The 144,179-nt window shown below is 47.9% G+C and overlaps 1 protein-coding gene across 2 annotated transcripts; it reads right to left on the bottom strand.

Annotated features, from left to right (window-relative positions):
• Positions 1-24,088: 24,088 nt before the first annotated feature.
• On the bottom strand, positions 24,089-129,516 carry HELZ2 (helicase with zinc finger 2). Of its 2 annotated transcripts, none has more exons than XM_075350503.1 (20): positions 129,339-129,516; positions 126,481-127,435; positions 124,730-124,913; positions 124,397-124,504; positions 116,397-116,926; positions 112,400-113,029; positions 110,317-111,094; positions 89,155-89,230; positions 82,042-85,441; positions 76,989-77,074; positions 76,110-76,241; positions 59,659-59,820; positions 59,382-59,523; positions 59,178-59,294; positions 43,939-44,131; positions 43,723-43,857; positions 37,028-37,243; positions 27,080-27,233; positions 26,837-27,004; positions 24,089-25,242 (listed from the first exon to the last, which is right to left on the bottom strand). In XM_075350503.1, the coding sequence occupies exons 2-20, from the start codon at positions 127,425-127,427 to the stop codon at positions 25,124-25,126; spliced, it is 8,277 nt and encodes a 2,758-aa protein (XP_075206618.1). In that variant the 5' UTR covers positions 127,428-127,435; positions 129,339-129,516; the 3' UTR covers positions 24,089-25,123. The 2 variants fall into 2 exon arrangements, with proteins under 2 accessions (XP_075206618.1, XP_075206619.1); XM_075350504.1 differs by lacking the exon at positions 129,339-129,516 and adding an exon at positions 128,370-128,396.
• Between the last annotated feature and the right edge of the window lie 14,663 nt (positions 129,517-144,179).

Below are 144,179 nucleotides of genomic sequence, written 5' to 3'. Positions count from 1 at the left end.
CACACACACACAATACATCTCCCCATCACCCCCTACACACACACAATGCACCCCCCATCACCCCCTACACACACACACACACAATGCACCCCCCCATCACCCCCCTACACACACACACACAATACACCCCCTACACACACACAAACACAATACAATGCACCCCCATCACCCCCTAAGCACACACACACACACACACACACAATACAATACACGCTCCATTACCACACACACACACAATACATCTCCCCATCACCCACTACATACACACACACACACAAATACCATGCTCCTCCCCATTACCATCTCCACATGCACACAATACAATGCACTCCCCCATCACCCCCTACACACACACACACACACAATACACCCCCCATCACCCCCTACACACACACACAATGCACCCCCCCATGACCCCCCTACACACACACACACACAATACACCCCCTACACACACACACACACAAACACAATACAATGCACCCCCATCACCCCCTAAACACGCACACACACAATACAATACACGCTCCATTACCCCCCCCACACACACACACAATACAATACATCTCCCCATCACCCACTACATACACACACACACACACAAATACCATGCTCCTCCCCATTACCATCTCCACATGCACACAATACAATGCACTCCCCCATCACCCCCTACACACACACACACACACACACACACACACACACACAATACACCCCCTACACACACACACAAACACACACACACACAATGCACCCCCCATCAGCCCCTAAACACACACACACAAATACAATACACGCTCCATTACCCCTCCCCCCCACACACACACAATACAATACATCTCCCCATCACCCACTACATACACACACACACACACACAAATACCATGCTCCTCCCCATTACCATCTCCACATGCACACAATGCAATGCACTCCCCCATCACCCCCTACACACACACACACACACACTACACCCCCCATCACCCCCTACACACACACACACACACAATGCACCCCCCATCACCCCCCTACACACACACACACACACACACACACAATACACCCCCATCACCCCCTACACACACACACACAAACACAATACAAAGCACCCCCATCACCCCCTAAACACACACACACCATACAATACAAGCTCCATTACCCCTCCCCCCCACACACACACAATACAATACATCTCCCCATCACCCACTACATACACACACACACACACAAATACCATGCTCCTCCCCATTACCATCTCCACATGCACACAATACAATGCACTCCCCCATCACCCCCTACACACACACACAATGCACCCCCCCATCACCCCCTACACACACACACACACACACACACACAATACACCCCCTACACACACACACACAATGCACCCCCCATCACCCCCTAAACACACACACACAAATACAATACACGCTCCATTACCCCTCCCCCCCACACAATACAATACATCTCCCTATCACCCACTACATACACACACACACACACACACACAAATACCATGCTCCTCCCCTTTACCATCTCCACATGCACACAATACAATACACACCCCCATCACCCCCTACACACACACACACACACACACACACAATGCACCCCCCCACACACTGCACCCACCCATCAACCCCCTATACACAAACACAATGCACCCCCAACACACACAGACACACACACAATGCACCCCCCATCACCCCCTACACACACACAACCACACACACAATGCACTCCCCATCACCCTACACACAGACACACAATGCACCCCCCCATCACCCCCTACACATACAATGCACCCCCCCATCACCCCCTACACACACACACACACACAATGCACCCCCCATCACCCCCCTACACACACACACACACACAATGCACCCCCCATCACCCCCTACACACACACACAAACACAAAACAATGCACCCCCATCACCCCCTAAACACACACACACACACATACAAATACAATACACGCTCCATTACCCCTCCCCCCCACACACACACAATACAATGCATCTCCCCATCACCCACTACATACACACACACACACACACACACACACACACAAATACCATGCTCCTCCCCATTACCATCTCCACATGCACACAATACAATGCACTCCCCCATCACCCCCTACACACACACACACACACACAATACACCCCCCATCACCCCCTAAACACACACACAAATACAATACACGCTCCATTACCCCTCCCCCCCCCACACACACACACAATACAATACATCTCCCCATCACCCACTACATACACACACAAATACCATGCTCCTCCCCATTACCATCTCCACATGCACACAATACAATGCACTCCCCCATCACCCCCCCAAACACAGACACAATACAATACACACCCCCATCACCCCCTACACACACACACACACACAAACATGCACCCACCCATCAACCCCCTATACACAAACACAATGCACCCCCAACACACACACACACAATGCACCCCCCATCACCCCCTACACACACACAACCACACACACAATGCACCCCCCATCACCCTACACACACACACACACAATGCACCCCCCCATCACCCCCTACACATACAATGCACCCCCCCATCACCCCCTACACACACACACACACACACACTACACCCCCATCACCCCCTACACACACAATGCACCCCCCCATCACCCACCTACACACACACTCAATACACCCCCCATCACCCTACACAGACACACAATGCACCCCCCCATCACCCCCTACACATACAATGCACCCCCCATCACCCCCTACACACACACACACACACACACACTACACGCCCCCATCACCCCCTACACACACACACACACAATGCACCCCCCATCACCCCCCTACACACACAAACACAATACAATGCACCCCCATCACCCCCTAAACACACACACACACAAATACAATACACGCTCCATTACCCCTCCCCCCACACACACACAATACAATACATCTCCCCATCACCCACTACATACACACACACACACACACACACACACAAATACCATGCTCCTCCCCATTACCATCTCCACATGCACACAAATACCATGCTCCTCCCCATTACCATCTCCACATGCACACAATACAATGCACTCCCCCATCACCCCCTACACACACACACACAATGCACCCCCATCACCCCCTACACACACACACAATGCACCCCCCATCACCCCCCTACACACACACACACACAATACACCCCCTACACACACACACACAAACACAATACAATGCACCCCCATCACCCCCTAAACACACAAACACAATACAATGCACCCCCATCACCCCTAAACACACACACACACAAATACAATACACGCTCCATTACCCCTCCCCCCACACACACACAATACAATACATCTCCCCATCACCCACTACATACACACACACACACACACACAAATATCATGCTCCTCCCCATTACCATCTCCACATGCACACAATAATATGCACTCCCCCATCACCCCCCCCAAACACAGACACACAATACAATACACACCCCCATCACCCCGTACACACACACACACACACACACACAACAATGCACCCCCCCCACACACACACTGCACCCACCCATCAACCCCCTATACACAAACACAATGCACCCCCAACACACACACACACACACACACACTACACCCCCCATCACCCCCTACACACACACACACACAATGCACCCCCCCATCACCCACCTACACACACACACACACACACTACACCCCCCATCACCCCCTACACACACACACACACACACACACACACAATGCACCCCCCCATCACCCACCTACACACACACAATACACCCCCATCACCCTACACAGACACACAATGCACCCCCCCATCACCCCCTACACATACAATGCACCCCCCCATCACCCCCTACACACACACACACTACACCCCCCATCACCCCCTACACACACACACACAATGCACCCCCCATCACCCCCTACACACACACACAAACACAAAACAATGCACCCCCATCACCCCCTACACACACACACACACACACAATGCACCCCCCCATCACCCACCTACACACACACACACACACACACAATACACCCCCCATCACCCTACACAGACACACAATGCACCCCCCCATCACCCCCTACACATACAATGCACCCCCCATCACCCCCTACACACACACACACACTACACCCCCCCATCACCCCCTACACACACACAATGCACCCCCCTACACACACACACACAAACACAATACAATGCACCCCCATCACCCCCTAAACACACACACACACACAAATACAATACACGCTCCATTACCCCTCCCCCCACACACACACAATACATCTCCCCATCACCCACTACATACACACACACACAAATACCATGCTCTTCCCCATTACCATCTCCACATGCACACAATACAATGCACTCCCCCATCACCCCCTACACACACACAAACACACACAATACACCCCCCATCACCCCCTACACACACACACACAATGCACCCATCACCCCCCTACACACACACACACAATCACCCCCCTACACACACACACACACACACAATGCACCCATCACCCCCCTACACACACACACACACACACAATACACCCCCATCACCCCTACACACACACACACACACACACACAATACAAAGCACCCCCATCACCCCCTAAACACACACACACAATGCACACCCCCATCACCCCCCTACACACGCACACAATACACCCCCTACACACACACACAAACACAATACAATGCACCCCCATCACCCCCTAAACACACACACACAAATACAATACACGCTCCATTACCCCTCCCCCCCACACACACACAATATGCATACAATCCACATGCATACAATACAATGCACTCCCCCATCACCCCCCCAAGCACAGACACACAATACAATACACACCCCCATCACCCCCTACACACACACAAACAACAATGCACCCCCTCCCCCCCACACACACACACCCACTGCACCCACCCATCAACCCCCTATACACAAACACAATGCACCCCCCATCACCCCCTACACACACACACAACCACACACACAATGCACCCCCCATCACCCCCTACACATACAATGCACCCCCCCCATCACCCCCTAAACACACACACAGAATGCACCCCCCATCACCCCCTACACACACACGCACAATGCACCCCCCCATCACCACTACACACACACACACTGCACCCCCCCATCACCCCGTACACACACACACACTACAATGTAACCCCCCACACACACACACAATACAGTGCACCCTCCATTACCCCCTCCCCAGACATAATACATTGCACCCCCCTTCACCCCCTGCAGACACAAATTACACTATACCATCACTACACACTCCTGCCTCCACCCCTCCCTCGGAATACAGTGCTCCTCCTCTGCCTGTCACAAAGCTGTGTCTCCTTCACAAATGTTCCCCGTTATGTGTCCTCAGCCCCTCCCCACACATCTCCATTATTAATTACACCTGTCTCTTCGGCTCCTCCATGGAGCGCTTACCGCTTCCTGATCCTGATGTCTCCTGTGTCCCGGCGCCCGCAGCACTGTGATGACGTCAGCAATGTGCTCATCTCATCACGTTGCTGCACGTCAGGGGCGGGGCCCAGTCCCGGCGCGCTGTTCAAATGTATTTACGTCTGAAACTGAAAGACGCAAATACATTTGAATAGGAAGAAGGAGGAAGCTGCAGTCACCGGCGCGCTGCTCAGCACTGTGTGCATGCCGGTTCACACAGCACACAGCAGGGCCGGCACAGCACAGCACGCTGCCTCCTGCTGCAGCTAGTGTGCCCGGCATGCACACAGTGCTGAGCAGCGCGACGGTGACTGCAGATACAGCAGCCCACTACAGGCACCGGCCCACTACACCGTGCCCCTGCTTCTAGGGGGGGGGGGCAGCTGCCCCTTGCTCGGTATGCCCATGGCAGATGGTTCTACTCCTTCATTGGAGTCCATCTGTGTTTAATTAAACTGATAAGACTTGATTTGGAAAGGCACACATCTATCATTGCTCAGCATTGAGAAGAAGCACCCTGCTTTTGAGCCAGTACAGCCATAAGTCTTCTTGGGAATGAGGCAACAAGTTTTCACACCTCCATTTTCGGATTCTTTGCCATTCTATCTTGCAGAACCTCTCCAGTTCTGAGCAAAGGATCTGAATACTTATGACCATGTGATATTTCAGTTCTTCTTGTTTAATAAATTTGCAAAAACTTCTACATTTCTGTTTTTTTCTGTCAAGATGGGGTGCAGAGTGTGCATTAATGAGAAAAAATTAACTTTTCGAATTAACCAAATGGCTGCACTGAAACAAAGAGTGAAAAATTTAAAGTGGTCTGAATTCTTTCCGTACCCACTGTACAGTATGAGCCCCCACATAGCCCATTATATACTACAGTGTGAAATCCACATAACCCCCCCCTATATGTAGTATGAGCCCTCACATAACCTCCCTAGATTCAGTATGAGCCCACACACAGTTCCTCTATATAAAGTATGAGCCCCCACATAGCCCTCTGTATATAGTATGACCCCCACAAAGTTCCATATATAGTATGATCCCCCACATAGCCTCCTATATACAGTGTGAGCCCCCACATAGCCTCTCTTTAGAGTTTGAGCAATCACATAACCTCCCTAAATACAGTATAAGCCCCCATATAATCCACCTATATACAGTATGAGCCCACAATCAGCCCCCTTTATACAGTGTGAGTTCACATTCAGACCCTTTTATGCACTATGAGCCCCCACACAGCCCCCCTATATAGTATGATCTCTCACATAGACTGTAAAGGTACAGTGTAAGCCCCCACATGGCCCCCTATATATAATTCGAGCCCCCACATAATCCACCTATATAAAGTATGAGCCCCAACATTGTCCCATATATAGGGTGAGCTTCTATGAATAGTATGAGCTTTTACATAGCCTCCCTAGATACAGAATGAGCCTACAGAGTACTCCTATATACAGTATGAGTCCCCTATATACAGCAAGAGCCCCCACATAATCCACCAATATACAGTATAACCCGACAAATAGCCCCCCTATATACAGTATAAGTCCACACACAAACCCTTATATAGAGTTCAGCCCCCACACACTCCTATATAATATGAGCCCTCACATAGCCTCCCTAGATACAGTGTGAGCACCCACACAGTACCCCTATATACAGTATGAGCCACAACATAGCACCCTATATACAGTGTGAGCCCCATATAGCCTCCCTAGATACAGTATGAGCACACACAGTACTCCTATATATAGCATAAGCCCCCACATAATCCACATATGGGTATGAGCACACAATCAGCCCCCAATATACAGTATGAGTCCATATTCAGCCCCTTATATACAGTATGCGCCCCCACACGGCCCCTTATATATATAGTAAGAGCCCTCACAGTCTCCCTAGATACAGTATGAACCCCACCCAGTACCCCTATATAAAAGATTAGCCCCTATAATCCACCTATATACAGTGTGAGCTCCGCATAGCCCTCTATATACAGTATGAGCCCTCCACATAGCCTACTATATATAGTATGAGCCAATAAACAGTCCCCTATATACAGTATATACAGTTTGTGTCCACACATGTCCGCTTATATACTGAATGAGTCCACACACAGCCCCTTATATACAGTATGAGCCCCCAAATAATCCACCTATATACAGTATGAGCCCCCCACATAGCCCCCTATATACAGGGGGATGCCCCCACATAGCCCCATATATATATATATATATTAGTATGAGCCCTCAACCTACCTCCCTATACTGTATACAGTATGAGCTCTCATATAGCCTTTCGAAATAGTATGAGCCCCCACATAGTCCCATATACACATTGGGAGCCTCCACATAGCTTCTCTATATAGCGTATGAGCGCTCATATAGCCCCCGCCTGTAAACATTGTGACCCCTCACATAATCCCCTATATACAGGCACACATCCCATATATATGACACAATACCTTGCTCCCGTTCCCCTGGCAATCTGCCTCCGGTCTCCATTACACTGACTCTGAATATCAAGCAGATCCGTCCTCCACCATAGTATTGACCACTATCTGCATTTGATAATATTACTAATAGAGTTTGTCCGCACACTGCGTTCTTGATTTGACAAAAAAATGCACTCTCTGGCAGACTTTGACAACTGTAAACATTGCGTTTGACAAAAAATAATGCATCCAAAACGCGTTTTGCATGCGTTTTGGATGCATTTTTGACAGTGCTGTCCCACAGCGATTCAGCTCTGTTACATCCCTGCTCTGTCACAGCAGCACCATAGAGCAGGACTGGCCGCTGACTGCAGACAGAGCTGCGCGATGAGAATGAACCTGGGTGAACCTCTGACGCAAGTGCCGCCACACCGGCAGTAGTGCGGGGCCTGAAACTGTGAGGTTAGAGGTTCATGCGAGTTCATTGTCATCGTACAGCTCTGTCTCTGTGTTGCGGCCTGATTTTCGGTCACAGGTGAAGGACTCGCCTGTGACTGAAATTCACCTGAGTGAGGGCACCACTGATCGCGTGGCTCACTTCAGTCACTCGGGTGATTTGCTGTAACAGGTGAAGGACTCCAGCTGTGGCCGCAGGTAACCTGAGTGACGTCATCACTGACAGCGCAACTCACTTCAGTTGCTGTGTGGATCTCACAGCGAGTTGTCGTGCTCTCTGCCTGCATGCTGTGAGTGTCAGAAGTAGCAGTGCTGGAAGCGTCGAGGGACCTCGTCTGGATTACGTCGGACCTGGAGGATTGTGTTGGAGTTAATAAAGTGGAGAAAGAGGGTGTTTTTTTGTCTTTTATTTCAAATAAAGGTTTTTCGGTGTTCGTGTTTATTTACTTTCACTTACAGTTTAGTGATGAGGGGTGTCTCATTGACGCCTGCCATGACTAAGATAGGACTTAGTGGCAGCTATGGGCTGCCATTAACTCCTTATTACCCTGATTGCCACCGCACCAGGGCATTTGGGATGAGCTGGGTAAAGTCCCGGGACTGCCGCATCTAATGAATGCGGCAATGCCAGGCAGCTGCTGGCTGATATTTTTAGGCTGGGGGGATCCCAATAACGTGGGTCTCCCCAGGCTGAAAATACCAGCCCTCAGCAGTGTGAATTTATCTTGGTGGGTATCAAAATTCGGGGGGACCCAATTGTTTTTTGTTTATTTATTTATTGTACTGCATGATATAGACCCACCCACAGGTGTCACTCAGTGTGGGGGCGCGTCTGACTGCAACCAATCATAGGTGCCAGTGGGCGGAGGAAGTATTGAATATGTAATGAGCGGCCGGCACCTTCAGAAGCAGGAGAGGCCGTGGGAGCACTGTGATAGCAGCGCCGCATCGGTGAGTATGAAGAATAGGGAGAGATGAAGGGGGGGGGGGAGACCGACAGAGAGATCTGCATTTTTGTAGACAAGAACGGAATCAAAATGCAGCGCAAATGCACAGCTAAACATTTTGGTTGCGTTTTAACACACCTCATTCATTTCAATGGGTGTAAAATGTTCACAGAACGCAATGAAGAAGGGACATACTGCTTTTTTTTAGGCAACGATTTTGACAAATATTTGTCAAACAAAATGCTGCCTAAAAAAATAAGCAACGTGCGGATGGAAATTCTGACTTTTCATAGACTTTGCTGGGGAAGCAAAACGCATGCATTTTGACAATGACATGGTGTAGTTCAAAACGCATGAAAAAACGCAACGTGCGCGCACAGCCTTACACCTGCTACATATTGGGGATAGGATCTTGGAGATGTGAATGCTCTTTTAAGCAAATGTGCTTGCAGCACTCAGCTATGGGGTGTTTTTTTTCCCATGTTAGTCTGATAGGCGCATAATCACATTAATGATATAATAAAATGCTGCCTGGATACAGTCACCACTAGGTGGGGCTCATGAATGTACCATATACTGTTTATACATTGATAATACCAGTTAGCTGCAAAGCTCCCTCTAGAGGTGATTGCAGATATCCATATACTTTTATGCAATGGTTTGGATCTCTATAAAAATGTTGCACTAATACTGTAACGATATATTAAGAAATGTAAAGAAATCTATATGGACTGATTCATCATTCCCTTTGTGTTTATTTTTATGTGCGCCATATTCATATTAGTATTTGCGCCTATTTTTGAAGACACTTTTTTACGTCTTTTTTCATCATTGAGGTGGGGTTTAGGCATGTCAAATGTTTTTGCCTGATTCTTCTGTTTACAACTTTTCAAATCATTGCAACCTTTTTTGCGGAATTATACTCTCCCCACTTCGCAGCAATTTTCTGCACCATTTTGCAAAATATGCGGCTTTTCAAAAAGTCGGAAAAAACCTAGAGACAAAAATTAAGACCATTTTTCAATTTGTGCAGAATGAATTATTTACGTCTGCAAATATGAAGAATTTTAGTGTAAAAATGGGCAACAAAAGCTACAAGACAAGAAGAATTCGAACCCCACGATCTTATACTGATGACTTATCCCGAGGGTGGTCACCAATATTCTGTGACCGTACAAACATCTTATTCTAAATGATTGTTTCTCCAGCTGGAGCCCATTACCCCGGGATCAGGTACACAGTGACGGCCATTTTTCTTTCAATACTAAAATTATTTGATTTTTACACTTGAGCAAATTCTGCAGAACAATAATTGATATAATTAAGTTCTCTTTTTTTCCTCATACGTGATTGTATTGGATCACACTTCTTGCCATTACACGGGGTCATCAGTAAAGCACTCCTCATCTTGCAAGTCAACCGATCTGTTACAGGAGCTATTATAGGAACCCGATTTGTGGAGTATAACAGGATATAACTCAGGATCCGTACAGGATAAGTAATGTAATGTATGTACACAGTGACTGCTACCAGCTGAATAGTGAGTGCAGCTCTGGAGTATAATACAGGATATAACTCAGGATCCGTACAGGATAAGTAATGTAATGTATGTACACAGTGACTGCTACCAGCTGAATAGTGAGTGCAGCTCTGGAGTATAATACAGGATATAACTCAGGATCCGTACAGGATAAGTAATGTAATGTATGTACACAGTGACTCCACCAGCAGAATAGTGAGTGCAGCTCTGGAGTATAATACAGGATATAACTCAGGATTAGTACAGGATAAGTAATGTAATGTATGTACACAGTGACTCCACCAGCAGAATAGTGAGTGCAGCTCCGGAGTATAATACAGGATATAACTCAGGATCCGTACAGGATAAGTAATGTAATGTATGTACACAGTGACTCCACCAGCAGAATAGTGAGTGCAGCTCTGGAGTAAAATACAGGATATAACTCAGGATTAGTACAGGATAAGTAATGTAATGTATGTACACAGTGACTCCACCAGCAGAATAGTGAGTGCAGCTCTGGAGTATAATACAGGATATAACTCAGGATCCGTACAGGATAAGTAATGTAATGTATGTACACAGTGACTCCACCAGCAGAATAGTGAGTGCAGCTCTGGAGTATAATACAGGATATAACTCAGGATCAGTACAGGATAAGTAATGTAATGTATGTACACAGTGACTGCTACCAGCAGAATAGTGAGTGCAGCTCTGGAGTATAATACAGGATGTAACTCAGGATCCGTACAGGATAAGTAATGTAATGTATGTACACAGTGACTCCACCAGCAGAATAGTGAGTGCAGCTCTGGAGTATAATACAGGATGTAACTCAGGATTAGTACAGGATAAGTAATGTAATATATGTACACAGTGTCTCCACCTACAGAATAGTGAGTGCAGCTCTGGAGTATAATACAGGATATAACTCAGGATCCGTACAGGATAAGTAATGTAATGTATGTACACAGTGACTCCACCAGCAGAATAGTGAGTGCAGCTCTGGAGTATAATACAGAATATAACACAGGATCAGTACAGGATAAGTAATGTAATGTATGTACACAGTGACTCCACCAGCAGAATAGTGAGTGCAGCTCTGGAGTATAATACAGGATATAACTCAGGATCAGTACAGGATAAGTAATGTAATGTATGTACACAGTGACTGCTACCAGCAGAATAGTGAGTGCAGCTCTGGAGTATAATACAGGATGTAACTCAGGATCCGTACAGGATAAGTAATGTAATGTATGTACACAGTGACTCCACCAGCAGAATAGTGAGTGCAGCTCTGGAGTATAATACAGGATGTAACTCAGGATTAGTACAGGATAAGTAATGTAATATATGTACACAGTGTCTCCACCTACAGAATAGTGAGTGCAGCTCTGGAGTATAATACAAGATATAACTCAGGATCCGTACAGGATAAGTAATGTAATGTATGTACACAGTGACTCCACCAGCAGAATAGTGAGTGCAGCTCTGGAGTATAATACAGAATATAACACAGGATCAGTACAGGATAAGTAATGTAATGTATGTACACAGTGACTCCACCAGCAGAATAGTGAGTGCAGCTCTGGAGTATAATACAGGATATAACTCAGGATCAGTACAGGATAAGTAATGTAATGTATGTACACAGTGTCTCCACCTACAGAATAGTGAGTGCAGCTCTGGCGTATAATACAGGATGTAACTCGGGATCATTACAGGATAAGTAATGTAATATATGTACACAGTGACTCCACCAGCAGAATAGTGAGTGCAGCTCTGGAGTATAATACAGGATGTAACTCAGGATTAGTACAGGATAAGTAATGTAATATATGTACACAGTGTCTCCACCTACAGAATAGTGAGTGCAGCTCTGGCGTATAATACAGGATGTAACTCGGGATCATTACAGGATAAGTAATGTAATATATGTACACAGTGACTCCACCAGCAGAATAGTGAGTACAGCTCTGGAGTATAATACAGGATACGTAATCTAATATATATACACAGTCACTCCACCAGCAGAATAGTGAGTGCAGCTCTGGAGTATAATACAGGATGTAACTCAGGATCGTTACAGGATAAGTAATGTAATATATGTACACAGTGACTCCACCAGCAGAATAGTGAGTACAGCTCTGGAGTATAATACAGAATACGTAATCTAATATATATACACAGTCACTCCACCAGCAGAATAGTGAGTGCAGCTCTGGAGTATAATACAGGATGTAACTCAGGATCTTTACAGGATAAGTAATGTAATATATGTACACAGTGACTCCACCTGCAGAATAGTGAGTACAGCTCTGGAGTATAATACAGGATAAGTAATATAATATATATACACAGTCACTCCACCAGCAGAATAGTGAGTGCCGCTCTGGAGTATAATACAGGATGTAACTCAGGATCAGTACAGGATAAGTAATGTAATGTATGTACACAATTACTCCACCAGCAGAATAGTGAGTGCAGCTCTGGATAATACAGGATGTAACTCAGGATCAGTACAGGATAAGTAATTTAATATATGTACACAGTGACTGCACCAGCAGAATAGTGAGTGCAGCTCTGGAGTATAATACAGGATGTAACTCAGGATTAGTACAGGATAAGTAATGTAATATATGTACACAGTGTCTCTCCACCTACAGAATAGTGAGTGCAGCTCTGGAGTATAATACAGGATGTAACTCAGGATCGTTACAGGATAAGTAATGTAATATATGTACACAGTGACTCCACCAGCAGAATAGTGAGTACAGCTCTGGAGTATAATACAGGATACGTAATCTAATATATATACACAGTCACTCCACCAGCAGAATAGTGAGTGCCGCTCTGGAGTATAATACAGGATGTAACTCAGGATCAGTACAGGATAAGTAATGTTATAGATGTACACAGTGACTGCACCAGCAGAATAGTGAGTGCAGCTCTGGCGTACAATACAGGATGTAACTCAGGATCAGTACAAGATAAGTAATGTAATGTATGTACACAGTGACTCCACCAGCAGAATAGTGAGTGCAGCTCTGGAGTATAATACAGGATGTAACTCAGGATCAGTACAGGATAAGTAATGTAATATATGTACACAATTACTCCACCTACAGAATAGTAAGTGCAGCTCTGGAGTATAATACAGGATGTAACTCAGGATCAGTACAGGATAAGTAATGTAATGTATGTACACAATTACTCCACCAGCAGAATAGTGAGTGCAGCTCTGGATAATACAGGATGTAACTCAGGATCAGTACAGGATAAGTAATTTAATATATGTACACAGTGACTGCACCAGCAGAATAGTGAGTGCAGCTCTGGAGTATAATACAGGATGTAACTCAGGATTAGTACAGGATAAGTAATGTAATATATGTACACAGTGTCTCTCCACCTACAGAATAGTGAGTGCAGCTCTGGAGTATAATACAGGATGTAACTCAGGATCGTTACAGGATAAGTAATGTAATATATGTACACAGTGACTCCACCAGCAGAATAGTGAGTACAGCTCTGGAGTATAATACAGGATACGTAATCTAATATATATACACAGTCACTCCACCAGCAGAATAGTGAGTGCCGCTCTGGAGTATAATACAGGATGTAACTCAGGATCAGTACAGGATAAGTAATGTTATAGATGTACACAGTGACTGCACCAGCAGAATAGTGAGTGCAGCTCTGGCGTACAATACAGGATGTAACTCAGGATCAGTACAAGATAAGTAATGTAATGTATGTACACAGTGACTCCACCAGCAGAATAGTGAGTGCCGCTCTGGAGTATAATACAGGATGTAACTCAGGATCAGTACAGGATAAGTAATGTAATATATGTACACAATTACTCCACCTACAGAATAGTAAGTGCAGCTCTGGAGTATAATACAGGATGTAACTCAGGATCAGTACAAGATAAGTAATGTAATGTATGTACGCAATGGCTTAATTTTTACCTAGTTATATGTTATTTATATGTGGAGATACGGTGATTATGGCATGGCCCACGATAGCACAGGGTTTTGTGTACACTGCTCTCACATAGCTATGGATTGTTTTGGTTGTTTTTGTGCTGGGGGTCACTCAAGGCTGACATGGACTTCAAATGAGGACACATTAAACTGATTGGGATTTAGTGTTTAGCAGCGGTGGAGCCAGTTGGTGGGGAGGATACTGTGATCTTTCTCTAATGGGTCCTAGATCATTCTTGGCTTTCAGTTACTGCATGTTCTGTGCAGTCTGTGGAAAACATAAAACCCAAATGTGCAGCCACCATGAAAGAGCTGTGTACACTACCAAACGTAGCCTCACATGGCACACTGACCCACATAGATTCCTAAATATAACCTCGCACTGCCCGGCTGTCACATACAGCAACTGCCTCTGAGCTAGTGCACTGACCCATTTACACAGCTATCACTGCTGGGACTTTGCTGACCTCTGCTGGCCACACTGTAGAATGCATCCAGGCCTGCTCTGCACTGCTCATTATCAACTATTGCAAAGATGTGCTATCTCTTAGGCTAGTTTCACACTTGCGTTGAACGGCATCCGTTGCATTGTGTTGTGTGACAGATGCAACGGATGCGTTGCATATAGTGGCACAACGGATGCAACGAATTGTACAAAACAACGGAAAGCTTTTTTTTATTATTTTTTTTTTCTTCTTTACAGTTTTACCGGCAGCAGACTATTGTGAACGATCAGCTGATCGCTCTCAATAGCTGGCTGCCGGGCGCTCAGCTGTGTGCTCTCACATGCCGGCGGCCGGGCACTCAGCTGAGCGCTCTCACATGCCGGCGGCCAGGCACTCAGCTGAGCACTCTCACATGCCGGCAACCGGGCACTCAGCTGAGCGCTCTCACATGCCGGCAGCCGGGCACTCAGCTGAGCGCTCTCACATGCCGCCAGCCGGGCGCTCAGCTGAGAGCTCTCACATGCCAGCGGCTGGGCGCTCAGCTGATCGTTCGGCCGCCGAGAATGTGTGCGGGGGGCGGAGTGGGTGGAGCCGAGCGGGCCATGGCGCTGAGGACAGGTGAGTGTGTGTGTGTGTGTGTGTGTGTGTGTGTATGTATATGTATGTGTGAGTGTGTGTGTGTGTGTGTGTGTACATACATGCGGAGTGGAGTGCGGGAGGGGGCGGAGCCAGGCGGGGAAGTGTCGGGCTCCCTTCACACGTAGCGAGGGTAAATATCGGCAAAGCACTTTGCTGCGGGAGGGGGCGGAGCCAGGCGGTGAAGTGTCGGGCTCCCTGCACACGTAGCGAGGGTAAATATCGGCAAAGCACTTTGCTTAGTTACCCGATATTTACCTTGGTTACGGGTGCAAGGAGCCAGAGAGAGCATGCGCAGTGAAATCCTACAGATTGCGCTGCTCAAAAAAACATTACATGCTGCGTTCCTCCCGCCCGGCGCAGCGTCAAAATAACGACTCTGCGTCGTCCAGCGGATGCAACGCTGACACTTGCGTTACAGTGCGTCGTCCATACAAGTCTATGGAGAATAGCGCAGTGCGTTAACGGACTGCGCTATTCTCCATAGTGACGGACTGCGCTGAACGCAAGTGTGAAACTAGCCTTACTGATCTACAGGAGTCTGATCACTACAATGGAGGCTACTGATGCACTGCAGCCCCTTCATTTTTTTCTGGTTTAAGTACAAATCACAATTTGTCTCTATGCAGGTATTCATGCTCCGTTAATTTAATGGATTTTGACATTTTCCCCGTTACTATACTCCACCATTTCTCATGACAGAAACTCCAGAAGAATAGTGGATCCCTCTTCTGGGCCTCTAGAGGCCACTGCTACTTACAGATATGGCAATTATTTCCACATTATCCTGAAGAAAACATGACACTAGCTTCTAAAGCGGTATCACACTCATCATTCCAAATCACAAAGATCCTGTCAATGCTTCTTACCTTGTTTTGGTAGCCCGAGTGGCCAAGTAGACTTTGCACTCTTTATTTCTAGATTATTATTAGTGATGGGCGGACTAGCGGGTCCAACCAGAATTGATCCCAGATATCTGGCTGGAAGCCGGTCCTCAAATAAGTCTATGGGGACCAGAATCCAGCACTTTAAAATGGTGGTAGAAGGGATAGGGGAATTGGAGCGGCGCATTATACTTACCGGTCTCCAGCATGGCTGTAACGCCACTTCCGGGGGCCGTTCATTATCCTTCATACATATTCCCTGCTGACCCCACCTGCCGGCAGTCCCTGCCCCGTGTCAGACTGCTTTCGATTAGAGGCGCTGTGTTTCCTTATATTGGAGTAAAAATAAATTAAAAAATTAGCGTAGTGTTCCCCCATATTATGATACCCAGCAGAGATAAAGCATATAGCTACAGGCTGCAGTCCCAAGCTGTGTGCTTATCTTGGCTGTGTATCAAAATAAGAGGGACCGCATGCGACTTTTTTAAAATTATTTAAATAAATAATGGTTATTGGGGCCCCCCCTAGCTTAAAAATAGCAGCTTGCAGCAGCCCAGGATTGTCGCATCCATTAGATGCGACAATCCCAGAACATTGCCTGGCTCATCCCGATTGCCCTGGTGCAGTGGCAATCGGGGTAATAAGGGGTGAATGAAACCTCACTGCTTCCACTAAGCCCTAGATTAGTAATGGAGTCGGTCTTTGTAAGTAAAAAGCAATAAACACAAACACTGAAAAAATCCTTTATCTGAAATAAAATGCAAAAAAACCCCCCACCCTTTTTCACCCCTTTATTAACCCCACAAACACTCAGGTCTGACATAATCCACACAATGTCCCTCAACGATTCCAGCTCTCCTACATTACTGAAGGCACAACGCGGGGCACAGAACATGACTCCCTGCTGTGGACTTCAGGCAGAGACTGAGCCGCAGCAATAAGCGGTGACATCACTCAGTTTATTTTCGGCCACAGTTGAAGGTTCCCATGGTCTTCTACATGTGACCGCAGGTAACCTGACCTCAGGTTACCTCATTAAACTCTGTGACTTCTGTGAGGTCATCGAGTTTACAGACCTGCGTCTCCTGGCAGAAAACTGTGTGGTTTTGATTTGCCAAGAGATGCAGACTTGGTGCTGAAACTTTTACATCATATTCCTGCACCCAATCTACACCTCCTGGTAAAAAAAAAATCGCATCACTATTGCATTAAAACCGCATGGTGTTTTGATGCGTTTTTTGTTCAGGAAGTGTAGATTGGGTGCAAGAATATGGTGTAGAAATCTTAGCACCAAATTTGCATCTTTCTGCCAGGAAATGCAGGTATGTAAACTTCGTAACCTCACCTGAGGTGAGGTCACTCAGTTCAATGAGGTCACCTGAGGTCAGGTGATCTGCGGTCACAGGTTGAGGACTGTGGAAACCTCCAGTTGTGACCGCAAATAACCTGCGTGACGTCACAGCTCATCACTGCAGCTCAGTCTAAGCCTGAAGCCCACAGCGGGCAGTCATGTTCTATGTCTGCGCGCTGTACCTTTGGTAATGTAGCAGAGCAGGGATCCTCATGGGACCTCGTGTGGATTATGTCAGACCTGGGTGTTTGGGGTTAATAAAGGGGTGAAAAAGGGTGTTTTTTTGCATTTTATTTCAAATAAAGGATTTTTTCTGTCTATGTTTATTTCTTTTTACTTAGTTTAGTAATAGGGAGGGGGCATCATAGACGCCTCCCATTACTAATCTAGGGCTTAGTGGCAGCTATGAGCTGTTATTAACCACTTATTACCTCTATTGCCACTGTAAAGTTCCAGGATTGTTTGGCTGGCTGCTATTTTTAGGCTGGTGGCCCAATAGAAATGGGCCTTCCCAGCTTGAGAATACCAGCCCCCAGCTGTCGGGGCTGGGCATTAAAATTGGGGGGACCACACACCAGTTTTTAAGAAATATTTATTTAAGTCATTTTTTAAAAAAAAAAGCCGCATGCGATTCCTCTAATTTTGATACACAGCCAAGATAATCACATGGCTGGGAGCTGCAGCCTGTAGTCATATGCTTTAATTGTGGTGGGTATCATAATATGGGGGGAACCTATGCCAATTTTTTTTATTGATTTATTTATTTTTTCACCAATATATACACACACACAGCGTCTCTGATTGAAAGCAAACACGCTGTGACACAGGATGAGGTGGCGTCTGACTGCAACCAATCAGAGACGCCAGGATTGACAGTGGGCGGAGGAAGCAGCGCATATGCATGAGGCTAATGAACAGCCCCGGAAGTAGTGTTTGTGGCTCGGAAGCAGTGTACAACCACGCAAGGGACTCTGTAAGTATAACGCACCTGATTTTTTCTTCATTTTTCCTTTATTTTTTTTTACCAGAGTTGCCGGACCTCGATTATTCCCTGGAGCTCCCTGAAAACTCAGGGCCTGGGGTTGGTGCTCGGGTACTTATGCGGATCCGGACTTTTATAGTTTGGGTCTCCCCATCACTAATTATTATGCTATATATTTTTTTCTCTTTCTATATATCTTTTTTTCACCAAACGATAACCCAATTATTTGTTTTTGGTGCTTCCGTATTTTCCCCCCATTGTTCCAAGAGCCATATGTTTTTTTTTTTATTCTTCCGTCACCATGTGAGGGCTCTTTTTTTTGCAGGGTGAGTTTTAGTATTGAAATACAACTTTTATTTTATCATATGGAGTTTTGGAAAATGATCTACTGGTTAATTCATTTTACGTACAGTGCCTACAAGTAGTATTCAACCCCCTGCAGATTTAGCAGGTTTGATAAGATGCAAATAATTTAGAGCCTGCAAACTTCAAACAAGAGCAGGATTTATTAACAGATGCATAAATATTACAAACCAACAAGTTATGTTGCTCAGTTAAATTTTAATAAATTTTCAACATAAAAGTGTGGGTCAATTATTATTCAACCCCTAGGTTTAATATTTTGTGGAATAACCCTTGTTTGCAATTACAGCTAATAATCGTCTTTTATAAGACCTGATCAGGCCGGCACAGGTCTCTGGAGTTATCTTGGCCCACTCCTCCATGCAGATCTTCTCCAAGTTGTTTAGGTTCTTTGGGTGTCTCATGTGGACTTTAATCTTGAGCTCCTTCCACAAGTTTTCAATTGGGTTAAGGTCAGGAGACTGACTAGGCCACTGCAACACCTTGATTTTTTCCCTATTGAACCAGGCCTTGGTTTTCTCGGCTGTGTGCTTTGGGTCGTTGTCTTGTTGGAAGATGAAATGACGACCCATCTTAAGATCCTTGATGGAGGAGCGCAGGTTCTTGGCCAAAATCTCCAGGTAGGCCGTGCTATCCATCTTCCCATGGATGCGGACCAGATGGCCAGGCCCCTTGGCTGAGAAACAGCCCCACAGCATGATGCTGCCACCACCATGCTTGACTGTAGGGATGGTATTCTTGGGGTCGTATGCAGTGCCATCCAGTCTCCAAACGTCACGTGTGTGGTTGGCACCAAAGATCTCAATCTTGGTCTCATCAGACCAGAGAACCTTGAACTAGTCTGTCTCAGAGTCCTCCAAGTGATCATGAGCAAACTGTAGACGAGCCTTGACATGACGTTTTGAAAGTAAAGGTACCTTACGGGCTCGTCTGGAACAGAGACCATTGCGGTGGAGTACGTTACTTATGGTATTGACTGAAACCAATGTCCCCACTGCCACGAGATCTTCCCGGAGCTCCTTCCTTGTTGTCCTTGGGTTAGCCTTGACTCTTCGGACAAGCCTGGCCTCGGCACGGGTGGAAACTTTCAAAGGCTGTCCAGGCCGTGGAAGGCTAACAGTAGTTCCATAAGCCTTCCACTTCCGGATGATGCTCCCAACAGTGGAGACAGGTAGGCCCAACTCCTTGGAAAGGGTTTTGTACCCCTTGCCAGCCTTGTGACCCTCCACGGTCTTGTCTCTGATGGTCGGAATGCTCCTTTGTCTTTCCCATGTTGACCAAGTATGAGTGCTGTTCACAAGTTTGGGGAGGGTCTTAATTAGTCAGAAAAGGCTGGAAAAAGAGATAATTAATCCAAACATGTGAAGCTCATTGTTCTTTGTGCCTGAAATACTTCTTAATACTTTAGGGGAACCAAACAGAATTCTGGTGGTTTGAGGGGTTGAATAATAAATGACCCTCTGAATAAACTTTTCACAATTTAAAAAAAAAAAAAAAAAAAGAAATAACATTCTTTTTTGCTGCAGTGCATTTCACACTTCCAGGCTGATCTACAGTCCAAATGTCACAATGCCAAGATAATTCCGAATGTGTAAACCTGCTGAATCTGCAGGGGGTTGAATACTACTTGTAGGCACTGTATATTTTATACAATTTTTTTCCTTTGTTTTAATTTTTTTTTTTAGGCTCAATAAAAGGACTTGAAAATATGTATTTTTCATTGTGTCTAAAATATAATGTAATACCTTTGCTTCACACTATATTACACTGATAGACCAGAAGTAGAGCTTTATATGCTTCCCATGTACATGGCAGCCCTTGAGGCCATTGTTTGGTCTCTGGCTGATTGACAACACAAAACACTGGGCATCTGAAGAGTTAAATGGCGGAAATTACAGTAAAATGAGGGAGATACTGTACGTGTATTCCAGTGCAGATATCTGCTGCATGTTGTGTGGGCGCAAAACGCACCAGAGGCAAAAACGAGTTTTTACCGCATTTTGCTCAATGCGTTTTTTTAAGTCAAATCTATTGACTGTTTGGCTATGTTCACACAGGGCATCTTCTTTTGTGTTTTTGAGGTCACATAGATGCACATAAATACATGCATTTCCTTCCCCCAGCAAAGTCTATGAGATTTCTATTCTGCTGACCACACTGGGCATCTTTTGTTGGTTGCATCTTGGCTGCGTTGTTGAAGATGCAGCATGTCAATTCTTTTTGCGTTTTTGAGCCCTTCTAATAGATTTGACTTCTAAAACGCATTGGGCAAAATGCAGTAAAAACGTGTCAAAAACGCTTGCGTTTTTTGATGCGTTTTTGCCACAGGAGCAATTTTTGTGCGTTTTTTGGGACCATTTTAAGATGCACTGTGTGAACATAGCCGAAGGGCTCAAAACCGCTGGAAAAACACAAAAAGAATTGACATGCTGCATCTTCAAAAACGCAGTCAACAAAAGATGCCCAGTGTGGACAGCAAAATAGAAATCTCATAGACTTTGCTGGGGGAAGGAAATGCATGTATTTAGGTGCATCTTTGTGACCTCAAAAACGTAATAAAAGATGCAGTGTGTGAACATAGCCTAACTCCATGAGAGGACTGGAATAAGATTTCTGGCGTGGCACAAAAAGGTGAACGCCACTCCTCAGACGCTCCTGCTTTATTAAGAGGCGTGCGCATCCTCATGAATCAGGAGCGTCTAACTCCACCATCCCCCTCATTATGACCGGTGAGAAAACCACCGGTACTGATGAATCGGGGTCATAGTGTGTTATGATACAAAGGGGTGGATTCTGCAAAATTGGCATCGCGCATACTCACACTACGCTAGTACATGGCCTATGACACTTAATAAATTGGGGATCTGATCTGTGGTGTGCTCCTCACCAGAACTGTTAATCCCGTGATGGACTGGAGTACCATTTCTGACGTCACTTTTAGAGAATTTGATGGGTGGGTTTGGCCATGCCTCGGGCCTGCCTACTTTACAGAGCGGATCCAAAGTGATGTGAAAAAGTAACACATAGATCTACATAGGAACTGTATACACAAAACAGTAGGATATTTTTCTTTAAAGAGAACCTGTCAGGTGCAATATGCAGTGAGAACCACGAGCAGTTCTGGGTGTATATTGCTAATCGCTGCCTAACCGTCTCTGTATACACTAGCATAGATAAAGGGATCTTTAGAAAAAGTATTACTAAAGATCCTTTATGATATGCTAATGAACGTTCTGGACAGCATGTTAGCACAGTGGGAGTGCTACTATACTAAGAGCGCACACTAGTCGGGGATATAACGCCCTTCGACTAGTCGCTGGCCTCATTAGCATATAATGAAGGATCTTTAGAAATACTTTTTCTATAGATCTCTTTATCTATGCTAGTGTATACAGGGACAGTTAGGCAGGGATTAGCAAAATACACCCAGAACTGCTCGTGGTCCTCACTGCATATTGCACCTGACAGGTTCCCTTTAAGTCTATAAATGTTCCTTGCTGGTTTCCGTCTGACCCACAGGTCCGTGGTTGCCACCAGGATGCAAGAAACTAGTTATAAAATACTTTCCAGGTGGTACAGGGTCCCAGCATTTCTGCATGCATGGTGCCCAGAAGTACCTGATACCTGCTGACGTTGTGGAGCGCAGGGGGGCACCATGTCCCACATCTGGTGGTATTGCCCGAGCCTCGCGGTCTTTTGGAACAAAGTACTAACAGCCATACGGGAGGTCACCGGGATCACAGTTCCTGGTCGTCCAGAGGCAGTCTTATTGTACATCTTTAATGTACCAGAAAAGACCTACAAAAAATCCCTCCTGGGTCACCTCCTTCAGGCGGCCAAGACGGTGATCCCGTGGCGTTGGAAGGACCCTGCTCCCCCCACGTTAGATGAGTGGGTATTGGAAGTGAATGTGATTCACTGCATGGAGATGGTGATGGCCCAGTCACGTGGACAGACGGTAGGGATGGCCACTAAATGGTTTCAGTGGGAATCATTCTTGTCTGGCGAAAAATTTCTTGACCCAATTTAATCTCCGGAGACTGGGTACTCTGGCCCTTTTCCCCCTGTTATCATACTCCACCCATCCGACAAATTTTGGTCCAACGGACAATGTATCAGACCCGGCCGACACACTCTTTCTTCCTCTATTTCTTCTTCTTTTTCTGACTTATCCCTCTTTCTCTAAATATCATGACTGCTGCTCTTCTTTACTTTCCCTTTCTGTTTCATTATTTCTTTTTCTTTTTCTCATGGTTTAAACTGAATACCCATGTACTATGTTAATCATTTACATTCTGCCTTCAGGTCTACGACTGTGTTGTGTCGTTTAGACCTTTGATCTATATCATTTGTTAGAGCATGGATGTATATTTTCTTATTATATTCTTATTATAAACTCAATAAAAATTTTAAATTGAAATGTTCCTTGCTAAGGACGTAATCCCATATGTTGAAGGTAAGAAATAAAGGGTCACATCACATATTGGCGAGAACACATTACTACATAAGAAATGACAACAGATATTACAGCAAATGGACATTTAATACACAATATTTCAGTTCAAGGCAAAATTAATTTTTTTCCATTATTTTTAAAAAAATATTAAAAGTAAAAAAAAAACCAAAACACACTGATGACAACATATATATACCGCCATAAGCTCACTCTAAAAACAGGAAAGGTTCAGAAACTCTTAAAGGAACGCTGCAGGCAAAAGTCATACACTGCGTTATACCTCCTGCAGGGCACAAGGGGGCAGTGCATGACACACAATGAAACATTGTGGCAGCTCCTCCCCACCTCGACCCCTCCAGGAATACCACCATGTATCATTTTTGTTTGAACTGTTCCTTTAAATCCATTCCCCAACCCTTTCTAAAAGGCATACAAAACATTAAGATCTCATATTAGGTTTAAAAAGTACAAAATTTCTTCATAAATTAAAATATATTAAATGTTAAAAATAGGAGGCAGTTAGCAAATATCGTCCTGAGGAGCTAGCAATCTAATGTTAGATACTGAATACGCTGGTGATCATCGGGTGCTGGAATGTTTTACACGTGGACAGAAACATTAGAAAAATGTCAAAAGACGACTCGCGGCTAATGATAACACAATTTGTTTGTCCACGTCTGAAAAATAATTAATCTATTCCCACATGTGGTCCACATATTAATACAATGAAGGGTATAGCTGGCTGTTACTATCTGCCCCCAGTCAAAAATAGGGTCAGAAAAGGTTAAAAAAGGAATAAAAATTATTTAAAACCTGCAGTTCCATGTATGACCACAGGGTGGCAGCATAAATCACTCCATTTCATGCTATTCGTGCCTGCACTGAATTTCATGTATGAAGTTTATATCTTCGCCCCCTATAGTTACACCGCTGCCTCCTGCAATTTATACAGGAATGATCCATTAATAGGATTTTGTGGAATCAATGGCATCGGCCACTATGGAATGTGCCACAATTCCTGGAGTATTCTACCTGAGATACATTAAGTCATTTCTAAAGTGATGCAGCCTGGATGGCGAATCTGATCTCAACCAGTCAGATTTTCAGCGATGTCGCGGAGCTCGGACATTGATTTCAGTGCAATCTACAACGGCAGCGTTCTGAGCGTAGTGCTGCAGCAGCCGCTCCCAGAGAAGGGAACATCTCAATAGGAGAGGGTTTCCTGCAATGAGAGAATTATACAAGAGTCATTAAAAGACAAAGAAATGTGTCCTGCACTATACACGGTGTGATCGGTGATGTGTCCTGCACTGTATACGGTGTGATCGGCGATGTGTTCTGCACTGTATACGGTGTGATCAGTGATGTGTCCTGCACTGTATATGGTGTGATCGGTGATGTGTCCTGCACTGTATATGGTGTGATCAGTGCTGTGTCCTGCACTGTATACGGTGTGATCGGTGACATGTCCTGCACTGTATACGGTGTGATCAGTGATGTGTCCTGCACTGTATACGGTGTGATCGGTGATGTGTCCTGCACTATACACGGTGTGATCGGTGATGTGTCCTGCACTGTATACGGTGTGATCGGTGATGTGTCCTGTACTGTATACAGTGTGATCGGTGATGTGTCCTGCACTGTATACGGTGTGATCGGTGATGTACACTGTACTGTATACGGTGTGATCAGTGATGTGTCCTGCACTGTATACGGTGTGATCAGTGATGTGTCCTGCACTGTATACGGTGTGATCGGTGATGTGTCCTGCACTGTATACGGTGTGATCAGTGACGTGTCCTGCACTGTATACGGTGTGATCAGTGACGTGTTCTGCACTGTATACGGTGTGATCAGTGACATGTTCTGCACTGTATACGGTGTGATCAGTGATGTGTCCTGCACTGTATTCGGTGTGATCAGTGATGAGTCCTGCACTGTATATGGTGTGATCTGTGATGTGTCCTGTACTGTATACGGTGTGATCGGTGACGTGTCCTGTACTGTATACGGTGTGATCGGTGACGTGTCCTGTACTGTATACGGTGTGATCGGTGATGTGTCCTGCACTGTATACGGTGTGATCGGCGATGTGTTCTGCACTGTATACGGTGTGATCAGTGATGTGTCCTGCACTGTATATGGTGTGATCGGTGATGTGTCCTGCACTGTATACGGTGTGATCAGTGCTGTGTCCTGCACTGTATACGGTGTGATCGGTGACATGTCCTGCACTGTATACGGTGTGATCAGTGATGTGTCCTGCACTGTATACGGTGTGATCGGTGATGTGTCCTGCACTATACACGGTGTGATCGGTGATGTGTCCTGCACTGTATACGGTGTGATCGGTGATGTGTCCTGTACTGTATACAGTGTGATCGGTGATGTGTCCTGCACTGTATACGGTGTGATCGGTGATGTACACTGTACTGTATACGGTGTGATCAGTGATGTGTCCTGCACTGTATACGGTGTGATCAGTGACGTGTCCTGCACTGTATACGGTGTGATCAGTGACGTGTTCTGCACTGTATACGGTGTGATCAGTGACATGTTCTGCACTGTATTCGGTGTGATCAGTGATGTGTCCTGTACTGTATACGGTGTGATCGGTGACGTGTCCTGTACTGTATACGGTGTGATCGGTGACGTGTCCTGTACTGTATACGGTGTGATCGGTGACGTGTCCTGTACTGTATACGGTGTGATCAGTGATGTGTCCTGTACTGTATACGGGGTGATCAGTGATGTAGTCAGTCACATGCTCCCATCCTTCTCTGTTCTTTCCTCGTCCAGTTTGCACGTTTTCTTACCTAGCACACACAGTCCCTCCTTTGCTCTTGTAAGTGCCACATTTATCTGGTTTGGGTCTGAAACAAAACCAAGATATAGCCGCAGCCAGCTGTACGTAGGTCGGGAATCGTGCTCTTCAGCCGGAATCGTCCGTACGGTGGAAAAGATGACGTAGCGCCATTCACTTCCTGCATGGAGGATAGGTACATGTAATACTGCAGTAAATCACGGCTGCACACTGCCCATATAATGCAAGCAGCTACCTTGGCTTTTCATGATGGTGCAGGCGGTCACCTCCTTCAGCCCCTGATTCTGCAGCATCTTGGTGACCGCTGCCACCTGGGCATTGTAGGGGGTCAGGATAACGATGTCTTTGGCTAGAACAGACCGACTGACCAGAAGTTTTGCCAAACGCACCTGAAGAAAGAATTGAGAAAATGAGTGGGTTTTCCAGACTATAGCCTGCTTTACATGTTACGATTCTGCATACGATATCGTATGCGATCGTAACCGCCCCCATCGTATGTGTGGCACGTTCAATTTTGTTGAATGTGCCGCACAAACGATTAACCCCCATCACACGTACTTACCCGTCCATACGACCTCGCTGTGGGCGGCGAACGTCCACTTCCTGGAGTGGGAGGGACGTTCGGCGTCACATCGACGTCATGCGGCAGCCGGCCAATAGAAGCGGAGGGGCGGAGATGAGCGGGACGTAAACATCCCGCCCACCTCCTTCCTTCCGCATTGTGGCCCGGGTACGATGAACAATCTGACGTGCAATTCATGAGGAATGAACGATGTGCGTGCGATGAACGTTTTACCGTTCATTCACAATGGCACGTACCTGTCACACACTACAATGTACCTTACGATGCCGGATGTGCGTCACTTACGACGTGACCCCGCCGACACATCGTAAGATACATTGCAGCGTGTAAAGCGGGCTTTAGGTTTCCCCGAATCGTCCAATTCTCCTCATCACTATGAACACAGGGCCGACTCATCATTTTTGGGATTTTTTGGTCACTTTTTGACTTGTGGTTTTTATCAAATTGGTGCACACAAATTTGAGAAGTTTGCACAAAGCCCAAAGTTGTCATTTTCTGTCTTTAAATGGTTTTGAGACTTTCTGATTTCGCAAGATGTTACAAAAAAGCTACCAAAACACCCGGTGTACATAAAATCACTGCACGGACTGGAGTAGAGGCGCCAAATTTTGCACTTTTTTAAATTAATTTGTCCAAAATTTTTGGAAAACGCACAATGACGAAAAAATCCGAAGACGAACGAAACCACAAGAGACAACAAACAGGAAAGAAGGCTCAAATCGTGTGATCGATTTGTCACAAATCAAAGTCACTAACTGAAAGGTATTCACGCTAAAAAAATGGCCAAAATTCCATGAGGAATCGGGTCCTCGGAGTTTAAAGAGACCCCGAGAGCTGATACATGAAGCCCAATCCACAGGCAGCATGTATCGAGCACTGGATGTATGATCACAGGGAGCGTGCTGGCAATTCAGAGAATAACATACTTAGATGGGACTGAAACGCGTGGGTGTGTAAGGAGGTGGTCGGAGGGCCAAGTAAGAAAATCTCCGCCCTCGAAGACAAATTGACAAATTGTTCTTACTAGTGTAATTTAAGAGTATGTAGAGTGCGCACTGAGGCCATCTAGCGGCCAGTGTAGAGTATGACATTTTATTGTATTGTATTGAATGTAATGTTCTAAGTGTCATAGGCAATGTTAGATGCAGGGTTGGTAGAGTGGTTCACAGATGTAGCGGAGCTAGGAAAGTTGCTAGATAGATAGAGCAGGTGGACTGCAGTAGGGCCGAGTAGCTCGGCTGCATTTTCACAGCAAGGTGTACCAGGGGTTAATTGTAGGTTTTGGCCCCTGGGAGTAGCTTGGGAACTAGATCTCTTGTAGACCGGAAACCTTTAGGGTAGTGATGGGCAGTCCGGCTCTTTTTGGTGATCCGGTTCCCATAGCTCCGCTAACCAAAAAGAGACGGCTCTTTCAGATCGTTCATGGCTCCCTATTAAATATGTTTATCCCACCCGTGGCTAAACCTCGCCCACTTACAATGGGCTAGTTCAATTTTGTTCAGGTGGGCGGGGTTTTGTCTACTGAACACCGGACTTTTACGCCCAGTGAAAACCGAGAGAATTTAGTGGCTGTTACTGGCGATCCGGTTCCTGTCGGTCACAGCGGGGAGCCGGATCTTTGTGTGGTATCGTTCACGACCGACACATCACTACTTCAGGGAGTTGTGAGATTGGCTGCCTTAGGGGCAAGGGTGTAAGGTGCCATCGGTGGCCCTAGTCCCCTATGAGCAGGTCTGTTGTCGGCGGCCTACTGGGCCACGTAGGGGATTCGCGGGACCCATTGGGCATAAAGGAAAAGTCGGCTGGTAACAGAGTGCAGCCGGATGATTGGAGACATCCAGAAGCACTGAGAGAGAACGAAATCAGGGCCCCAGGGGAGAAAAAGGGTGAACATAGCCGACGGGTAACATAGCGCCGCCGAGAGAAACGTGGTAGTCAGAGAAAGTGCAACATAGTGCTAGAGGGCACTGAAAGAGAGATAAAGAGACAGTACACTGAAAAGGAACCGATAGAGAAACGAAACTGAAAGTGACCATTAAAGAGGAAGTGTAAAGTGCCTGCATTACTTGTATGTGAACTCTGCCATCTTTGAAAGTTACAGTAAAAGTTCTGTTTGAAAGAAAAGAAATCTCCTTGTTTGATTGCACCAGAATAAAGAGGAAACGGAGTGTCCCCGGCTCTGCACATTTCAGCACTGTAGTGACATCACCGCTGTGCTGAGCTGTCAGAGAGCACAGACACCAGTGGGACAGTGATGAGGCAGCGCTGCGCTCCATCTTATCATTGCTTTGAAATGTATTGGCATCTGTGATGCCCATACATTTGAAAGTGCGATCCTGAGCGGGGGGCCCAGTGCTGGTGCTGACATTGCGGGCAGCCGCTGCTGGGCCCCCCCAGTTCACGGGCCTCATAGCAGTGGCTTGGCCTGCGGGGAAGGAGGGGTGGGAAAAGAGTACAGAATGTGGGGAAGGGGGCGGGGACTCAGACGCACTGTATATGCCCAGCAGGGCGGCTACATGACATCAGCTGTGATGCCCGTCTACAAGCTCCTGCCCCTGTCAACGTGACATCACAGGAAGTAGCAAAATTCAGGCAGGAGTGGTCACATGACCGCTTTGACCATGGGGAGAGGGGCTGACAGCAGCGCAGGTACCACTTGGGTTTCATTGAAAATGTTGCACTGTTTGGCTTCTATAGCCTCTGTGCTGTACTTTTAATGGGTGGCTGCAGAATGAGTTAACTGAGAATCCATCAGTTGGCTTGTGCCGTTATTTTCCAAGGCCCATAACATTTTACCTTTTCGGTCAGTGTATGAGGGCTTGGTACTGGCCCTGAGCTGATGTTATTATTGATAACATTTTGGGGTAGATAATGATGTTTTGATCATTTCTTATTGCATTTCTTTACGGTGTTGTGGAGGCTAAAAGAAGGGAATTTTGTTTACTTACCGTAAATTCCTTTTCTTCTAGCTCCTATTGGGAGACCCAGACAATTGGGTGTATAGCTTCTGCCTCCGGAGGCCACACAAAGCATTACACTTAAAAGTGTAAACCCCTCCCCTCTGCCTATACACCCCCCCGTGCATCACGGGCTCCTCAGTTTTGGTGCAAAAGCAGGAAGGAGAAAACTTATAAATTGGTCTAAGGTAAATTCAATCCGAAGGATGTTCGGAGAACTTAAACCATGAACCAAAGAACAATTCAACATGAACAACATGTGTACACAAAAGAACAACAGCCCGAAGGGAACAGGGGCAGGTGCTGGGTCTCCCAATAGGAGCTAGAAGAAAAGGAATTTACGGTAAGTAAACAAAATTCCCTTCTTCTTTGTCGCTCCATTGGGAGACCCAGACAATTGGGACGTCCAAAAGCAGTCCCTGGGTGGGTAAAAGAATACCCCGGTAATAGAGCCGAAAGAAGGCCCCTTCCTACAGGTGGGCAACCGCCGCCTGAAGGATTCGCCTACCTAAGCTGGCATCTGCCGAAGCGTAGGTATGCACCTGATAGTGTTTCGTGAAAGTGTTTCGTGAAAGTGTGCAGACTCGACCAGGTAGCCGCCTGACACACCTGCTGAGCCGTAGCCTGGTGCCGCAATGCCCAGGACGCACCCACGGCTCTGGTAGAATGGGCTTTCAGTCCTGAAGGAACCGGAAGCCCAGAAGAACGGTAGGCTTCAAGAATTGGTTCCTTGATCCACCGAGCCAAGGTTGACTTGGAAGCCTGCGACCCTTTACGCTGGCCAGCGACAAGGACAAAGAGCGCATCCGAGCGGCGCAGGGGCGCCGTACGAGAAATGTAGAGCCGGAGTGCTCTCACAAGATCTAACAAGTGCAAATCCTTTTCACATTGGTGAACTGGATGAGGACAAAAAGAAGGTAAGGAGATATCCTGATTGAGATGAAAAGGGGATACCACCTTAGGGAGAAATTCCGGAACCGGACGCAGAACCACCTTGTCCTGGTGAAACACCAGGAAGGGGGCTTTGCATGACAGTGCAGCTAGCTCAGACACTCTGCGAAGTGATGTGACTGCCACTAGGAAGACCACCTTCTGCGAGAGGCGAGAAAGAGAAATATCTCTCATTGGCTCGAAAGGTGGTTTCTGAAGAGCCGTTAGCACCCTGTTCAGATCCCAGGGTTCTAGCGGGCGCTTGTAAGGGGGGACTATGTGGCAAACCCCCTGCAGGAACGTGCGTACCTGCGGAAGCCTTGCTAGACGCTTTTGAAAAAATACAGAGAGCGCCGAGACTTGTCCCTTAAGAGAGCCGAGAGACAACCCCTTTTCCATTCCGGATTGAAGGAAGGACAGAAAAGTGGGCAAGGCAAATGGCCAGGGAATAAAACCCTGATCAGAGCACCAGGATAAGAAGATCCTCCACGTCCTGTGGTAGATCTTGGCTGACGTTGGTTTCCTGGCCTGTCTCATAGTGGCAATGACCTCTTGAGATAACCCTGAAGACGCTAGGATCCAGGACTCAATGGCCACACAGTCAGGTTGAGGGCCGCAGAATTCAGGTGGAAAAATGGCCCTTGAGACAGCAAGTCTGGTCGGTCTGGTAGTGCCCACGGTTGACCCACCGTGAGATGCCACAGATCCGGGTACCACGACCTCCTCGGCCAGTCTGGGGCGATGAGGATGGCGCGGCGGCAGTCGGACCTGATCTTGCGTAACACTCTGGGCAGCAGTGCCAGAGGAGGAAATACATAAGGCAGTCGAAACTGCGACCAATCCTGAACTAATGCGTCTGCCGCCAGCGCTCTGTGATCTTGAGACCGTGCCATGAATGCCGAGACATTGTTGTTGTGCCGGGACGCCATTAGGTCGACATCCGGCTTCCCCCAGCGGCAACAAATCTCTTGAAACACGTCCGGGTGAAGAGACCATTTTCCTGCGTCCATGCCCTGGCGACTGAGAAAGTCTGCTTCCCAGTTTTCTACGCCCGGGATGTGAACTGCGGAGATGGTGGATGCTGTGGCTTCCACCCACAGCAGAATCCGCCGAACTTCCTGGAAGGCTTGGCGACTGCGTGTGCCGCCTTGGTGGTTGATGTATGCCACCGCCGTGGCGTTGTCCGACTGAATTCGGATCTGCCTGCCTTCCAGCCACGGCTGGAACGCCTTTAGGGCCAGATACACTGCCCTTATTTCCAGAACATTGATCTGAAGGGAGGACTCTGTCGGAGTCCAGGTTCCCTGAGCCCTGTGGTGGAGGAAGACCGCTCCCCACCCTGACAGACTCGCGTCCCTCGTGACCACAGCCCAGGATGGGGGCAGAAACGATTTCCCCTTCGACAAGGAAGTGGGAAGAAGCCACCACTGAAGGGAGGCCTTGGCTGCCCGAGAAAGGGAGATGTTCCTGTCGAGGGACGTCGATTTCCTGTCCCATTTGCGGAGAATGTCCCATTGAAGTGGACGCAGATGAAACTGCGCAAATGGAACTGCCTCCGTTGCTGCCACCATCTTCCCTAGGAAGTGCATGAGGCGTCTCAAGGGGTGCGACTGGGCTCGGAGGAGAGATTGCACCCCTGTCTGTAGTGATCGCTGTTTGTCCAGCGGAAGTTTCACTATCGCTGGGAGAGTATGAAACTCCATCCCGAGATATGTCAGCGATTGTGTCGGTGTCAGTTTTGACTTTGGGAAATTGATGATCCACCCGAACCTCTGGAGAGTCTCCAGAGCAATGTTCAGGCTGTGTTGGCATGCCACCCGAGAGGGGGCCTTGACAAGAAGATCGTCCAAGTAAGGGATCACTGAGTGTCCCTGAGAGTGTAGGACTGCTACCACTGTTGCCATGACCTTGGTGAAGACCCGTGGGGCTGTTGCCAGGCCGAAAGGCAGTGCCACGAACTGAAGGTGTTCGTCCCCGATGGCGAAACGCAGGAAGCGCTGATGCTCTGGTGCAATCGGCACGTGGAGATAAGCATCCCTGATGTAGATTGAGGCTAGAAAGTCTCCTTGGGACATCGAGGCGATGACGGAGCGGAGAGATTCCATCCGGAACCGCCTGGTTTTCACGTATCTGTTGAGCAGTTTGAGGTCCAGAACGGGACGGAAAGATCCGTCCTTTTTTGGCACCACAAACAAGTTGGAGTAAAAACCGTGACCCCATTGCTGAAGGGGAACAGGGATAACCACTCCTTCTGCCTTCAGAGTGTTCTCGCCTGAAGAAGAGCATCGGCTCGCTCGGGGGGCGGAGATGTTCTGAAGAAACGAATCGGAGGACGAGAATTGAACTCTATCCTGTAACCGTGAGACAGAATGTCTCTCACCCAACGGTCTTGGACATGTGGACACCAGGCGTCGCAAAAGCGGGAGAGCCTGCCACCGACCGAGGATGCGGTTTGGGGAGTCCGCAAGTCATGAGGAGGCCGCTTTGGGAGCGGTTCCTCTGGCGGTCTTTTTAGGACGTGCCTTAGACCGCCATGAATCAGAGTTCCTCTGACCCTTTTGAGGCCTGTTGGACGAGGAGAATTGAGACCTGCCTGAGGGCCGAAAGGACCGAAACCTCGATTGTACCTTCCGTTGTTGAGGTCTGTTAGGTTTGGACTGGGGTAAGGACGAGTCTTTACCCTTGGATTGTTTAATGATTTCATCCAATTGCTCGCCAAACAGGCGGTCGCCAGAAAACGGCAAACCGGTTAAAAACTTTTTGGAAGCAGAGTCTGCCCTCCATTCACGTAGCCACATGGCCCTGCGGACTGCCACTGAATTGGCGGATGCTACCGCTGTACGGCTCGCAGAGTCTAGTACAGCATTCATGGCGTAGGACGCAAACGCCGACGCCTGAGAGGTTAATGACACAACCTGCGGAGTAGCGGCCCGTGTGACTGCATTAATCTCAGATTGACAAGCTGAGATAGCTTGGAGTGCCCATACGGCTGCAAATGCCGGAGCAAAGGACGCGCCGATAGCCTCATAGATGGATTTCATCAGGCGCTCTATCTGCCTGTCAGTGGCATCCTTGAGTGATGCACCATCTGCCACTGCAACTATGGATCTGGCTGCCAGTCTAGAGACTGGAGGATCCACCTTGGGACACTGAGCCCAACCCTTGACTACGTCAGGGGGGAAGGGATAACGTGTGTCATTAAGGCGCTTAGTAAAGCGCTTATCCGGAAAAGCTCGGTGTTTCTGGACTGCATCTTTGAAGTCGGAGTGATCAAGAAACGCACTCCGTGTACGTTTGGGAAACCTAAAATGAAAATTCTCCTGCTGAGAAGCTGACTCCTCACTCGGAAGGGCTGGAGGAGAAAGATCTAACACCTGATTGATGGACGCTATAAGGTCGTTTACTATGGCGTCCCCTTCAGGCGTATCAAGGTTGAGCGCGGCGTCAGGATCAGAGCCCTGATCTGCCCCATCCGCTTCATCTTCCAGAGAGTCCTCATGCTGAGACCTTGAACAGTGAGATGAAGTCGAGGGAAGCTCCCAGCGAGCCCGCTTAGTCGGTCTGGGACTGCGGTCCGTGTCAGAGTCCTCCCCGTGGGACCTATGAGTCGACCCAGGAGCACTTTGCTGCTCCGACCGAGGGGGGCATGGGGGCAATGAATCAACAGTGCCCGGGGCCTGTGTTACCGGTCTGGACTGCAAAGCTTCTAGTATCTTAGCAGACCATCTATCCATAGACTCAGAAAGTTTGTCAAAGCAATAAAAACTGAGGAGCCCGTGATGCACGGGGGGTGTATAGGCAGAGGGGAGGGGTTTACACTTTTAAGTGTAATGCTTTGTGTGGCCTCCGGAGGCAGAAGCTATACACCCAATTGTCTGGGTCTCCCAATGGAGCGACAAAGAAAAACACAATTCTGGCATTTAGATTTTTTCTCATTGCAGCTTTTAACGATCGGATTAATAAAGTTTAGACTTTGATAGATTTGACTTTTTTTTTTTTTACAGACGTAGAGATACCACATATTTCTATTTTTTTTTATTGAGGGGAAAGGGAGGAATGATGTGAATTAGTATTTTTATTTATTTTTTTCGTATTTTTAAAAACCTTTTCTTTCACTTTTTTACTGGATCGTCTGATCACTTGTGGGATACACAGCAATATCACAGTACTGTTGTATATGGCAACAATCATGGTCTCCTATAAATACCAGCCACGAGTGGGCTTTCATAGGAGTAATGTCATAACAAGGATGGTGGTCTCCTGCAGACCCCTGGATGTTATGGTAATAGCTCTGCACCCTTCAGAATGGTGCGTCCCCCTAGGCCATGCGCTGTAAATGCTGATGTCAGAGACTGACAGCCGCAGCTCCACTAGTGTTTGGATAATGCAGTCACCTTCTGCCGGGAGAGATACAGGCGTGGTGCCTGAGCCTGAATCAAAGATGGCAACTCGATATATGGCGTGTCAGTATGTCATATGTCTGTAAGGAAATGATGTAGGACATAAAATTGGTATGGACAAGGGTGTAGCTACAACTGTGGCAGAAATAGGCCGCAGGAGGGCCCCTCTACTGCATGAGGAATCCCGAGTATTACAGATGGTACGCTGTAAGGGGCCCAGCTGTAGATTTTCTATTTTGGAAGCTTAGGTTACACCTCTGGATACAAAGCTCCCAATCACTTGCTTTCCTGCAGCTGCCAATAGGGGGAGCACACTTCATCTTTCTATGCACAATGAATATTAGCTCCCCCTAGTGGTGGCTAAAGTCAGAACAAATTCTAGAATTAACTGTGTGTGAAGCCTGACCCTTATAAAGATATACAGTGGAACCTTGGTTAACGAGAACAATCCGTTCTGGGAGTGTGCTTGTTAACCAAGTTACTCGTCTAGCAAAGCAAGATTTCCCATAGGAAATCATTGCAATGCAGACAATTCGTTCCACAACTTGTTAAATGCCCCATCCTGGTCCCCTATTGTGCCATTCCACACACGCACAAACACACACAAACACGCACAAACACACACACACACACACACATTATGCTCACCTTACCTTCCATTCCATCGCCGGCCTCCTGGTTCTTGCAGTTCGCCGGTACAGGATATGTATCGGTAACTATCGCGACCGATACCAGAACTTCCGCTGCCAGAGCGCTGATGTCAAAGGCAGGAGACGCTTGTCTCTGATTGGTCAGCGCCCTGTCTTTGAGTAGCGGCTGACAACGGAAGTTCCTTTTTCGTCACGATGGTTACCAATACACATCCTGTACCTGCGAACTACAAGAACCGTGAGGCCAGCGAGGGAACGGACGGTAAGGTGAGCATAATGCGTGCGTGTTTGTGTGGACTGCAAGAGCGGGTCAGAGCGCGGTGGATGTACGGAACCATAAGTGTGTGCGGTGAGTATTTTGCTCGTACGGCAAAGCTTGCTCGTAAACTGAGTTACAAATTTACAGCAAGCTTTGCTCGTAAAGCAAAATACTCGCTAACTGGGTTACTCGTTAACCGAGGTTCCACTGTATACTAATCAACACCAAATTTTGGACTAAAAAATGAAATAGCCCCTGGAATAATGCTTTTACCCTATTCAGATCCACCAGTATATTCCACAGACCTATGAAGAAATAGTTGACATACTGAATATGGAGGATATAGCTACAGTTTAGCCACATTAGGCAGGAAGGAAAAGGCACAGGGGGCAGTGTATACATACCGCCTGCTCAGCCTCTTTAATGTTTGCCTTTGAGTTAATATTCCCTTCTTCACTGGTCACAATCAGGCTCTGCTCTTGTCCATCCACCTTCCCAAACAGCAGGGGGCAGCAGTAGTTTTGATGGTAGAATAGACTGGGCTGTAGGTTCAGCGAGGATGAAGTGCGTAAGCGGCCATTGTAGAATTCTTGGGACGGGAATGCACAGATATCCGAATGCTGGACACAGAGAGAAAGCAGAGGAGACATGAGGTTTACTACAATCCGATAATTACAATGTCCAACCGCTCAAGGCTTCAGCAGCTAAAATCTGTTAGATTGGGGTAACCACCAGACTCCCATAAAGCATTAATCTGCCAGAATAGAAATAAATGGGAAACACCAATTAAAATCTGTTTACCCGCAGCCACCACTAGAGGGAGCTCACTGAGCCAGATTAGAAACACATGGCTGCTTTCTACCAGGCACAGCACCACACCTGTGCACAGTTTGTGTGTGGTATTGCAACTCCACTGCGGCGAAGCTGGGCGTAGCTGCACAGCATGGGCAAAACAGACCTTGGACAATACATGAATACAATTGCAGAGGAGCGTTCACATTAAGTAAAATTATGTTCTACTAATTAAAAAGAAATCGATAATAAACTGTGGAGGAAAGAGGCGCAATAGGGTCTTACCCAAGTAACAATGGGAGAAAAATGGAGGGAGATACTACTCACCTATAGGGGTTGTGAAAGTCACAACTCCTATAACAGCATGTATGTAGAAGGTCCAGAGTCACAGCAGCGGTCCCTCGGTTTTGCCAGATAACAGAGAGTAATAGGATGAGGGTTTCCAGGCCGCGCCAATGACGATCATATTAAACTGCTAGATTAATGTTGCTTTTTATTCCAATAACAGGTCTACGCGTTTCGGAAGGCACCCCTTCCTTCTTCAGGACCAGATGGCAAGAAAACATCAAATCTGCTGTACAGAAAATCCTTACAGCACTATATACCCCACTGATGACGTCATGATCCACCCCCTTTTTAGAAAAAATCGGCGGGAATCAATACATTTAAAAATACAATGACGTAGTAGATTAAATTTATACAATTTCATGAATAAAACACTTAAAACCATTTCTTCCCTTTTTAGGAACAACGGTGGCCGAATCATAAATAAAAATTTATTAAAAATATGAAAAAAGCAATGTGCGTGTGAGGACTCTTTTTTTATTTAATTCTGTCATATAAATGTATGTCAGTAAAAATCTATTTATATGTATAAGGTGAACATCTGTGAGACACCACAACAATGCCTAGAACACCACATCGATTTTTTCTAAAAAGGGGGTGGATCATGACGTCATCAGTGGGGTATATAGTGCTGTAAGGATTTTCTGTACAGCAGATTTGATGTTTTCTTGCCATCTGGTCCTGAAGAAGGAAGGGGTGCCTTCCGAAACGCGTAGACCTGTAATTGGAATAAAAAGCAACATTAATCTAGCAGTTTAATGTGATCGTCATTGGCGCGGCCTGGAAACCCTCATCCTATTACTCTCTGTTATCAATTAAAAAGAAATAAAGTTCCAGCAGCTTATAAACCAAGTATTCAGATGTGTGACTTTAGCTATGAGAATTATTGTACTGCTGAGGGTCGCAGCCTTGAAACATGACGTAAGGAAAGTGTATGTGATCTAGTTGGAATCCACAAATTGGTGCGACTGTGACACTTTAAGGGAACCTGTCAGGTGCAATATGCACACAGGACCACAAGCAGTTCTGGGTGCACATATCTAATCCCTGCCTAACTGCCCCTGTATCTAGTAGCATAGATAAAGGAATCTTTAGAAAAAGTATTTGTAAAGATCCTTTATGAAATGCTAATGAGCGCAGATGACACTGCATTGAATAATATGTTAGCACGCTCCTGTGGACGTGCTAATATGCTAAGAGGGGGGAATGAGCGCAGGAACCAACGCACTTGCAACTAATCCCTGCGCTCATTAGCATATCATAAAGGATCTTTAGAAATACTTTTTCTAAAGATCCCTTTATCTATGCTACTAGATGCTGGGATTGTTAGGCAGGGATTAGTAATATACACCCAGAGCTGCTCATGGTTCTGGGTGCTTATTGCACCTGACAGGTTCCCTTTAAGGCTACTTTCACACATCCGGTTTGAGCACTGCGGCTCAATCCGGCTGTGAAAACTATGCAACGGATGCGGCGAAAACACCGCATCCTTTGCATAAGTTTTTACATGCGCGCCGTCCGTTTTTTTCCGGTTGCGGCATGCTACTGAGCATGCACAGTGGAAAAAAACGCATGCGGCGAGCGGATGCGTTTTTTTCCGCATCACGCCGCATCCGGCCTCCATAGGTATGCATTGGAAAATGCGCCGCAGCGGCCGGATGCGGCGCGATGCGGTGTTTTTTGCCGGAGCAAAAAACGTTGCAGAGAACGTTCGATCCGGCCACGGCATCGGCTAAATCTGCCGCATGCGGCAAAAACCGGACCGAACGCAAGCCCCTGCGGCACAATACGGCACTAATGTAAGTCTATGCAAAAAAAAACGCAACCGGCGTTACAAAAGCCGGTTGCGGTTTTTCTGCAGAACGCCGTATTGTGCCGCAAAGCAAAAATCCGGATGTGTGAAAGTGGCATAAAGGGGCTGCCCGAAACCTAACTAAATTTAATGTTAATCTCTAACTATTTAATCCAAAAACGAACCAATTTTTTAATATAGTTCAATTAAAAACTCGCTACTGTCCCCTCTAGTCATTTCTCCCTATCGCAGCATGTATCCTATAGCACAGGGGTGGGCAATTAATTTTCCCATGGGGCCGCATGAGAAATTGGGATGGTTGTAGAGGGCCGGACTAATATAATTAACTCAGTTTTACCCAATACTGTATATAGCATATATACTATCCCTTCATATACAAACAGTAAGTTACGGACTGTGTGACCCCTCGTGGCCCTGCACGCACACATGTCCGTTTTTTCTCCGGCAGCACGGGTGTCACACGGATCGCACACTGATGTGATCTGTGTGACATCAGTGTGACAAATACCAGAGAAAACACGGGTCTTTTTAATAAAAAGATTTTCTATATTTACCTGTCTCCAGCGCTGCTGTCTCTGGCTCTGCTGCCTCCCGCTCCTTATCGCTGGTAATTATACCCACTGAATATTCACTGCAGAGAGCAGCTGGAAGCAGGGACAGCGCTGGGGACTGCATCGCTGGGTGAGTATACAGGTGTGTGTGTGTGTATGTTGAGAACCTGGAAGCCGGAGCATCTCGGGGACTCGTCACAGTTCCCAATGAACTCTGATGAACCCATGAAGCTGTAGCGTGGGTGTCGCAGGATGGTCATCAAAGTTCATTGGAAACTCTGATGACCTCCTGGAGGTCACTGTGCTTGCAGAATACTCACCTGTCCCTGCGGTGATGTCATCGCGATGCTCCGGCTTCCAGGTCCTGAGTGCGGTGAATAATCAATGAATGAGCAGTGGTCAGGAGCGGGAGGCAGCAGAGCTGAAGAAAGCAGGTAAATATGGAAAATCTTTTTATTTCACAGACTCGTGTTTTCTCCGGTACCTGTCACATGTATGCAAACAGGTACCGGAGAAACGCAATCAGGCCCTGTAATGGCGGTATGGCGCTGCAGGGGGCGGGGAGAGAGCGCGTGGTACCCGATGTAACTCCAGTACCACTCGCAGTTACGGGCTTTTCTCTCTGCACGCACGCACACATACATGCTATATACATATATACACAAACAATCTCCATATACTACATCACTACACCCCCATATACACCTGTAATATACATCACTGCACCCCCATATACACCTGTAATATACATCACTGCACCCCCATATACACCTGTAATATACATCACTGCACCCCCATATACACCTGTAATATACATCACTACACCCCTATATACACTTGTAATATACATCACTGCACCCCTATATACACTTGTAATATACATCACTGCACCCCTATATACACCTGTAATATACATCACTACACCCCTATATACACTTGTAATATACATCACTACACCCCTATATACACCTGTAATATACATCACTGCACCCCCATATACACCTATAATATACATCACTGCACCCCCATATACACCTGTAATATACATCACTACACCCCTATATACACTTGTAATATACATCACTGCACCCCTATATACACTTGTAATATACATCACTGCACCCCTATATACACCTGTAATATACATCACTACACCCCTATATACACTTGTAATATACATCACTACACCCCTATATACACCTGTAATATACATCACTGCACCCCCATATACACCTATAATATACATCACTGCACCCCCATATACACTTGTAATATACATCACTGCACCCCTATATACACCTGTAATATACATCACTACACCCCTATATACACCTGTAATATACATCACTACACCCCTATATACACCTGTAATATACATCACTGCACCCCTATATACACCTATAATATACATCACTGCACCCCCATATACACTTGTAATATACATCACTACACCCCCATATACACTTGTAATATACATCACTACACCCCTATATACACTTGTAATATACATCACTACACCCCTATATACACTTGTAATATACATCACTACACCCCTATATACACTTGTAATATACATCACTACACCCCTATATACACCTGTAATATACATCACTACACCCCTATATACACCTGTAATATACATCACTACACCCCTATATACATCTGTAATATACATCACTGCACCCCTATATACACCTGTAATATACATCACTACACCCCTATATACACTTGTAATATACATCACTACACCCCTATATACACCTGTAATATACATCACTGCACCCCTATATACACCTATAATATACATCACTGCACCCCCATATACACTTGTAATATACATCACTACACCCCTATATACACTTGTAATATACATCACTACACCCCTATATACACTTGTAATATACATCACTACACCCCTATATACACCTGTAATATACATCACTACACCCCTATATACACTTGTAATATACATCACTACACCCCTATATACACCTGTAATATACATCACTACACCCCTATATACACCTGTAATATACATCACTACACCCCTATATACATCTGTAATATACATCACTACACCCCTATATACATCTGTAATATACATCACTGCACCCCTATATACACTTGTAATATACATCACTACACCCCTATATACACCTGTAATATACATCACTACACCCCTATATACACTTGTAATATACATCACTACATCCACATATACATCACTACACCCCTATATACACCTGTAATATACATCACTGCACCCCTATATACACCTGTAATATACATCACTGCACCCCTATATACACTTGTAATATACATCACTACACCCCTATATACACCTGTAATATACATCACTACACCCCTATATACACCTGTAATATACATCACTGCACCCCTATATACACTTGTAATATACATCACTACACCCCTATATACACCTGTAATATACATCACTACACCCCTATATACACTTGTAATATACATCACTACACCCCTATATACACTTGTAATATACATCACTACACCCCTATATACACTTGTAATATACATCACTACACCCCTATATACACTTGTAATATACATCACTACACCCCTATATACACTTGTAATATACATCACTACACCCCTATATACACCTGTAATATACATCACTGCACCCCTATATACACCTGTAATATACATCACTGCACCCCTATATACACTTGTAATATACATCACTGCACCCCTATATACACTTGTAATATACATCACTGCACCCCTATATACACTTGTAATATACATCACTACACCCCTATATACACTTGTAATATACATCACTACACCCCTATATACACCTGTAATATACATCACTACACCCCTATATACACCTGTAATATACATCACTACACCCCTATATACACTTGTAATATACATCACTACACCCCTATATACACTTGTAATATACATCACTACATCCACATATACATCACTAGACCCCTATATACTACACCTGTAAAACTACATTCCCATATACTACATCACCCCCCCTCCCCCCTCCCCCCCCTCATGTTACTAGTCACCACTCACCTTTCCCTCCTCAGACACCTCCGTACGGGCTCCCGCTGACATCCTTCTTCTCCTGTACGGCTCCCCGCTGAGCTGCTTCCTCTCTCCATAGAGGCCCCGGCTGCTGCATCTTCTTCTCCTGCCGGGGCGGGAACTTTTCAAATGACACACACGCGCGCCGTACTGACGACATCAGGGCGCGCGCGTGTGTGTCACAGAGAAAGTGCCGGCAGGAAACAGAGGACAGATTCCTGCGTTCCGCTGCTGCACTATCTGTCCTCTGTTTCCTACCCGGCACGCAGCGTGTGATGAGGGCAATGTGACCACGGGCCGCCCGGAGCCTGGAGCTCCGGACAACAGGTCACATTGCCCTCATCAGTGACCGGCCAGCAATGACGCCCGGAGCCAGGCGGGCCGGTCACAGAGAGTAGGCGGGCCGGATGTGGCCCGCGGGCCGCCCCTTGCCCAGGTCTGCTATAGCAGGACGCTGCAGCACCGTGCTATTTCCCACTAGAGAGATCCGCCAATATAGTAGGTAAATGCCACTCACCATGCGGTACTGCGTGTCCAGCAACAGCGCCCTCTCCTGGTATCTCTCAAACAGTGAACGATCCATTTTCAGAGTGCGGCAACATTCATTCTTGACCACGGGCCGCAGCTGACGGTGATCTCCAATCAGAACAATCTGTGATAGGAGAAAGTCTATGGGTGACATCCACACAATAAGGCTGGGAAAGCGATGGGCAGCAGCTAGGGGCTCACTTACCGACTGTGCATTCTTGTGGCTGACAATGGGGACCAGCGTCTCTGGCTCCGTGCACATCGCACTCTCATCTATAATAACCTGGGTCACCGGCAAATCTGTCAGGGTTTTGCTGGATGAGGTAACGCAGGTGCTCAGAATGATTTCATGGCGTTCAAGTTCCCATTTTCGAGCATCGCTCAGTAAGAATTTGTAACTATACAAAGGGGAGGAGTTATGGATCGGTGTATTCATAAAGAAGTGGATACAAAGACAGGTAAAAAATGATGGTACGATAAATACATAATGATAGTGGTGGGCAAATATTAAAATATTTGGGATTGGTTTATTCGTACCGAATACCTAGTACTATTCTGGTATTCATCACGAATAAAGAACCTAATGCAAGTCAATGGGGAACCCCAGCATTTTTGGGGAAATCTTCAAGAAAAATACTCAGGTTCCCCAATGACTTCCATTAGGTTCTTTAAATTGGTGTAAAAACACCAAAAGTAGTAACATTTTTGCATAACTCAAGTGTTGCCCAAAATGTTACGACTATTTAGAGTGTTTTATGGCATTAACCGTTTTATGTATCAGGACCATAGTTCTTAGGAGGGTCTGCAAACACAGACTGATGAAAATTTAAGGGGTAGAAATCTAGGAGGGAAAAAGGTATGGAAAAGCGTGAAGAGTTAGATCGGATGGCTAAAAACAGATAGGAGATACAGACAGGGGAGTACAGCAGAGAGGAGTGGATATAAAAAGTCTATACACCCCGATTAAAATGCCAGGTTTTTGTCATATAAAAAAAAAATCATACGAAGAAGAATCATTTCATAGCTTTATTGTCATCAATAATCTGCAGAAATCCATTGATAAATGGAAACCATTTTGAAGGGAGAAATAAAAATAACAAAACTAAAATAATGTGGTTGCATAAGTGTGAACACCCTCTTATAATTAGGGATGTGGTTGTGTTCAGAATTAGCCAATGACATTTAAACTCATGTTACATGGTAGTTTGTACACAGCTATCATGATTTACAGTGATTGTGAGTAACCACATATAAAGTTTAGCTGTTCTAGTAGGATTTCCTTAGTTACATTTTACAGCAAAAGCCATGGTCCGTAAACAGCTTACAACACAGCAAAGGGATCTCATTGTTGAGAGTTATCAGTCAGGAGAAGGGTACAAAAATATTTCTAAGGTATTAGATATACCAAAGCACACTGTTTAGACGGTCATGAAGTGGCTTAAATTTGGCATACCTCGATAAGGACATCCATCAAAAATTGCTGAAAAGAAAGTTGGTCTCGGCTGCCAAGAAGCTTACAGCAACATTAAAAAAGCTACAGGAATTTACGGCAAATACTGGTTGTGCACTGCATGTCACGACAATCTACCATGTTATTTATATTTCTAGTCTGTGGAGTAGGGTGGCAAAAACATCCCAGCCTGGCTAATTTTCCCAAAACCCACAGTAAGTCTGCGAGAATCAGGTGGGAAAAAAAATGTTATGTTCTGATGAGACCAAGGTTGAACTTTCTGGCCATAATGCCAAAAGGTTTGTTTGTAACAAGCCAACAATGCATGTCTTCAAAAAACAAACAAACAAAAAAAAACACGCCCACAGTAAAACATGGTGGAGGCAGCAGTATGCTTTGGGTCTGTTCTTATTTTAATCAACTGGAACTGGGGCTTTAGCCAAGGTGGAGGGAATTATGAACAGTTCCATATATCAGTAAATTTTTGCATCAAAAACCTCAGGCTTCTGCTAAAAAGTTGAAGATAGAGAAGGGAATTTTGTTACTTACCGTAAATTCCTTTTCTTCTAGCTCCTATTGGGAGACCCAGACGATTGGGTGTATAGCACTGCCTCCGGAGGCCACACAAAGCAATTACACTAAAAAGTGTAAGGCCCCTCCCCTTCTGGCTATACACCCCCAGTGGGATCACTGGCTCACCAGTTTTAGTGCAAAAGCAAGAAGGAGGAAAGCCAATAACTGGTTTAAACAAATTCACTCCGAAGTAACGTCGGAGAACTGAAAACCGTTCAACATGAACAACATGTGTACCCGAAAAACAACCAAAAATCCCGAAGGACAACAGGGCGGGTGCTGGGTCTCCCAATAGGAGCTAGAAGAAAAGGAATTTACGGTAAGTAACAAAATTCCCTTCTTCTTCGGCGCTCCATTGGGAGACCCAGACGATTGGGACGTCCAAAAGCTGTCCCTGGGTGGGTAAAGAATACCTCATGTTAGAGCTGCAAGACAGCCCTCCCCTATAGGGAGGCAACTGCCGCCTGCAGGACTCTTCTACCTAGGCTGGCGTCCGCCGAAGCATAGGTATGCACCTGATAATGTTTGGTGAAAGTGTGCAGACTCGACCAGGTAGCTGCCTGGCACACCTGTTGAGCCGTAGCCTGGTGTCGCAACGCCCAGGACGCACCCACGGCTCTGGTAGAATGGGCCTTCAGCCCTGATGGAACCGGAAGCCCAGCAGAACGGTAGGCTTCAAGAATTGGTTCTTTGATCCATCGAGCCAGGGTGGCCTTAGAAGCCTGCGACCCTTTGCGCTTACCAGCGACAAGGACAAAGAGTGCATCCGAACGGCGCAAGGGCGCCGTGCGGGAAATGTAGATTCTGAGTGCTCTCACCAGATCTAACAAATGTAAATCCTTCTCATACCGATGAACTGCATGAGGACAAAACGAAGGCAAAGAGATATCCTGATTAAGATGAAAAGAGGATACCACCTTCGGGAGAAACTCCTGAATGGGGCGCAGCACTACCTTGTCCTGGTGGAAGACCAGGAAGGGAGCCTTGGATGACAGCGCTGCCAGCTCAGACACTCTCCGAAGAGATGTGATCGCTACCAGAAAAGCCACTTTCTGTGATAGTCTAGAAAGTGAAACCTCCCTCAGAGGCTCGAAGGGCGGCTTCTGGAGGGCAACTAGTACCCTGTTCAGATCCCATGGATCTAACGGCCGCTTGTACGGGGGTACGATATGGCAAACCCCCTGTAGGAACGTGCGCACCTTAGGAAGGCGTGCCAAACGCCTCTGAAAAAAGACGGATAGCGCCGAGACCTGACCTTTAAGGGAGCCGAGCGACAAACCTTTCTCTAACCCAGATTGCAGGAAAGAAAGAAAGGTAGGCAATGCAAATGGCCAGGGAGACACTCCCTGAGCAGAGCACCAGGATAAGAATATCCTCCACGTTCTGTGGTAGATCTTAGCGGACGTGGGCTTCCTAGCCTGTCTCATGGTGGCAACGACCCCTTGGGATAATCCTGAAGACGCTAGGATCCAGGACTCAATGGCCACACAGTCAGGTTCAGGGCCGCAGAATTCCGATGGAAAAACGGCCCTTGGGACAGTAAGTCTGGTCGGTCTGGTAGTGCCCACGGTTGGCCGACCGTGAGCTGCCACAGATCCGGATACCACGCCCTCCTCGGCCAGTCTGGGGCGACGAGTATGACGCGGCTGCAATCGGATCTGATCTTGCGTAGCACTCTGGGCAAGAGTGCCAGAGGTGGAAACACATAAGGGAGCCGGAACTGCGACCAATCTTGCACTAGGGCGTCTGCCGCCAGCGCTCTTTGATCGCGAGACCGTGCCATGAAGGCTGGGACCTTGTTGTTGTGCCGGGACGCCATTAGGTCGACGTCCGGCCTTCCCCATCGGCGACAGATTTCCTGAAACACGTCTGGGTGAAGGGACCATTCCCCTGCGTCCATGCCCTGGCGACTGAGGAAGTCTGCTTCCCAGTTTTCTACGCCGGGGATGTGAACTGCGGATATGGTGGAGGCCGTGGCTTCCACCCACATCAGAATCCGACGGACTTCCTGGAAGGCTTGCCGACTGCGTGTCCCCCCTTGGTGGTTGATGTATGCCACCGCTGTGGAATTGTCCGACTGAATTCGGATCTGCCTTCCTTCCAGCCACTGCTGGAAGGCTAGTAGGGCAAGATACACTGCTCTGATTTCCAGAACATTGATCTGAAGGGTGGACTCCTGCTGAGTCCACGTACCCTGAGCCCTGTGGTGGAGAAAAACTGCTCCCCACCCTGACAGACTCGCGTCTGTCGTGACCACCGCCCAAGACGGTGGTAGGAAGGATCTTCCCTGTGATAATGAGGTGGGAAGAAGCCACCACTGCAGAGAGTCCTTGGCCGTCTGGGAAAGGGAGACTTTCCTGTCCAGGGATGTTGACTTCCCGTCCCATTGGCGGAGAATGTCCCATTGAAGTGGACGCAGATGAAACTGCACAAACGGAACCGCCTCTATTGCCGCCACCATCTTCCCGAGGAAGTGCATGAGGCGTCTTAAGGAGTGCGACTGACTTTGAAGGAGAGCCTGCACCCCAGTCTGTAGAGACCGCTGCTTGTCCAGCGGAAGCTTCACTATCGCTGAGAGAGTATGAAACTCCATGCCAAGATACGTTAGTGATTGGGTCGGTGACAGATTTGACTTTGAGAAGTTGATGATCCACCCGAACGTCTGGAGAGTCTCCAGTGCAACAGTCAAGCTGAGTTGGCATGCCTCTTGAGAGGGTGCCTTGACCAGTAGATCGTCCAAGTAAGGGATCACAGAGTGTCCCTGAGAGTGCAAGACTGCTACCACTGCCGCCATGATCTTGGTGAACACCCATGGGGCTGTCGCCAGACCAAATGGCAGAGCTACGAACTGAAGATGGTCGTCTCCCATCACGAAGCGTAGAAAGCGTTGGTGCTCTGTAGCAATCGGCACGTGGAGATAAGCATCTTTGATGTCTATTGATGCTAGGAAATCTCCTTGAGACATTGAGGCAATGACTGAGCGGAGGGATTCCATCCGGAACCGCCTGGCGTTCACATGCTTGTTGAGCAGTTTTAGGTCCAGAACAGGACGGAATGAGCCGTCCTTTTTTGGCACCACAAAGAGATTGGAGTAAAAACCTTGACCTCGTTCCTGAAGAGGAACAGGGACCACCACTCCTTCTGCTCTTAGAGAATTCACCGCCTGCAGAAGGGCATCTGCTCGGTCGGGATGTGCGGAAGTTCTGAAGAACCGAGGCGGAGGACGAGAACTGAACTCTATCCTGTACCCGTGAGACAAAATGTCTGTTACCCACCGGTCTTTGACCTGTGGCAGCCAAATGTCGCAAAAGCGGGAGAGCCTGCCACCGACCGAGGATGCGGAGGGAGGTGGCCGAAAGTCATGAGGCAGCCGCCTTGGAAGCGGTACCTCCGGTTGCTTTCTTGGGGCGTGAGTGAGCCCGCCAGGAATCAGAGCTTCTTTGCTCTTTCTGAGTCCCTTTGGACGAGGAGAATTGGGGCTTGCCCGAGCCTCGAAAGGACCGAAACTTTGACTGCCACTTCCTCTGTGGAGGTTTGCTTGATCTGGGCTGGGGTAAGGAGGAGTCCTTACCTTTGGACTGTTTAATGATTTCCGCCAATTGCTCACCAAACAGTCTGTCTCCAGATAATGGCAAGCTGGTTAAACATTTTTTAGAAGCAGAATCTGCTTTCCATTCTTTTAACCACAAGGCTCTGCGCAAAACTACAGAGTTGGCGGATGCCATTGAGGTACGGCTCGTAGATGCCAGTACCGCATTGATAGCGTAGGTCGCAAACGCAGACATTTGTGTAGTTAGGGACGCCACTTGCGGCACTGCTGGACGTATGAGAGAGTCCACCTGTGCCAGACCAGCTGAAATAGCTTGGAGCGCCCACACGGCCGCGAATGCTGGAGCAAACGACGCGCCGATAGCTTCATAGACAGATTTCAACCAAAGGTCCATCTGTCTGTCATTGGCATCTTTAAGTGAAGCCCCATCCTCCACTGCAACTATGGATCTAGCTGCCAGTCTGGATATTGGAGGGTCCACTTTTGGACACTGGGTCCAGCGTTTGACCACGTCAGGGGGAAAAGGATAACGTGTATCCTTAAGGCGTTTAGAAAAACGCTTGTCCGGATAAGTATTGTGTTTCTGGATGGATTCTCTGAAGTCAGAGTGGTCCAGAAAAGTACTCAATTTACGCTTGGGATACAGGAAATGGAATTTCTCCTGCTGTGCAGCTGCCTCCTCTGAAGAAGGGGCTGGGGGAGAAATATCCAACAGCCTATTGATGGCCGCTATAAGGTCATTTACCATGGCGTCACCATCAGGAGTATCCAGATTGAGTGCGGCGTCAGGACAAGACTCCTGATCACCCACCTCTGAGTCATCATATAGAGACCCTTCTCGCTGAGACCCTGATCCGCGTGATGACGTGGAGGGTCTCTCCCAGCGAGCTCGCTTAGGCGGACTGGGACTGTCATCGGAGTCAGAGCCCTCAGCCTGTGATGCCTGGGACCCCCTTGAATTACGGATTAATTCCAGCTGAGGGGGGCCGGGAAACATAGACACAGCGGTGTCCATGGTCTGAGCAACTGGCCTGGACTGCAAGGTTTCCAGGATTTTTGCCATAGTCACAGACATTTTATCAGCAAAAACTGCAAATTCTGACCCCGTCACCGGGGCAGGGGTCGCAGGCGACTCTGCCTGGGCTACCACCACCATAGGCTCTGGCTGACGAAGTGCCACTGGGACTGAACATTGCACACAATGAGAGTCGTTGGAGCCTGCTGGTAGATTAGCCCCACATGCTGTACAAGCAGTGTAAGCAGCCCTTGCCTTGGCACCCTTGCGTTTTGTGGATGACATGTTGTTGTCTCCCCAGAGTAATATAGGGTATACAGCCAAGAAGCGACCAAACAGTGCAGTATATATAAATATATATAAATATATCTGGTACAGCGAAAAACAGTACACAAATATAACACTGTGGCACTAGTGGGGCCGCACGTATGTGCTGCTTACCGCCCGCTTAGCGCGGGTGTGTGGTCGCCAGAAATCCCTAGCCTGGGTCCCCCAGAGCCTGCGTCCGTTCTCCAGCCAGACTGCATGTGTATAATGGCTGCCGGCGTCCTGGGGAGCTGCAAGCCTGGGGGCGGGCCTAGGGCGTGCACAGAGAAAAAGCGCGAAGCCTGTGTCCTACTGTGCTCAGTGAGAGGGCTGGAGCATGTAAATCGTGCTCTAGCCCTCGGCGCTGCCGATTGAATAACGTCTCTCCCCTACCCTGATTGACAGGGTGGGGGGCGTTAACGAAGCGGAGCTAGGCCGCAGAAAAACCGGGAACTAAAGTTAGAAGCGCCGCCGCCGTAAAAGCGCGGTCGGCGCGTCCCCGGCGCACTACAAGTCGCAGCTGCGCCGCCGCTCCAGGGGCGGTCGGCGCGGCGAACCACACACATAAAGTCCCCCAGTAATCTGCGGGGACTATAAGCCCAGCGCACAGCGCTACAGTCCCCGGCGCACTAGCACACCCAGCAAGTCTGGGGTGTGCGTGGCCTGTCATACGGGGACACAGAGTACCTGAAAGTTGCAGGGCCTTGTCCCTGAACGGCACTCCCGCTCCACATCCAGCAGGTTCTATGGGTCTGTGGATGGAGCCCGGCCTCAGGGCTTGGTGGCCGGTAAGATCCCACTTCCTCAGAGCCCCTCAGGGGGATGGGGAAGGAAAACAGCATGTGGGCTCCAGCCTCCGTACCCGCAATGGGTACCTCAACCTTACAAACCACAAGTGGGGTAAGAAGGGAGCATGCTGGGGGCCCCATATGGGCCCTCTTTTCTTCCATCCGATATAGTCAGCAGCTACTGCTGACTAAACAGTGGAGCTATGCGTGGATGTCTGACCTCCTTCGCACAAAGCAGAAAACTGGTGAGCCAGTGATCCCACTGGGGGTGTATAGCCAGAAGGGGAGGGGCCTTACACTTTTTAGTGTAATTGCTTTGTGTGGCCTCCGGAGGCAGTGCTATACACCCAATCGTCTGGGTCTCCCAATGGAGCGCCGAAGAAAGTATGAATTTCACTTTTTAGCACAAAGAAGGGAATTTTGTTACTTACCGTAAATTCCTTTTCTTCTAGCTCCTATTGGGAGACCCAGACGATTGGGTGTATAGCTACTGCCTCCGGAGGCCACACAAAGCATTACACTAAAAAGTGTAAGGCCCCTCCCCTTCTGGCTATACACCCCCAGTGGGATCACTGGCTCACCAGTTTTAGTGCAAAAGCAAGAAGGAAGAAAGCCAATAACTGGTTTAAACAAATTCACTCCGAGTAACATCGGAGAACTGAAAAACCGTTCAACATGAACAACATGTGTACCCGAAAAAACCCCAAAATCCCGAAGGACAACAGGGCGGGTGCTGGGTCTCCCAATAGGAGCTAGAAGAAAAGGAATTTACGGTAAGTAACAAAATTCCCTTCTTCTTCGGCGCTCCATTGGGAGACCCAGACGATTGGGACGTCCAAAAGCTGTCCCTGGGTGGGTAAAGAATACCTCATGATAGAGCTGCAAGACAGCCCTCCCCTATAGGGAGGCAACTGCCGCCTGCAGAACTCTTCTACCTAGGCTGGCGTCCGCCGAAGCATAGGTATGCACCTGATAATGTTTGGTGAAAGTGTGCAGACTCGACCAGGTAGCTGCCTGGCACACCTGTAGAGCCGTAGCCTGGTGTCGCAATGCCCAGGACGCACCCACGGCTCTGGTAGAATGGGCCTTCAGCCCTGATGGAACCGGAAGCCCAGCAGAACGGTAGGCTTCAAGAATTGGTTCTTTGATCCATCGAGCCAGGGTGGCCTTAGAAGCCTGCGACCCCTTGCGCTTACCAGCGACAAGGACAAAGAGTGCATCCGAACGGCGCAAGGGCGCCGTGCGGGAAATGTAGATTCTGAGTGCTCTCACCAGATCTAACAAATGTAAATCCTTCTCATACCGATGAACTGCATGAGGACAAAACGAAGGCAAAGAGATATCCTGATTAAGATGAAAAGAGGATACCACCTTCGGGAGAAACTCCTGAATGGGGCGCAGCACTACCTTGTCCTGGTGGAAGACCAGGAAGGGAGCCTTGGATGACAGCGCTGCCAGCTCAGACACTCTCCGAAGAGATGTGATCGCTACCAGAAAAGCCACTTTCTGTGATAGTCTAGAAAGTGAAACCTCCCTCAGAGGCTCGAAGGGCGGCTTCTGGAGGGCAACTAGTACCCTGTTCAGATCCCATGGATCTAACGGCCGCTTGTACGGGGGTACGATATGGCAAACTCCCTGTAGGAACGTGCGCACCTTAGGAAGGCGTGCCAACCGCCTCTGAAAAAAGACGGATAGCGCCGAGACCTGACCTTTAAGGGAGCCGAGCGGCAAACCTTTTTCTAACCCAGATTGCAGGAAAGATAGAAAGGTAGGCAATGCAAATGGCCAGGGAGACACTCCCTGAGCAGAGCACCAGGATAAGAATATCCTCCACGTTCTGTGGTAGATTTTAGCGGACGTGAGCTTCCTAGCCTGTCTCATGGTGGCAACGACCCCTTGGGATAATCCTGAAGACGCTAGGATCCAGGACTCAATGGCCACACAGTCAGGTTCAGGGCCGCAGAATTCCGATGGAAAAACGGCCCTTGGGACAGTAAGTCTGGTCGGTCTGGTAGTGCCCACGGTTGGCCGACCGTGAGATGCCACAGATCCGGATACCACGCCCTCCTCGGCCAGTCTGGGGCGACGAGTATGACGCGGCTGCAATCGGATCTGATCTTGCGTAGCACTCTGGGCAAGAGTGCCAGAGGTGGAAACACATAAGGGAGCCGAAACTGCGACCAATCTTGCACTAGGGCGTCTGCCGCCAGAGCTCTTTGATCGCGAGACCGTGCCATGAAGGTTGGGACCTTGTTGTTGTGCCGGGACGCCATTAGGTCGACGTCCGGCCTTCCCCATCGGCGACAGATTTCCTGAAACACGTCCGGGTGAAGGGACCATTCCCCTGCGTCCATGCCCTGGCGACTGAGGAAGTCTGCTTCCCAATTTTCTACGCCGGGGATGTGAACTGCGGATATGGTGGAGGCCGTGGCTTCCAGGGCTGTGGAGTCGGAGTCGGAGTCGTGGAGTCGGAGTTCATTTTGGTGGAGTCGGAGTCGGAGTCGGTATAAAATGCACCGACTCCGACTCCTAAAATATATAATAAATTGGGGACAGGAGTGCAATGCAGAATGTGCTGAATATTTTACTAAATAACAACATTTAGTATAATGCTTATATTTAAGTGAAAAATTTATTGTAGTACAATGTGAACATCAGACATTTAATTGTTTTTATGATACAATAATCAAGATATTTGGATAGAACATAAAATATTTATTGGAATACAACTTTAGAACACAAAAAAACTAATAAATTGTAAATATGTAATATATATAATATATATATATATACAGTGTATATACACACACACAAGATATATATGTAATCTACTGTATATTACATAGTGTATTACATATTTACAATTTATTACAGTTTTTTGTGTTCTAAAGTTGTATTCCAATAAATATATTTTATGTTCTATCCAAATATCTTGATTATTGTATCATAAAAATTATTAAATGTCTGATGTTCACATACACATATTCATGTACTACAATAAATTTTTCACCTAACTATAAGCAATATATGTAGGAGTCGGAGTCGGAGCCGGAGTCGGAGTCGGAGCCGGAGTCGGAGTCGGTGCAAGAGAATTTGAGGAGTCGGAGTCGAAGGTTTGGCTTACCGACTCCACAGCCCTGGTGGCTTCCACCCACATCAGAATCCGCCGGACTTCCTGGAAGGCTTGCCGACTGCGTGTCCCCCCTTGGTGGTTGATGTATGCCACCGCTGTGGAGTTGTCCGACTGAATTCGGATCTGCCTTCCTTCCAGCCACTGCTGGAAGGCTAGTAGGGCAAGATACACTGCTCTGATTTCCAGAACATTGATCTGAAGGGTGGACTCCTGCTGAGTCCACGTACCCTGAGCCCTGTGGTGGAGAAAAACTGCTCCCCACCCTGACAGACTCGCGTCTGTCGTGACCACCGCCCAAGACGGTGGTAGGAAGGATCTTCCCTGTGATAATGAGGTGGGAAGAAGCCACCATTGCAGAGAGTCCTTGGCCGTCTGTGAAAGGGATACTTTCCTGTTCAGGGATGTTGACTTCCCGTCCCATTGGCGGAGAATGTCCCATTGAAGTGGACGCAGATGAAACTGCGTAAACGGAACCGCCTCCATTGCCGCCACCATCTTCCCGAGGAAGTGCATGAGGCGTCTTAAGGAGTGCGACTGACCTTGAAGGAGAGTCTGCACCCCAGTCTGTAGTGACCGCTGCTTGTCCAGCGGAAGCTTCACTAGCGCTGAGAGGGTATGAAACTCCATGCCAAGATACGTTAGTGATTGGGTCGGTGACAGGTTTGACTTTGAGAAGTTGATGATCCACCCGAACGTCTGGAGAGTCTCCAGCGCAACATTCAGGCTGAGTTGGCATGCCTCTTGAGAGGGTGCCTTGCCAAGTAGATCGTCCAAGTAAGGGATCACAGAGTGTCCCTGTGAGTGCAAGACTGCTACCCCTGCCGCCATGACCTTGGTGAACACCCGTGGGGCTGTCGCCAGACCGAATGGCAGAGCTACGAACTGAAGATGGTCGTTCCTATCACGAAACGTAGAAAACATTGGTGCTCTGTAGCAATCGGCACGTGGAGATAAGCATCTTTGATGTCTATTGATGCTAGGAAATTTCCTTGAGACATTGAGGCAATGACGGAGCGGAGGGTTTCATCCGGAACCGCCTGGCCTCCACGTGCTTGTTGAGCAGTTTTAGGTCCAGAACGGAACGGAAAGAGCCATCCTTTTTTGGCACCACAACCAGATTGGAGGAAAACCGTGTCTTGTTCCTGAAGAGGAACAGGGATTACCACTCCTTCTGCCTGCAGAAGAGCATCGGCTCGGTGGGGAGGTGGGGACGGTCTGAAGAATCGAGTCGGAGGACGAGAACAGAACTCTGTCCTGTGCACGTGGGCACAATGTCCCTCACCCACCGGTCTGTGACCTGTGGCAGCTAAATGTCGCCAAAGGCGAGCGAGTCTGCCATCAACCGCGGATGCGGAGAGATGAGAGAGCTGAGAGTCATGAGGAGACCGCCTTGGTAGCGGTTCCTCCGGCTGCCTTCCTTGGGCGTGATTGAGCCCGGCCGGAAGCTGAGCCCCTCTGAGGCTTTTCAGCCCTTTTGGACGAGGACAATTGGGACCTGCCCGAGCTTGGGAAGGACCGAAACCTCGACTGTCCTTCCAGGACAGCATTAATAGGGTAAGTCGCAATGCAGACATTGCGAGGTTACGGACGCCCCTGCGGCACAGATGTACATATGCTCAAGACCAGCTGCGCAAGAACAGCTGAAAGCTTAGGGTGCCCATACGGCTGTGAATGCCGGAGCAACCGACACGCCGATAGCCTCATAGACAGATTTCAACCAGAGTCCATCTGTCAGTCAATGGCATCTTTAAGTGAAGTCCCATCTCCACTGCAACTATGGCTCTAGCCGCAAGCCTGGAGATTGGAGAATCCACCTTTGGACCCTGGGTCCAGCGCTTGACCACGTCAGGGGGAAAGGGATAACGTGTATCCTTAATACGTTTGGAGAAAACGCTTATCTGGTAAGCGTGGTGTTCCTGGACTGCTTCTCTGAAGTCAGCGTGGCCAGAAAAATACTCAGTATACGTTTGAGCTACTGAAATGGGACTTCTCCTGCTGTGAAGCTGACTCCTCCGCTGGGGGAGCTGAGGGAGAAAGATCCAACATTCCATTGATGGACGCTATAGGATCATTCCTTATGGCGTCACCATCCGGTGTATCCGGATTGAGAGCGGTGTCAGGATCAAAGCCCTGATCAGCTACGTCTGCCTCATCATACAGAGAGCCTCCTGGGACCCCCCCCGGAGCACCGATTTTATTCCAAATGAGGGTGGCCAGGGAGCACTGATCCAGATTGCCCATGGCCTGTCCGGACTGCAAGTCTCTATCCCATTGCAACTCCGTCCCTGTCCTTGGACAGGGTTGACAGGTGGTTCCTTTGGCCACGTCTAGTAGAGACCCCGGCTGACCAAGTGCTACAGGGGAGCATTGCACACAATGGGGTTCAGTGCCGTGGAACAGTATCACATGCAGTAAAAACAGCATCGAAAGCCTGTGTTGCTTATATGCTGTTGCCGACTAGCCATCTAGGATATAGAGCCAAGAATGGCGACCGTACAGTGCAATGTATAGTATACAAGCATAAAGTACAAATGAACACTGCAGCACATGCAATACAAGCAGCATAGAAAGCCTGTGCCTTGGCACCCCTGCTTTTCTGCTGCTGTAGACTAGCCATCTAGGGGAATATAGCCCAGAATAGCGACCATACAGTGCAATGTATAGCATACAAGCATAAGTACAAATGAACACTGCAACCCCTGCAATACAAGCAGCATAGAAAAAACCTGTGCCTCAGCACCCTTGCTTTTCTGCTGCTGTAGTCTAGTCATTCTAGGCGAAAATAGCCAAGACTAGCGACCGTACAGTGCAGTGTATAGCATACAAGCATAAATACACATGAACACTTCAGTACATGCAATACAAGCAGCATAGAAAGCCTGTGCCTTAGCACCCCTGCTTTCCTGCTGCTGATATGTCGCCATCTAAGAGGGCATATAGCCAAAAATAGCGACCTATGCAGTGTAAGCATAAAATACAAATGGACAACTGCGGTATTTAGTTTTCAGCACTTCAGGTGCCGCTTACCGCCCGCCTATAAGCGGGTGTGTGGTCGCCCTAGTCCTGTGCCTGGTTGCCCAGAGTCCGTTCTCTCAGCTCGGACTGCAGGAATGGCTGCCGGCGTCCTTCTCCAGCTCGTGTGAGTAGGGGCGGGCCGTGGGCGTGCCCCAAGTCAGAGCGGGAAACCGGCGTCCCACAGTGTCCAGTGAGAGGGCTGGAGCATGTAAATAAGGCTCCAGCCCTCGGCGCTGCTGATTGTACAGCGTCTCTCCCCTACCCTGATTGACAGGGTGGGGGCGGGAACGAAGCGGAGCTAGGCCGCAAAAGCCGGGGACTGGATTTATAAGCGCCGCCGCCGTAAAAGCGCGGTCGGCGCTAAGTCCCCGGCGCACTACAAGTCCCAGCCGCGCCGCCGCTCCCGGAGCGTCCGGCGCGGTAGTTCCCAATACATAAAGTCATTCAGCTAGGCTGCAGTGACTGTAACCCTTTACTGTCCCCGGCGCACTAGCACACCCAGCAAGTCTGGAGTGTGCTGTGCCTGTGTGTACGGGGACACAGAGTACCTGAATGGTGCAGGGCCATGTCCCTGAACGGTACCCAGCTCCGTATCCAGCAGGTTCAATGGGTCTGTGGATGGAGCCCGGCCTCAGGGCTTTGGGGCCGGTAAGATCCCACTTCCTCAGAGCCCCTCAGGGGGATGGGGAAGGAAAACAGCATGTGGGCTCCAGCCTCCGTACCAGCAATAGGTACCTCAACCTTACAAACCACAAGCGGGGTGAGAAGGGAGCATGCTGGGGGCCCTATATGGGCCCTCTTTTCTTCCATCCGATATAGTCAGCAGCTACTGCTGACTAAACAGTGGAGCTATGCGTGGATGTCTGACCTCCTTCGCACAAAGCAGAAAACTGGTGAGCCAGTGATCCCACTGGAGGTGTATAGCCAGAAGGGGAGGGGCCTTACACTTTTTAGTGTAATGCTTTGTGTGGCCTCCGGAGGCAGTAGCTATACACCCAATCGTCTGGGTCTCCCAATGGAGCGCCGAAGAAAACAACTATAAGCATACCTTTAAATCAACAAACGAATGGCTTATACAGAAAAAGATCCTAGTTTTGGAATGGCTCAGAGTCCAGACCTGAATCCAATTGAAAATCTGTGGGAGACGTGAGGAGGGCGCTGTACACAGGAGATGCCCTCACAATCTGACAGATTTGAAGGTACCGCAAGGAAGGGTAAGCAAAGATTGCCGATTCTAGATGTGCCATGCCGATAAGACTTCTACCCAAAAAGATTAAATGCTCAATATAAATTCAAAGAGTACTTCATCCAAGTATTAATTTAAGGGTGTGCATATTTACGCAACCACATTATTTTAGCTCTATTTATTTTCGCACCCAAAAATATTTAAATGAGTTTTTCAACAGATTTGTACAGATTATAGATGACATTAGAGGTTGAGAAAAACTGTAAGATTATTATTCTTGGTATGATTTAATTTATACAACAAAAAATGGCATTTTAACAGGGTATGTAGATTTTTCATATCCGCTATAGAGATATGAGTACAGAATAGGAGATACAGACAGGTGAGAAGAGAGGGAAGAAGACACAAGACCACCTCTCCCTGCTTACTTCTTGATATCTTCTAGGGATATCTCATCTCCTCTCTGAATCCGTGCATCCATTTTTAGAATTTCCTTGGAATGTGGGTTTAAGGGCTGGCGGATCCGGTGATGCAGGGTGATAGGTCTGTGAGAGACAACATGCACTTAATACTGTATTGGACTCCTCCTATCATCTACCTGTATTATGCCTAAATATCTGTGAGTGCCTTACCTGAGACCTTCCAGTGGTTTACCCTCCCTGAGGTATCCGGACACTCGGAGGTTGCTCCCGGGGTATGGAAATTCAGACAGCTCCATTTGTTCACTATATACGCGCAGTATCTTTAGCTTGTTACGAAGGGTGAGGAGCTTTTCTAGAAAGAATAAGACCAATCTGAGAATTCTTGCGTTCCATCCGTTCACACTTACAGTAAAAGGAAGCATTGCCCATAGCTGCCCCTGTCTGGTGAATAGGGCAACGTCCTCATTATGTGAGCGCCAACTCTTACCAGCTACAACATCCACGGACTTATTGGAAGGGCCACAATACATCAGCACCTGCCTGTCGCCCCCTTTCCCTTCTTCTTCGTCCGTTGTCACAATCTCTAGATCTTGATTAGCTTCATTGAACCAGTAAACCAGGTGAGCGCCGACTACCGTTTTCCCAGTTCCTGATAAAAGATAGGAGCCCACAGGTTACCCATATATACTTGCTTAGATACATCAGCTCATCAGACGGTATCACACATGATAGGCTTAGATGCAGTAGCTCAAAAGACAGTATTAAACATGATAGGTTTAGATGCAGGAGCTCAGAAGACAGTATTAAACATGATAGGCTTAGATGCAGGAGCTCAGAAGACAGTATTAAACATGATAGGTTTAGATGCAGGAGCTCAGAAGACAGTATTAAACATGATAGGTTTAGATGCAGGAGCTCAGAAGACAGTATTAAACATGATAGGCTTAGATGCAGGAGCTCAGAAGACAGTATTAAACATGATAGGCTTAGATGCAGGAGCTCAGAAGACAGTATTAAACATGATAGGCTTAGATGCTGGAGCTCAGAAGACAGTATTAAACATGATAGGTTTAGATGCAGGAGCTCAGAAGACAGTATTAAACATGATAGGCTTAAATGCAGGAGCTCAGAAGACAGTATTAAACATGATAGGCTTAGATGCAGGAGCTCAGAAGACAGTATTAAACATGATAGGCTTAGATGCAGGAGCTCAGAAGACAGTATTAAACATGATAGGTTTAGATGCAGGAGCTCAGAAGACAGTATTACACATGATAGGCTTAGATGCAGGAGCTCAGAAGACAGTATTAAACATGATAGGCTTAGATGCAGGAGCTCAGAAGACAGTATTAAACATGATAGGCTTAGATGCAGTAGCTCAAAAGACAGTATTAAACATGATAGGCTTAGATGCAGGAGCTCAGAAGACAGTATTAAACATGATAGGCTTAGATGCAGGAGCTCAGAAGACAGTATTAAACATGATAGGCTTAGATGCAGGAGCTCAGAAGACAGTATTAAACATGATAGGCTTAGATGCAGGAGCTCAGAAGACAGTATTAAACATGATAGGCTTAGATGCAGGAGCTCAGAAGACAGTATTAAACATGATAGGCTTAGATGCAGTAGCTCAAAAGACAGTATTAAACATGATAGGCTTAGATGCAGGAGCTCAGAAGACAGTATTAAACATGATAGGCTTAGATGCAGGAGCTCAGAAGACAGTATTAAACATGATAGGCTTAGATGCAGGAGCTCAGAAGTCAGTATTAAACATGATAGGCTTAGATGCAGGAGCTCAGAAGACAGTATTAAACATGATAGGCTTAGATGCAGGAGCTCAGAAGACAGTATTAAACATGATAGGCTTAGATGCAGGAGCTCAGAAGACAGTATTAAACATGATAGGCTTAGATGCAGGAGCTCAGAAGACAGTATTAAACATGATAGGCTTAGATGCAGTAGCTCAAAAGACAGTATTAAACATGATAGGCTTAGATGCAGGAGCTCAGAAGACAGTATTAAACATGATAGGCTTAGATGCAGGAGCTCAGAAGACAGTATTAAACATGATAGGCTTAGATGCAGGAGCTCAGAAGACAGTATTAAACATGATAGGCTTAGATGCAGGAGCTCAGAAGACAGTATTAAACATGATAGGCTTAGATGCAGGAGCTCAGAAGACAGTATTAAACATGATAGGCTCTTTGGTCTTCACCATAGTGGAGTTTGGAGTGTGACTATTTGAGGTTGTGGACAGGTGTCTTTTATACTGATAACAAGTTCAAGCAGGTGCCCTCACTACAGGTAATGAGTGGAGGACAGAGGAGCCTCTTAAAGAAGAAGTTACAGGTCTATGAGAGTCAGAAATCTTGCATATTTTTAGGTGACTAAGAAGGGAATTTTGTTTACTTACCGTAAATTCCTTTTCTTCTAGCTCCAATTGGGAGACCCAGACAATTCGGGTGTATAGCTATGCTTCCGGAGGCCACACAAAGTATTACACTAAAAGTGTAAAGCCCCTCCCCTTCTGCCTATACACCCCCCGTGCTCACGGGCTCCTCAGTTTTGGTGCAAAAGCAAGAAGGAGGAAAAAATTATAAATTGGTTTAAAGTAAATTCAATCCGAAGGAATATCGGAGAACTGAAACCATTCAACATGAACAACATGTGTACACAAAAAACAGGGGCGGGTGCTGGGTCTCCCAATTGGAGCTAGAAGAAAAGGAATTTACGGTAAGTAAACAAAATTCCCTTCTTCTTTGTCGCTCCATTGGGAGACCCAGACAATTGGGACGTCCAAAAGCAGTCCCTGGGTGGGTAAATAATACCTCATAATAGAGCCGCAACCGGCTCCGTCCTACAGGTGGGCAACCGCCGCCTGAAGGACTCGCCTACCTAGGCTGGCATCTGCCGAAGCATAGGTATGCACCTGATAGTGTTTCGTGAAAGTGTGCAGGCTCGACCAGGTAGCTGCCTGACACACCTGCTGAGCCGTAGCCTGGTGCCGCAAAGCCCAGGACGCTCCCACGGCCCTGGTAGAATGGGCCTTCAGCCCTGAGGGAACCGGAAGCCCCGAGGAACGATAAGCCTCGAGAATTGGTTCCTTGATCCACCGAGCCAGGGTTGATTTGGAAGCTTGTGTCCTTTTACGCTGGCCAGCGACAAGGACAAAGAGTGCATCCGAGCGGTGCAGGGGCACCGTACGAGAAATGTAGAATCTGAGTGCTCTCACCAGATCTAACAAGTGCAAATCCTTTTCACATTGGTGAACTGGATGAGGACAAAAAGAGGGTAAGGAGATATCCTGATTGAGATGAAAGGGGGATACCACCTTAGGGAGAAAGTCCGGAACCGGACGCAGAACCACCTTGTCCTGGTGAAACACCAGGAAGGGGGCTTTGCATGACAGCGCTGCTAGCTCAGACACTCTCCGAAGTGAAGTGACTGCTACTAGGAAAACCACCTTCTGCGAAAGGCGTGAGAGAGAGATATCCCTCATTGGCTCGAACGGTGGTTTCTGAAGAACCATCAGCACCCTGTTCAGATCCCAGGGTTCTAACGGACGCTTGTAAGGAGGGACGATGTGACAAACCCCCTGCAGGAACGTGCGTACCTGTGGAAGTCTGGCTAGGCGCTTCTGAAAAAAGACAGAGAGCGCAGAGACTTGTCCCTTAAGGGAGCCGAGCGACAAACCCTTTTCCAATCCGGATTGAAGGAAGGACAGAAAAGTGGGCAAGGTAAACGGCCAGGGAGAAAAACCCTGAGCAGAGCACCACGACAGGAATATTTTCCACGTCCTGTGGTAGATCTTGGCGGACGTTGGTTTCCTAGCCTGTCTCATAGTGGCAATGACCTCTTGAGATAATCCTGAAGACGCTAGGATCCAGGACTCAATGGCCACACAGTCAGGTTGAGGGCCGCAGAATTCAGATGGAAAAACGGCCCTTGAGACAGCAAGTCTGGTCGGTCTGGTAGTGCCCACGGTTGGCCGACCGTGAGATGCCACAGATCCGGGTACCACAACCTCCTCGGCCAGTCTGGAGCGACGAGGATGGCGCGGCGGCAGTCGGCCCTGATCTTGCGTAACACTCTGGGCAACAGTGCCAGAGGAGGAAACACATAAGGGAGTTGAAACTGCGACCAATCCTGAACTAAGGCGTCTGCCGCCAGAGCTCTGTGATCTTGAGACCGTGCCATGAATGTCGGGACCTTGTTGTTGTGCCGGGACGCCATTAGGTCGACGTCCGGCATGCCCCAGCGGCAACAGATCTCCTGAAACACGTCCGGGTGAAGGGACCATTCCCCTGCGTCCATGCCCTGGCGACTGAGAAAGTCTGCTTCCCAGTTTTCTACGCCCGGGATGTGAACTGCGGATATGGTGGAGGCTGTGGCTTCCACCCACAGCAGAATCCGCCGAACTTCCTGGAAGGCTTGCCGACTGCGTGTCCCGCCTTGGTGGTTGATGTATGCCACCGCTGTGGAGTTGTCCGACTGAATTCGGATCTGTTTGCCTTCCAGCCACGGCTGGAACGCCTTTAGGGCAAGATACACTGCCCTTATCTCCAGAACATTGATCTGAAGGGAGGACAATGTCTGAGTCCAAGTCCCCAGAGCCCTGTGGTGGAGAAAGACCGCTCCCCACCCTGACAGGCTCGCGTCCGTCGTGACCACCGCCCAGGATGGGGGCAGGAAGGATTTCCCCTTCGACAGAGAAGTGGGGAGGAGCCACCACTGAAGGGAAGCTTTGGCTGCCCGAGAAAGGGAGACGTTCCTGTCGAGGGACGTCGACTTCCTGTCCCATTTGCGGAGAATGTCCCATTGAAGTGGGCGCAGATGAAACTGAACGGGACGGAAGGATCCGTCCTTTTTTGGCACCACGAACAAGTTGGAGTAAAAACCGTGACCCCGTTGCTGAAGAGGAACAGGGATCACCACTCCTTCCGCCTTCAGGGTGCCCACCGCCTGCAGAAGAGCCTCGGCTCTGTCGGGGGGCGGAGATGTTCTGAAGAAACGAGTCGGAGGACGAGAGCTGAACTCTATCCTGTAACCGTGAGATAGAATGTCTCTCACCCATCGGTCTTTTACTTGTGGCAGCCAGGCGTCGCAAAAGCGGGAGAGCCTGCCACCGACCGAGGATGCGGTTTGAGGAGGCCGAAAGTCATGAGGAGGCCGCTTTGGGAGCGGTTCCTCCGGCGGTCTTTTTAGGACGTGACTTAGACCGCCATGCATCGGAGTTCCTCTGATCTTTCTGAGGCCTTTTGGACGAGGAAAATTGAGACCTGCCCGCGGTCCGAAAGGACCGAAACCTCGATTGTACCTTCCGTGGTTGAGGTCTGTTTGGTTTGGACTGGGGTAAGGATGAATCCTTTCCCTTGGATTGTTTAATGATTTCATCCAATCGCTCACCAAACAAGCGGTCGCCAGACAATGGCAAACCGGTTAAGAACTTTTTGGAAGCAGAGTCTGCCTTCCATTCACGTAGCCACATGGCCCTGCGGAGTACCACCGAATTGGCGGATGCCACCGCCGTACGGCTCGCCGAGTCCAGGATAGCATTAATGGCGTAGGACGCAAACGCCGACGCCTGATTGGTTAAGGACACCACTTGCGGGGCAGATGTACGTGTTACTGCATTAATCTGCGCCTGACAAGCTGAGATAGCTTGGAGTGCCCATACGGCTGCGAATGCTGGAGCAAAAGACGCGCCTATAGCTTCATAGATGGATTTCAACCATAGTTCCATCTGTCTGTCAGTGGCATCTTTGAGTGAAGCCCCATCTTCCACTGCAACTACGGATCTAGCCGCCAGTCTGGAGATTGGAGGATCCACCTTAGGACACTGAGTCCAGCCCTTGACAACCTCGGGGGGGAAGGGATAACGTGTGTCCTTAAGGCGCTTGGAAAAACGCTTGTCTGGACAGTCTCGGTTTTTTTGGATTGCCTCTCTGAAGTCAGAGTGATCCAGAAACATATTTAATGTACGCTTTGGAAACCTGAAACGGAATTTCTCCTGAGAAGCAGACTCCTCAATTGGAGGAGCTGGGGGAGAAATATCCAACACCTGATTGATGGTCGCTATAAGGTCATTCACTACTGCGTCACCTTCAGGTGTATCTAGGTTGAGAGCGGCTTCAGGATCAGAATCCTGATCTGATACCTCCGCTTCATCCTCCAGAGAGTCCCCCTGCTGGGACCCTGAACAGTGTGATGAAGTGGAGGGAATTTCCCAGCGACCCCGCTTGGGCGGCCTGGGACTGCGGTCCGTGTCAGAGACCTCACCCTGGGACCTATGGGTTACCCCAGGGGCACTTTGCTGTTCCAATTGAGGGGGACCAGGGGTCAAGGATTGGATAGAGCCCGGGGCCTGAATCACCGGTCTGGACTGCAATGCTTCCAGTATTTTAGCAGACCATTTATCCATACTCTCAGACAGTTTGTCAGCAAAGGCTGCAAACTCCGTCCCTGTCACCTGGACAGTGGTAGCAGGTGGTTCCACCTGGGCCACCAGTCGCAGAGGCTCCGGCTGAGTAAGTGCCACAGGGGCCGAGCATTGCACACAATGAGGGTCAGTGGAACCTGCCGATAGTACAGCTGTACATGAGGTACAGGTTGCAAAGTACGCCTGTGCTTTGGCACCCTTGCTTTTTGCGGATGACATGTTGTCTCCTCTGAGAACAACCAGGAGGGTATATAGCCAAAAAAACAACAGAGCGACCGTACAGTGCAAATGTATAGCCTATAAGCCTATATATATATACACTTCGGTACTCAGTGGGGCCAGCACCACAGGTGCTGCTTACCGACCGCTCAGAGCGGTTGTGTGATCACCAGATTCCCTGCCTGGGTCTCCCTGTGTTGTCTCTCCTCTCCAGCGTCTGAATCGCTGACAGGAATGGCTGCCGGCGTTCTGTGGGGAGGAGGGGACCGTGGGCGTGCCCAAGAAAAGTGCGGGAATCCAGTGCCCCACTGTACTGAGTGAGGAGGGAGGAGGATACTAATGTATGCTCCAGCCCTCAGCGCTGACGATCCGTGCAGCGTCCCGCCCTTCCCCTGACTGGCAGGCCTGTGGGCGGGAATATACGACACTAGGCCGCAGAAGCCGGGGACTAAAGTTATAAGCGCGGCCGGCAATAAGCGCGGCCGCGCGGTAGTCCCCGGCGCACTAACACACCCAGCAGTGCTGCAGTGTGTATGGCACAAGCGCTCCATGCGCGGTAGTCCCCGGCGCACTAACACACCCAGCAGTGCTGCAATGTGTATGGCACAAGCGCTCCATGCGCGGTAGTCCCCGGCGCACTAACACACCCAGCAGTGCTGTAATGTGTATGGCACCAGCGCTCCATGCGCGGTCCCCACGGGGACACAGAGTACCTCATAGTAGCAGGGCCTTGTCCCTGACGATACCCAGCTCCTATCCTGCAGATTCCCAGGGGCTGCGGAGGGAGCACGGTCCCAGTGCCTGGAGACCGATCCGGATCCCACTTCACCCAGAGCCCATTAAGGGATGGGGAAGGAAAACAGCATGTGGCTCCTGCCTGTGTACCCGCAATGGGTACCTCAACCTTAACAACACCGCCGACAAAGTGGGGTGAGAAGGGAGCATGCCGGGGGCCCTGTTATGGGCCCTCTTTTCTTCCATCCGACCTAGTCAGCAGCTGCTGCTGACTAAGTTGTGGAGCTTATGCGTGGATGTCTGCCTCCTTCGCACAAAGCATAAAAACTGAGGAGCCCGTGAGCACGGGGGGTGTATAGGCAGAAGGGGAGGGGCTTTACACTTTCAGTGTAATACTTTGTGTGGCCTCCGGAGGCATAGCTATACACCCGAATTGTCTGGGTCTCCCAATGGAGCGACAAAGAAATACTTATTTTCCACCATAATTTGCAAAAAAAAAATCTTGCCAAGTCAGAGAAAGTGATTTTCTGGATTTATTTTCTCATTTTGTCTCTCATAGTTGTGGTCTCCCTATGATGTCAATTACAGGCCTCTCTCATCTTTATACGTGGGAGAACTTGCACAATTGGTGGCTGGCTACTTTTTTTCCCCACTGTAAGTCCCCTGTCTTATACTCACCCTCTGGAATTTTTATTTTCTGAGATGCTCCTTGTCCCGCGGCACCATCTTGAGATAGTTACTTATGACTGGCAGAAGTCAGAAGTTACGTCACAAGCTGCCAATACATGTCTGAGTGCCAGAATGAGGCTCTCATAGACTTACATTGTTGTGACCTCAGGCCGCTCCATGAAACACTGGAGTTGCCGACAGGTCACAAAGTGGTGCTGTCCGACGACAGTGAAAACAGATTAAGACGCCGGAGGGTGAGTATAACACTAGATGCAAGGGAACTGATATTTAAAGCACCACTCCAGCGGAGAAATAAAAAAGAGCGCTGGACTGGTGCTTTAATACCCAATGCCACCCCAAAAAAAATCAGATGAACAAGCAAAACGCCTGCTCATCAGGTGCAATGTTTTTTAACACTAGAAGTCCTAGAAATTTTGAGCTCCCCCCTGAAGTCCCGAAAGAGGGTCAAATTACCCTTAGTCCAAACTACAATAAACTGAATAGAACTAACTAGAAACTAAATGGCTAAACTCAATGGAAAACAACAACCTCCTGTGGTGCGACAGTAATGGCCTTAATTACAGAACAAAAGACGGTGATTATAGGATGTTAGCTAAAATCCTTCAGGTCATTCGACCCGTCTCTGGGTTCCAAAGGTTGAAATGGTAAATGACCCTTTTCTGGGACTTCTAATGTTAAGCAGTCCTAAAATGCATTGTTCTTGACAGCACATTGTCCTTGTGTGATTAGAATGTGCTGCTGATAACAATGATATGTGCATGGGACCATCATATTACCAATTGTTTTGTGTGCACAGAGTTCTGGTTTGCTTCTCTAAACAAGTTATTAAATTACCTCCGCCTAGATTGGGCAGTGTAAATGGTCCGTTAAGACTCATCACTAACTTGATGTGAATATCACTTACAGGGGTTGTCCCCATTCAGTAAATGCCCCCATTTACAGGTGCTTATAACAACAACAACAATAATAAACAACGCACCTTACTGAACCTCCACGGGAGTAGTGGCAAGTCTCCGCCGCTGTTCCCTGCGTCTGGCATTGGCTGAGGTACTGACATCACACCGACAGTCCAGCAAACAATCAGTGAGATCATTGGCTCTGCACATGTTAACCCCCCCCTTCAAGAGCCACTGATTGGCTGTCGCACTGTCGGTGTGATGTCAGCACCGTAGGGAATGCCAGACGCCGGGAACAACAGCTCAGACTTGGCGCTGGAGGCTGACGCAGTTTATTTTTTTATACTCACCTGCAGCTGGGGACCAACATTTACTAAAAGAGAACAATCCCTTTATATGATGAGCTACGTTCACCACAAAAGTAAAAAGCAATCTCAAATGGTGGCTGTGATGATAAAATGTCAATGGGAGTGTGTCAGCCTGGCTCCTTGTCTCGTTTGTTCCCCCTGCATACCCAAATGCCCATGTCACGATGTGACTGCCGGATAGCGAGTGACAAGGGGTTCTATACTGTTTCTTAGGCTAGTGAACCCAAACTATCCCTTTCCTCTGGATTACTCCAAGTGGTGGAGATGTCGGAGTCCCGTGCCTTACTATACTCCTGAGCAGATCTAAACTGTTCCCTTTCCTCCAGAGAAGGAAGGGGCAGCAGTGTGGTGGTAGCACAGATAAGAGACAAGACATGGAAAAGAAGGGAATTTTGTTTACTTACCGTAAATTCCTTTTCTTCTAGCTCCAATTGGGAGACCCAGACAATTGGGTGTATAGGCTATGCCTCCGGAGGCCGCACAAAGTATTACACTTAAAAGTGTTAAGCCCCTCCCCTTCTGCCTATACACCCCCGTGCTCCCACGGGCTCCTCAGTTTTGGTGCAAAAGCAAGAAGGAGGAAAAAGAATTATAAACTGGTTTAAAGTAACTTCAATCCGAAGGAATATCGGAGAACTGAAACCATTCAACATGAACAACATGTGTACACAAAAAAACAGGGGCGGGCGCTGGGTCTCCCAATTGGAGCTAGAAGAAAAGGAATTTACGGTAAGTAAACAAAATTCCCTTCTTCTTTGTCGCTCCATTGGGAGACCCAGACAATTGGGACGTCCAAAAGCAGTCCCTGGGTGGGTAAAATAATACCTCGTAAGAGAGCCGTAAAACGGCCTCTTCCTACAGGTGGGCAACCGCCGCCTGAAGGACTCGTCTACCTAGGCTGGCATCCGCCGAAGCATAGGTATGCACCTGATAGTGTTTCGTGAAAGTGTGCAGGCTCGACCAGGTAGCCGCCTGACACACCTGCTGAGCCGTAGCCTGGTGCCTCAAAGCCCAGGACGCGCCCACGGCTCTGGTAGAATGGGCCTTCAGCCCTGAGGGAACCGGAAGCCCAGCCGAACGGTAGGCTTCGAGAATTGGCTCCTTGATCCACCGAGCCAAGGTTGATTTGGAAGCCTGTGACCCTTTACGCTGGCCAGCGACAAGGACAAAGAGTGCATCCGAGCGGCGCAGGGGCGCCGTACGAGAAATGTAGAGTCTGAGTGCTCTCACCAGATCTAACAAGTGCAAATCCTTTTCACATTGGTGAACTGGATGAGGACAAAAAGAAGGTAAGGAGATATCTTGATTGAGATGAAAGGGGGATACCACCTTAGGGAGAAATTCCGGAACCGGACGCAGAACCACCTTGTCCTGGTGAAAAACCAGGAAAGGGGATTTGCATGACAGCGCTGCTAGCTCAGACACTCTCCGAAGTGAAGTGACTGCTACTAGAAAAACCACTTTCTGCGAAAGGCGTGAGAGAGAAATATCTCTCATTGGCTCGAATGGTGGTTTCTGAAGAACCATCAGCACCCTGTTCAGATCCCAGGGTTCTAACGGCCGCTTGTAAGGAGGAACGATGTGACAAACCCCCTGCAGGAACGTGCGTACCTGTGGAAGTCTGGCTAGGCGCTTCTGGAAAAACACAGAGAGCGCTGAGACTTGTCCCTTAAGGGAGCCGAGCGACAAACCCTTTTCCAGTCCAGATTGAAGGAAGGACAGAAAAGTGGGCAAGGCAAAAGGCCAGGGAGAAAAACCCTGAGCAGAGCACCACGACAGGAAAATTTTCCACGTCCTGTGGTAGATCTTGGCAGACGTTGGTTTCCTAGCCTGTCTCATAGTGGCAATGACGTCTTGAGATAACCCTGAAGACGCTAGGATCCAGGACTCAATGGCCACACAGTCAGGTTGAGGGCCGCAGAATTCAGATGGAAAAACGGCCCTTGAGATAGCAAGTCTGGTCGGTCTGGTAGTGCCCACGGTTGGCCGACCGTGAGATGCCACAGATCCGGGTACCACGACCGCCTCGGCCAGTCTGGAGCGACGAGAATGACGCGGCGGCAGTCGGCCCTGATCTTGCGTAACACTCTGGGCAACAGTGCCAGCGGAGGAAACACATAAGGGAGCTGAAACTGCGACCAATCCTGAACTAAGGCGTCTGCCGCCAGAGCTCTGGGATCTTGAGACCGTGCCATGAACGTCGGTACCTTGTTGTTGTGCCGGGACGCCATGAGGTCGACGTCCGGCACCCCCCAGCGGCAACAGATCTCCTGAAACACGTCCGGGTGAAGGGACCATTCCCCTGCGTCCATGCCCTGGCGACTGAGATAATCTGCTTCCCAGTTTTCCACGCCTGGAATGTGAACTGCAGAGATGGTGGAGGCCGTGGCTTCCACCCACATCAAAATCCGCCAGACTTCCTGGAAGGCTTGCCGACTGCGTGTGCCGCCTTGGTGGTTGATGTATGCCACCGCTGTGGAATTGTCCGACTGAATTCTGATCTGCTTGCCTTCCAGCCACTGCTGGAACGCTTTCAGGGCAAGATACACTGCCCGTATTTCCAGAACATTGATCTGAAGCGAGGACTCTTGCTGGGTCCACGTACCCTGAGCCCTGTGGTGGAGAAAAACCGCTCCCCACCCTGACAGACTCGCGTCCGTCGTGACCACCTCCCAGGATGGGGGTAGGAAGGATTTCCCCTTCGATAATGAAGTGGGAAGAAGCCACCACCGAAGGGAAGCTTTGGTCGCCTGAGAGAGGGAGACGTTCCTGTCGAGGGACGTCGGCTTCCTGTCCCATTTGCGTAGGATGTCCCATTGAAGAGGACGCAGGTGAAACTGCGCGAAAGGAACTGCCTCCATTGCTGCCACCATCTTCCCCAGGAAGTGCATGAGGCGCCTCAAGGGGTGTGACTGGCCTTGAAGGAGAGATTGTACCCCTGTCTGTAGTGACCGCTGCTTGATCAGCGGAAGCTTCACTATCGCTGAGAGGGTATGAAACTCCATGCCAAGGTTTGTGAGCGATTGGGCCGGTGTCAGATTTGACTTTGGAAAATTGATGATCCACCCGAAACTCTGGAGAGTCTCCAGGGTAGCGTCGAGGCTGTGTTGGCATGCCTCTTGAGAGGGTGCCTTGATCAGGAGATCATCCAAGTAAGGGATCACCGAGTGACCCTGAGAGTGGAGGACCGCTACTACAGTAGCCATAACCTTGGTGAAAACCCGTGGGGCTGTTGCCAGGCCGAACGGCAGTGCCACGAACTGCAGGTGTTCGTTTTCTATGGCGAAGCGCAAGAAGCGCTGGTGCTCTGGAGCAATCGGTACGTGGAGATAAGCATCTTTGATATCGATCGATGCAAGGAAATCTCCTTGGGACATTGAGGCGATGACGGAGCGGAGGGATTCCATCCGGAACCGCCTGGTCTTTACGTGTTTGTTGAGAAGTTTCAGGTCCAGGACAGGACGGAAAGACCCGTCCTTCTTTGGGACCACAAACAAGTTGGAGTAAAAACCGTGGCCCTGTTGCTGAAGAGGAACAGGGACCACCACTCCTTCTGCCTTCAGAGTGCCCAGCGCCTGCAGAAGAGCCTCGGCTCGCTCGGGAGGCGGGGATGACCTGAAGAATCGAGTCGGGGGACGAGAGGTGAACTCTATCTTGTAACCGTGAGACAGAATGTCTCTCACCCAACGGTCTTTTACCCGTGGCAGCCAGGCGTCGCAAAAGCGGGAGAGCCTGCCACCGACCGAAGATGCGGAGTGAGGAGGCCGAAAGTCATGAGGAAGCCGCTTTGGTAGCGGCACCTCCGGTGGCCTTTTTAGGACGTGACTTAGACCGCCATGCGTCAGAGTTCCTTTGATCTTTCTGAGGCCTTTTGGACGAGGAGAATTGGGACCTGCCCGCGCCCCGAAAGGACCGAAACCTCGACTGCCCCTTCCTCTGTTGGGGTATGTTCGGTTTGGGCTGGGGTAAGGATGTATCCTTTCCCTTGGATTGTTTGATGATTTCATCCAAACGCTCGCCAAACAATCGGTCGCCAGAAATTGGCAAACTGGTTAAGCGCTTTTTGGAAACAGAATCTGCCTTCCATTCCCGTAGCCACAAGGCCCTGCGGAGTACCACCGAATTGGCGGCTGCAACCGCCGTACGGCTCGCAGAGTCCAGGACAGCATTAATAGCGTAAGACGCAAATGCCGACGTCTGAGTGGTTATGGACGCCACCTGTGGCGCGGACGTGCGTGTGGCTGCGTCAATTTGCGCTTGACCTGCTGAGATAGCTTGTAGCGCCCATACGGCTGCGAACGCTGGGGCAAAAGAAGCGCCGATAGCTTCATAGATGGATTTCAACCAGAGCTCCATCTGCCTGTCAGTGGCATCTTTGAGTGAAGCCCCATCTTCCACTGCAAGTATGGATCTAGCTGCCAGTCTGGAGATTGGAGGATCCACTTTGGGACACTGAGCCCAACTTTTGACCACGTCAGGGGGAAAAGGATAACGTGTATCCTTAAGGCGCTTAGAAAAACGCTTATCTGGACAAGCATGGTGATTCTGGACTGCCTCTCTGAAATCAGAGTGGTCCAGAAACATACTCGGTGTACGCTTGGGAAACCTGAAACGGAATTTCTCCTGCTGAGAAGCTGACTCCTCCACCGGAGGAGCTGAGGGAGAAATATCCAACATACGATTGATGGACGCAATAAGGTCGTTCACTATGGCGTCCCCGTCCGGAGTATCAAGATTGAGAGCGGCCTCAGGATCAGAATCCTGATCAGCTGTCTCCGCATCATCAACCAGAGATTCCCCCCTCTGAGACCCTGCACAATATGATGATGTCGAGGGAAAATCTAAGCGAGCTCGCTTAGTCGGTCTGGGGCTGGGGTCTGTGTCAGAACCCTCAGCCTGGGATCCATGAGATACCCCGGGAGGACATTGTTGGTCCAGCTGAGGTGGGCCAGGGAACAAAGATTCAACAGAGTCCCTGTGCTGAGATACCGGCCTGGACTGCAAGGCTTCTAGTATCTTAGCCATAGTCTCAGAGAGTTTTGCAAACTCCGTCCCCGTCACCTGAACAGTGTTAGCAGGTGGCTCCCCCTGGGCCCCTCTTAGCAGAGGCTCCGGCTGAGTAAGTGCCACAGGGGCCGAACAGTGCACACAATGAGGGTCAGTGGAACCTGCCGGTAGCGGGGTCGTACATGCGGCGCAGGCAACCTAATAAGCCTGTGTTTTGGCACCCCTGCCTTTCGTGGGCGCCATGCTATTATCTTCCCTGAGTAACACAATAGGGTATATAGCCAGAAATCAACTGTGCACCATACAGTGTAAAACATATATACCATAAACATATAATGTTACACTACTGCACAATGGGGCTAGCACCACAGGTCCTGCTTACCACCCGCCTAAAGCGGTTGTGAGGCCACCAGAGTCCCTGCCTGGGTCTCCCAGACTTTGTCCCCCTCTGCTGCGTCCGAGGAGCTGACAGGAATGGCTGCCGGCGTCCTGAGGAGAGGAGGGAGCCGTGGGCGTGACCCAGAAAGTGCGGGAACTGGTGCCCGCACTGTGCACAGTGAGGGGGGTGGAGTATGCAAAGCATGCTCCAGCCCTCAGTGCTGCTCGTTCTGTGCAGCGTCCCGCCCTTCCCCTGCCTGTCAGGGCTGTGGGCGGGAGGAAAGGAAACTAGGCCGCAAAAAGCCGGGGACTCTAGTAATAAACGCGGCCGCCGTAAAAGCGCGGCCGGCGTGAAAGTCCCCGGCGCACTACAAGTCCCAGCCGCGCCGCAGTGTTTCCATGGCCGCGGCGGTCAGTGCGGCAGTCCCTATACATGTAATGGCACATATTAACCCGGTCAGCGCCGTGGTCCCCGGTGCACTAGCACACCCAGCAAAGCTGGAGTGTTGCTGTGCGCGGTCCCCACCGGGATACAGAGTACCTCCAAGTAGCAGGGCCATGTCCCTGAACGATACCCGGCTCCTATCCAGCAGGCTCCACAGGAGTTGTGGATGAAGCGCGGTCTCAGTGCCTGGAGACCGATAGGATCCCACTTCCACCAGAGCCCTAAGGGGGATGGGGAAGGAAAAACAGCATGTGGGCTCCAGCCTCCGTACCCGCAATGGATACCTCAACCTTACAACACCACCGACAAGAGTGGGGTGAGAAGGGAGCATGCTGGGGGCTCTATATGGGCCCACTTTTCTTCCATCCGACATGGTCAGCAGCTGCTGCTGACCAATCTGTGGAGCTGTGCGTGCGTGTCTGACCTCCTTCGCACAAAGCAAAAAACTGAGGAGCCCGTGGGAGCACGGGGGGTGTATAGGCAGAAGGGGAGGGGCTTAACACTTTTAAGTGTAATACTTTGTGCGGCCTCCGGAGGCATAGCCTATACACCCAATTGTCTGGGTCTCCCAATGGAGCGACAAAGAAAACAAAAACTCAGACATACTGCAAACTCACAGGAACAAACAGTAAGAAACTAAGAAGAAAAGCAAGAGAAGTAAGGCTGCAACAAAAGGACAAACAGGGTTAACACCACAACCGCTCACAGCAATGAAGTACTACAACCACCAGTTAAGTCTGGATCACAACATCTCACCAGACTGGTATAGAAAAGCTATAGCTGGCATAAAAGTATGAGTCCAGCCAGCATATATAGGAGAGGAGAGAATGTGACTGGCTCCTCCACAGCATGTGATCAAAGAAGACTAACAAGCAGCCCAGCAGAGATCAACTCTTGCTAGCCTGCCTATGAACTACAAGTCTGTGGGTTGATGCCCGAGTCTGCCTGCGCTGATCACTGTCATCAGAGAAGTGTGCATGTTCCAGAGTCCGTAGTCTCCACAGATCCTGATGCCGCCATGACAGTCGGCAGTGTTTGTAATACCCTCCTTATGACAGCCCTGTATAGTAAACACTCTCATTTTCAGACCCCATTAATATTTTCTTTATGTTACTAGAGGAAGCTCTTCTCTAACAAGTGACTGTCTGGATCATGGTGACACAGATGGCAGTGCAGGACAGCTTCAGTGAGGAGCATTTGTGTTGCAGACTCGTGTTATTCTTAAAAATGTTGCAACCCTGAGACCATTCAATGTTCTTGCCATTTGTTTTGGTTTTTGCCTCCATTTAAGATAAGCAAATAAACTACTCATCACATAGCCAGTCTTGGTCCTCAGGAGCTGCCTTGTACAGGAGGAAGAAGAAGGTGGACGGCGCTGGCAGTGAGCACTGCTTAGCACAGCATTTACAGCTAATTACAGGAGCTGCTGAGAGCGGCGGCCATGACTCACTGCTACACATCTAAATTACAAAGGTATAGTTTGACAGCAGCAGATAGGCAGTTTGTTATGTGACCCATCAGACCAGCCCACCAAGCTCCTGCCCGTTGGGGCAGATTGCCAATCCGGGTCTGATAGGGTTAGAAATATACCTCAACAAACAATATCATATATGACAGACTTAGATACATAGCTCATAAGTTGGAATCATACAAGATAAGCTTAGATACAAAAGCTCAGGAGACAGTATCACACAAGATAGGCTTAGATACAGAAGAAGTACAGCAGACGGTACATATGACAGCTATAGATGCACTAACCAGGGGGTCCCTGGATGAGAGTGAAGGGATGCGTCAGGGCTTTCCTTACAGCTTCTGTCTGACTGGTATTTAAACCAGAAGAAAGCTCAGGGACGGTGAACGCGTTTTGGTTCTTGAACTTCACGTTCAAATCTGTAATATAGAAATGAAGTAATTACTATGTACATCTGACACGTCACCTGCCATCAATACTATCACACTGCACATTCACCCCTTTTATTATTATTATTATTATTATTATTATTATTATAGCGCCATCAATTCCATGGCGCTTTACATGTGAAAGGGGTGTACATAATAGGGGCAAGTACAATAATCATAAACAATACAAGACACAGACAGGTACAGGAGGAGAGAGGTCCCTGCCCGCGAGGGCTCACAGTCAACAAGGGATGGGTGAGGATACAGTAGGTGAGGGTAGAGCTGATAGTGCGGCGCTGTATCAGACTGAGGGTTATGGCAGGTTGTAGGCTTGTCGGAAGAGGTGGGTCTTCAGGTTCCTTTTGAAGCTTGGCAAGGTAGGCAAGAGTCTGATGTGTTGTGGCAGAGCATTCCAGAGTATGGGGGAGGCACGGGAGAAATCTTGGATGCGACGGTGGGAAGAGGAGATGAGAGAGGAGTAGAGAAGGAGATCTTGTGAGGATCTGAGGTTGCGTGCAGGTAAGTACCGGGAGACTAGGTCACAGATGTAGGGAGGAGACAGGTTGTGGATGGCTTTGTATGTCATGATTAGTGTTTTGAACTGGAGTCGTTGGGCAATGGGAAGCCAATGAAGGGATTGGCAGAAAGGAGAGGTCGGGGAGTAGCGGGGGGACAGGTGGATCTCGCGGCAGTCTACATGTCATCACCTTCTATCACCTTCTTCTGATCATTACGCACCTTTATCAGGAACCTGCTTTCCCAGGACAATACATTTCGCCAGGTCTGAGGCGCTATTTAGTTTATTCACAGCCTCCTCCTTTCGTCTGAAGGAATAAAGGAATAAATAACAAAGATGAGGCAATATAGAAAAAAAATGTATACACGTGTAAATATATATATATTCTGGAGGCCAGCTCCTACTCACTGTAATAGCAACTGAGAAAAAAGGCTGACTCTAATGACCTCACTGGGACATACTGATCTGCTCATCTCTACAGGGCTGGGATTCATTGGTGACTTGTCACAACTGTTGTAAAATGGAGATGGTGGGTGAACCGCCCCCGCTGCCGTGCAGAGATGAATCAGGAAGGTCCCAATAAGTGATTTATTTGAACGCGTTTCAGAGTCAGGCTCCTTAACCCCTTAACGACCGCGGGCCGTAAAATTACGTCCTTCCGGTCATAATGTTACTGCCCGCGGTCTGCCGGCAGCATCATGCTGTGATCGGCACACATCTCAGCTGATTTTCACAACTGAGATGTGTGCCTGCTAGGCACGAGCAGAATCGTTATCTGCTCGTGCCGTTTAACCCCTTATATGGCGCTGTCAATATGTGACAGTGCCATTATAAGCGCGATCGCGGTAAACATTTACTTACCGCCCGATACCGGAAGTCACGTGACGCGATCAAGTGACTTCCGATAGTTGTCATGGTAGCACAGGGTCATGTGATGACTCCTGTACTACACCTGACTTGCTTTCACTTTTCACGGTTAGTAGTTGGGTGAAGCCATTTATTGTCAAACTACTGTGTTTTCTCTTTTTAAATCATAATCACAACTAAAAACATCCAATTGACCCTGATCAAAAGTTCACATCCCCTGGTGATTGTGGCCTGATAACTTGTACAGAAGTTGACACAAATTGGTTTGAATGGCTAATAAAGGTAACATCCTCACCTGTGACCTGTTTGCTTGTAATCATGGGTTGTTGGTTTTTTTTTTGTTTTTTTTCTCTCTCTCTCCCTCCTCTCTCTCTCCCCATTCATTTACATGGCCGCGGATTCTGGATCGGATCTGGACTTCGGCGGCAACCCCATCCGGATACGCCGGACCCAGATTATGACCGATCCGCTCAACTCTACTAGTAATCAGTGTGTGTGCATAAACGCAGAGTGAGTTTCTGGGATCCAGACAAACTCTTGAGTCTTTCATTCAGCCACTGACATTTCTGGATTGTGAGTCATGGGGAAAGCAAAAGAATTGTCAACGCATCTACGGGAAAAGATAGTTGAACTGTATAAAACAGGAAAGGGATACAAAAAGATATCCAAGGAATTGATAATGCCAGTCAGTAGTGTTCAAACTGTGATTAACAAATAGAAAATCAGGGGCTTTGTAAAAACCAATCCACGATCAGGTAGACCAACAAAAATTTTGTCTACAACTGCCAGGAAAATTGTTTGGGATGCAAAGACAAAAACACAATTAACATCAGCTGAAATACAGGACTCACTGAAAACTAGCGGTGTGGCTGTTTCAAGACTCACAATAAGGAGACAGTTGAAGAAAAATGGGCTGCAAGGTCGAGTCGCCAGAAGAAAGCCATTACTGTGCAAATACCACAAATTATCTAGCCTACAATACGCAAAACAGCACAGAGACAAGCCTCCAAACTTCTGGTACAAGCTAAGTTGGAGTGATGAGACCAAAATCAAACCTTTTGGCCACAACCATAGATGTTACATTTGGAGAGGTGTCAACAAGGCCTATGATGAAAGGAACACCATTCTTACTGTAAAGCACGGAAGTGGATCGCTGATGATGTGGGGATGTGTGAGCTACAAAGGCACAGGAAATTTGGATACAGTTGAAGGAAACATATGAATGCAGCACTTTATCTGCAAATACTAGAGTCAAATGTGCACTCATCAACCCAGAAGCTGCGTATGGGACGTACTTCGACGTTCCAACATGACAGAGATTCAAAACACAAGGCTAAGTCGACCTGTCATTGGCTACAGCCGAACAAAGTGAAGGTTCTGGAGTGGTCATCTCAGTCTCCTAACCTCAATATCATTGAGCCACTCTGGGGAGAACTCAAGCCGCAGTTCATGCAAGAAAGCCCAGGAATTTACAGGAACTGGAGGCTTTTTAATAAGAAGAATGGGCAGCTTTACCATCTGAGAAAATAAAGAGCCTCATCCACAACTACCACAAAAGACTTCAAGCTGTCATTGATGTTCGAGGGGGCAATACACGGTATTAAGAACGGGGGTATGTAAACTTTTGACCAGGGTCATTTGGATGTTTTTGGTTGTCATTATGATTTAAAAACGAAAAAACACAGTAGGTTGACAATAAAATGGTTTCACCCAACCACTAACTATGAATGGGAAAAAATGTTATGTTATCATTCATATTCTCTGAAAAAAGACCAAGAAAGCAAAAAATCTGCTGGGGTATATAAACTTTTGAGCACAACTGTATATATATATATATATATATATATATATATATATATATATATATATATATATATATATATATATATATATATATATATATATATATATATATGTGACATGCTGGTGTAAGGAGAGTCATAGGCTTCTGGGAAATTAAATATGCAAATAGCCTCTTCAGACATTAAGAGGCACTGAAGAGGGGCAAACACCCCAAAACACATGTCCACTAATAGAGTATCAGGCTTGTCTTTTATCATAAGTCATGTGGCAACGCTTGTTAAAGAGTCGATGTTGACTTTTAGAATTGCGGCTTCCAGTTGAAGTCCTTCTTTCTGAAGAGCCTATTTGCATACCCCAGACAATCATTGCATGGCCTATAAGTCTTCTTACACAGGCATGTCACTCTCTACGAGAAGAGATGTTACTCCTTAGATTACAAATATTGATATTTTAACTTCCCAACAACTTTTCAGCTTACATTCACTAAATGTATTCATTATGTCAGTTAATCTTGAAGCAAAAATATTCAGAAACTTTCTAATATACTTAGTCTTTCAAATATATTGTACGTTTCAGGGTCTTTGTTTGGGTTCAGCCAAGACATTTTGATTGCTTCTACTGGTTGAAAACAAGTTCTGACCTGGTACTTCTGACAGCTGAACGTTTGTTAGTTAGTGATGGGCGACTAGCAACTATTCGTGTTCAGATTATTCATAACGAATCCCAAACTATTCCGGTATTTGTCACGAATAATGAACCTAATGCAAGTTGATGGGGAATCTGTGCATTTTTCTTGTCGTGACGAATTCTGGAATAGTACCGTATATGCCGGCGTATAAGACGACTGGGCGTATAAGACGACCCCCAACTTCTGCCCTAAAAATATAGAATTTGGGATATACTCACTGTATAAGACTACCCCGCTCCCAAATGAAAAAAAGTCTGCTTTGATTGCAACATGTTAATTTTAATTCCGCGAGAGTCGTACAATATGTTTTTAAAGGGCCATTGACAGATCAATTGCTCCAATGTTCACTTAGTACAGCAAGGAATGCTCCTCCCTGCTGTATAAAGCCACAACTGGACTGAAACAATGGTACTACACTCTGCTACAAACAGACACACACAACTCTGCTACAAACAGACAAACACACACAACTCTGCTACAAACAGACAAACACACACAACTCTGCTACAAACAGACAAACACACACAACTCTGCTACATGCAGACAAACACACACAACTCTGCTACATACAGACAAACACATACAACTCTGCTACATACAGACAAACACATATAACTCTGCTACATACAGACAAACACATACAACTCTGCTACATACAGACAAACACGTACAACTCTGCTACATACAGACAAACACGTACAACTCTGCTACATACAGACAAACACATACAACTCTGCTACATACAGACAAACACATACAACTCTGCTACATACAGACAAATACACACAACTCTGCTGCTCTGTGGGGCCTGCACCCGCGGCTCGGCGGGTACAGCACCCGCGGCATCGGCGGGGGGGGGATTGGCAGGGCATACATCTGGGGGGTTAGAAGCAGCTCACCGGGGCCCATAATGGGCACAAGTCCCCATGTGTTAGATATCTCCCCCATAGTGCTGCCCATGGCCCCTATATAGAACGCACAAGTCCCCCTGTGTCAGATATCGCCCCCATAGTGCTGCCCATGGCCCCTATAGATCGCACAAGTCCCCCTGTGTCAGATATGGCCCCTAGGCTGCTGCCCAAAGTAAAATAAAACCCTCTTTCCTTACCTCCTCCAGCGCTGAGCTCCCTCCTGTCTGGCTCCGTGCTTCTGTTCTTCCACTTCCTGGTTCTCAGTGCGGTCATGTGATCGGCACAGCAGGCTGAGCTCTCTGCCTGCCTGATCACAGTGGAAGCAGGGACACAGGGAGAAACGCTGCAGGGGTAAGTAAAGCTTTTTTATTTTAGAATGAGCAGCAGCCTGGGGGCCAAATCTAACACATGGGGGCATGTGCGATCACACTGGGACGCAGGCTCATAGAATATGCACCGCTGCTCCAGCCCCTCACTGCGTGCGATTTCAGCACCATTGGAGATGGACAGCGGCTGTGCATATTATATGAGCGGGTGCAGGAGATCAAAGGATGCAGGCCGCAGCGTTCCCCTGTGCTCCAGAGCTGCTGCCCCCACCTCCCCTGGACGCTGCAGTGTACATACACCCCCCCCCCCCGTATATCCGGCGTATAAGACGACCCCCCACTGTAGCCATTATTTTAAGGGGGTAAAAAGTCGTCTTATACGCCAGTATATACGGTACTCGGTATTCGGTAAGCATTATCCGAACACAAATAGTTACTATTCGCCCATCACTAGTTACAATACATCCATTACATACACTACAGATCAACAGCACAAATCTTTCCTATTCTGATAGTTTGTTACAATGTATCAATATCGGTAAAATTTATCAATCTGGTTTCACAGGGGATTGTGTAAACTGGATACAACTGTAATAAACACTCAGATGCAAGATAGATTAGGTTTCTACATCATAAATTGGAAGATTTACTATTTAGAGGTTTAGGATTTTTTTCTTACATGTCTGGTAGCAACTTTGGTATGATTTCCACAGTAAATCTGGCTTGCTCTTTGAAGGCTGCATTGGGGACATCCTTCATGGTGGCCTGGTGTATAGAGAAAGCCACACTGCCACCATCCTCTTTGGAAACCTCGTTTTTTACTTTAGTCAGACCATGTGCCACCCATGTGTAGCTGTCATATTCTGAGGGATCCGAGGTACTGCATCTCTTCAGATCTTCCAACCGAATGCAAAGATAACAGTTTCGAAAGTCCATTTCAAGGTCACAATCTTGAATTATACTAGGGGACAGTTCAAAGGATCCTTCAAGTCTCACCGCTTGCGTGTTCCCACCCATTTTATTCCACTTCACAGGGACATCTCTCAAGAATATTCCTCCACCTTCACCCACAGCTGAATCCACTGCGTCCATGGCACAAAGTGGTAACCACACTGACTGGTACTCTTTAATGGTTTGGTATCGTTTAAGAGGAGCTTTTTTGGCCAGACTGGAGAAGCAGTCAACGGGTCGAGATGTATGTTCCAAGCAAAGTTCTATTCCTGGTGCCGGAGAACAGAGCTGTGGACTCGGCAATGGTAACCCGTGGTCAAGTACGCTGCACAGCTGGATAGGAAAAAAGTTCCCGGGGTGCAAATTGAGCGTGATTTCCAAGAAGTGTCCACAAGGACTTTGAACCACAAAACTCATAGGATCAAATTTTTCAATTCCTTGACTTAAGGCGTTTATTGCCTGAGATGTCTTCCCTTGGCTAATTGCTAAGACTGCTTCATGCCAGGCTTTGGGATTAAAGGAGATCATGTCTTTCTGTATATTGTATTTCAGAGGTCTTTCTCTGTAGGTGGAGTATGAATATACTCTACGTTTCCAAGACAAACTGGAGCCATTTTCTATAGATGTTGGTTGATTAACTGGCTGCAAAGTGCTATAATCCAGTGACATTGGACTCGACAAGGAGTCTCCATTAAGTGGGAAAGCTACCTTAACACTTTTATTCCTGGCATCCGCACTAATTATCACTGCCACTTTTTGCTGCACTTCTTTATGGAGGGATATTGCCAATTTGAGTGAATGACCCCGCTTTTCATAGGATGACTCCTTTTTCACCCTCAAATCAAAGTTAAGGCAGACTAAGTCCATTTCCTTTGGGGAAATAAGTGATATTGACATTCTTCCTAGATCTCCTTGGAGCAATCTCTGTACCACAATATCCATGTAACGTCGAAGTGGCGATGAAGCCCAGGTATAGGCACATAGCTGGAGGGAGTAATGCCCATTGGCATTTGGTGAGCCTGCCTGGATGAAAAATGACCGACCCAGTTGGGTTCTAAATTCTCGAACTGCATAGCTCAGCTGAGGGTGCAGATCTTCAGTGGCTAGAAGGTCGGTGATTCTGGTATGATCTTGCTTGTCTGCTGCATCTTGCAGCTGCTTCCAGACTGAAGTCAGCATGTTGAATTTATTCTTAGATGAGGGACTTGGTAATTCGCCAACATCAAGCAGATGGTGTGACAAGTAGGCAGAAAATGGTAAAAGGTGCTGAAACTTGGTTCGTAGCTCTTCCATCTTTGGAAAGCTTGGTCCATTCTGGCATCGTACTGGTGTGAGATTCATGAATTTGTCTTTGCTGGTTAGATAATCTGCCACCCAGCTGTTGTACATAATCATCAATTCCTCAATCATCAGTTGAGCTTTTCTGAAACCCGGGGGACGATCTTCATCAGGCTGTTTGTAATTGGCAGCTTTCTCCAGACGGCACGATCGATGGACATCTGAAAAGTGCCCTGCGATACATAAGCAACCCTCTACTGTGCTATATGTTGGAGGATCTTCAGTCTTAGCTTGCAGAATTGAATTGGCCTCATCATAGGATAATTGACGCTTAGAACAGATAATGGTGTGACAAAAGTAGCCGTCCACCATTTCATGAGTGTCCTTCTTCACTCTCACAAAAAGCGATATTGCCAGCCTATCCACATTAGGCATAAGGCTACAAAGATCTGAACACAACTTATGTGGCAGCATATGGACCGCATCATGTATGGCGGAGTAGAAAGTAACGCCTCGTCTTTTGGCTTCATGGTCTAATGCACCACCTTGGGGAATAACAGCAGCAAGGTCGGTGATATGAACACCAATCTCGTAGTACTCATCCAGGTCTTGTACAGAGATGGCATCATCCAAGTCTTTGGCCTCTGGAGGATCCACAGTGAAAGTAATAATTTTTCTGCAGTCCTTTCTGTCTTTGTCCTTGGTGCAGTAGGTAATTTTTTTTACTTCTTCCATGACCTCTTTAGGGTAATCACTGCCATTTTCAATACCATATTCCAGGTTCAGGATGTTAAGGCCTTGATCTAAACTTAGCGCTGGTGGTATAATGCGGTTTACGATGCCCAGTGGATAGTAGTAACCTTCTCGCCAACAGAGCACTTCCACCAGGAACAATTGTCCCTGTCTCGTTTCGTCGGTCAGTTTCTCAATACGTTCAGTAATAAACTTCCCATCTTTCAATGTACGGATAGGGATTAGGTTTGGGTTTCCTTTGCAAGGTAGGCAACAAATCTTGGTAACAGATCTGTCAATGGGAATCATAATCTTATGATCCCTAGAGTCCATGACACATACAAAGCGACGATTTTCTTCTCCTGCCTCTAAGATTCCAACCACCTTTCCAGCTTGATTATTGTTTTGATTTTTGTTTGGAAATAACTGAACAACCACTTTGTCCCCACTAAATCCCAGACCACAGTTGAGGCGGCCAGTAATATTTATACGTCGGGAAGGCTGTTCATCAAGGGTAACAGCATAGCCACGGTCAAACATTTCCTTGATCAGTAGACAAATTTTGTAGGTATTTGGTTGCAACTTCAGGTATTGCTCAAGTTTATGCGTAGCAAAGTGGGTATATTGGTCCCTTTTTTGTCCTATGTTGTTTTTTGGCTCAATTTCCATTATTCCTTCCTCTGTCACACTGACAAAGGTCTCTGTTTTGCTATCGAGCAATTCCTGAAGTATGGCATCTTCAGCATTTATGTCCAAGTCAGATATCCAAGAGTCAGAGTCTCCATCAGTGTCTTCTTCTCCTTGCGGTTGTCTCCAGGCTTCCAGGTCACACACAACCTGTTTTATCTCCTCTACATTAAGGTCTGTTGGCACAGCGCTCCCTGCCTTCACACAATCCCGCAGGTAGTTCCTCCAGATACGACTGCACCCACCAAATGAACACAAGGCCACCACATCTCCAACTACTATGACCTGGGCACGAGCACGTGTCAGGATCGTGTTCAGAACTCGAGGATCGCAGAAAAAGTCTAAGCTGAAGGTAGAAGTGGATGGAGGTTGAACAGGCAAACTGTCCACAGTCCGAACAGTGCTAAGGATGATGACAAAGTATTCACAACCTGAAAAGGAGAATTGCAAGCATAATTAGTACCTTTACAGCAAAAGCTGAATAAAATGTAATATAAAGTACAACATGAGCAATATATCAAAATTGCCATTTGTTGAACAATTGGGCAGTAGGACGGGCTCAATTGTTACTGGGGCTCTGACAGCCTGACTATACAGTCCTTAACAGAAGTTCTGTCGCTTATCCATGTTATGTAAATAAAAGCTTATAACCTGACTTTAAATTCATCCATTGGTTTTATAAAATTACTCTTTTGAAAGCTGAAACCTCCCCAATTTGGTTTAGGTTATGAAAATAAAGTTGCTGCAAAGTTGAAATATTGATCATTTATTGAACACAAAGAAAGGTCAGATTTTGGCAAGACAAAAGGTTTTTCGCCCACAGAAAGTAATGTGAAATTCAAACAAATAATTAACTTCTAATACAAAGATATGTTGCATAACATTGGTGAATGACGTTGTGGTGCTATTAGAGCCATATTTAATATTTTGTGTGACTTACATGAACTTGAAGGACTGCAACCAATGCGGTTCAACAATGATTCATACAATTTATTGATGAAGTCATCAGGAATAGCAAAGAATGCAGTCTTACATGCCTCCCAGAGTTCATCTAGATTCTTTGGTTTTGTCTTCCAAGCTTCCTCTTTCATCCTACCCCAAACATGCTCAATGATGTTCATGTCTGGTGACTGAGCTAGCCAGTCCTTGAGCACCTTGATCTTCTTTGCCAGGAGGAACTTTGTTGCAGAGATGGATGTATGAGATGGAGCACCATCCTGCTGCAGAATTTGACCCCTTTTATGATTGGGAATGTAAGTGGTGGCTAATACTTCTTGATATTTTAGACTATTGATATTGCCTTCCACATTGCAAATATTTCACACACCCCCACACTGAATGTAACCCCACACCATGATCTTTCCACTACCAAACTTAACTGTTTTCTGGATCCATATGGGCTCCAGTAGGTCTCCTGCAGTATTTGCGGCGGCTGTGGTGTAATTTAACTGAAGATTCATCAGAGAAATCCACCTTCTGCCACTTTTCCAGCGTCCATCTGTTTAGCAGGCTGTGGGACTTGGCAAATGCCACACAGTTTTTTAATTGCCTTTTGTTAAGTGCTGGCTTCTGGGCACTGATTCGACCATAGAGGCCATTTCGAGACAGAATCCTACAAACTGTTCTAGTTGACACAGGGACTTGAGGTGACCAGGCCTTTTGGAGCTCTGCTGCAGTGGAAGAGGGTCTGGCTTTGGATTTTCTAACCAACAAACGTTCCTCCTGAGCAGTTGTCTTGTGGGGTCTGACGGACCTTGGCTTGTCAAAAACATCTCCAGTCTCTTCAAATCTTTTTTTTAATTCTTTGTACTTGACGCTGAGACACATTAAAGGTGCCAGCCACCTCTGCAGTGGATCTGGTCTTCAGCCTCTTGATAATCAAGGCTTTGGTCGCAGGGTGGATTTTTGGCATGTTGTCAGAGGTCAAGTTGCAGTTCAACTGAAGATCTGGGGTGCTGGGTTTCTTTTTATACATACCCACTAATTAAACAATCATTTAGTGAGCACAGGTGAGGATGTAAACTAGGATTGGGTGCATTATATGACAAGGCGACAAAACGTTTGTCTTGCCAAAATCTGACCTTTCTGTGTTCATTAAATGATCAATATTTTAACTTTGAAGCAACTTTATTTTCTAAACAAATTTGGGAGGGTTTCAGCTTTCAAAAGAGTAATTTATGAAACCAATGGATGAATTTAAAGTCAGGTTATAAGCTTTTATTTACATAACATGGATAAGCGACAGAGCTTCTGTCAGGGACTGTACAGTGTGTCCACCCATATCCTGTCCACCGCCATTAACTTGAGAACGGCGGCAGCTGTAGACATAGAAGTGGTGTCTAGGTATAGTAAAGTAGCCATGCGCTACACAATGAAACCACCTATAGCACCACCTGGTGGAAAACAACGGAGTTAGCATTTTTATCTTGAAAACAGAATGAGATAAAGAAAAAAAGTGAATTACAAACTTGTAGGGCATCATCAATTCAATACGAATTGACACCTTGCATACAGAAATGCTATGATTAGAACGTGTAAAACTCACAAGGCTGTGGACGTGAAGCAGTATCTCATGGAGACCTTCCAACAAGTCATTGGGTACGGTGGCTGCGTGGAGTGGCCTCCACGCTCACCTGACCTAACCCCATTGGACTTCTTTCTGTGAGGTCACATCAAACAGCAGGTGTATGCGACCCCTCCACCAACATTGCAGGACCTATGACGACGTATTACAGATGCTTGTGCAAACGTGTCACCTACCATATTGCACAACGTGCAGCAAGATACAGTATGCTGTCCAGAGTCCAGATGTGCATTACAGCTGACGGTGGCCACTTTGAGCATCAAAGTTAAATGAGCGCCATATGCGTGACCAGCATTCAATGTTTTGGGGGGTCATGGGTTTCATATCATAGCATTTCTGTATGCAAGGTGTCGATTCGTATTGAATTGATGATGCCCTACAATTTTTTAATTCACTTTTTTTCTCTCTCGTACCATTTTCTAAATAAAAATGCTAACTCCGTTCTTTTCCACCAGATGGCGCTATAGGTGTTTTCATTGCGTAGCGAATGGCTACTTTACTATACCTAGACACCACTTCTATGCCTATAGCTGCCGCCGTTCTCAAGTTAATGGCGGTGGACAGGATATGGGTGGACACACGGATGGAGTCATCAGCCTGGAGATCACAAAGTCAAATCTGTGGTTATATGGCTTCCAATAAAAAAAAATCCCTATGGATGTCACATAAGAGCTTAAAGGGGTATTCTCATGTTGTCTCTTGAGCAGTTCAGAGCAGTGCAATGTCCTCCAAGTTTCTAGTGGGGTAGGCTCACCTTGAGGGGACAGCTCTGGTAAATAAAACTGTAGCATTATTAGAACTATAAAGTGCAGCATAAGTCCTGCTGTAACACAATCAGCTATCAGTGGTTTATGCCTAGTCTACACTTTTAGCCCTGACTTTACACATAGAGGTATCAAGATACAAGCACACAGCTCCAGATACAGAAAGCTGTAATTAGGAGACCTGTTGTTAAAGCTGGTGACTGGTGATTTATAACTGTAGCTCTTCAGAAGTTGCAAGATAGTAGGAGGGAAGTGAGTAGTTAACGTCTGCATAGAAATCAATAATCTGGAGAAAGAAGGCTAGTATGTTAGGAGGCAACGTCTACATATAAATCAATGCTCTGGAGAATGGTGGCTGGTATGTTAGGAAGCAACATCTCTTCTGGAATGTAACTACTGTGCATTTTCCAGGCACTAGAGGTCAAGTTTCATGGAAACGAGCAGTAGACTATAAAAGATAAAATCATTGGTCTGGAGAGAGATGGCTTGTATGTTAGGAGGAAATCGTCTGCATAAAATCAATGGCCTGGAGAGAGGTGGCTGGTATGTTAGGAGCCAATTTCTCTTCTGGAATGTAACTACTGTGCATTTTCCAGGCACTAAAGGTCAAGTTCAATGGAAAAGACCGGTATACTATAAAAGATAAAACCTGTCATTGCAGGAGAATGATAGCAGATAGAAAAAAGTCAACTGCAAACCTGCTTATTTTCAAGAAGTCTAACAAATTAAAGCAATTTCAGGACTTCAGAATACCCTTTGAAACAGTTGGAACTGTTTCATTATAGGTAGAACGTACCAATAATGTTGCCGTAGTTTGCTACTGTGACACTATGTAGCCTGAGTTTGCGAAGCTCCTGTCGTATCAGCGTCACCTGGAAGTGAGGAAAAAAGTGAGACACTGGTTAAAACATCAACTATAATACTGCCCCCCCCCCATTTACAAGGAAATAACAATTATTAGAATGCCCACATTTACAAGGATATACAAATTATAATACTGCCCCATTTACAAGGATATAACTACTATAATACTGTCCCCTATGTACAAGTATAAAACTAAAACTGCCTCTATGTACAACAATGTAACTACTATGATAATGCCCCCTATGTGTAAGAAGATAACCACTGTAATACTGCTCCTATGTACAAGAATGTAACTAATATAATACTGAACCCATTTACAAGGATATAACTATTATACTGCCCCTATGTACAAATATAAAATTAATACTGCTTATACATAGAAAAATGTAACAACTAAGATACTGCCAACTGTGTGCAAGAATATAACTACTATAATATTGCTTCAATGTACAGTAATATAGCTACTATAATATTGCCCATATATACAAGAATATAACTACTATAATACTGCTCCCTATGAACAAGAATATAACTAATATAATACTGCCCCTATGTACAAGAATATAACTACTATAATACTGACCCTATGTACAAGAATATAACTACTATAATACTGCCCCTATGTACAAGAATATAACTAATATAATACTGCCCCTATGTACAAGAATATAACTACTATAATACTGACCCTATGAACAAGAATATAACTACTATAATACTGCTCCCTATGTACAACGATATAACTACTATAATACTGCCCTATGTAGAAGAATATAACTACTATAATACTGCTCCCTATGAACAAGAATATAACTAATATAATACTGCCCCTATGTACAAGAATATAACTACTATAATACTGCCCTCTATGTACAACGATATAACTACTATAATACTTCCATTATGTATAAGAATAAAACTACTATAATACTGCCACTATGTATAAGAATATAACTACTATAATACTGTCCCATGTACAAGAATATAACTACTAAAATACTGCTCCTATGAACAAGGCTATAACTACTATGATACTGACCTTATGTACAAGAACACAATAACTATAATACTGCCACTATGTATAAGAATATGACTGCTATAATACTGCTCCTATGAACAAGGATTTAACTACTATAATACTGCCTCCTTTATATAAGAATACTGATACTAGTATAAAAGTACTATAATATTGCTGCAATGTACAAAAATATAACTTCTTTAGTCAGAGCCAATATTAGATAAATTGTGGCCCTGGATGGGGCCCCAGATTCTACTGCACTAAAACAGCATTAGTCAGTTTGGTGCACTGAAGTGAGTTTTGACAAGTCACTAAACGACCACTGATCAGTAAACATTTACCAATTGGCCATCATTTAACCCCTTAAGGACGAAGCCAGTTTTGTACTTAATGACCAGGCCATTTTTTGCAATTCTGACCAGTGTCACTTTATGAGGTCATAACTCTGGAACGCTTCAACGGATCCCGGTGATTCTGACATTGTTTTTTCGTGACATATTGTACTTCATGATAGTTATAAATTTAGAACGATATTTTTTGCTTTTATTTGTGAAAAGAAGGGAATTTTGTTACTTACCGTAAATTCCTTTTCTTCTAGCTCCAATTGGGAGACCCAGACGATTGGGTGTATAGCTACTGCCTCCGGAGGCCACACAAAGCATTACACTAAAAAGTGTAAGGCCCCTCCCCTTCTGGCTATACACCCCCCGTGGGATCACGGGCTGCTCAGTTTTAGTGCTAAAGCAAGAAGGAGGAAAGCCAATAACTGGTTTAAACAAATTCAATCCGAAGTAACATCGGATAACTGAAACCGTTCAACATGAACAACATGTGTACCCGAAAAAAACAAAAATCCCGAAGGAAACAGGGCGGGTGCTGGGTCTCCCAATTGGAGCTAGAAGAAAAGGAATTTACGGTAAGTAACAAAATTCCCTTCTTCTTCGGCGCTCCATTGGGAGACCCAGACAATTGGGACGTCCAAAAGCAGTCCCTGGGTGGGTAAATTAATACCTCAAGTTAGAGCTGCAAAACAGCCCTCCCTTACGAGGAGGCAACCGCCGCCTGCAGGACTCTTCTACCTAGGCTGGCGTCCGCCGAAGCGTAGGTATGCACCTGATAATGTTTGGTGAAAGTGTGCAGACTCGACCAGGTAGCTGCCTGGCACACCTGTTGAGCCGTAGCCTGGTGTCGCAATGCCCAGGACGCACCCACGGCTCTGGTAGAATGGGCCTTCAGCCCTGATGGAACCGGAAGCCCAGCAGAACGGTAGGCTTCAAGAATTGGTTCCTTGATCCATCGAGCCAGGGTGGATTTGGAAGCCTGCGATCCTTTGCGCTTACCAGCGACAAGGACAAAGAGTGCATCCGAGCGGCGCAGGGGCGCCGTGCGGGAAATGTAGATTCTGAGTGCTCTCACGAGATCCAACAAATGCAAATCCTTTTCATACCGATGAACTGGATGAGGACAAAAGGAAGGTAAGGAGATATCCTGATTGAGATGAAAAGAGGATACCACCTTAGGGAGAAACTCCTGAATCGGGCGCAGCACTACCTTGTCCTGGTGAAAAACCAGGAAGGGAGCTTTGGATGACAGCGCTGCCAGCTCGGATACCCTCCGAAGAGACGTGACCGCTACCAGAAAGGCCACTTTCTGTGAGAGTCGAGAAAGTGAAACATCCCTCAGAGGCTTGAAGGGCGGCTTCTGGAGAGCAACTAGTACCCTGTTCAGATCCCATGGATCTAACGGCCGTTTGTACGGAGGGACGATGTGACAAACCACCTGCAGGAACGTGCGTACCTGAGGAAGTCGTGCTAGACGCTTTTGAAAAAATACCGATAGCGCTGAGACTTGCCCTTTAAGGGAGCCGAGCGATAAGCCTTTTTCCAAACCAGATTGCAGGAAGGAAAGAAAAGTAGGCAATGCAAATGGCCAGGGGGACACTCCCTGTGCCGAGCACCAGGATAAGAAAATCTTCCACGTTCTGTGGTAGATCTTAGCAGACGTGGGCTTCCTAGCCTGTCTCATGGTGGCCACGACCTCTTGAGATAATCCTGAAGATGCTAGTATCCAGGACTCAATGGCCACACAGTCAGGTTCAGGGCCGTAGAATTCAGATGGAAAAACGGCCCTTGTGACAGTAAGTCTGGCCGGTCTGGTAGCGCCCACGGTTGGCCGACCGTGAGATGCCACAGATCCGGATACCACGACCTCCTCGGCCAGTCTGGGGCGACGAGCAAGACGCGGCGGCAATCGGACCTGATCTTGCGTAGCACTCTGGGCAAGAGTGCCAGAGGGGGAAACACATAGGGCAGCTGGAACTGCGACCAATCTTGCACTAAGGCGTCTGCCGCCAGAGCTCTGTGATCGCGAGACCGTGCCATGAAAGTTGGGACCTTGTTGTTGTGCCGGGACGCCATTAGGTCGACGTCCGGCCTTCCCCAGCGGCGACAGATTTCCTGAAACACGTCCGGGTGAAGGGACCATTCCCCTGCGTCCATACCCTGGCGACTGAGGAAGTCTGCTTCCCAGTTTTCTACGCCGGGGATGTGAACTGCGGATATGGTGGAGGCCGTGGCTTCCACCCACATCAGAATCCGCCGGACTTCCTGGAAGGCTTGCCGACTGCGTGTCCCGCCTTGGTGGTTGATGTATGCCACCGCTGTGGAATTGTCCGACTGAATTCGGATCTGCTTTCCTTCCAGCCACTGCTGGAAGGCTTGTAGGGCAAGATACACTGCCCTGATTTCCAGAACATTGATCTGAAGGGTGGACTCCTGCTGAGTCCACGTACCCTGAGCCCTGTGGTGGAGAAAAACTGCTCCCCACCCTGACAGACTCGCGTCTGTCGTGACCACCGCCCAGGATGGGGGTAGGAAGGACCTTCCTTGTGATAATGAGGTGGGAAGAAGCCACCATTGAAGAGAGTCCTTGGCCGTCTGGGAAAGGTAGACTTTCCTGTCTAAGGACGTCGACTTCCCGTCCCATTGGCGGAGAATGTCCCATTGAAGTGGGCGCAGATGAAACTGCGCAAACGGGACTGCCTCCATTGCTGCCACCATCTTCCCCAGGAAGTGCATGAGGCGTCTTAAGGGGTGCGACTGGCCTTGAAGGAGAGAGTGCACCCCTGTCTGTAGTGAACGCTGCTTGTCCATCGGAAGCTTCACTATCGCTGAGAGAGTATGAAACTCCATGCCAAGATATGTTAGTGATTGGGTCGGTGACAGATTTGACTTTGAAAAGTTGATGATCCACCCGAAAGTCTGGAGAGTCTCCAGCGCAACGTTCAGGCTGTGTTGGCATGCCTCTTGAGAGGGTGCCTTGACAAGTAGATCGTCCAAGTAAGGGATCACCGAGTGTCCCTGAGAGTGCAAGACTGCTACCACTGCTGCCATGACCTTGGTGAAAACCCGTGGGGCTGTCGCCAGACCAAATGGCAGGGCTACGAACTGAAGGTGTTCGTCTCCTATAACGAAGCGTAGAAAACGCTGGTGCTCTGGAGCAATCGGCACGTGGAGATAAGCATCTTTGATGTCTATTGATGCTAGGAAATCTCCTTGAGACATCGAGGCAATGACGGAGCGGAGAGATTCCATCCGGAACCGCCTGGTTTTCACGTGCTTGTTGAGCAGTTTTAGGTCCAGAACAGGACGGAAAGAGCCGTCCTTTTTTGGCACCACAAACAGATTGGAGTAAAAACCTTGACCTCGTTCCTGAAGAGGAACAGGGATCACCACTCCTTCTGCCCTTAGAGAGCACACCGCCTGCAGAAGAGCATCGGCTCGGTCGGGATGTGGGGAAGTTCTGAAGAACCGAGGCGGAGGACGAGAACTGAACTCTATCCGGTACCCGTGAGACAAAATGTCTGTTACCCACCGGTCCTTGACCTGTGGCAGCCAAATGTCGCAAAAGCGGGAGAGCCTGCCACCGACCGAGGATGCGGAGAGAGGAGGCCGAAAGTCATGAGGCAGCCGGCTTGGAAGCGGTTCCTCCGGCTGCTTTCTTTGGGCGTGAGTGAGCCCGCCAGGAATCTGAGCTCCTCTGCTCCTTCTGAGTCCTTTTGGACGAGGAGAATTGGGCCCTGCCCGAACCTCGAAAGGACCGAAACCTCGACTGTCCCCTCCACTGTTGAGGTTTGCTTGATCTGGGCTGGGGTAAGGAAGAGTCCTTACCCTTGGACTGTTTAATGATTTCAGCCAATTGCTCACCAAACAGTCTGTCTTGAGATAATGGCAAACTGGTTAAGCATTTTTTGGAAGCAGAATCTGCTTTCCATTCCTTTAACCATAAGGCTCTGCGTAAAACCACAGAGTTGGCGGACGCCATTGACGTACGGCTGGTAGAGTCCAAGACCGCATTGATAGCGTAAGTCGCAAACGCAGACATTTGCGAGGTCAAGGACGCCACTTGCGGCACTGATGGACGTATGACAGAGTCCACCTGCGCCAGACCAGCTGAAATAGCTTGGAGTGCCCACACGGCTGCGAATGCTGGAGCAAACGACGCGCCGATAGCTTCATAGACAGATTTCAACCAAAGGTCCATCTGTCTGTCATTGGCATCTTTAAGTGAAGCCCCATCTTCCACTGCAACTATGGATCTAGCCGCAAGCCTGGAGATTGGGGGGTCCACCTTTGGACACTGGGTCCAGCGTTTGACCACGTCAGGGGGAAAGGGATAACGTGTATCCTTAAGACGTTTGGAGAAACGCTTATCTGGATAAGCATGGTGTTTCTGGACTGCTTCTCTGAAGTCAGAGTGGTCCAGAAAAGTACTCAATTTACGCTTGGGATACCTGAAATGGAATTTCTCCTGCTGTGCTGCTGCCTCCTCCGCTGGAGGAGAAATATCCAGCAGTCTATTGATGGCCGCTATAAGATCATTCACCATGGCGTCACCATCAGGGGTATCCAGGTTGAGAGCGGTCTCAGGATTAGACTCCTGATCACCTAGCTCTGTCTCATCATACAGAGAATCCTCTCGCTGAGACCCTGACCAGCGTGATGACGCCGAGGGTCTCTCCCAGCGAGCTCGCTTAGGCTGCCTGGGACTGTCGTCCGAGTCAGAGCCTTCAGCCTGTGATGCCTGGGACCCCCTTGGAGCACGGATTAGTTCCAACTGAGGGGGACCGGGGAACATTGAATCAACAGTGCCCATGGTCTGAGTGACCGGCCTGGACTGCAAAGTTTCTAGAATTTTTGTCATAGTCACAGACATCTTATCAGCAAAAACTGCAAACTCTGTCCCCGTCACCGGGGCAGGGTTCACAGGCGTCTCTGCCTGGGCCACTACTAGCATAGACTCCGGCTGACGAAGTGGCACAGGGACCGAACATTGCACACAATGGGGGTCAGTGGAACCTGCCGGTAGATCAGCCCCACATGCGGTACAGGCAGCATATAAAGCCTGTGCCTTGGCACCCTTGCTTTTTGCGGATGACATGCTGTTGTCTCCTCAGAGCAATATAGGGGTATAAGCCAAGAAGCGACCGTACAGTGCAATATATAGGTACAGACAAAAGTACACAAAACAACACTGTGGCACTAGTGGGGTCAGCACCTAGGTGCTGCTTACCGCCCGCTTAACAGCGGGTGTGTGGTCGCCAGAATCCCCTGTCTGGGTCTACCAGGGCTATGTCCGTTCTCCAGCTCAGACTGCGTGCAGGAATGGCTGCCGGCGTCCTGTGAAGAGGGGCGGGCCGTGGGCGTGCTGCAGACAAAGAGCGGGAAACTGGCGTCCCACTGTGCCCAGTGAGAGGGCTGGAGTATGTAAATAAGACTCCAGCCCTCGGCGCTGACTATTGTACAGCGTCTCTCCCCTTCCCTGACTGACAGGGCTGGGGGCGGGAACGAAACGTAACTAGGCCGCAGAAGCCGGGGACTAGATTTATAAGCGCTGCCGTCGTAAAAGCACGGTCGGCGCGAAGTCCCCGGCGCACCACAAGTCTCAGACGCGCCGCAGTCTCCGGGGGCGGCCGGCGCGGTAGTTCCCCACACATAAACTCACTCAGCTAAGCTGCAGTGAGTATAACCCAAGCGCGCAGCGCTACTGTCCCCGGCGCACTAGAACACCCAGCAACGCTGGAGTGTGTCTGTGCCTGTCTGTACGGGGACACAGAGTACCTGAATGTTGCAGGGCCTTGTCCCTGACGGTACCCAGCTCCGTATCCAGCAGGATCTCCGGGTCTGTGGATGGAGCCCGGCCTCAGAGCCTGGAGGCCGGTAAGATCCCACTTCACCAGAGCCCTCAGGGGGATGGGGAAGGAAAACAGCATGTGGGCTCCAACCTCCGTACCCGCAATGGGTACCTCAACCTTAACAAACACCGCCAACAAGAGTGGGGTGAGAAGGGAGCATGCTGGGGGCCCTTTAGCATGGGCCCTCTTTTCTTCCATCCGATATAGTCAGCAGCTACTGCTGACTAAACAGTGGAGCTATGCGTGGATGTCTGACCTCCTTCGCACAAAGCTTGAAAACTGAGCAGCCCGTGATCCCACGGGGGGTGTATAGCCAGAAGGGGAGGGGCCTTACACTTTTTAGTGTAATGCTTTGTGTGGCCTCCGGAGGCAGTAGCTATACACCCAATCGTCTGGGTCTCCCAATGGAGCGCCGAAGAAAATCGGAAATTTGATGAAAATTTTGAAAATTTTGCAATTTTCAAACTTTTAATTTTTATGCCCTTAACCCAGAGAGTTATGTCACACAAAACAGTTAATAAATAACATTTCCCACATGTCTACTTTACATTAGCGCAATTTCTGAAACAAAATGTTTTGGGGTTAGGAAGTTAGAAGGGGTCAAAGTTCATCAGCAATTTCCCATTTTTTCAACAAAATTCACAAAACCATTTTTTTAGGGACCACATCACATTTGAAGTGACTTTGAGAGGCCTAAGTGACAGAAAATACCTAAAAGTGACACCATTCTCAAAACAGCACGCCTCAAAGTACTCAAAACCACATCCAAGAAGTTTATTAACCCTTCAGGTGCTTCACAGGAACTAAAGCAAAGTGGAATGAAAAAAAGCAAAAAATAAAATTTTACCTAAAATGTTGCTCTACCCCAAATTTATTCACTTTTAGAAGAAATAACACAACAAAATGAACCCCAAAACTTGTTACCCACTTTCTTATGAACGCGCCAATACCCCACATGTGGTCAGAAACCTTTGTTTGGACAAATGGGAGGGCTCGGAACAGAAGGAGCAATATTTGAATTTTGGAAAGCAAATTTGGCTGAAATAGATTGCGGGCACCATGTTGCATTTACATGTCCGCCAAGGTACCTAAACAGCAGAAACCCCTTACAAGTGACACCATTTTGGAAACTAGACCCCTTAAGGCTTCTATCTAGGGGTATATTGAGCATTTTGGATCCACAGGTACTTCACAGATTTTGATAACGTTACGTTGTCACATTGAAAATTTTCATTTTTTTCTCAAAAATGTTGCTTTAGCATCAATTTTTTCACTTTTTCAAGAGGTAATTCCAAAAATGTGACCCCAATGTTTGTTACCCACTTTTTTATGAGCGCGGTGATACCTCACTTGTGGTCTGAAACCTTTGTTTGGAGAAATGGGAGGGCTTGGAACGGAAGGAGCAATATTTGAATTTTGGAAAGGAAATTTGGCTGAAAAAGATTGCGGGCACCATGTCGCATTTGGAGGACCCCTAAGGTACGTAAACAGCAAAAAAACACCACAAGTGACCCCATATTGGAAACTAGGCCCCTCAAGGAATTTATCTTGATGTTTGGTGAGTACCCTGAACCCCCAGGTGCTTTACAGAAGTTTATAACGTTGAGCCATGAAAATAAAAAAATAAAATTTTACCACAAAATTGTTACTTCAACCAGGTAGCTTTTTTTTTCACAAGGGTAACAGGAAAAAAATCACCATGAAATTTATTGCGCAATTTCTCCTGAGTTTGTTGATATCTTGTATGTGGTGGAAATCAACTGTTTGGGCACACTACAGGGCTCAGAAGAGAAGGAGTGCAATTTGACTGCAAAATTGGCTGGAATCAATAGCGGACGCCATGTTGCATTAGGAGAACCCCTGAGGTGCCTAAGCAGTGGAGGTCCCCCACAAGTGACCCCATTCTGGAAATAAGACCCCTCAAGGCTTTAATCTAGGTGTATATTGAGCATTTTGAATCCACGAATACTTCACAGAATTTGATAAGCTTAGGTTGCCATATTGAAATTTTCATTTTTTTCACAAAAATGTTGATTTAGCGACACATTTTTCACTTTTTCAAGAGGCAACAACAAAACGTGTACCCCACAGGTTGTTATCTAATTTCTTGTGAGCGCAGGGATACCACACATGTGGCCAAAAACCTTTGTTTGGATAAATGGGAGGGCTTGGAATGGAAGGAGCACCATTTGAATTTTGGAAAAGTTGAAGTAAATTGCGCGCACCATGTCACATTAGCAGGGCCCCTTGGGCACCTATACATCAGAAATCCCCCACAAGTGACCTCATTTTGGAAACTGGACCCCTCAAGGATTTTATTCAGGAGTATAGTAAACATTTTGAATCCACAGGTACTTCACAAAACTGTTGCTGTAGCAAAAAATTTCTCACTGTTAAGGGGGCTTTACACGCTGCGACATCGCTAATGCGGAGTCGTTAGGGTCACGGAATTGGTGACGCACATCCGGCCGCATTAGCAATGTTGCTGCGTGTGACACCGATGAGCGATTTTGCATCGTTGCAAAAACGTGCAAAATCGCTCATCGGTGACATGGGGGTCCATTCTCGATTATCGTTACTGCAGCAGTAACGATGTAGTTCGTCGCTCCTGCGGCAGCACACATCGCTATGTGTGACGCCGCAGGAACGAGGAACCTCTCCTTACCTGCCTCCCGGCCGCTATGAGGAAGGAAGGAGGTGGGCGGGATGTTCCGGCCACTCATCTCCGCCCCTCCGCTTCTATTGGGCGGCCGCTCAGTGACGTCACTGTGACGCCACACGGACCGCCCCCTTAGAAAGGAGGCGGTTTGCCGGTCACAGCGACGTCGCCGGGCAGGTAAGTATGTGTGACGCATCTGCGCGATGTTGTGCGGCACGGGCAGCGATTGCCCGTGTCGCACAACAGATGGGGGCGGGTACCCACGCTAGCGATATCGGGACCGATATCGCAGCGTGTAAAGTAGCCTTTAGGCTATGTGGCCATGATCCAGCGACACGGCGTCTAGTACCCAGTGTCAGCCTCCTGCAGAAATGTGAGTGTTGTCCACGGGAGAACGCAGCTGCCTATGCCCACGATTTGGGTTCAGGCTGCTGTGGACTTTAGTTCTATTCTACCTGCAAAGAACACTCATCTCCGCAGCATAAATTGACATCCTGAGGCTCGGGAAGCTGCGCCACAGGTCGATTTATGCTGCGGAGAAAAGAAACACAGTGGTCACGGGATTTCTAAAAATCCTGCCACTGTGCTTCTACTGCACAACGCAGCGTTATGGACGCAGGGAAAGAAGGGAATTTTGTTTACTTACCGTAAATTCCTTTTCTTCTAGCTCCAATTGGGAGACCCAGACAGTGGTGTATAGCTACTGCCTCTGGAGGCCGCACAAAGAACTACACTTAAAAGTGTAAGGCCCCTCCCCTTCTGGCTATACACCCTCCCGTAGGAGTACGGATTCCTCAGTTTTAGTACCAAAGCAAGAAGGAGGAAAGCCAATAACAGTTTCAAAAACAAATTCAATCCGATAACAAGATCGGAGAACTTAAGAAACAACATGAACAACATGTGCACCCGAAAAACGAAACCCTAAGAACAAATAGGGCGGGTGCTGGGTCTCCCAATTGGAGCTAGAAGAAAAGGAATTTACGGTAAGTAAACAAAATTCCCTTCTTCTTTTTCGCTCCTAATTGGGAGACCCAGACAGTGGGACGTCCAAAAGCAGTCCCTGGGTGGGTAAAAAGATACCACATGAACGGGCTGTCAGACAGCCTCTTCCTACAGGTGGGCCACCGCCGCCTGAAGGACCTGTCTACCTAGGCTGGCATCTGCCGAAGCGTAGGTATGCACTTGATAGTGTTTGGTAAACGTGTGCAGACTCGACCAGGTAGCCGCCTGGCACACTTGCTGAGCCGTAGCCTGATGCCGCAATGCCCAGGACGCACCCACGGCTCTGGTAGAATGGGCCTTCAGTCCAGATGGAATCGGAAGCCCAGCAGAACGGTATGTGTGAAGAATTGGTTCCTTGATCCACCGCGCCAGGGTGGATTTGGAAGCTTGCGATCCCTTATGCTGACCAGCGACTAGGACAAAGAGCGCATCAGAACGGCGTAGAGACGCCGTGCGAGAAATGTAAATCCTGAGTGCTCTCACCAGGTCCAACAGATGTAAACCCTTTTCAAATTGGTGAACTGGATGCGGACACAAAGATGGCAAAGTGATATCCTGATTGAGATGAAAGGAAGAAACCACCTTGGGAGAAAACTCTGGAATTGGACGCAGTACTACCTTGTCTTGGTGAAACACCAGGAAGGGAGATTTGCAAGATAACGCCGCTAGCTCGGACACTCTTCGAAGAGACGTGACCGCCACAAGAAAAACTACCTTTTGTGAAAGCCGAGAAAGGGGAACCTCTTTCAAAGGCTCGAAAGGCGGCTTCTGGAGAGCAATGAGAACCTTGTTCAGATCCCAGGGTTCCAATGGCCGTCTGTAAGGAGGAACGATATGACAAACTCCTTGGAGAAACGTGCGTACTTTAGAAAGCCGTGCCAAGCGCTTCTGAAAGAATACGGATAGCGCGGAGACTTGACCCTTAAGCGAGCTAAGCGACAAACCTTTTTCCAACCCAGACTGCAGGAAGGAAAGAAAAATTGGCAATGCAAATGGCCAGGGAGAAAACCCTTGAGCCAAGCACCACGCTAAGAATATCTTCCACGTCCTGTGATAGATCTTAGCTGAGGATGGTTTTCTAGCCTGTCTCATTGTGGCAACAACTTCATGAGATAAACCTGAGGCCGCTAGGATCCAGGACTCAATGGCCACACAGTCAGGTTCAGGGCCGCAGAATTCAGATGGAAAAACGGCCCTTGAGACAGCAAATCTGGACGGTTTGGTAGTGTCCACGGTTGGCCTACCGTGAGATGCCACAGATCCGGGTACCACGACCTTCTTGGCCAATCTGGAGCGACGAGTATGGCTCGATGGCAGTCGGACTTGATTTTCCGGAGAACTCTGGGTAACAATGCTAGAGGTGGGAACACATAGGGGAGTCGGAATTGCGACCAATCCTGAACCAAGGCGTCTGCCGCCAGCGCTCGGTGATCGTGAGACCGTGCCATGAAAACTGGGACCTTGTTGTTGTGCCGTGACGCCATCAGATCGACGTCCGGCGTCCCCCAGCGGCAACAGATCTGCTGAAACACGTCCGGGTGAAGGGACCATTCTCCTGCGTCCATGCCCTGGCGACTGAGAAAGTCTGCTTCCCAGTTTTCCACGCCTGGGATGTGAACTGCGGATATGGTGGACGCTCTGCTTTCCACCCACGTCAAAATCCGCTGTACTTCTTGAAAAGCTTGGCGACTGCGTGTTCCCCCTTGGTGGTTGATGTACGCCACCGCCGTGGAATTGTCCGACTGAATCCGAATCTGCTTGCCTTCCAGCCATTGTTGGAAGGCTCGCAGGGCAAGATAGATTGCTCTGATTTCCAGAACATTGATCTGCAGGGTGGACTCTTCCTGAGTCCACGTCCCCTGAGCCCTGTGGTGGAGAAACACTGCTCCCCACCCTGATAGGCTCGCATCCGTCGTGACCACTGCCCAGGACGGGGGAAGGAACGACTTTCCCTGTGACAATGAGGTGGGGAGAAGCCACCAACGCAGAGAGTCCTTGGCAGTCTGAGAGAGGGAGACAGTCCTGTCGAGGGACGTCGATTTCCCATCCCATTGGCGTAGAATGTCCCATTGTAGAGGGCGCAGATGAAACTGCGCGAACGGGACTGCCTCCATTGCTGCTACCATCTTTCCTAGGAAATGCATGAGGCGCCTCAGTGAGTGCGACTGGCTCTGAAGGAGAGATTGCACTCCAGTCCGTAGCGAGCACTGCTTGTCCAGTGGAAGCCTCACTATCGCTGAGAGAGTATGAAACTCCATGCCAAGATAAGTCAGAGATTGGGTCGGGGTTAGATGAGACTTTGGAAAGTTGATAATCCACCCGAAACTCTGGAGAGTGTCTAGTGCCACCTTCAGACTGTGTTGGCATGCCTCTTGAGAGGGTGCCTTTATAAGCAGGTCGTCTAGATACGGGATGACCGAGTGACCCTGCGAGTGCAGAACAGCTACTACTGCTGCCATGACTTTGGTGAAGACCCGGGGGGCTGTTGACAGACCGAAAGGTAACGCTACGAACTGTAGGTGTTCGTCGTGTATGACGAAGCGTAGGAAACGCTGATGCTCTGGTGCAATCGGCACGTGGAGATACGCATCTTTGATATCTATTGATGCTAGAAAATCTCCTTGAGACATTGAGGCTATGACGGAGCGTAGGGATTCCATCCGGAACCTCCTGACTTTTACGTGTCTGTTGAGCAACTTTAGATCCAGGACGGGTCGATACGATCCGTCCTTTTTTGGGACCACAAACAGATTGGAGTAAAAACCGTGACCTTGTTCCTGAAGAGGGACGGAGGTCACCACTCCTTCCGCCTTTAGAGCGGCCACCGCCTGCAACAGAGCATCGGCTCGGTCTGGTGGTGGAGAAGTTCTGAAGAAACGAGTTGGCGGACGAGAACTGAACTCTATCCTGTACCCGTGAGACAGAATATCCCTCACCCAACGGTCTTTGACGCGTGACAGCCAAATGTCGCCAAAGTGGGAAAGCCTCCCACCGACCGCGGGTGTGGGAATCGGAGACCGCAAGTCAGGAGGACGCCGTCTTGGCAACGGTTCCTCCGGCTGTCCTTTTTGGGCGTGACTGAGACCTCCAAGAATCTGAGCGTCTCTGGTCTTTTTGAGTCTTTTTAGACGAGGCGAATTGGGACCTGCCCGGTCCTCGAAAGGACCGATAACCAGACTGACCCTTCCTCTGTTGGGGTTTGTTTTGTCTGTGTTGCGGTAAGGATGAGTCCTTACCCTTGGAGTGTTTGATGATTTCATCCAAACGCTCTCCAAACAATCGGTCACGAGAAAAAGGCAAATTGGTTAAGCACTTCTTGGAATGAGAATCTGCTTTCCAATGTCTCAACCACAGGGCCCTACGCAAAACAACGGAGTTGGCTGACGCCACTGCCGTGCGGCTTGTAGCGTCAAGAACAGCATTAATCGCGTACGACGCGAATGCCGCCATTTGCGAGGTCAATGGTGCTACCTGCGGGGCAAATGCACGTGTGACTGAGTCGACTCGCGCAAGCCCGGCGGAGATAGCTTGGAGTGCCCATACGGCCGCAAAAGAAGGCGCTAAAGACGCTCCAATCGCTTCATAGATGGATTTCAGCCAGAGCTCCATCTGCCTGTCAGTGGCATCTTTAAGTGCCGCTCCATCTTCAACTGCAACCAAGGACCTAGCTGCAAGCCTGGAAATTGGAGGATCCACTTTTGGACACTGGGTCCAACCCTTGACCACCTCAGGGGGAAAAGGGTAGCGTGTATCTTTAAGCCGTTTAGGAAAACGCCTTTCAGGATAAGCGTGGGGTTTCTGGATTGCGTCTCTAAAGTCAGCGTGGTCCAGAAAAGTGCTTAATGTACGCTTAGGGTATCTGAAATGGATTCTCTCGTGCTGCGAAGCTGACTCCTCTACAAGAGGAGCTGGTGGGGAAATATTTAACATCTTATTGATGTTAAATATAAGATCATTAACTATGGCGTCACCATCTGGTGTATATAGATTGAGAGCGGTCCCAGGATCAGAATCCTGATCAGTTACGTCCGCCTCATCACCCATAGATTCATCTCGCTGGGATCCTGACCATTGAGATGAATGTGAAGGCCCGTCATAGCGAGCCCGCTTAGGCTGCCCGGGGCCATCGTCCGAGTCAGAGTCTTCACCCTGAGGTGTATATGCCCGTCCCGGAGCTTGGAGCTGAGGGGGACCAGGGGGCAATGATTGCACAGTGTCCGTGGCCTGAAGTACAGGCCTAGCTCGCAATGTGTCAAGAATTTGTGACATAGTGAGAGACATTCTGTCAGCAAAAGCTGCAAACTCAGTTCCTGTCACCTGGACAGCATTCACAGGTGGTACACCCTGGGTCACGTCCAGCAGAGGTCCCGACTGTGCAAGCGCCGCAGGGGCCGAGCACTGCACACAATGGGGGTCCGTGGAGCCTGCCGGTAGAAAAGTCCCACATGCGGTGCAGGAAGCATATAATGTCTGTGCCTTGGCACCCTTGCGTTTTACGGACGACATGCTGCTGGCTCTCTGCAATGTGAGAGAGTCTATAGCCAAAGGGGGACCAGCGCTATGTAATACCAAGTATTTGTAGAAACAAAATACTAAGAATACTACTGGCACAAGAGGGGGTGAGCCCTGAGGGCTGCTTACCGCCCGCTGAATAGCGGGTAAGAGGCGCAGAATTCCTTGTCTGGGTCTCCCCGGCTCCCCTCTGCAGCTCAGCGTGTCAGCAGGAATGGCTGCCGGCGTCTGTGGAGAGGGGCGGTCCGTGGGAATTCCCAAACAAAAGTGCGGGAAACAGTGTCCCCTCTGTGCCTATTGTGAGGGCTGGAGTATGTAAAAACGACTCCAGCCCTCAGCGCTGATGCACTGGCCAGCGTCCCGCCCCTCTCCTGACTGGCAGGTCTGGGGGCGGGAACGAACGGAAGCAGGCCGCAAAAGCCGGGGACTCGAGTTATCAGCGCGGCCGCCGTAAAAGCGCGGGCCGCGCTGAAGTCCCCGGCGCACCACAAGTGCCAGCCGCGTTGCAGTCCCAGCGGCCGGCGTGACCGTTCCCAGAAGTGGCCAGCGTCCCGCCCCTCTCCTGACTGGCAGGTCTGGGGGCGGGAACGAACGGAAGCAGGCCGCAAAAGCCGGGGACTCGAGTTATCAGCGCGGCCGCCGTAAAAGCGCGGGCCGCGCTGAAGTCCCCGGCGCACCACAAGTGCCAGCCGCGCCGCAGTCCCAGCGGCCGGCGCGACCGATTCCTATAAGTGTGCCTGCTTCAGCGAAGCTGAATGAGGCCATGGCACAAGCGCCGTAGCGCTGATGTCCCCCGGCGCACTACAACACCCAGCATGCTGCGGTGTGAGCGCCAAATGCACGGGGACACAGAGTACCTTGAGGAAGCAGGGCCATGTCCCTGATGTACTCCGCTCCATCCAGCATCTTCTCCAGGGGCTGTAGATGGAGCACGGTCTCAGTGCCTGGAGACCAGTAAATCCCACTTCACCCAGAGCCCTGTAAAAAGGGATGGGGAAGGAATCAGCATGTGGGCTCCTGCCGCCGTACCCGCAATGGGTACCTCAACCTTACAAACACCTCCGACATACAGTGGGGTGAGAAGGGAGCATGCTGGGAGCCCTATATGGGCCCTCTTTTCTTCCATCCGACATAGTCAGCAGCTGCTGCTGACTAAAAACAATGGAGCTATGCGTGCGTGTCTGACCTCCTGCGCACAAAGCTAAAACTGAGGAATCCGTACTCCTACGGGAGGGTGTATAGCCAGAAGGGGAGGGGCCTTACACTTTTAAGTGTAGTTCTTTGTGCGGCCTCCAGAGGCAGTAGCTATACACCACTGTCTGGGTCTCCCAATTAGGAGCGAAAAAGAAACACTCTGCGCCCAAAACGTTGCAAACCCTGATTGTGGGCACACAGCGTAAAATGCTACAATGGATGAATGGATAGATGTCAAACATATATAACGTCCCACCCCCCTGCATATTCTAAGCTGGCGCCCTTTAGTGCCTTTCATGTGACACTAAAGGATGCCTAGCCTTGTATTTAGCCCAAAAAAAAAAAAAGAATTAAAATAAATGACGTGGGGTCCCCCCTATTTTTGATAGCCAGCTAGGGTAAAGCAGACAGCTGTAGCCTGCAAACCACAGCTGACAGCTTCATCTTGTCTGGTGATCAATTTGGAGGGCTCCCCAAGCTGTTTTTTTTTTTTAATTATTTATAAATAAATAATTAAAAAAACAAAACAAACGTGGGGTCCCCCCAAATTAGATCACCAGCCAAGGTGAAGCTGACAGCTGGGGTCTGGTATTCTCAGGATGGGAAGAGCCACGGTTATTGGACTCTTCCCAGCCTAAAAATAGCAGGCCGCAGCCGCCCCAGAAGTGGCGCATCCATTAGATGCGCCAATTCTGGCGCTTCGCCCCAGCTCATCCCGCGCACTGGTGCGTTGGCTAACGGGGTAATGAATGGGGTTGATACCAGGTGTGTAATGTCACCTGGCATCAAGCCCAGCAATTAGTTATGTCACGGCGTCTATCAGACACCCGACATAACTAATTGACAGTAATAAAAAAAAAATTGACAACAAAAAAAAATTTATTTGAAAAAACACTCCCCAAAACATTCCCTGATTGACCAATTTATTGAAAAGAAGAAAAAAAATCCACAATAATCCATTTGGACGTCCCACGTCGACTCTGGACCTTCTAGAATATGGGGGACACGTTCAGGGAACGTATCCCCCATTTTCTAGGAGGGCAGACCCTCCATTTGAGGAGAGTGGGTGCAAAGAATCTGCACCCACCCTCCCTGGGTCACAGCTGCAGAGTGCGAGCAGCCAGCGTCCTGAACACAGGAAGCTGACAGCTGCGCTCTGCTCATGTGACCGGAGTCTGCTGAGAAGGAGCCGGAGGAGGGGGCCGCGGGGGATCAGAGCTGCGACAGGTATGTATGACACCGGGGGACACCGGGGAACACCAGGGGGGGTAGGGGGGGACCCGGCAGGGCCTAGGGAGCAGGTTTCTGTCGTATGTGTTATGGCACATACGACAGAAACCATAGGAACAGTGGAAATGCGGCCTGCGCGCTGCTGTGATCGCCGGTGCGCGCGGCCATCTTGGATTTTCGGGAGGGGGTTGGGGATCGGGGGGGGGGCACTTTGGGGACACCGGGGGACCGGAGGGAACCGGGAAAAAGATTTATCTCCCATCTGGCATGTTTGATCATGCCAGATGGGAGATAAATCATTTTTTACCGGCGCGGTCATTTACTATAACTTGATGATCGGTATACGGTGTATACCGGTCATCAGGTGAGCGGGGACCGGAAAAACCGGCCCGAATCATGATCTCCAGGGTCTCAGCTACCCCCGGCAGCTGAGACCCCGGAAATTTTCTGACTCTGGGGGGCGCTAGACCCTTTTTTCCGACCGCCGTTAAAAAGCGGCGGATCGGAAAAAGTACCCTTATTTACCGCCGTTAAAAGGCGTATCGGCGGTCGTAAAGGGGTTAAAGGGAACCTGTCATGTAAAAACAACACTATTAACCTGCAGGTATGGGATTAATGTGCAGGTTAATAGTGTTCTTAACCGGCCTGGCATCTGCAATGAGAGCCCCACTGCCAGGAGGAAATTAACTTTATTCCTGCCGTCAGCGTTCGGTTCCAATCACAGGGGTGGCGCAGGTTTAGGCACTGCTCAGTCTACAGTGAGTGGCGGCTGTACGGTCATTGTACCAGTCTATAAAGCATTTGGCAGAAAGCGGTCTATGGACTAAAGCTAGATTCACACGCGATTCTCATCCTGGCTGGAGGACTCTAGCCTACTTCAGATGACTTACAGCTTCTGTGGCTCTGAACTTTCAGCACTACAAGCATACATGATGCTTAAGTTTAGGTCATAATCAGGAATCGTGGACAAAACAAAACCATAAAAATACAGCCACGTTACGGATGATAGCCCTTGAAGAGGTGTTTTCCAGTTTAAAAGATATCCCTTATCCAAGCAAAAACTTTACAATCATTGTGGTCCGACTGCTGCGGCCCCCACCAATCCTGAGAATCAGGAAACTGAAGAGCCACAGCTGAATGGAATGGAGGTCGATCATGCGCACTAACACTCCATTCATTCTAACAGGAGCGATGAAGATCAGCTGAATGCTGTGCTCAGAAATCGCTAGCGCCCATTAAGAATGAAAGTAGCAGCAGTGCACATGATCGACCACATTCAGCTGGGGCTCTTTAGTGTCCTGATTCTCGGTGGGGGCAACAGTGGTCAGACACCCACCGATCGGAAAGTTATTGCTTGGATAAGGGATATCTTTTAAACTTGAGACTAAAGGGCACTTTACACGCTACAATATATCTTATGATGTGTCGGCGGGGTCACGTCGTAAGTGACGCACATTTGGCATCGTAAGGCTGCTTTCACACTATGTTTTTTTAACATGCGTCCTGAACGTTTTTTTAACGCAAAAACGGATCCAGTGCAAATGCGTTTTCATTTCATTCATTTGCAATGGACTCGCGTCAACATGCGTTCAAATGCGTTTGCGTGCGTTATAGTGAGGATCCAGCGACTTGCAGTTTTTTTTAACATTTTTCAAAAACGCTACTTGTAGCGTTTTTGAGCTGTGTCCAAATACTGCAAATTGCTGGATCCTGACTATACTGCATGCAAACGCATGTGAACGCTGGCATGCTGATAGACAGGATCCTGCTTTCTCTACTGAGCATGCCCAGAAACCAGCCTCGCGTGATCAGTCTCTCTCTCCCCCTCCCTCTCTGTCTCTCTCCCCCTCCCTCTCTCCCCCTCCCTCTCTGTCTCCTCAACCCTCCCTCTCTCCTCAACCCTCCCTCTCCCTCTCCTCTCTCTCTCCCCCACCTAAGAGCTGCAGACACTCGTAACCAAGATAAATATCGGGTAACCAAGCAAAGCGCTTCTCTTAGTTACCCGATGTTTACGTTGGTTACGTGTGCAGGGAGCCCGGCTCCTAGCAGCTGCGGATGCTCGTAACCAAGGTAAATATCAGGTATCCAAGCAAGTTACCCGATGTTTACCTTGGTTACTAGCCTCCGCAGCTGTCAGATGCCGGCTCCCAGTCTATCACGTTCAGTTCCACTGAATCCCGATCACATGACTCCAATGCCCGCCCATAAACTTAAAGTGACAGGATCCTGCAAAATAACACATGCGTTTGCATGCGTTTTTCTTTGAAAAAAGGATACGCTTTTACAGCAAAAAAACGTTCATGACGCATGTTAAAAAAACATAGTGTGAAAGCAGCCTAAGTTACATTGTAGCATGTAACAGCTACGTGCAATTGAACGGTAAAACGTTCATCGCATGTACGTCATTCATTTCCTAAAAATTGAACGTCAGGTTGTTCATCGTACCCGGGGTAGCGCACATCGCAGTGTGTGACACCCCGGGAACAATGAACAGATCTTACCTGCGTCCTGCGGCTCCCGCCAGCAATGCGGAAGGAAGCAGGTGGGCGAGATGTTTACGTCCCACTCATCTCCGCCCCTCCGCTTCTATTGGCCGGCTGCCGTGTGACGTCCATGTGACGCCGAACGTCCCTCCCACTCCAGGGAGTGGATGTTCGCCGCCCACATCGAGGTCGTATGGACGGGTAAGTACGTGTGACGGGGGTGTTATTCGTTTGTGCGACACGTTCAACAAATTGAACATGCCGCACATACGATGGGGGCGGGTACGATCGCATATGATATCGTATGCTTAATTGCAAGGTGTAAAGCAGGCTTAACCCTTTAAAAGTGTTGTCTGGGCAAAAAGTAATATGGCATGGCAGCTGGGATTCACTAAAAATGTCAAAATGCATGATACCCGCAGGCACTGATCAGGAACCTGCACAGGCTGCTGTGTGGTGTGCACTAGCACCAGAAGGGATGACATCACTGGTCGCTGGCCCAGGATCACAGGACACAATGTTCCTGGGCCAGAGAGCACAGTGACGTCATCACTCCTGGTGCCAGCGCACACCATACAGCGGCCTGTGCAGGATGGGCAACAGCAGGTATGAAGCCCTGAAGTCTCCTTACAGCAGTAGACTACAGGGTACACAGCAGGGGCACTTCTAAGCCTGGGGACCAGGGGACACTTCCCAGTCTGCCCCCATAACACCAGCTCTGACTATAATACAAGAATATAACTACTTTAAAACACACCTATAAGAGAATTCTAGAAAGGCAAAAATGACTCTTTCCACAGTACCTGACTTCCATGGGACACCACGCAAATTTTACTCATGTCCATTTTTCCCCACTGCTCGGGCCATCGTTTAAGAATTTCTTTCACAATCTCAATCACTTGAGTCATTTCTGACTGATTCACCCACGAATTTCCTTCATGTGAACAAGTGCCATGACAGTGGTAAAGCTCCAGCGCGTGGCTTCCATTCGGGGGTTGCATTGAATTGTCTGCACAAGCCTCAATAGCGTTGTTGCGGCCAACGTAGAAGCATCGTGACACAAAGGAGATGATGTCGGGGACGGAGCGGTAGTTTTGATGGAAGATTATACGTCCACTTTTGGCCACCTGAGAGCTTTTACCTTGGTAATGGGAGAACAGACGGGTGAGTAAGGTGTGCTCTTCTCCAGCTCTTTTATTAAAGAATCGTGGGGTCTCCTGCATGTGGTCTCCAGCCACGACCACACGTGTGTGATGGTTTGCCAATGTCAACGGGATCAAAGCCTCACTCTCCATCATTTGTGCCGCCTCATCTATGAGGATATGACTGAAGTAGCCCCGTGGCACATCTAGATCCCGGGATGTGACCGCGGTTGTCACAATAATGCGATAATTGTCAAGAAAACCCCGATGGGGGATGGCAAAGGCAGAATTATCGAGGTTGAGAGGGCAGTACTGAAGTGTGATAGGGTGGGTTCTGTTTATGGGACTATATGTGTATTTCACTCTTAGGGGGGTAGCTTCAGGGTGGCCTTTCTCAACAAATGGATGGAAATGTTCCTGGATATATAGGTCTGCGGCACTATGAAGAGAAAACAAAAGAAAAAGAGTAACATGAATGTGCAAGTTGACTGGTCATCAATGTTCTTAGTACCAGAATCTAAAGCCACTTTTCCAATGACAAGCCCAAAAGTGGACACACCCTTTAAAGGTAACGTGTCGCGTTTTTTAATTTTTGTATTAATAATAGTGATTATGGAATCCATTATTTTTAATACAAAAATAAATTCATTGTTTATTCAGTTTTTATTTCATTCTAATTTTACTGAAACACTGGGGGCAGCCATCTTGGACTAACTCTCTGTGCACTGGGTCTGATAGTCGCGCTCCGACCCTATACTTCACACTGAGAGCTCCCTGCTGTGAGCTGAACACGGCACCTGGGCTGTCCAAAACACAGCAGAGGTAGGAGATCGCCGCCATCTGTGTGGAGCTCACAGCGTATGCTGTATGCTGCAATTTTCCCCTGTCACCCACTCGGGATAGGGTGAGCACCGGTGCCGGGCAGCGATGATTGCACCCTAACTGATCCTGGTGTGCTGCTCCCCCCGCTGCCGCTCCCCCCCCCCCCCGCTTTCGCTATACAGTGGATCACAGTATACAGTGGAGCACTATGCAAGCGGTCCTCGTGATACTTTAGACATTAGGATCACTTTGCGGTCACCAACAAAACGGTTCGGCACTGTGATCCTAAATTTCATTCTCTCATCCTTTTGGAAACTCCCAAAACGGGAGGGGGAGCTGTGACACCACACACAGGAGAGCATATTCCACCCACTTTTACTGCAGTTGTAATGTGAGCTAGTTGTACAGTAGGATTACAGCAAAAATTATGGAGGAAAATGAGGGGTACGTCTTATAATGTGAATGCACCTTACCAGGAGGTGGTGGAGTGGGAGGGGCAATGCTGTGGGGCACTGTGCTGGGGCCTAGGGGGCGCTGTGCTGTCGGCTGCTGTGCTGTGAGCAGTGAGGAAAGGGTGCGTGCGCAGATGGAGCTTTCAGCTCAGGATTTCATTTGCGCACGTGCCACCTCCAGCCTATTGATCTCTATACAGCAGACTTAAGGAAAATGGTGCCCGGAGGTGGCGCATGCGCAGATGAGATCTTGGCTTGACATTGAGCCGATAGCTGCGATGCGCTGACTCCGGGCGCCATTTCTTTGAAATCCGCCTGTACATCTCATTGACAAGTAAAAATGCAACATCAAGTTCTCAGAGGAATGATACAACATACAGTTCTTAGAAAAGATTCTCCAGACTTATTTCATACAAGTATTTACTAGACTAAGACATTCCCTATAGTTCCCTCAATGACATAGCCGGTACCTGTTGTTATGGGTGCAGATCAGCACTCTGGCGTGTGGTTGTCTGATCACGTGTAAAGCAGCTTGGGCCAAAGTAGATGTTTTTCCAGTACCGAAAGGCCCATATATAATGAGAGGGGCTACGGACTCATTCCCGGTCACGGATCCAGCAATGTAAGAGATTGCCAGCTGTTGTTTCTTGTTGCCCCATGAAATGTTCTCCTGGTAGACTGGCAATTGGCACTTTGACAGGTCTGGTAATAATAACTTCTCATCCAACAAAAGGTCAACTGCTTCATGGTAAATGCAGAACTGCAGACGATCGATCTGGAACTGGATCTCCAACTGGGCAGATGCATTTTGCTCTAAGGATAGCTCTTTGCGACATCTCTCTGATAATGTCAGTAAAACACTGCCCTCTAACTCAACATTGGGGTTCACCTGGACTTCATAGACTTTGTCCTTTTGCAGAGGGCAAGGAGCGATGAGGGCCGTGGAAACAGATCTGTGCAGTAAATACCCTTCTTCAGTATCTTGGGTCATGCCAGTAGGTAGAGGAACCTCTGCAAAGAGCTCACCGTTAACGGCAAACTTCATTTCATTTTGAGCATTCACCATATTCTTAAAGGTTATTGGAACTTTTAAGTTTAACCTAAAAAAATGATACAATGCTACTGTTAGTGGTGCTACTTTTCACAATCCAACTGGAGTTAAGGGGGCTTTACACGCTACGACTAATGCGAACTCGTTGGGGTCACGGAATTGGTGACGCACATCCGGCCGCATTAGCGATGCCGTTGCGTGTGACACCTATGAGCGATTTTGCATCGTTGCAAAAACGTGCAAAATCGCTCATCGGTGACATGGGGGGTCCATTCTCAAAAATCGTTACTGCAGCAGTAACAAAGTTGTTCCTCGTTCCTGAGGCAGCACACATCGCTCCGTGTGACACCGCAGGAACGACGAACCTCTCCTTACCTGCCTCCCGGCTGCTATGCGGAAGGAAGGAGGTGGGCGGGATGTTACGTCCCGCTCATCTCCGCCCCTCCGCTTCTATTGGGCGGCGGTTCAGTGACGCAGCTGTGACGCTAAACGAACCGCCCCCGTAGAAAGGAGGCGGTTCGCCGGTCACAGCGACGTCGACGGACAGGTAAGTAGTGTGACGGGTTTGGGCGATGTTGTGCGGCACGGGCAGCAATTTGCCCATGTCGCACAACAGATGGGGGCGGGTACCCACGCTAGCGATATCGGTACCGATATTGCAGCGTGTAAAGTGGCCTTTACAGCACTAAACTCCCAACAAAGATAATCAGTGAAATGATAAAATGTTAGCTGCCTGCAGTTACCACTAGAGGGAGCTCACTGAAGACAAAGTTATCATCAAACGGAATCTGTCAGGTTTTTGATATATAATCTCTGAGCAGAATAATGTAGGACCCTGATTACATGGATGTGACACTAGGTTGTGTGTTGCTGTTTCAATAAAATTAGTGTGTTATCAGCAGGAGATTATAACTACAGGACTAGGAGTCTCATGACTCTTAGGCTATGTGCCCACGGGGACAGTGTCCTGCGGTTATATCCGCAAGACATTCTGCAGGTGTTCCCAGAAATCCGCAACAGAACTTTCACAGTTTCAATGCTGCGGATATACAGCGGAATGTGGTGCGGATATGGTGCGGACATTCTGCATTGAGGATACAGTACCATGGCTTCAGCACTGCATCCTCAATGCAGAACAAGTGCAGGGGGAGTTCATACTTACCTCCATCATGCAGCATCTCGCTTTCCGGTGGCCAGGTCACTGTCAGGCAGCGTCTGGTTCACTGTGCTGGAGGTGGGCAGGCCTGAACTAGCTCCGGCTGTCACATGACCGGAGCTCGTGCAGGCCCCGCCCACCTCTTCCTTCCTGTACCTGGCTGGATCCACCGCGCTGCTGCCGCTGCTGCTATACCGGACGGAGAAAGTGACTCGGGTCTCTATCAAGGCAGGTAAGTATATGGGACCCTGCGGAGAAATCCGCAACAATAATTAACATGCTGCAGATTTTTCCGCACGAAAATCCGCACGATTTCCGCTGCGGAAAAATCCGCAGCGTGGGCACAGCATTTCCCAAATGCCATAGAAATGGCTGGGGAGTAGCTGTGCTGCAGATTTCTGGAAAATCCGCGGCTTTTCCGCGAGAAATTCGCGGCAAAATCCGCGCATTTTCCGCAGCGTGGGCACATAGCCTTAAGGACGCTTTACACGCTACGACATCACTAAAGCGATCTTGTTGGAGTCACGGAATTTGTGACACACATCCGGCCGCTTTAGCGATGTCATTGTGTGTGACACCTATTAGCGATTTTGAATCGTCGCAAAAACGTTCAAAATCGCTCATCGGTGATATCCCCCCCCTAATCTCAATTATCGTTGCTGCTGCTTGGACGATGTAGTTCGTCGTTCCTGCGCAGCACACATCGCTACGTGTGACACCGCAGGAACGAGGAACCTCACCTGCAGCCGCCTGCAATGAGGAAGGAAGGAGGTGGGCGGGATGTTACGTCCCGCTCATCTCCGCCCCTCCGCTTCTATTGGGCAGTCGCTTAGTAACGCCGCTGTGACGCCGAACGAACCGCCTCCTTAGAAAGGAGGCGGTTCGCCGGTCGCAGCGACGTCGCTAGGCAGGTAAGTAGTGTGACGGGTCCGCGCGATTTTGTGCGCCACGGGCGATGGGGGCGGGTACGCACGCTAACGATATCGGTAACGATATCGCTGCGTGTAAAGCGGCCCTTAGTGTCCAGTCACACATAACGAGATCATTACTACGTCAGTTTCGGGATCGTTATTAAATCGTTGGTGGGATCGTTGGTGAGATGTCACACAGTCATTTTCCCAACGACTTTAGTAACGATGCAGCGACCTGTATAACGATCTCGTTGGTCGTTGGGACCCTGTCACACAGCAGCTATGTACTGATTCTGACCTCGAATAGGGGCGTAGTGTTTAACGCTGTAAGCAACGTAGGCGTGCATATGCGTCGCCTTTTACACACCCCTCCGCTCTGATTGGTGGCCAATACTGCGTTCTGATTAGGCGGCCGGCCTAGAAGACAACTTTGTATCGCTTAATCCTTTGTCCCTTTTTGAGCCTTGCTTTAAGGATAGAACCTGCGACTTCAGCTTCGATCCGAAAAGCAAGCAAGCAATCGGGAACAAAGTAAGAATGAATCCGGGTGTAGTCACAGGTTCAGTCCTCAAAGCAAGGCTTAAAAAGGAACAAAGCATGAAGCGATACCCAATCAGAACGCAGTACTGTTCTCAGCGCCAACCAATCGATGCAGAGGGGGCGCAGAAAAGGTGACGCAAGTACACGCCTAGGTCTCACACTTTAGGCTCTCATCTAGGTCGTTAACGAGATCGTTGGTAGGTGTCAAACATACAGATCCATCCTGCCCAGCAGGACTTCAACGAGCCAAAAATGGCCCAGGACATTCAGCAACGACCAACGATCTCACAGCAGGGGGCGGATCATTGGTACGTGTCAAACATAACGAGAACGCTGGTGAAGTTGTTGTTTCGTCACAGAAACTGTGACGTAGCAACAATGTCGTTATGTGTGAAGTGGCCTTAAGTCATCTGTTCTGTGTAACCTTGCTTCTACCGCTGACTAGCAACTTTATGTAAATGTAGAGTGTACACAGGCAGCTGCCATTCACTGGTGTGGGCGTTGTTATACAGAGCTCAGCATTCTGAGCTCTGCTAGATTTGCAGCAGAGAAACAGTGATTGTATCAAAATGACAACAAGTAGACCAGCAAGTGATAAATCACTGGAATCAGCATGTTAGCACCTCCATCATGTTGCTCTAAAATTATATAGCAAACAACTGATAACAGATTCCCTTTAAATTCATTGGGAGCTGTATAAATGTACTAACCTCCCCCTAGTGGTGATTGCACCACTATAGCACTAACAGAAGATAGGTGTTAATATGGGGTCCACACTATTGGTAGAGCCTTGCTGTACTATATCTCACCTGGATATCACCTGTTCTCTTGCTGCTTCCTCCTGGAGAAGACCAACATGCATCATTTGGCGGTAGTTTTGCACAGTTAGTGGCATCCTATCAGCGGTTGATGGAACATAAGAAGGATTAATGGAGGCGGGTTTGTACTTATCAAGAAGTTTCTTTTCCTGAAGTGTCCTCTCTATGCATGGAATGCATAAGAATTTGTCTGGGTACCAACGTTCTAAGGATGACAATGGTTTTTCATGTTGGTCGGCGGTTTCATCCTGGCGGCTCAAGATTTCAATTTGACCACCAACCTGCACGAAGATCTTTTGAAGCAATACTGGACGAATTCCAAAATCCAAAGTCAACCACTGCTCGAAAACTCCAAAGGCCAAGGATTCGAAGTGTATGGACAGTTTATATTGTGTCTGAGACCCTTTAACGCGAAAACAACTGCCTCCAGCATAATGGCAGGGTTTTTGATGACCCTCAGCATCCAAAGAAAAGATGGCTCCAGGATCCGTCTTCAACATGGCAACATGAAAGAGTGTCATCTACAAAAATAATGAATTATATCATAGGGCATAAATTACATGACCAGTTGTGGACATGTCTTGCACAGTAATGGCTTCTTAGACATTCCAATAATCCACCATAAACAATAGTAGTATTTTGCGCTAGTTTGCACAAAATGAATGAGGGACGTGAACCATGTGGATCCAATACACGAGAGTCCCAACCGTAATAGTGTACTCACTTAACAATGCAAGTTGCCAGGAAAGGTAGAAATAAATACCGAGGGAAGGTGTCCCACAGTGTCCGAAATCTACTAATCGTAGAATGTTTTGCCATGGATGATCAAAGTTACTCCTCCAGGTACCGTATAAGGTAATCCTCGTGAAGTCCTCTGTTAAGAATCCAAAAGAGGGAGCCCGTAGCGCTCCGGCAGGTAGCGCTTATCTGGACACTAAATAAAAAACTGCCATACCTTATCTTTACTGACTCTGCCATGGACCTGGCCGCTCCTCACCAAACATAAGATCGAGATGTCCTATAGCACCAAACAAACATTGAAAACGATTCACTCTGTGTCATCGGGCAATCTCATGATCCAGCCTAGGGGGCCCCTTATGCCACTAACCGATAACCCGGAGTTCTTACCGGGAGCATCATCTAACAATTTTCTGGGAAGCACGAAACTGAATCCCTTGAGATTAAATCGGGTAGCCCCAGGGGGGTCCCTTGTCCCACTCCTGGAGATGGTAGAGAGCCGTAATTTCAAACTGAGATTCCATTTTGAATATGCCCAACTCAAACATTTTCTGATCTCCCAAGACATTGTCACGGCTCATCCCTTGCCCCCGACTCCTTTTGAAACCCTTTGCACTGGGTCCTCTGATACGCGTCATGCAATATCAAGGGTGTACAAGCTTATGACTAGTGCAGTGGAGGTACCGCCTCCTCCTTTCTGTACAGCATGGGAGTTGGAGCTCAATCAAACGATCCCCGGGAATCAATGGGAGCGTTGTTTCCGTCTGACCCACAGGTCCGTGGTTGCCACTAGGATGCAGGAAACCAGCTATAAGATTCTTTCCAGGTGGTACAGGGTCCCGGCGTCCCTCCATATGTGGTGCCCCGAAATACCGGACACTTGCTGGCGTTGTGGAGCCCAAGGGGGCACCATGTCCCACATCTGGTGGCACTGCCCGAGCCTGTCGGTCTTTTGGAGCAAAGTACTAGCAGCCATACAAGGGGTCACAGGGATTGTAGTCCCCAGTCGCCCGGAGGCAGTTTTACTGTATATCTTCAACGTATCGGAGAAGGTTTTTAAGAAAACTGTCCTGGGCCATCTTCTTCAGGCCGCTAAGACAGTGATCCCGCGGCGCTGGAAAGACTCTACCCCCCCAACGGTGGATGAGTGGGTAACAGAGGTAAATGTGATCCACCGTATGGAAATGGTGATGGCCCAGTCACGAGGGCAGACGGTAGCGACAGCCACTAAGTGGTTCCAGTGGGAGTCTTTCCTGTCCAGTAAAAAATTTCTTGAACTAATTTAATCTCCGAAATGGGGGCACCTGGCTTTTTCTCTTTCAGACAGCATACACCACCCTTTCGACAACTCTTAGCTTTCCGGACAGTGTATCAGTCCCGGTCGCCTTACCCTGCTTTTACCCTGCTTTCTCTCTCCCTTCTCCTTCCTTTGAAACACCTTTCCTCTTTGGATTCTGTGATTATCACTCGTCTTAACCTCTTCCTCTTGTTTTACTATTATCTAAGGTTTTAAATGATTATCCATGCATTATTGCTACCATCTATATAATATTACGAAGCCTGTGAATCACATCATTTGCTATAGCATGGATGTATGTTCTCATATTGTATTTCTTTGAAAACTCAATAAAATCTTAAATTGGAAAAAAAAACTGCCATACATACCGTATTTTTCGGACCATAAGACGCACTTTTTTTCCTCCAAATTTGGGAGGAAAGTGTGGGGTGCGTCTTATGGTCTGAAGCTGCGGGGTAGGGAGCTGTGGGGAGTCAGCGCTATGCAGTGGGATCACAGGAGGCAGGGAGGGTCGCTGCTGCAGGAAGCCGGCGGCTGGAGAAACCACGTGTGCCCGCTGCTTAAAGTAAGTGAATATTCATTAGCTGCTCCCCGCCCACCTCTCTCTGCAGTCAGCGGGTGTGAGGAGCAGCTAATGAATACTTGTTTAATGTAAACAGCGGTCACACGTGGGTGCTCTAGCCCCCGGCTTCCTGCAGCGGCTGGGGAGACTGTGTGTCCGCTGTGAAGGAGGCAGGAGCAGGGTGTCGCTGCAGTTATGTCTGGCCCGGGGGAAGTGCAGATCACTGCAGTGTCCGGGGCCAGAGCACGGCATACCTTCACAGCACAGCCGCAGTCTCTGTGCTGAGGGCTCAAATTACTTTCACTTTGATCCTTCCTCTGCACTAGAAACAGTCTCACGTAGCTGACAAGGACCTACAGTGATGTGATGCAGAGGGGTGGGCCAGAGCAGCACAGAACAGCACAGTGCCTGCCTCTTCATTACATCACTGCAGGTCCTTCAGATATGGCAGACTTTGTTTGTAATGCCAGGACCCAACTGAAGCATGGTGAGCATCACATCAGTAAAAGTAAGGCAATAAATATAGTATAGGCATTACTGTACACCTGGATGGGGTTGGATCATATATATATATTTACACACACACACACACACACTATATACACACACACACACACTATATATACACACACACACACACTATATAACTATATACACACACACACACACACACACACTATATAACTATATACACACACACTATATAAAACTCCATATACACACACACACACACACACACAGTATATAACTATATACACACACACAATATAACTATATATACACACACACACTATATAACTATATACACACACACACACACACTATATAACTATATACACACACACTATATAAAACTCCATATACACACACACACACACACACACAGTATATAACTCTATATATACACACACACACACACACACACACAATATAACTATATACACACACACAAACACACACACACACCAGATTGGAGGATCACACATATAATGATGGGGAACATACATATTCCACACACACACAGTATATAACTCTATATATACACACACACACTATATATACACACACACACACACACACACTATATACACACACACACACACACACACAGTGTATAACTATATACACACACACACAGTATATACACACACACACACAGTGTATAACTATATACACACACACACACAGTATATGACTATATATATATATATATATATATATATATACATACACACACAAACACACAGTATGTAACTATATATACACACATAGTATATAACTCTATATATATACACACACACACACACACACACAACTATATACACACACAGACACACACACAATATAACTATACACACACACACACACACACCAGATTGGAGGATCACACATATAATGATGGGGAACATACATATTCCACGATGGGGGCCATATCTACCTGGAAGGTACCCAGAATGGGGGATATGAGGACAGAATTTGGGGATATTATTACCTCAATAACACTGTCAGCAGTAAAATAACAGTGTGTCATTACCACATTCTTTTACTTTAATTTTATTTTTTTTCTATTTTTTCCTCCTCTAAAACAAGGGTGCGTCTTATAGTCCGGTGCGTCTTATAGTCCGAAAAATACGGTATGTGGGTGACGTAATGAACTAGGGAGAGCTCCTGAGAGCCAAAAAAGATAGTCCAATAACCCTACACGTTTCGGAAGTAATGTCCTCCTTCCTTGGGGATTGCAGTTCCTGCACACTTGAGCAATCAAATCCACTAGGCAGAACTTTTGTCTGTCAATTGTCTTAAAGGGAACCTGTCAGGTGTAATTTGCACCCAGAACTAAGAGCAGTTCTGGGTGCACATTGCTAATCCCTGTCTATCTGTCTCTGTATCTAGTAGCATACATAAAGAGATCTTTAGAAAAAGTATTTCTAAAGATTCTTTATAATATGCTAATGAGGCTAGTGAGTAGTAGCAAGGGCGTTACTTCCCTTGGCTAGTCGGCCCCCTTAGCATGTAAGCACGCCCCTTACTAACCTAACTCTCCCCTGTCCCGCTTTCTAAATGTTATTCTTAACCTTCTCCCTCCTATTTCTGACCTCACATTCTCCATACAACCAATAGCATGTAAGTGCACCTACAAGGTTACTGTTTAATGACCGGATCATTCAACTTTATATGAAATCATTAATTTATCATAACGATGGCCAGACCAGATACTACAAGCACGCTTTACCTTTTGTGTCCTCCTATTTCCCCATAGATTGTAAACTTGCAAGCAGGGCCCTCATTTCTTCTGTAGCTGCTGAACTATGTGCTATTTTGTTTCTGTCTGTACAAGCCCCCCCCCAGCTGATTATAAAGTGCTCTGGAATAAAAATACGGTAAATAAACTTTATTATTATTGAATGCGTAGCGTCAGAGGCATGGTCCATCTCACCGCTCTCTGCTGCCACTGCGCTGGACGCTAGATTTCTGCCCAGTGCGTATGATCAGAAGTTCCGGACTTCCATTCATGTGTACTATGAAGCCGGGTGTACGTGTCTCAGCTTCAAACTAGTGTAGTGCACACAGTCGGAAGTCCGGAGACTTTCTGATTGTGCACACTGAGCTGAAAACCACCCGTGACAGCAGAAGTGAGAGCGACTATGCCTCTGACGCTGCGCATTCATTGGCATGTTAACACGCCCACAGGGGCATGCTAACATGCTAAGGAGGCCTACTACCCAAAGGAACTATTGCCCTTTCGACTAGTCACTGGCCTCATTAACATATGTGAAAGGATCTTTAGAAATACTTTTTCTAAAGATCTCTTTATCTATGCTACTAGATACAGGAATGGGTAGGCAGGTATTAGCGATATGCACCCAGAACTGCTCATGGTTCTGGGTGCATAGGGGACCTACCTGACAGGTTCACTTTAACTTCTAACCTATCCCAATATCTAGACCATATTTTACAGAGGAATGTTCAACATTTATCCATTCATATTAAAGATACAAAACACATATTACAAATTTTAAAAACACATTAATTGGGAACCCCATTACAATACAAGCTGCATTTTTTTTTGAAACAAGGAGAGGACCAACTAAAAATCCCAATGGAACAAATCAATTTTAATAAGAAAGCAATTATGTTCATACTTACACATTATTTTATGTAAGATGATCAATTTTTCTTACAGTTGTGGGGGACCGCGATGGGGACGAGATTCACACCAAGTTTTACTAATCTGTATGTTGGTTGGTGGGAACATCATTCCCTCCCACCGATTGGCCATTGTGGTGTGGGTTTCGTCCTTCGAAATGTTTTATTGATGATATCTTTTTATTTGGTCTGGGGTTGTAGAATCACTAAAGGAGTTTTTACTTATGTTAATAAAAACGATTTTCTTTTCCATTTCACTGCTAAGTTTAACACTACATCTGTTCATATTTTACCATAAATGCTGATGGGGATCTTTTAGCTGCTATATCCTACAAGCCCACATATAGCAATAGTTATATCCTTACTGATAGCTGCCATTTGCCAGTAAGGTCGCAAAATATCCCTGAGGACAGATCAGTTAGAAGAAACTGTACCAAAGAGGAAAGTTTCTATGAAGAGTCACAAAATATGTTATTGAAATTCATGCAAAACCAGATTCACTAAGGAATATCAGAGAGGTGGAGGGATTGTCTGGAGAATCATTACTTAGCAATACAAATAATAACAAAAGAACTAATAAACAGACAGATATTAATATCCCCATCATAACACCATATGCCAAAGATTGGAAAATACTAAAACGTAAGGAAACATTGGTCCTTCTAACTACAGGATGAAATCACTGTATATATTATCCCTAATTATCCCAGTTTTGTATTCCAAAAAATTACATAGCTCCAACTATAAAAAAAATCCACGGACACGGGATAAAATATATAACCAAGTTTGTGGGTTTCTCCTTATGTAAAAAATGTGTTATGTGTCATTACACTGAAAGTAAAAGTTAATTGAATACTTTTAATACTACGAAGGATCAAATTGTCATAGTAAGGGGGTTATTTATTGTATTGTGTCTATGCCAGAACCTTTATAAAGGAATTACTTGTAAGAATGAAGGAACACGCATATAGCAAAAAACGCAATTTGTCAGGACATCCAATATCTAAACATTAACAATTAAAGCATAATGGTAGCTTAAAGGGGTTGTCCAATACTTTACTCCGTCTTCTCATAGCGGCCACGGCCGGGTACTGCACATCTGCCTCCTATTGATTAGAATGAGAGGCGGATGTTCAGCACCCAGCCACGGCAGCTATCAAAAGATGGAGCATCGCCGCAACTGAGGATTTCTGGCTGCCTGCTGCCGGTACCGAGAACAGATGATTGGCAGGGGTGCAGGTGTCAGACACCGGCTGATCAGACATTGATGACCTATCCTAAGGATAGGCCATCAGTATCAAAGTAGTGGACAACCCTTTTAAGGGCTCGCTCACACTGGTGTATATAGGCCTACTTATACCGTACTTGGCAGGTTAACTTTGATCATCCATGACAGAGAAACATTCTACGATCAGTAGATTTCAGACACTAGTGGACACTTTCCCTTTCCTGGAGACTTTACGCATTGTCATTGCGAGTACACTATTATGATTGGGACTTATTGTGTATTGGTTACACATAGTTTACATGCCTCATTCACTTTGTACAAAACAACGCAATTACGGCTATTTTTTATGGTGAACATATTTTGTTACGCATTTTAACAAAAATTCCATGTTTTTTTTGCAGCCTATTTGTATAAAGGCACGCTGCGATATCGGTACCGATATTGCTAGCGTGGGTACCCGCCCCATCTGTTGTGTGACACGGGCAAATCGCTACCCGTGCCGCACAACATAGCCCAGACCCGTCACACTACTTACCTGCCCGGCGAAGTCGCTGTGACCGGCGAACTGCCTCCTTTCTAAGGGGGCGGTTCGTTCAGCGTCACAGCAACGTCACTGAACCGCCGCCCAATAGAAGCGGAGGGGCGGAGATGAGCGGGACGTAACATCCCGCCCACCTCCTTCCTTCCGCATAGTGGCCGGGAGGCAGGTAAGGAGAGGTTCCTCATTCCTGCGGTGTCACACGGAGCGATGTGTGCTGCCGCAGGAACGAGGAACAACTTTGTTACTGCTGCAGTAACAATTTTTGAGAATGGACCCCCATGTCACCGATGAGCGATTTTGCACGTTTTTGCAACGATGCAAAATCGCTCATAGGTGTCACACGCAACGGCATCGCTAATGCGGCCGGATGTGCGTCACCAATTCCGTGACCCCAACGAGTTTGCATTCGGGATGTCGCAGCGTGGAAAGCCCCCTTTAGTGGAAGCACTTTTTCTTTAATATACATTTCAATAGTTACCTTGGAATGTAGGGTAAAATCCCATGTTCTTTGCACAACCTTTTCTTTGGAATGGATTTTTAGAGGTTGGTTACATGTTATTTTAACACCTTCAACTGTTTCCGAAAGCTGAAATGAAGGGATTAGAAACATTCAGATCATATACTAGAAGCTCACATTACTAGAAGAATGTGAAAAAAAACTGTACCCTATTAAAATTTCCATTTTTTATTCTTCACTATAATACATCAATAAAGATGGTTGGACAAAATGCAACAAGTGTTCCTATTATTAACACAAAGCTCTCATATGTGTATTGTACGCTAACTGCAGTATAGACCATGTATAACTCACCACTTCCATTTCACTGCTGTAGAGCTGATATTCCTGAACAAGGCGGTCCTGATAAGACTGGAGACCCTCTACCGCCACCAAATGTTTAGTGCATCTGCTGACTTTGACCCTGAGAATCCACTCCTGCAACTCCTCCTGGGTGTGAGCTTTCTGACAAGCATTCCCATAAATACACTGCGAAGGGCTGAACATAACAGACAGAATAAAAACCACAATACAATTACAGATTGCTGAATACATTTCCAGTACAAAATTACATTAGATTTTTGGTGTGATTAAAGGGAACCTGTCATCAGAAATTTAGCTATAAACCTAAAAGTTTCCCCCTCTGCAGCTCCTGGGCTGCATTCTAGCAAGGTTCCTCTAGTTTTTGTGGCCCCTTTTATACCAAAATAAATACTTTATAAAGTATTACCTTTTTGTATGCAAATTTTGAAAATTATCCATGGGGGCGGGCTGCCTGTTGTCTGTTACTGCCCCTCCTGCCGATTTACGCCGCCCCCGAACGCTGTATTTCAAACCTCAGGACGCCGCCCCTGGGCGCCCGAGTTCCCGCGCATGCGCTGTGTGACTGTAGCGGTACTGTGCACTGTGTGCACATGTGACCGCTGGTGACGTGTGTGCAGGCACGAGGTTATGGGCTGCGCTGCGAGTGTCATCAGCAAGTGCCGCCCATAACCTCGTGACCACACTTTCCCCTCTGCCTCCAGTGTTCTGCGCAAGCGCTCGCTGGCCAGATGACCGATGTCACCTCCTTCCCATCTTACCGTGCGGCAGGAAATAGATGGGAGGAGCGGAGCAGGCGGAGGTGACGTCGGCTCATTTGGCCAGCGCTGGCACAGAACGCTTGAGGCACTGGGGGAAGCGCGTCCACGAGAGTATGGGCGGGCACTTGGATGCAATCACAGCGCCGCCCATAATCTCATTCCTGTGACACACGTCACCAGCGGTCCTGGCGTGGGCGGCACCTCGGGCGCAGTGGGCGGCGTCCTGATGTATGAAATGGAGCAATGGGGGACAGCAACGGACACCAGAGAGCCCGCCCCCATGGATAATTCACAAGATTTTCATACCAAAAGGTACAACTTTATAAGGTATTTAATTTGGTTTAAAAGGGGGCACAAAAAGTACAGGAACCTTGCTAGAATGCAGCTCAGGAGCTGCAGAGGGGGAAACTTTTAGGTTTAAAGCTAAATTTCTGATGACAGGTTCCCTTTAAGGCACAGTAATGGGGTCAACCTAAATGCATCAGACTCATTTGCATTGAGTATTTTCTGAAATACAGTCGGCCAATTAACTTTTAAATGCGGGCAAAATATAAAGGCCCCTCCCCTAATATTATTCAACAACCTTCCACAATGACTAAGCTAAGTGGGGTAGTGTGCACCCCTATTATGGTTCCATAACGCGCAGTCAAAGGCACCAAAAGAACAGGAAAAACTGCCCTAGGAAAGTAATGATGTCTGATGACTCATAAAGGACAACGATTTAAAGACGTGAACAAAAAGAGGGCATGTAAACTCTGTACCCTCATTGAAATTTTAATTATCAGGAATAGCTGTGGGACAGGTTTTCTATGTTTATCTGGACCCTCCCTCAGACCCCACAGCTGCTTTATTCTACAGATTGGAAGGATCTCACCCTTAAAATGTTTACATCTCGTAGGCGGAAAATATAGCTGAATTTTATTTTTATTCCACTGGAGTTGAAGATATCGGTTCTTTGACAGCTATTTTGTAAGTGAGACTCACCTTTCACAAAGAGAAAATCGACTGATGCCATATGGTGGGGCGCGGTGATTCCATCCAGACAGAGAATCGGCTGCCATCATGCGCCCATGTTCCAGGGAAGCACAGTGTACCTCAAAACTTTCTTGAGTGTTCGCACTAACTAGACACAGACGACAGTAAAAACCCATATTCAACTCCTGGTTCTCCTTAATCTTACTTCGGGTGAGGCCACAGCTCTGTTCTGCTTTCCAAACTTCAAGCTCTACCTCGCTGTGGGCATTCGGGCACAGTCCTTTTTCAGTTGAGCACAGATGTCCACGAGAACGATGGCTACACAAGCGGATGTGGTGCGAAGAAGGCAAAGGACGAATAATATTGCACTGCTTCTTAGTGTCGTCAATGACAATGTGAGCAAGAAGGGGCATTGGGCGAGGATGATATTGGCATAAATCAGTAAGGATGACGTTTGGTGGGCTCTGATAGAAGCATTGCTCACAAATGTCTCGAAATTGGCCACCGAATAGACTCAAGATATCTTCCAAGTTCTCAGGTTTCTTAACAGCGGTAGCAGATGCTGGTGTTGGAAGTAACATGGACTTGAGTTGCTGACTTTCAAGATTGTTTTCCCTCTCGTAAGACCAAACAAGAATTTCTTCTTTGGACCAAGCAAATGTGCAACTCTGTTGATGCCTGATGCAACCCTTTGCGGGTTGATAGTGCCAGCACACATCATAGCGGGCAGGCAGTGGGTATGATGGGCGCTGTCTGATTTCATACCAATCTTCTTCATTGCTACGTTCCTTACTTCTTGCAAGGAGCAGGTGTGCAGAGCATCTGTGCTGCAAGGGTTGGTAGAGGTATGTGATTACTTGCTTTTTTCTGCTGCAGGTGGCACAAGCCAAGTGTAATTCCACCTGTTCTAGAAGTTTTCTCAGTTTGGGGGGATCCAGCCCCGGAGGTTGCCCCATCGCTGCTCCTAGAACAATATCAAAAATTCCATTAAATAGTTATTAGCTCAGTTTACACATTTACTGACATGGTGCAAGCAATCAAGAACGGTTGTATCGGCAATCACAGTGTACTCCCCAGAATGTCAGTGTACCCCAAATATCAATGTGTCATTATTCGGTACCCCAAGTGTTAGTGTCCTTATCCTGTACTTCAATTGTCAGTGTCATTAACCTGTACCCCAAGTATCAGCATCATTGTCCTATATCCCAAATATCAATGTGCCATTATTCTGTACCCAAAGTGTCAGTGTCATTGTCTTGTACCCCAAATATTATGTAATATCAGTGTAATTGTCCTATACCCCAGTATCAGTATTGTTGTCTATACCCAAATATTATTCTATACCCCAATTGTAGGTGTTGTTCTCCTGTACCACAAGTATCAGTGTTACCGTCCTATACAATGTCACTGTGAATATCCTGTACCTCAGGTATCAGTGTATCATTGTCCTGTGTCCCAGTGTCATTATCCTGTACCCCAGTATCAGTGTTATTGTCCTATACCCCAGTATAAGTGTCATTATCCTGTCCCCCGTCAGTGTCATTATCCTGTACCCCAGTATCAGTGTCAGTATCCTGTACCCCAGTATCAGTATCTTGTACCCCAGTATATTTATCCTGCAGTGTGGCTGAGTCCCCTGTGCCCCAGGTGTTACAATGTCCCAGTCCTGGAGCCATATGTCTGTGTTGTTACTTTGTGGCAGTTGTGTGTACATCGCACCCTGTTGAATCAGTTGTTTACCTCTAGTAGGATGGTGTCTATCTGTAAGTGCAGTCTCTCCTCCCTCAGTTGCAGTCTCTGCCTCTTACCTCCTGGCTGTGCTCTCTCTCCCGGGCAGTCTCTGTTTGTCTCTTACCTCCAGGCTGTGCCCTCTCTGCCGTGCAGTCTCTGTCTCTTACCTCCTGGCTGTTGTCTCTGTGCCGGGCAGTCTCTGTCTGTCTCTTACCTCCTGGCTGTGCCCTCTGTGCCGGGCAGTCTCTGTTTGTCTCTTACCTCCTGGCTGTGCCCTATCTGCCGGGTAGTCTCTGTCTCTTACCTCCTGGCTGTGCCCTCTCTGCCAGGCAGTCTCTGTCTGTCTCTTACCTCCTGGCTGTGCTCTCTATGCCGGGCAGTCTCTGTCTGTCTCTTACCTCCTGGCTGTTGTCTCTGTGCCGGGCAGTCTCTGTTTGTCTCTTACCTCCTGGCTGTGCTCGCTATGCCGGGCAGTCTCTGTTTGTCTTACCTCCTGGCTGTGCCCTCTCTCCCAGGCAGTCTCTGTTTGTCCCTTACCTCCTGGCTGTTGTCTCTGTGCCGGGCAGTCTCTGTCTGTCTCTTACCTCCAGGCTGTGCCCTCTCTGCCGTGCAGTCTCTGTCTCTTACCTCCTGGCTGTGCCCTCTCTCCCAGGCAGTCTCTGTTTGTCTCTTACCTCCTGGCTGTTGTCTCTGTGCCGGGCAGTCTCTGTTTGTCTCCTACCTCCTGGCTGTAGTCTCTGTGCCGGGCAGTCTCTGTCTGTTTCTTACCTCCTGGCTGTTGTCTCTGTGCCGGGCAGTCTCTGTTTGTCTCTTACCTCCTGGCTGTTGTCTCTGTGCCGGGCAGTCTCTGTCTGTCTCTTACCTCCTGGCTGTTGTCTCTGTGCCGGGCAGTCTCTGTTTGTCTCTTACCTCCTGGCTGTTGTCTCTGTGCCGGGCAGTCTCTGTTTGTCTCTTACCTCCTGGCTGTTGTCTCTGTGCCGGGCAGTCTCTGTTTGTCTCTTACCTCCTGGCTGTGCCCTCTCTGCCGGGCAGTCTCTGTTTCTTACCTCCTGGCTGTTGTCTCTGTGCCGGGCAGTCTCTGTTTGTCTCTTACCTCCTGGCTGTGCCCTCTCTGCCAGGCAGTCTCTGTCTCTTACCTCCTGGCTGTTGTCTCTGTGCCGGGCAGTCTCCCGCGGTGTCTCTCGTCCTCGGTATCCCCGGTAATATTCTGCTCTTCTGCCTGTGATGTGATCTGCTCCGGGTCTCTGTTTCTCTCTGTGATTCGTCCTCAGTTTCGTTTCCTCTCTCTGGGCTGTGACTTATCGCTGTCGTCACCGCCGCCCCCGCCCGGGAGTCGTTATCCTGACATCAGCGAGACCGTAGTGAGTGACGGCGAGCGTGGACATCTCTGTGCTGGAGACCGAGCAAGGGACCAGAGATAAAGAGCAGGAGGGGAAGGGGCACAGACATAATGGAGGGACGAGGCCCCGATGTAAGGGGGGAAGGGGCAGAGCTATAATGGGGAGAAGGGGCACAGATATAATGGGGGGAACGGGAAGGGGCACAGATATAATGGAGGGACGAGGCCCAGATATAATGGGGTGAAGGGGCACAGACATAATGGGAGGAAGGGGCACAGCTATAATGGGGGAAAGGGCACAGCTATAATGGGGGAAGAGGCATAGCTATAATGGGGGGAAAGGGCACAGCAATAATGGGGGGAAGGGGCACAGCTATAATGGGGGAAGGGGCACAGCTATAATGGGGGAAATGGCACAGCTATAATGGGGGAAGAGGCACAGCTATAATGGGGGGAAAGGGCACCGCTATAATGGGGGGAAAGGGCACAGCAATAATGGGGGGAAGGGCACAGCTATAATGGGGGAAGGGGCACAGCTATAATGGGGGGAATGGGCACAGATATAATAGGAGGGAATGGGCACAGATATAATAGGAGGGAATGGGCACAGATATAATAGGAGGGAATGGGCACAGATATAATAGGAGGAAGGGGCACAGATATAATGAGGGAAGAGGGGCACAGATATGGGGGGAAGAGACACAGATATAATGGGGGAGAGGGGCACAGATATAATGGAGGGAGGGGGCAGAGCTGTAATGGGGAGAGGGGCACAGATATAATGAGGAGAGCTTAGGGGTAGTGGTGGAAGATGGGTCACAGAGTAATGGGATGTGGAAGCTAAGGTGGAGAGTAGAAAGAGGGTGCACAGGTTTATTGGGCTGCGAGAGCTCAGGGGGAATAGGTGGCACAGAAGTAATAGGGTGAGTGCACATAACAATGATAAGCTGTAGTGCTTTGGAACACCACTTATTGTAAAGTATTATATAACTGGTCAGATGGTCACTGACTGACTGTCATTTTCTTACAGGGGTTATAAATATGTGTAAAATATTGTTAAAGTTTAATGACAAATAGTAAGTGACAAAATATTAGCTCACCACTTTAGTTGGGATGTCAGCCGGCCGATCAGCTTGTCCAGGCAAAAAATCCAAAAAAAGAAAATTTAGATGCAAAATCCAGTGTAAAAGAAAAATATCCTTTTATTTAAGACCCATTATCCATCTGAAATCCAGTAGGGTAACCAAAGGGGGTGAAAAGAGTATGTGGCAGATCATCCCCACTCTCCTATAGTCCACACACTGGCACCAGTATCTGGTCTCAGCAGTAGATCCTCACCCAAAACAACAACCCCTAACACGTCTTTTCCATTCTACTCCTTCTTCGGATCCGCCTCTTGGTTGCATTAATTCAAGGTGTGAAAGCAGTCTTGACTCCGACCAGTCCCATACAGAGAGGAACAAAGGCCTCACACCAGAAACAGACAGAAATGCTAAAGGAGGGTCTGATTGACTTATTGTCCATAAACACAGACTAGGGGTTACACATTGTACATTATACAGTTTATATAGTTATGCACTTGTATTGGTATACACATGAATATGTTGTCACAATGCCCCCCTCCGCATGCATCACAATGATTCAAGACAGCACAAACAGTGAATTCACTCACTATGGCAGCTCCCACCATGAGATCATGTACCTTCTCCCCTCCAGTAATGAGGAGACCTCACGAGGAGTGGGGGGAAAGGGGCACAGATGTAATGAGGAGAGCTCAGGAGTAGTGAGGAAGAAGAGGGGCACAGATATAATGAGGAGAGCTCAGGAGTAGTGAGGAAGAAGACAGGCACAGATGTAATGAGGAGAGCTCAGGAGTAGTGAGGAAGAAGACAGGCACAGATGTAATGAAGAAAGCTCAGAGGTAGTGAGGAGAAGAGGGGCACAGATGTAATGAGGAGAGCTCAGGAGTAGTGAGGAAGAAGACAGGCACAGATGTAATGAGGAGAGCTCAGGAGTAGTGAGGAAGAAGACAGGCACAGATGTAATGAGAAGAGCTCAGGAGTAGTGAGGAAGAAGACGGGCACAGATGTAATGAGGAGAGCTCAGGACTAGTGAGGAAGAAGATGGGCACAGATGTAATGAGGAGAGCTCAGGAGTAGTGAGGAAGAAGACAGGCACAGATGTAATGGGGAGAGCTCAGGAGTAGTGAGGAAGAAGACAGGCACAGATGTAATGAGGAGAGCTCAGTAGTAGTGAGGAAGAAGACAGGCACAGATGTAATGAGGAGAGCTCAGTAGTAGTGAGGAAGAAGACAGGCACAGATGTAATGAGGAGAGCTCAGGAGTAGTGAGGAAGAAGACAGGCACAGATGTAATGAGGAGAGCTCAGGAGTAGTGAGGAAGAAGACAGGCACAGATGTAATGGGGAGAGCTCAGGAGTAGTGAGGAAGAAGACAGGCACAGATGTAATGAGGAGAGCTCAGTAGTAGTGAGGAAGAAGACAGGCACAGATGTAATGAGGAGAGCTCAGTAGTAGTGAGGAAGAAGACGGGCACAGATGTAATGAGGAGAGCTCAGGACTAGTGAGGAAGAAGATGGGCACAGATGTAATGAGGAGAGCTCAGGAGTAGTGAGGAAGAAGACAGGCACAGATGTAATGGGGAGAGCTCAGGAGTAGTGAGGAAGAAGACAGGCACAGATGTAATGAGGAGAGCTCAGTAGTAGTGAGGAAGAAGACAGGCACAGATGTAATGAGGAGAGCTCAGGAGTAGTGAGAAGAGGGGCACAGATGTAATGAGGAGAGCTCAGATGTTTTGAGGAGAAGAGGGGCACAGATGTAATGAGGAGAGCTCAGGTGTTTTGAGGAGAAGAGGGGCACAGATGTAATGAGGAGAGTTAAAACGTAGTGTTGGGGAAGAGACACAAATGTAATGAGGAGAGCTCAGGTGTAGTGAGGAGAAGAGGGGACACAGATGTAATGAGGAGAGCTAAAGATAGTGATGAGAAGAAGGGGCACAGATGTAATGAGGAGAGCTCAGGGGTAGTGAGGGGAAGAGGGGGCACAGATGTAATGAGGAAAGCTCAGGGGTAGTGGGGGGAAGAGAGACACATGTAATGAGGAGAGCTCAGGTGTAGTGAGGAGAAGAGGGGACACAGATGTAATGAGGAGAGCTCAGGGGTAGTGGGGGGAAGATGGGCACAGATGTAATGAATTGAGCTTAAGGGTAGTAGGGGGAAGATGGGCACAGATGCAATAAGGCGAGCTCAGGGGTAGTGATGGAAGACGGGCACAGATGTAATGAGGCGAGCTCAGGGGTAGTGGGGTGGAAGAGGGGGCACAGATGCAATGAGGAGAGCTCAGGGGTAGTGGGGAAGAGGGCCACAGATGTAATGAGGAGAGCTCGGGTAGTGGGGAGAAGAAGGGGCACAGATGTCATGGGGTGTGAGACAACAGATAAATTAGGGATATAGAAGCCAGTAATAAACAGTGAGAATATGGGCACCACAGTGGCTCAGTGATTAGCATTGCAGCATTGGATTCAAATGCCACCAAGGCAATATCTGTAAGACGTTTGTGTGTTCTCTCCATGTTTGTGTGGGTTTCCTCCAAGTTCTCCATTTCCTCCCACATTCCAAAGACATACTGATAGGGAATTTACTGTTGGAGACAGGGATAGTGATGTCTTTAAAGAGCTGCAGAGATGAATGGTGCTATATAAAAGAGTAAATCAAAATAAACATTAGTTAATTTAATTCAAGGTGTGAAAGGTGACTCCGGCCAGTCTGCTTGGCTGTATCAGGGGCGCCCCATGCAGAGTGGATCAAAGGCACAGACCTCACACCAGATACAGGACTGAAAATGCTAAAAGAGGGTCTGATTGACTTATTGTTTTGCAATGGTATGTGCACATCACATTGTGCTCTGCACATGAATATCACACCGCCCACTCCGCATGCATCACAATGATGCAGGACAGCACAGACAGGGTATACACTATGGCAGCTCCCATCACAAGATCCTCTTCTCCCCGCATCAAATCATAAGACAACCAGTAATGTAATGTCAGTATGACACGTACATTATCCTGGAGTTATGGAACGGACGGTGGAGCTCTGCAGGTACTGACTGAGCCCTGTCTAGTGATGCAGCAGTCAGTATTCTGCTGTTCTAGGGATTGGAGCATCGGTCCCATTCATGCCTGAAACCATTCTAAAACCCATAGAGATGCCGGATTCATTAGGTAGAACGGTGTATTCCCTTGTTTCTGGCTTTGCAACATGATGATCAAGGCACCAAACCTTGAGTGCCTAGTGGCCAATAAGTCCTCAGATGTAATAGGGTGTGAGAGCTCAGGGGTGGTGGGAGGAAGACGGGCACAGATGTAATGAGAAAAGCTCAGGGGTAGTGGGGGGCAAGAGAGGGCACAGATGTAATGAGAGCTCAGGTGTAGTGGGGAAGAGGGGCACAAATGTAATGAGGAGAGGTCAGGGGTGGTATGGGGAAGACGGGCACAGATGTAATCAGAAAAGCTCAGGGGTAGTGGGGGCAAGAGGGGGCACAGATGTAATGAGGAGAGCTCAGGTGTAGTGGGGAAGAGGGGCACAGATGTAATGAGGAGAGCTCAGAGGTAGTGGGGTAAGATGGGTGCAGATGTAATAAGGAAAGCTCGGGGTAGTGGGAGAAGACGGGCACAAATGTAATGAGGAGAGCTCAGGTGTAGTGTGGGGAAGACGGGCACAAATGTAATGAGGAGAGCTCAGGGGTAGTGGTGGAAGATGGGCTCAGATGTAAAAAGGAGAGCCCAGGGGTAGTGGGGGGAAGACGGGCACAGATGTGATGAGGAGAGCTCAGAGGAAGTGGGGTAAGATGGGCGCAGATGTAATGAGGAAAGCTAGGGGTAGTGGGAGAAGATGGGCACAGATGTAATGAGGAGAGTTCAGGGGTAGTGGGGGAAAGACGTGCACAGATATAATGAGGAGAGCTCAGAGGTAGTGGGGGAAAGACAGGCACAGATGTAATGAGGAAAGCTCAGAAGTAGTGGGGGGAAGACGGGCACAGATGTAATGAGGAGAGCTCAGGTTTAGTGAGGGGAAGACGTGCACAGATGTAATAAGGAGAGCTCAGGTTTAGTGGAGGGAAGATGGTGCACAGATGTAATAGGATGTGAGAGCTCGGGCAGTGGGGGGAAAAGGGGGCACAGATGTAATTGAGTGTGAGGCTACAGATAAATTAGGGATAATAAAGGCAGTAATAAACAGTAAGAATGTGGGCACCACAGTGGCTCAGTCAGTGGCGGACATACCGCTGATGCAGCTGCCACAGGGCCCAGAAATGAAGTGGGTCCATGCTGGCCGATTACTAATGAGGGCAATCTGGCCCGTTGTTCGGCACTCAATGTTGGGGGGCCCTTGGCCAGATTGCCCTCATGACAAGTGGCGTGTCAGGCAGGAAGCGATCCCTCAGCTCCGCACAGTGGAGGCAGCGCAACGCAGGAACCTGTCCTCAGCTCGTTGCTCGGCACTTTCTCTGTGACACAGGTACGCACATGTGTCTTTTGAAAAGTATCCAAGAGGAGAAGAAGCTGTGCTGCGGGGGCCCGTACAGAGAGGTGAGTGACTTTTTTTAATAATAGGATGAGGGGGGGATTGGGATCTGAGTAAGGGGTCACAGTGGGGCTTCAGGACCTTATGATGAACAGGGGGAGGATATTATTTATGAATTTAAAAGGAACCTGTCAGGTGCACTCCAACCCAGAAGCATTCACATCTGTATGTCAAAATTCCTAGCCTAACCAGCGCTGTCTAATGTTATTGATTAAATGAATGTTCAAAAAAGGACTTATTATTATTATTATTTTTTATTATTATAGCGCCATTTATTGCATGGCGCTTTACAAGTGAGAGAGGGTATATGTACAACAATCATTAACAGTACAAGATAGACTGGTATAGAAGGAGAGAGGACCCTGCCCGCGAGGGCTCACAGTCTACAGGGAATGGGTGATGGTACAATAGGTGAGGACAGAGCTGGTTGCACAGTGGTCTACTGGACTGAGTGCTATTGTAGGTTGTAGGCTTGTTGGAAGAGGTGGGTCTTGAGGTTCCTGTTGAAGCTTTCCACGGTAGTGGAGAGTCTGATATGCTGAGGTAGAGCGTTCCAGAGTATGGGGGATGCACGGGAGAAATCTTGTACGCGATTGTGTGTGACTTATAAACTGAGCTGTTCCTATGCTAACTAGGGCCTTAACTAGTCGATGTGGCGTTGTTTCTCCGGATTAGTCAGCCATTTTTCCATGTTATCGTACACCTGTGGGTGTGATAATATGATTTCCCCGAACTGGCGTCACTGCCATCCCCTAGATATTTTGCCCAAGTTCTTGCACAGGGGCCCTATGCTGTCAGTGTCCGCCCCTGGGCTCAGTGATTAGCATTGCAGCATAGGGTTCAAATCCCACCAAGTCAACATCTGCAAGGAGTGTGTGTGTTCTCTCCATTTTTGCGTGGGTTTCCTCAAAGTTCTCCATTTCCTCCCACACGCCAAAGACATATAGATAGGGAATTTACTGTTGGATACAGCGATGGTGATGTCTTTAAAGAGCTGCAGAGATGAATGGTGCTATATAAGTGAGTAAATCAAAATAAACATTAGGTTAATTTAATTCAAGGTGTGAAAGGTGACTCCAGCCAGTCTGCTTGGTTGTATATCAGGGACACCCCATGCAGAGAGGATCAAAGGCACAGGCCTCACACCAGATACAGGACAGAAAATGCTAAAAGAGGGTCTGATTGACTTATTGTTTTGCAATGGTATATGCACATCCACATCGCATTGTGCTCCACACATGAATATACTCACACCGCCCACTCTGCATGCATCACAATGGTGCAGGACAGCACAGACAGGGTATACACTATGGCAGCTCCCATCACAAGATCCTCTATCTTCTCCCCATATCAAATCACAAGACAGCCAGTAATGTCAGTATGACACGTACATTATCCTGGAGTTATGGGAGGGAAGATGGAGCTTTGCAGGTACTGACTGAGCCCTGTCTAGTGATGCAGCAGTCAGTATTCTGCTGTTCTAGGGATTGGAACATCGGTCCCATTCATGCATGATGGGCACAAAGAGCAATCAATAATCACTGAAACCATTCTAAAACCCATAGAGATGACGATTTATTAGGGAGAACGGTGGATTCTGTTGTTTCTGGCTCTGCAACATGATGACCGAGGCACTGAACCTTCAGTGCCTAGTGGCCAATAAATTACAGAAAACTTAGCACTCATATGGTGATTGAACATTTTTTACTGGGTGAATGTTTCAAACAAGCAAAATGCAAACGTTTTGGATTGTCAAGACCCTTATCAATGTGCGAGGCTCAATACTGCTATAGTGCAGGTGCCTTGGCTGGTGTGTAGATGGTTAAAGAATCAGCAAACAATGAGCAGTATTGAGCCTCGCACATTGATAAAGTCAATTTAGCCTCCGGTTTGCTAGCTGAGCCTCGTAGTTCTCCACTAGTTGAGGGGCCGGTCCCCTTCTGCGGCCAAGTCCCTCCAGTCCGGTATGCCATTTGTGGAACAAGACCACAGGTGTATGGCACACTTCTCGTGGGCTCTAGGACCCCTTCTCTTCTTTTCCCGGGCCGAGCTCCTCCGCTCCTACTTTCTGACTGACTAACGTTCTACAGTGTGCTCCCACTAACTAAACCCCACCTCCAAGCTGGCTGAACCATGTAAGAACCATGACCTGATGGGGTGTTGCTAAATAAAGAGTGTATCTGTGTTTGTGTTCAACAACCTTTGACCTCCTCCTTACCCAGGAATGGGACACCACACCTCTGGCTGAGGTGCAGTACCTCTGTGGCGACTGGACCCTCAGGGGCGTCACAATGTAATGGGCTGTGAGACTACAGATAAATTAAGGAAAATGACGGTAGTAATAGACAGTGAGAATATGGGCACCATGGTGGCTCAGTGATTAGCATTGCAGTCTTGCAGTGCTGGAGTCCTGGGTTGAAATCCCACCAAGGACAACATCTGCAATGTGTTTGTATGTTCTCTCTGTATACTTTATTACATTTTAAGAGGTTTACAATAACAGGGGAGGGGGTAATTGAAGTATTTAAAATACATTCTTAAAAATATTGTTGAAAGAACAAAGAAGGGGAAGAGGAAGGGAAGAAAGGGTAGGCTAAAAGTGGATGGGGAAGGGGTATTGGAGGGGAGGTGGGAATGGAAGGGGTTAAGGAATATAAAGGGGGAGGAGAAATGGAAGGAGGAAGACGTTGAGGCAATTTGCTAAGTTTCAAAGTCAAGCAAGATTATAAACTCTTATATTCATTTAGCACAGTATATATACACATTCGGAAATAACATTACATTTATATTATTTAGAGAATGTCAAGGAACTAAGTCAAAACGGGTTTGGCATGTATTTCTGGGACCAAAGAGACCATTTTATATATTTGATAGTTTTTTTTTCTTTTAACGCAATAATATACTCATAAAAATTATGAGCTGAAACCCTGTCCGTAACCTCTGACATAGATGGTATTCTTTCTTCTCTCCAGTTGGCTGCTAATAAATTCTTAATAACTAAGAGAATGTGACAGATAATGTATCTATATTTTTTCTCGTATTCTTCTAACCCTATGGAAAGAATGACCAATTCTGGAGTAAAGGCCATTTTACATGCTGCGATATCGGTACCGATATCGCTAGTGTGGGTACCCGCCCCCATCGGTTGTGCGACATGGGCAAATCGCTGCCCGTGGCGCACAACATCGAACAGACGCGTCACACTACTTACCTGCCCTGCGACGTCACTGTGACCAGCGAACCGCTTCCTTTCTAAGGGGGCGGTTCGTTTAGCATCACAGCGACATCAGAGCTGCGTCACTGAATCCCCGCCCAATAGAAGCAGAGGGGCGGAGATGAGCGGAACGAACATCCCGCACACCTCCTTCCTTCCGCATTGCGGGCGGGAGGCAGGTAAGGAGAGCTTCCTCGTTCCTGCGTTGTCACACGTACCGATGTGTGCTGCCGCAGGAACGAGGAACAACATCGTTACTGCTGCAGCAACGATATTAGAGAATGGATCCCCATTTCACCAATGAGCGATTTTGCACGTTTTTGCAACGATGCAAAATTGCTCAAAGGTGTCACACGCAACGGCATCGCTAAAGCGACCGGATGTGCGTCACAAATTCCGTGACCCTAACGAGAACGCTTGAGCGATGTCGCAGCGTGTAAAGCGGCCTTAAGATTTATATCTTTTGTAGTTAATTGCTTTACGAGGTCTCTGACTTCCTTCCATAAGGGTTTAAGTAAAGGACATCCCCAGAAAATGTGGATAAAGGATCCATTTTTCCCGCAACCTCTCCAACATAGTGGTGAGTTTTTAGCAGAAAACTTGCACAACTTTAGAGGGGTATAGTACCATCTGGAATACACTTTATACTATGTCTCCTGAAGAGAAGCACAGGTTGCAGTTGCATAAGTTGTTTCCAGAGCTTGTTTCCATGTACTTATAGGGAATTCCTTGTGCAAATCTTTCTCCCAATTATTTAGGTTTAGCTTTTTCTCAAATTCGTAATCTTCATTTAGCAAGGAATATATATTACTGGTTTTCCAAATAATTTGGTTTAGTGGATTATTCAATACATTTATTAGAGGTTTAGGAAGCTGAAATCTAGGTTTTTTGTTTCTAAGAAAATGTTCATAGATACAATTTTTTTGGTTGGGTTTGTGATGTATATCCCTAAATATTGCAATTTTTCAGTTTCCCACTTGAAGGCAAATTCCTTCTGAATACAATCTTTTAAATCAGGGTCTATGTTATAACCCAAAATTTGGGACTTAGAATAATTGATTTTATAATATGATACGGCTAAGAAATCATCCAGAATATTAATTGTATTTCTAAGTGACTCTAGTGGGTCCATTATACTAAGAATTACATCATCAGTGTGATACTCTGGCCTATCAGGTCGTCCTAGGGTATTGTGCAATCTGCCCTTCTGTGCAATATCCACCTCCTCCTTGGTTATGGGTCCCCAACTATAGTGTTGCCAACAACAGTCAATCAAAATCCTAGAAACACTCTTCATCACACCCACCAGACACACCAGTGGATGGCCTGAGTGGAATAGGGTTGCCCACTTGGGGTGTTGGTAAGGGGAGGTCAGGAGTAGGTCAGTTGAAGTGAGGAAGTGAAGGAAAGAGGAGGTCAGGAGCCGGGCTCCTTGGAAATAACTAGGTGACAGACGGTGGTCTGGGCCTAGTAGGAGCTGGACCCCCAGTCGCAGGGGATCGTGACAAGGGGCACGGTATTGTCGTGGAGGACAGCTGGCAGCCTTGTACCATCACTGGGCTGGGACCAGGGCACGATGGGGTACATGGACCCTAGGGCAGGGAGTAGCTTTAGGCAACCTGACAATTTACCCGACAAGAACGGAGCCTTCAAGATCCACTTTCCACCCGCTCCAAAATTGGGGTACTAGCGCAACGAGGGGGATAGGACTTTCCACAGAAACGGTCCAGAAAATCCCAAGTGTGAACCCTCAGAGCAAGCTCCCTTAGTTAGCCACACTGGGGAGCGGGACCCGACTAGTTTTATACTACAGGGGCCAACTAGGAAGAGAACTAAGTGCGAGGGAAAAGGTCACAGATCATCAGGCAACACCATCGGGGAAGGGACCCAACTTAGCTCCCCTCAGCGGCAGCGGTGTCCAGAACTTTGGTTTACCAAGTTGTCGGTGTCAGCTTTATGGACTGAGTACGCAATTGAACCTTTCACCCCCAACTGCACTTCCCTACTCCACCACTGAGGCCCGGGGCATCCCCCTACCTGTGGAGGGTCGCAACACCTGGCTGCCCCTGTCATCACCCCGGGTACTCCCCAACGGCAGCTGTGGTACTACACCTTACCACACACTACGGGAGGCGTCACGAACTGTAAATACACAATCCCCTGTAAATACCCCCCTTTATTTGAGTGGCTGCACGACCCCCCAGGTCCGGACGCCCCTCGAGCCACCGCGGATCTGTATCCGAGCAGCCCGGCTGCTGACACGGCAGTGGCACATCAGAATATAGTGGGATTTTATACTGTTTGTGTTTTGTGGAAATGCCTTTTATATTTTTTCTTACTCTAATTTTTTCAGCTAGGGGTTCCATCATTATGGCAAATAATAAACGAGAGAGTGGGCAGCCCTGTCTGGTTCCATTGCTTATAGGGAAATTACTAGAGAGGAAGTTATTGACGTAGATTTTTGCATTGGGTTGGGAATAAATTTCTAATATTAATATGAATAACTGACCATTAAATCCGAATTTTTTCAAGGTTGCTATCATGTAACCCCAGTGGATCCTATCGAAAGCCTTCTCTGCATCCAATGAAAGGAGCAGAAAAGACTCCCGATTTTTCTCAACCAGATCCACCAGGTTCAAAATTTTACGCGTCACTTCAGATGACTGCCTGTCTTTAATAAACCCAACCTGATCCAAGTGGATCAAATTAGGGAGAATTTTCTGAAGCCGGTTTGCAATAAGTTTAGAGATTAACTTCATATCTGTGTCAATCAAGGATATCGGCCTATAATTTGACATGTCTAGACGATCACCTTTATTTTTTGGGATAATAGTTATATTAGCTGTAAGCATCTCTTTTGGGATATGTCCTTCTGTAGATAAGTAGTTAATTAATCTGGTCAGATATGGGGATAAAACATCTCCAAATGTTTTATAATATTCATTATTTAGCCTGTAGGGACCTGGGGATTTCTCTAATTTAAGCTATTTGATGACTAATAAAACTTCTTCTTTTGTGTATGGCTTATTTAAAGTTTTTAAATCATTATTTGAAATTTTGGGAAGGTCAATTTTATCTAGAAAATCCTTTATTGATTTTTCAGTGGGTTGTATTAGGTTATTGTTATCTTTCAAGTTATATGTACAGACATGTGAAAAAGTTTGGGCACCCCTATTAATGTTAACCTTTTTTCTTTATAACAATTTTGGTTTTTGCAACAGCTATTTCAGTTTCATATATCTAATAACTGATGGACTGAGTAATATTTCTGGATTGAAATGAGGTTTTTCTTTGTCGCTCCATTGGGAGACCCAGACAATTGGGTGTATAGGCTATGCCTCCGGAGGCCGCACAAAGTATTACACTAAAAGTGTAAAGCCCCTCTCCTTCTGCCTATACACCCCCCGTGCTCCCACGGGCTCCTCAGTTTTTTGCTTTGTGCGAAGGAGGCAGACATGCACGCATAGCTCCACAGATTAGTCAGCAGCAGCTGCTGACTATGTCGGATGGAAGAAAAGAGGGCCCATAACAGGGCCCCCAGCATGCTCCCTTCTCACCCCACTCTTGTCGGCGGTGTTGTTAAGGTTGAGGTATCCATTGCGGGTACGGAGGCTGGAGCCCACATGCTGTTTTCCTTCCCCATCCCCCTTAGGGCTCTGGGTGAAGTGGGATCCTTATCGGTCTCCAGGCACTGAGACCGTGCTCCATCCACAGCTCCTGAGGACTCTGCTGGATAGGAGCCGAGTATCGTTCAGGGACATGGCCCTGCTACTTTGAGGTACTCTGTGTCCCCGTGGGGACCGCGCACAGCAACACTCCAGCATTGCTGGGTGTGCTAGTGCACCGGGGACCGCGGCGCTGACCGCGTTTGTGCCATTACACACTGCAGCGTCGCTGAGTGTGTTAGTGTATGGGGACTACCGCGCTGACCGCCGCTGCCATTGTTATCACTGCGGCGCGGCTGGGACTGTTAGTGCGTCGGGGACTTCCGCGCTGACCGCGCTTATACGGCGGCCGCGCTTATAACTCGAGTCCCCGGCTTTTGCGGCCTAGTCTCTTTTTCTTCCCGCCCCCAGCCCTGCCAGTCAGGGGAAGGGCGGGACGCTGTACAGGACGGCAGCACTGAGGGCTGGAGCATGCTTTGCATACTCCACCCCCCTCACTGTGCACAGTGGGGCACCAGTTCCCGCACTTTCTGGGTCACGCCCACGGCTCCCTCCTCTCCTCAGGACGCCGGCAGCCATTCCTGTCAGCTCCTCTGACACTGCAGAGGGGAGACAAGCTCTGGGGGACCCAGGCAGGGATTCTGGTGGCCACACAACCGCTTTAAGCGAGCGGTAAGCAGCACCTGAGGTGCTGGCCCCACTTGTGCAGAAGTGTAATTATAGATTATAGGTTTATAGGCTATACTTTACACTGTATGGTGCACGGTTGATTTCTGACTATACCCTATTGTGTTGCTCAGGGGAGACAACAGCATGGCGCCCACAAGAAGCAGGGGTGCCAAAACACAGGCTTACTATGCTGCCTGCGCCGCATGTACGACCTCGCTACCGGCAGGTTCCACTGACCCTCATTGTGTGCACTGCTCGGCCCCTGTGGCACTTGCTCAGCCGGAGCCTCTGCTAAGGGGGGCCCAGGGGGAACCACCAGCTAACACTGTCCAGGTGACAGGGACGGAGTTTGCAGTTTTTACTGACAGACTTTCTGAGACTATGGCTAAGATTCTAGAAGCTTTGCAGTCCAGACCGGTATCTCAGACCATGGGCACTGTGGAATCATTGCCCCCTGGTTCCCCTCAGTTGGAACAACAATGTTCCCCCGGGGTGTCTCATAGATCCCAGGGTGAGGTCTCTGACACGGACCGCAGCCCCAGACCGCCTAAGCGAGCTCGCTGGGAAATCCCCTCGACCTCATCACATTGTTCAGGGTCTCAGAGGGAGGACTCTCTGTATGATGAAGCGGAGGTAGCTGATCAGGATTCTGATCCTGAGGCCGCTCTCAACCTTGATACTCCTGAGGGTGACGCCATAGTGAATGATCTTATCGCGTCCATACATCAAATGTTGGATATTTCTCCCTCGGCTCCTCCAGTGGAGGAGTCAGCCTCTCAGCAGGAGAAATTCCGTTTCAGGTTCCCCAAGCGTACAACGAGTATGTTTCTGGATCACTCCGACTTCAGAGAGACAGTCCAGAAACACCGAGTTTGTCCAGATAAGCGTTTTTCCAAGCGCCTTAAGGATACACGTTATCCCTTCCCCCCTGACGTGGTCAAGGGCTGGACTCAGTGTCCCAAGGTGGATCATCCAATCTCCAGACTGGCGGCTAGATCCATAGTTGCAGTTGAAGATGGGGCTTCGCTCAAGGATGCCACTGACAGACAGATGGAGCTCTGGTTGAAATCCATCTATGAAGCTATCGGCGCGTCTTTTGCTCCAGCATTCGCAGCCGTATGGGCACTCCAAGCTATTGCAGCGGGTCAAGCGCAAATTGACGCACTCACACGTACGTCTGCGCCGCAAGTGGCGTCCATAACTTCCCAAACGTCGGCATTTGCGTCCTACGCTATTAATGCTGTCCTGGACTCTGCGAGCCGTACGGCGGTTGCAGCCGACAATTCGGTGGCAATACGCAGGGCCTTGTGGCTACGGGAATGGAAGGCAGATTCGGCTTCCAAAAAGTGCTTAACCGGTTTGCCATTTTCTGGCGACCGTTTGTTTGGTGAGAGGCTGGATGAAATCATCAAACAATCCAAGGGAAAGGAAACATCCTTACCCCAGGCCAAACCAAAATTACCCCAACAGAGGAGGGGACAGTCGAG

The sequence above is a fragment of the Anomaloglossus baeobatrachus genome, chromosome 5 (genome assembly GCF_048569485.1).
Source record: "Anomaloglossus baeobatrachus isolate aAnoBae1 chromosome 5, aAnoBae1.hap1, whole genome shotgun sequence".
Taxonomy (NCBI): Eukaryota; Metazoa; Chordata; class Amphibia; order Anura; family Aromobatidae; genus Anomaloglossus; species Anomaloglossus baeobatrachus.
Note: the sequence above shows the minus strand (reverse complement) of the source record. Positions and strands in the feature narration are given on the sequence as shown.

Coding starts and splice junctions, on each gene's coding strand:
- HELZ2 (XM_075350503.1), bottom strand. CDS start 127,427: ATGGGGCAACCTCCGGGGCTGGATCCCCCCAAACTGAGAAAACTTCTA. Junction 89,231..110,316: donor TGGTGTCCCATGGAAGTCAG/GTACTGTGGAAA, acceptor CCTCACTTCCAG/GTGACGCTGATACGACAGGA. Junction 27,005..27,079: donor CACCATCATGAAAAGCCAAG/GTAGCTGCTTGC, acceptor TCCTCCATGCAG/GAAGTGAATGGCGCTACGTC.